The sequence below is a fragment of the Callorhinchus milii genome, unplaced genomic scaffold (assembly GCF_018977255.1).
Source record: "Callorhinchus milii isolate IMCB2004 unplaced genomic scaffold, IMCB_Cmil_1.0 Scaffold3, whole genome shotgun sequence".
Classification (NCBI taxonomy): Eukaryota; Metazoa; Chordata; class Chondrichthyes; order Chimaeriformes; family Callorhinchidae; genus Callorhinchus; species Callorhinchus milii.
In genome coordinates, this window is record NW_024704744.1 from 11,037,729 (window position 1) to 11,181,907 (window position 144,179).

Below are 144,179 nucleotides of genomic sequence, written 5' to 3' on the forward strand. Positions count from 1 at the left end.
TCAGGATTTAGAACTAAATTCTCAGTAAGCTGCCCCTTGCCAACAATAATACTATATGTTTTGCCCACAAAATATACAAGAACATAATAATTTGCTTGGCAAAAAAAGTCCAAGGCCCATCTAGTTCACCTTACACCATCCTGGCAGTCACTTGACATGTTGTGCTCCAAACTATATACTGTATCTAAAATTATATACTGTATTCCAAGATATTATTTTCTAGTAGAAATCTATCTAATTTGTTCTTGAAACAAACAACATTTTCTGGTTCCACTGTCACACTAGGGAGTCTGTTGTCAGGTACATCACCACTGCAACAGTTAACTACAGAAGATACAGAGGAAAGGCCATGCTTGTTGACCATAACATTCATACAAAGCACCCAGAGGACTGTGTGAATGAGATAGTAGAGAGACTTAGTCAAGGAAGCCCAAGGAGAAAGATAAAGAGGTCCTTGGCAAAAAGCCGACATTGACAACTTGGCGCCTCATAGGAATCAGATCATGAGGTTCTCAGGGTTCTGCAGAAAATAAGTTTAGGATAATTTGGGGATAAAAGGAAGAGGTTTTGCCAGTAATCATTGGGAGATGTAGGAGCTGAAGGAAGCTGAAGAGAGCTGAGGGGAGCAGAAAGTCTGAGAATGTAGGAGAACGTAGTACCAGAGAGGGAGCTGAAGGGAGCAGACAGTCTGAGAATGTAGGAGCTGTTCGGAGAATGTGGGAGATGAAGGGAGAATATAGGAGAATGTAGGAGCAGAGAGAGAGAGCTGAGGGGAGCAGAACAGTCAAGAGGGAAGTCAGAGGGGAGCAGAACAGTTAGAGAATCCTGATGCAACCCTTATAAACGTGTAGTTGATCACCTATACCATTTGTAATAAAACTTTGATTCTAATACTCTACATTTCGAGTACATCTGTTGTTCAGCATTGAACGTGAAAGCTAATCGGAAGGAAGGGGACAAGGTTGACATCTGTTCCATAAGTTTACTACTCACTCACTGAAGATTTGTTCTGAATTTACACCCCTTCAATTGCAGGCTGTATCCTCTGGTTCTACTGCTCAGTACAAGATAAAACAGCTTATCATGGTCTCCAATATCTATTCCCTTCAGATCTTAAAGACTGCAATCATATCGCAGTCAATTCATAATAATAGTCATAATATTCAGTCAATTTATTTTACAGTGTGTTCTGTGAAGCACTTTGAGATATCTCAATGACTTTATAAGGCACTATATCAAACGCAAGGATTATTATTATAAGGGGATTTTTTGAGGGTAATTTTTTGGCTGTAAAATACTAAATTATTTATTTATAGTTAAATTTTCATAAGTTGTTAGGGGTTTTCTCCATAATTTGCAGTGTTGAAGACTAACCACAACACTCAAGAGCTTACAAAAGCCCCCAGAATAATTTCAGATTTTTAAATGATCTTATATGAACTGAAGAATAAACAGTAACAGGTACAATTTCAGGCAGGAATAGACTTTGTGGTCCATCAGACCTACCTGTCCAAGCTTTTACAAGGAGGGAACATGTAACTTGTGATTTGTTAGTTATCACTAGTGATAGTTATGACAATCTTGGTAAATATTGTCAGGATAGTTGAGTGTGTGACTCTTTGACAATGCTATGAACCGAAGCTACCCATTAGAGTTGGCTAATATATCGCAGTATTGGAGTGCAAACCCAAAGGATATTGTTTAACTCTATTTTTTGTTGCACCAGGATGTTGCAATCCTATAATCTGTGGGTTGTTAAGGTTGGTTGCTGTTTCCTGATGGAGACATTAGGGCGGCAGAGCAAGAGGACACAGGTTCATGGTTACAAAGTGCAATTTTAGGGCAGACACCAGGAAGTATCTCTTTATCCAGAGGGTAATTAACAACTAGAACAGATCACCAAGAGGGGAGGGTGAGCCCAGGACACTGAACATTTAAATAACAGTTTTATGCTGTGATGAGAGGATGGCAGGGTGAGTATTCTGGAAGGATGGGATCAGATGAGCCCTCTTTGGATCTTGTGATAAGAACTTGTCAGTATTGTCTATAAAGTAATCACTCTAAGTGTTGAGGCAGTAGTATTTTTGAAGTGATACAGCAGTTAAGCCTAAGAGATCAGAGAAATTCTACAGTACAAGCCTGCACATCACAAGCTAGGACACACAGGACATCAATAACCAAACAATACTGACAAACAGCAGTGCATTTGCTCCTAGCTTTGTCCTAAGACATTCAATCTGAGAGCAGGGCCTTTGATAACAATTAAGATTCATCTTTGAGACAGAAGCTATATCTTTGTCAGAATGCAATAACTGTGTGTCAAAAAAACACAGCTCATTTACTCAAGAGACAGCTCAATGTAAGTTAAATGCAGCTTTTCTGAACATAATTGGTAGCACTCAGTTACATAGAGTTACAACTGCTTCATACAGCATGGAAACAAGCCATTCAGCCCGATTAGTCTGTGGCAGTGTTTACACTCCACAGAACCTCCCCCCGCCCCCCCACACTTGCACCTTTTATTCCCCTCACCTTTACCCTTCTATTCCCTTCTCCCTCATTACGCCCTATGCATGCATATGGTTTATACTATGCATTTATACTCCCTCATTAATGCCCTATGCATGTGTATGGAAATCACCCCAGTGACTGCAGCAGTTTATAGAGAAAAGCCCACTACCACCTTCTTAGGACAGCCAGGGATGAGGAGTAAACACTGACCCTGATAGGATCATCCACATCTCAAGATTTGTATGTAAATAAAATGTAACATGACAGCAAGAGACCGATTAGGAGTGGGGAATCTTACCCTGGATTGTAGAGCCTTGTGCTGAGAATCAATCTGAGGGAGATTAGAGGTTGAAATGTGGTTGTGATTTGATAATTATCATTCATTTCATTATGTTTGTGGGACGTTGCTGGGTGGCAAATTGGCTGCCTTAGTCGCCTGAATACACAGTCACTACACTTTGATTAGTTGCTTTATTAAATGCAAGTATTATTATCCAATGTCCTTGGCAAGCTAGCACTTATGCACTTAACTTCACTCTTGGCTAATAAAGGATTAGAGTTGAATTTCCTGATAATCTATTGTTGTGGTTGTCTTTCCCTGCTTGAAAACCTCTTTGGTCTTCAATTTACATTATCCAAGTTATAGCGGCGCAGGAGTGAGATGTCTTAATAGTAAAGGTGTTATTACAGGTAGCAGCAGTAGAAATCCAATGGTCTCCTTCTGTCCTGAACTTTTCTATGTGTCTGTGCCCAATGCACAAGCCATCACCTCTCCTGTCTGTGGTACTGCTATTATTCCTATTAGTTACGTGGAGAATGATCCTGCTTAGATGTTATTTTATGTGGTCAAATTGAATGCATCATTTCCTTTAAATCACGCATTAGGTCTACAGGAATAAGTAAAACAACAACAACTTGGATTTATATAGCGCCCTCCACGCCAGATGGCATCTCAGAGCGCTTCACCACAAACGGATCCCAGGATCGAGCCAGGGGGTCCTTCAAATGAATTGGATTGACTTCTGCAAAAGCAGCACTGCTTTTGGAAGAAGAAGAATCAAAGAGCCACAGAAATTTATAGCACAGAGGAGGCTATTTGAGTCTGCACTGGCTTCTCAGAGCAAGGTGTAAATTCATTCCCACTTCCCTGCTTTATTTTATCCCCATATCCCTTCAAGCCTTTAAGAGGAAAAAAGTGATTCATTATTTTTAATGTAATAACATCCCAAATCATGGTGTGACCAAACATTCTTGAGGAACCTTGTCATATAAAGCTAGAGGTTTATCAAACGTATATTCAGGAAGATGATGTCTCTTGAATTATAACAGCTTGCACATTAAAGAATGGCTCAAAGTGACGACATAGACACACACAGGCAAGGCAGTGTGTGGCCCACTGATTTAACAAGTCTATTTTCTGACTTGATGTGGTGTTGAATTGTACAGACTTTCACCAGCAAAGAGAACCAGATGACAGCTGTGTGCTCTCCACCTCACTCCAGTCTATCAATAAATCATTAGCATGGACATCTGGGAAAGAGGAGCTAGTTGGATTAAATCTCAGGGCCTGAGGACACCTAATGGCCTGCGGCTAATAAATACTTTGCCTGGACAAACACAACATTTTAGAGCATAGCGTCCTAGCATTTGAAATAGCACCTTATATGAACAAAACCTCTCAAAACACTCTCCCGAATTTTACTATAAAGTGTAGTGACTGTATTTATAGGTTAACATGACAGCCAATTTCCATTGAGTAATGTCCCCAGAGCAGCCATGTAAAATTGAATGATCAATTTTAATCTTACCAGTCAATTGGAGAAACTCCCTTCCCTTCTCAAATAATTTGAGGGAGCTTTAATGTCCACCTGAACAGGCACACGAGACCTTGGTTTGATGCCTCAACCGAAGGACGGCACATCCAACAATGCACACTCCCCCAACACTCTACTTGAATGTTGGCCTAGGCTAGGAGTTCAAATTTACAACATGAAGCTTGAACCCACAACCTTCTAACTCAGAAGCAAGAGTGCTAACAACTGACATACACCATGTAGACTATATAGAGTAAAAGGAGTCATGAATTGCTGGGCTGTGGAAAAAAAAGGAAACTTGCAATCAAGTCATTGCTCTCTTCCCTGGCAATGCATTGCGGATACGATAATTTGCTAAAGGAATTGTTTTCCTTTACAAACCAAGTAGTTTGCATTTTGGATAGAGTCTCCTTAGAGTTCTAAGAGCGCCTTCAGGAAAATTACCTCTTTACTGTTCTGTGTAGGTTCAGCAACCTCATTCTGCCAAGGAATTTTAAATAAGGTTTGAACAGTTCCCAGCAAGTAATGGAGTGCGTGAGTCCACTTTACAAAAAGGTTCCATCAGCACAAACCTGACTGATAATGCAATCAGAAATCACCAGCAACGCAGTCTTCTAACAGTGATTTTCCCAGTACCTTAATAAAGATGAAGCATTTCCATTTCATTGTGGTTACCTTGGGCTGATATTCTAATAAGTAAATAAATTGAAGAGTCTAGCAAGTCTGTGGCCTCTTGAGTCAGCCATTCTTGACAGTGTAAGCAGTTCTTGTGAGGTAAGTGCAAAATTGCAGTGCGGTTACTGATTAAAACATCCAAGAGCACTTCTGCCATGAATGAACGAGGAACTAATTGAAATGAAGAAAATGACATACATCATTTGGATAAACCCAGCAAAATGCCATGATCTACTGCGCAACTTAAGCCTTTCTCTCTCACACAGATAGCAGGCAACAATAATTATGAACCTGTCAGTAATTTACTCCAATTTCACCAATGATGAAAAAAAAGTAGTGTGCAGTTTGCTATCTGTGTTATAGATTATTCTAAAGTCTAAGGCTTGAAATTCTCACGTTCTTATCCTTAAAACCATTGAAGTTGAAATTTATGATTGTGTGTGATTTGGGAAAAACAGTCTTTGATACGGTTTTCCTCAGCATCCAAAAAAGGTTCTTCAGCACGAGCCTGACTGATAATGTAATTAGAAATCATTAGCACCGAAGTCTTCTAATAGTGATTTTTCCCAGTGCCTGGGAAAACCTGAGGTATTTTCAGCTTTACGTATAAGGAAAGAGTGCTAACAACTGAGCCAGCTATTAATTGGAAATTCAAGGCAACTTGAAAAATAGGAAATATTCATGCACAATATATAATAATAATAATCCTTGCATTTGATATAGCCCCTTATCACGTCTTCGAGACGTCTCAAAGCGCTTCATGGAAAATACTGCAAAGTGAATTAACTGTATATTTTGTGGGTGAAATATATGTCCTCTGACCTAATGATCATTCATTTGTGTGTGTTCCCCTCCCAACTAGATATTTAAAATTCCCCCCTCACAAATATCCATCTTTGTACGCAACCATGCTTCCCGAAGCACAAAGAACCTTACAAGTATGACTATATTGTAATTTTAAATAGGTACATGTTATATTAAATTTATCTGAGAAGTTACTGCATGTGAAGGGTGCTTTATAAATGCAAGTTGTTTAAATTTGTATATATTAGAATTGAAAAATAATATTAACCCAGATTCAAGGAAAGCCTTCAGCTAAGATCCGAAACACTGATTGTTCCTTTGAATTACTACGGCATTGTACTACTTCGTTTCCAGAGGATAATGCTTTTTCCAGTTGTATTTTCTGAAACGGAATAGATTCTGCACTCGTGTCATATATTCATGTTCTGACAATGCACAGTGCAAAATCGGAAAAGTTTAGCAAATAAAACTCTTACAGTACCAGCCCTTTATAATGCACCTAGAATACAATTCACATTTATGCAACGCTTTTCACATCAAGAGCATGTTTCCCCTCCCAATATGTAAGGTGCCATCTAAATGCAAATTTGTATTGTACAATACAAATTACAGCAGGCTCCAGTCTGCCTTACGACCCTCAGCTCAGGTCCGGAACACTGATTGTCCAGTGCCTTGGGACATCCTCCCAAAGTGAAAGGCGCTATACAAATGTAATTTTGTTGTTGTTGTATTTTGTAGGTGAATGTGGCAGCTAAATTGTGCACAGCAACGTCCAAAGCATTTCTCACCCAAAGGGTATCAGAAATCTAGAACTCCTTCCCCCAAAAGGCTGTGGATGCTGGATCCATTCACATCTTCAAAACTGAGGTAGATAGATATTTGTTAGGTCAGGATATTAAGGGATACAGGGCAAGGGTGGGTAATTGGATTTGAAGTCTGAGGGGCCATGGTTACGATTGATGCCTTTACCTCCTGGCTGCACCTCTCTTCCCGTCAGCCTTAACTAGGAGGCAGCGCAGTGAGTGACAGGAAGAGGGGCCATGCTGGAGGTACGAGTCATACCTCCCGAACCACCCCTCCTGCCGTCACTCACGCGCTGCTTCTGACCAGGTTGTTCAAGGCAGGAGGCTGCGCTGAGTGTTGAGAAAAGGGGCAGAGCTGGAGATATGACTCGTACCTCTTGATCCACCCCTCTTGCTGTCACTGACCACGCGTCTTGAACACCCAATACTAGTCATATCTCCAGGAGATCACACAAGGTAACAGGCAGCTGGAGAGCAGGAGCCATGTCCAGCAGCAATAAAGTTGAACAAAAGATTTTGATGTTGATGAATTTGTCCACTTTCTGGATTTCATATCACATATTCATTGTGAGAAAACTCAATGAGAAATGTTAAAGTATATGAACCAGAATAATTTGGTGGAATCAACATTTCTAAAAACGATAGTTGCCCTTTGTATGTTCTTAACACGACCAGTGACAGCCTGTGAAGGTGAACAGTCATTCTCAAAGATTAGTCTCATCAAAAACGCACTCAGATCTACAATGATCCAGGAGAGATTGAATGCACTTGCCAACGTGTCTACTGAGCACAATTTGACAACTACCTTTTGATCATGTAGTTGAATGCTTGTCTCGATGAAGTCACGCAAGGAAGTATTTTAAAAAGGTATTGTTGCAGATTTTATGTATATATTTCAAAAGGACTCCCAAATATGATCTGCCTTACGGCTCCCTGATCTCTTAATCTGGTCATACCTCTAATACTGTATATAGAGGAGGTTATGCTGTTTTGCAGATATGTCCAGCTACATTTAACACTGTATGAAGAAGACGTTTTACAGTCATGTTCAGCTACCTCATTATAATACTGTATAAAAAGAATTCTATAATATACAGTAAACACCATATGAATAGGATGGGTAATATGGATTTTACTACGCCATGTTGTAATACTCCTATTTGCAATACTTCATCTCAAGTATATTGAAGTAGTGAGTAATGGAATTATTTTCTGTAGCTTTGAACCATGGTGGATGAGAGTGAACAAACAACTTTAAACCAGGTTTAAAATGGGTCAGAGTATTTGAGGACTTGGGTTCGATTCACAGCAGGGTGAAACGTTGGGAAAGTTTCCTTACTCCACACCCCTCTGTTCACCTAGCAGTAAATAGGAACCCAGTTGTTAGCTGAATGGCAGATTGTTTTCCTGGAGTAATAATCCCTTCCAAAAAAAAATAAACATGGTCATTCAATCCATGACTGTTTGTGGGACACTGCTATGTGCAACTGGCTGTCGCATTTCGCCCACAAAATATAGTCAATTCACTTTACAGTATATTCTGTAAAACACATTGAGGCATCTCGATAAGGTGCTATATCAAATGCAAGAATTATTATTATTATTATGTGCTGTTTTTGCAGATCAATGCAAGTATCTGCCCACAGTATATGAAGTCCAATGAAATAAAGTTGAGGATGTGCATTGTGTATGTTGAAGGGTAGAATGTGGCACATGGCACAGGACGCAATAAGCAAATAAACCATTTTGTTCAAGTAAATGACTTATCTATTTGTATGAATTCAGGTCTGGTACTTCATTCAAAATCTGTGTTAGAGGAAACAGACAGGCTAACATGAGCTAGATGTAGAGTAACATCTGGAAACTATAGATGAGCAATGCTATCCGGCAGCAAAAATTGGTTAAGGACAAAGAATTGTTTTTCAGCATGGTGTGATGACAAATAAATGGGAGGAAATCAATGATCGTGCTATTTGGAGTGCAAAAGCAATTTTGGAGGTTCTGAGGTCGCATGTTGTATGGAATACCGCAAAAAGGTGCAAGGATTCTGTCCAGTCAAACAACAAATTACATTTATACAGGTCTTTCATGATGGGTAGACATCTCAAAAGTTATACAGCTGACTGGGAGCCCAAGCTGGATGGTGGTGGTGCTGGAGGGAGGGAGGGAAGGGGGTAAACTGAAAAGGGTAGGAGGAGAAAGGAGTCCAAAGTGTGGTTGAACAGGTAGGTCTTAAAGTGGGCTTTTAACTCTTTTAATTCTTGCAGAATCCTGGCATAAAATGATACAGTTTTACAGCAAACGAAACCACATTTGGCCCACTGCATTCATTCCCATTCCCAACTAGAATAATAAAAACAAATTGCACTTATAGAGGTCCTCCTGCTCTTTTTCCAAACCCCTTTATATTTTTCTTGTTCAGACATTTGTTTAGTTCCCTATGAAAAACCTTATGTCAGGGCATCCCATAATAATAAACCTAATAAAGATAAGAATCCTTGCGTTTGATGTTATCCTTTTATAAGAATCCTTGCATTTGATATAGCGCCATATCTGTCATTGAGATGTTTCAAAACGCTTCACTGAATATACTGTAAAGTGAATTGGTACAGCGGTGTCCCACAAATAGTCGTGGATTGAGTGATCAAATTTTTATTAATGGATTATTAACCCCAGAAAACGATCCGCCAATTGACTAACAACCATGTTCCTACTTACTGCTTGGTAAACAGAGACGTGTGGAATAAGGAAACTTGCCTAAGGTTTCGCCCTGCCCGGGAATCGAACCTGTGCCCTAACCAATATGCTATAGGACTCAACTCCAATCCCATGTCATAATGATCCTATTGTTTGTGAAAAAAAATTCTTCTAAACTCCCTTTGCTTTTTTGGTAATGATAAAATCTAAGTCTTGTGTTACCCACTCACTGACCAGTGGAAATGATTTCTACCTGTTTAGTTTATCAAAATCCCTTGTTTTGAACAAGGGGAACACCCCCATCAGATGTCATCTCAACCTTTTCTGTCTTATTCAAAACAACTCCAGTTTCTTTTGTCTCTCTTCATGTCATCCCTGGTATTATGCTAGTCAATGCTGGTTGGAAAGAGTTATATTCACACCTGCCGAAGGAATCATATGCTCCTATTTCTCTCTGAGTTTGCCAGTAATCCTTCATGTTTAATAAAAATAAATGTAAACAGGTGTAAATACTTTAACTAAATGGAAATACATTATATAAATACATTAATTTCACTTGGTCAGATGAGTGTCTGAATGCATCACCTTTCTTAAGAGTATTCAAACCAATCAGACTGAGAATTTCAGCCTTGCTATCTGCGCATAGAGGGGATTATTAACCCCAAAAAATTATCCATCAATCGCTTTGAGGGATTACTACCACCAATCAACTAACAACGGGTTCCTACTTACTGCAAGGTTAACAGGTGTGTGGAATAACCAAACTTGTCTCAGATTTCACCCTGCTCGGGATCGGACCTAGATCCTATTGCTTGTGAGGCTAACCCTATGCTACGAGAGTCCACATCCGAAGTCTGGCAAGCTTCCCACTGCTTTCCATGTGGAAATTTTCATGTATGACAGGAATGTGCACTCACCCCAGAGGGATGCACCCGACTTATTTAATTCTGGAGAGTATTAATAATAATAATAATCCTTGCATTTGATATAGCGCTTTTCACGTCAGGAGGACGTCCCAAAGCGCTTCACAGAACACACTGTAAAGTGAATTGACTGTATATTTGTGGGCGAACGCGGCAGCGAATTGCGCACAGTGATGTCCCACAAACAGTCGTAGATTGAAAATGACCAATTTATTATTATTGTTTTTGGTTTTTGGAGGGATTATTATTAGGCGTGGAGTAAGGAAACTTGCCCAAGGTTTCGCCCTGTCTGGAATTGAACTCAGGTTTCTCGCTTGCAAAGCGAGTGCCCTAACCACTGAGCTACAGGACTCCACAAGATGTAGGTTGGCAAGAATGAAGCCTTGAGAATCCTTTGGGGGAACTGCCAGAATTTAATCAGCTAAAACCGTGTAGCTTGGTGTTGAAAAACAAAGTCTGGCAAGCTTTCTGTTGCTTGTTCCAGCTAAACCACCCTACCAGCTAGGACTTTGGCTTGCAGCATTAACAGGAGTTGAGTGGGAAGGATCTCTGCCCCCAGTCTGCCCCTCCAAATCCATCTGTCATCAGCAGTGCCCTGGAGTACTGTGGACTCAGGATATTCTACTGATATGTCAGGCATGTCACCTGAAAGCCAATTAATGTACAAGGAGAACCTGTGTATTTAATTCCAAGGAGGATAATCACTAATTGGTCATTTGCCATCTGACAAGTGTGGGTTTGGGCCCTCACTAGGCAGTTGGCAGGTACCAGGAAATCCCTGGGAACTTCCTGGTGAGCAACGCAGCTCAGCTTGAAATACATTTGAACTTAGCCACCATCTTCCTGCCCACAGCCCAGATACATATCCCTACCAATTAAATGGTGGTTTGCTAGTTGGAGGTGTGGAGCTTCAGCCACAGCTACTTACCTCTATGCAAGCAATCAAGGTCGATTCCAAGCCCTGAATATATATACATTTGTTGATGAACAGACACCACAATTATAATCTGGAACACTGATGGAGTGCGTGCCTTAGAGAAACTCCTGTTGACTAGCCTTAGAAGGGTAGCTCGCTCCAAGGCAAGTTGGCATTTTCTAGCTTTGATCTAAAAGACTCTTACCATTCTCTGCCTCCTCAGTCGGAGCAGCTTTTAGGAACTCAGCATTAACAGAGTCCATAACTGCTCCTTCCCCATTGGCAAAGAGACACCTCCTCCCAGCAGGCTGGGTCATTAAGCAATTCAATCTGCTCACATCCATCTCCTGCCAGCTTTTCCACCGTCCTTGCAGATGGATCTCTGCTTCAGCCTGTTGAGTCAGATGCCAACTCCACATAATGTTCCCACCAGACTTCAAGGATGCCCTCATGGGACTGTTATACATTCCACCACCGGCATCAGCCCAGAAGGGTCCTTCATTGCATTAAAGGTATATATTGATGAGATGTTAGACTGAGAGCTTGGCTGCCTGTTCAGGTGGACATTAAGGATCCCAGAACACATTTTTGAAAAAGAGAAGTTTCTTCCAGTGTCCTAGCCAGCAATCCCCCAATAAAACTGGTCATTCACTTCATAATAGTTTGTGGAACATTACTATGCACAAGTTGGCTACCACGTTCACCTACAAAATACATGGTCATTGCACTTTACAGTAAATCCTCTAAAGCTTTGAGATCCTCCTGACGTAAAAGGTGATCTATCAAATGTAGTGATTATTATTAGTAGCATATTTCTTTAATGAGGAAGGCATCTTTAGGGGTATCCTTTATGAATGTTAAGTACCTAGCTCCAGGTGAGTACCAACAACAAATTACATTTATCTTAAGTCTTTCAAGTCAGAAAGCACCTCTTTGTATTCATCCACTACAGAAACTAACAATAGGGCATCCTGCTGTACCACAGGCCAATAGGAAACCCTTGTACCTTGTATTTGCATGCTAATATCAATGTTACTTTTCTGTATGAATGCAATCAGAAGTACTTTCCTCTCTTTCTAGATGCTAGCAGCGCATATTCTCTTCCACACAAGGCTCCTTGAGCCCATCACTCCAATCCTCACCAACCTCTACTGTCCTACCCTCCCCAATTCCAGTTGTCTGCATGCACATCCCATCTCCCTACATCTGCAATCAACTGCAGTCCTTTTCTGTTGCTTAATCCTTCTTTGGCTCTCCCCAACTTGCGCCGACTCCTTTCTGGAATCAGGTAAACTGGTGCGTTCCTCCAGGGTTACAGTACATATTCCATTCCAGACACAGGGAAATGTCCATGTGTAGGTAGCACACACTGGAACTCTCAGTCTGGTTTGGAAAGGCTTAAGCAAAATGATGGACTTCTGCAAGTGTCAGATTTCCCTAAGCCTGACCAAAGAAAAAAAAACTGCATAATTGTACCTGGTTTTAAGCCTTATCTAAGACACTGGAATTTCTGGATTACAAAGTACAAATGAATATGGTGAAATTTAACATTTAAAAATAAATTACACTTAAAAAGTTAAAATGATAATATAGGCAATGCACATTAATGGTATCATTTCATGGCTAACTTCCGGTAGATACCTAGAAACAATTGAGGTGATATTTAAGTAAGGCTGATAACTTTGCTTATACTCCTGATTGCAACATATTAACTTTGTGCATTGAATCCCATTTAGCTTACTTATTGATTGAATTGTGATGATTACTACAGGGGAAGAAAATACTCAAGGATAGAGAGAAGCATGTGCTGTTTTACTCTGCATAAACACAGATAGGACTAATCTTTTCCCCCGAGCTCAAACATGGCTGGACATCTGTAGTGAGGCTCATAGCACCAGCTGTTAATTTACTGCCAAATTCAAGGCAGTGTTGTGCTATCTATTCATGTTTGCTGGAGGTTAAGAATAAAGTGCCAGATATAATCCTTAATAGCCAGTATCAAAATAAGACCATTATCTGCTTTCCTTACTCTAGGATGATTCCTTTTCTTCAGGGAAAAGGAGAAACAGTGACTAATATCTCTGCCAGCTGAGTACTTAATAGCATCTCAGAGTGTCAGCGAAGCACTGGGAAAAAAAGAAAAAACATCTTGCTTCATCTTCTGACTTGCATTATGTTTGTAAATTCGGTGATTGCAAAGACAGCTCTGTAGTTAGAGGACACTTGCACATACATTTAAACACACACACATCCTTACACAATATAATTTGCATTTGTATAGCACCTTTCACATCGGGAAGATATCTCAAGGTGGTCATCAATGCTGAATGTCCCATTTCTACCTCACCCCTCAAAATCTTCATGAATCAGATGAAACCTACCGCCTGCTCCCTCGACCCCAACCTTGCCCAGATTCTCCACGTGGTGGACATAATAATCCTGTCCCTCTCCTCCAGTTCCATCACGATCCCCCTCAAAATCACAGTCATTACCTTCTCCTCAAAACTCCAACCTTAATCCATCAAACATCACTGGTTAGTGGTCCATTTCAAACCTCAATATCTTCCTTTCTAAAGTCCCAGATGAAGTCCCGGGATGAAGTTCCAGAAAGCAGGAACAGAATTATATACACATACACAAATACGCAAGCAAACAAACATACACAAACAAGCTGAACAAAAATAAATCAGTATATCATTGATTTCATATCACAGAGGAAAATACAAAACCCAGTGTTGCGTAACCACAATCACCAAGTGTGCATGAAGTGCCGTTTAATCCAAATAAAGTCAATATGCATGAAATACCAGTTACTCAGTTAAATACCAGAAAATCTGTGAGAAGTACATAAGACTAAATGAACTTCTAGGCATGAAATACAGAGAACTAGGTTAGCAGTTAGTTCATAAGAGAAATGGCATTATGCCTCTCAAAATGGCTGAGACTGCAGCATGAGTTGACAGAAACAGTAAACAGAATAAAAGAAAAATGTTTTCTTTCTATCAATTAATTTATGCCTGTACCTTTCCCTTCACGCTCTAGCACTCCCTGTCTCTGATATCCAGCTGCTCTACCCCCTCCACTCGGTCCTTCTGCACTTCCCCTGCCTCCTCCTCACCACCATCGTGACTACACTGCTAACTTCTCTAACTCCTTGCCCCTACCCCTCCTCCCTATTTCTATCCATCTTTAAATCCCACCTTAAAAGCTACCCCTTCAACTGTGCCTATTGCCACTTCCCCTACTCCCACTTCTCCCTTGATTGTCATCTGCCACGGTTATGCACTCTGAGACATGAGGGGCACTATATAAATGCAAGTTGTTGTTTTTATTGTAACATCCCTCTCCCTATAGTCTCACAAAAAATAGTAAATAGTATCCTGCAAGCAGTTAATATCAATTAATACCTCATACAAGCAATCATTTTCCTATGATGCCCAATCTGCTCCATTTTGCAAGGTGGTTACATTTATCATGCCAACGAAATACACAATCACTACACTTTACACTAAGTGGTTTGAGATGTCCTCCCAATGTGAAAGGCAGTATATCAAATGTGTCTTATGTCATTTTCAAAATGTCTTTAGTGGCAATAGAAGTGTCACAAATGTGTTTCTTGTGACATTAGCTCTCATTTAAATGTATACATTGGAAATGCTTGTGTGACTTTAAAATCAGAATTATTGTTATTTGCACTTGCAATTTCTTTTGCTATTTCCTAGGTTAATAATGTGTAGGATTAATGGAATCCCAATCGATCCCCTCTCCCCCCTTTTGCTCTGCTACAGACAAGTATCGGATTTCGTAGCGGTTTGATTTGAAAATTCTCCGATGCCGAAACATTTGATGTTACATTTGTGATTTACTCTGACAGAATCTGAAGTTAAAGTGATGACAGATAAGGGTAACACATCTACATCAGATATTCGTATAATCTACAGTGATTAGATGTTGCATTAACTCATCACCTTTAATAAAGAATACGTTCCATCCTCTATTGCAGTGAAGTGTCGTTCATTTCAATAATGTGTTCTATTGCAAAATATAATATATTCAATCAGAAGAAAATGTGCCCGGGCTGCAAAAAAAAAATTAAAAGGGATTAATGCATAAAGAGAAAGTTCAGATAAAATCGGAAATACAAGTCCTTTTGTAAATGGGATCACAGATTACCAATATCCCTTTTGTGCTGTTCCACTGGGATGATTTCAGCTAGATACATTGACTGCAGTGAATTTACAGTTCAAAGAGACAGAACTTCAGAAATGCCAGTGGACTAACTCCCACGGTGTGGGCTAAAGGCACGATACAATAACAGACAGTTACTGAGCCAGGCTGAGACTGAGCAAATCACTGTGACAAATACAAGAACAAACAGCTACATCACACTGCTTTAGCCAAGACACAGTTATGATGTACAGCAAGATGACAGAAGGTTAGGAGGCCAATTAATCCATCATGTATTGGAATGGACGCTATCCTGAACCCATCTTGAGTGAATAACTTTGGATGTCTTGTTTAATTCAAACCCCCTGAATATATATTTTGAAACTGACAGCAATACAATTGATACTTTTATCCTATTCAATAAAACGGGCACAGATGGAAGAATCTGAAGTGATTTTGTATAATGGCCTAGTTATAATGTAGTTGATTTAAAAATGGGTTGAGCATTTGGTTTTCCTGTGTTACAATTCTTTGCTTATATCCCATTGTGATCATCCCTCCATCTGCACATAATGTAGGACTGGAGGGAGAAAAGGCAATTACAAACATAAGTGTGGGCCAGGCAACAGAAGCTGAGTGTCTTGGATTGTAATAAGCTCTGTTACAATTTGAACACAGTGCATAAAGTCAGAGTGAATACAAATGAATCTTTCTAACTTCACACCATCCCTACCACTGCCCCCCACCCCCCCACCACGGCGCACATACGCACATATCTTCCCCACCACCAGCTTTACATTGGAAAAACTGAGATTCAGCCAATTTTTTAATGTTACTTTTCATTCAACAACTGATGTAATAACATTGATCCTTGCATTTGATACAGCGCCTTATCACTGTGGGATTTAGTCCACGTCATCGAGACATCTCAAAGCACTTCACGGGATATACTGTAAAGTGAATTGACAATATATTTTGTGGGCAAAACAAGGCAGCTATTTGTGCACAGCCAAATAGTCGTGGATTGAGTGACTTCTTGTGATCTTGGGTCGTAGAGCGAGCTCCTGCCCTTGTCCCAACTAAGGCATTCTATTAGGGGACACTTCACAGATGATCAAGCTTCAATCCATTCCATCGGCATTTGTCATATTGAGGCACGTATTATGAGAGATCTGGCAGAGACTCCAGTTTCAGCAGAGGTACTTCATTACTACAGGCGAAGTATGTGATTTATGCCTCGTCCACTGATGAATGCTCTGATCATAAATGCAAGTTATACGGAAAATAGAAAAAAAATAAAACCCAACGTTAATTTATGGGAAACAAACAGTTCTGCAAAGCTCGAATCACAGCTGCTGAAGTATGATTGGCAATTTACCAAGAAATCAACCGACCATGCAATAGGCTGCACAAAATATCATTCTGATATTAGGAGGGCAATTTATATGATTTAATCCATGACAGTGCTACGCGAGGAGGGCAATGGGAAATGGGGTCACCCAGAGCAGCTATTTTAACCTATAGGTTAAAGTCTTCGATAAACTCTTTCACCCAGAGCAGTTTGTTGCAATGATGACCCCCTCCTAACTATTATTAATAATCCTTACTTTTGATATAGTGCCTTTCACATCAGGAGGATGTCTCAAAGCACTTCACAGGGTTTTACGAATAACTGTCATGATGGGTGTTTTGTAGGCAAAATTGCGGCAATTAATTTATGCACAGTAATGACCCTCAAACAGCTATGAAGGGAATAACCAATTTTATTCGGGGGATTGTTGGTCAGGATATTGGTATCAGATATATTAAACGCCCTTCTCTTTTTGAATAGTGCTTTGGGATCTTCAATATAACAATGATAATAATAATCCTTGCATTTGATACTGCATGTTATCAAGTCGTTGAGACGTCTCAAAGCACTTCACAGAATGTATTATAAAGTGGATTGACTGTGTGTTTTATGGACGAAACCAGGCAAACGTGGTGGAACGATTCTTCTGAAGGATGGCACCTCCTACAAAGAAGCGTTCCCCAGCACTGTAGGGGAATATCAGTCTGGATTGTGAGTTCAAAGTCTCGATATGGAGCTTGAAACTATAACCTTCTGACTCCAAGCTACTAACTGAACCATGCTGACACCTAAGGCAATCATGCCATGTAAGTATATAATTGTTATCAGCCAGAACTGTCTTCAACAAAAGAAATTACAAGTATTATGTATTATCTGTTGGGTGATGTAAGGGCATCAGTGAGCAGCCACTCATAAGTTCACAAGAGTAGTTTGGATGAAGAAGGCCTTTTCAGCCCATTTGATCTCACAACGCCTAGAACACCCAGCCTATCATCTTCCCATTATTATTATAATAATAATCCTTGCATTTGATATAGTGCCTTATCACATCATCGAGACGTCTCAAAGCGCTTCACAGGATATACTGTAAAGTGCAGTGACTGTGTATTTTAGGGGAGAAACACAGCAGCCAATTGCGCACAGCTGTGTCCCACAAATAGTTGTGGATTGAATGACCAGATTATTTATATATTTATTTATTTTTGGAAGGATGTTTACCCCTGGAAACCGATCCGCCAATCGACCAACAACTGGGCTCCCACACACTGTCAGGCAAACAGAAGCATATGTGCAGAGTAAAGAAATTCACCCAAGTCTTGCCCTGCCCAAGAATCTAATCAAACCCAGATTCTATGGCTTGCGAGGTGAATGCGCTAATCACTACGCTACAGAAATATAACATAAGGCTGTTTCTTGAATGAATCTGTTCCACCTATGACAGTAGGTGGACTCAAGGTTACAATGACTATCACTGGAACACCCTCATTAAAAACAGCTTTAATCTGCAAAGAGTGCCTGCCACCTTCACTGCATTACATTTTATTATCCAAAGAAGGAGGCGATTTTTCTCAAATTTACTGCAGGCAGCTTCTCTCAACACACTGTGGGATAACATTAAGAAGCATCTTACCAAAGTCAAAGCACAGCTGCTCTGTGACTAAAGAGCAATTACAGTTTATCATCTGCCACTATTCTGATTCTGGAGTCAAATCCCCAACTCCCCCCTCCTACCTCAACTCAATTTAAATTTAGGAGTTTTGAATTATGTTCCAGTCAGTTTTGCACATAACCTTGAAAGAGTGGTCTTAAAATAATTTTTTTGAATAAAAAACTAATAATCTTTTAATAAATGTCATTGCTTGCTGTAGCGCGTGCATTGAAGCTTTGTGGGAAATAGCACATAAAACCAGGATAATATATTTCTGTGATGTGCTGCATTTTTAGCTCTTACTCGATTTATAGCTACTAGCAATCTTGCATTCCTTTACAGGTGGTCTCTGATAATATTCTGTACAAATCCCTTCAAATCATTGCTGCCTGATTATTCAATATGTTAAGCAGCTGCAAAGCAATTGAGTGTCAGTATCGGCAGTGTATAAGCACGTGAGCATGGTTTAACACAAATCCACACACACACGAAAAAAAACTTGCGATCTGCCATTTATCTCAAATAATAGGTACAATATCTTTCTGGAGCAGATGGTTCATTGTCACAAGCTATCTTTTCTTCTGGTTAAACTGGCTGTCTAATAGTGAAAGTTAAGTGCCTTTAATCAATATTTTACTGTCTTTCCGAAGAACAAATTGCTATAACAAATTCCATTTTTCTATTAATTTCTTGCATGCATTATAGCATGAGCAATATTTTTATAAACATTCATAAATAGAACACCCGCTCTCCCTCCCACCACACCAAAGCTCAGTATAAATCTAGAAATGTCAAGCATAAATCAGCAATGACCTGTACTAAATTAAAGTACTAAATCCATGTTAGGAATGGATGGTAGATGTATTAGGTAGGTTAAGTCTGGGAAGGTTGGGCTCTGTAAAGATTGCAATAACACAAAGAATTCAAGGAAAGTGCCACATTAATAAAAGATCCTATGATTTGCACCATTTATTACGTGACATTGTCCATACAAGTGGATTGTGCGCCACTGTTATTTTGGTCAGCCGGGTGTCTGACGCTTGCAGAAACCATCCACCATGCATAAGAGCTTGGACTGAGAGTTCCACTTACGCATGACACATACACAAGGAAATTCTCATGTGCCTTTGAAGAATGCATTCTGCTTACCTAATTCCAGAGAGTAATAAATGCAGAGTCAATGCCTGGGGATACCAGAGTGTGTGATGGGGTACTTCTGGATTTTAATCAGCTAAAACTGTAGAGATTGTCATTGAGAACACTGTCTGGCAAACTTCTTGCTGTTTGTCCAGCTGGAACCACTCTATCCGTTAGGGCTTTGGCTTGCAGCGTTAACAGGAGCTGAGTGGGAATAATCATTGGCCCCAAATGAGCCAGGTGGCTGATCTGTTTTCATTATTTCCTTTGAGTACAACGGACCTGCTTGGTTCAGAAACCAGACTTTTGAGACCACCACAGAAGGTCAACTTGTTTCAAACATTCTGTTGCCGAGCGCATCACTTTTGGAGGCAGCTCAGCCCCAAGGAGCCCCCACTTACATTGCCCCCAGGAAAGATTGCAGGTGCTAAGGACCTACCTGCGAGCTTCCAGGTGAGCAGCACAACTCAGCTTGAAGTGTATGAGAACACTTCCATCATCCTCAAGCCCACAGCTCAGAACACATTGAACGAAGGTGCCACCAGTTGGATGTGCAGAGCCACAGCAACAGCTGCTTACCTCTCTCCATATCAATCATCGTGGAAACCAAACCCTGGATATATGACCATACTTTCATGAACAACAACAACAATATTTGTATAGTGCCTTTCACATCGGGAGGATCTCCCAAGGTGCTGGACAGTGTACAGCATTTCAGACCCGAGCTGGGGTCAGGGGGGTAGAAGGGGGGTGGTCGAAGAGGAGAGACTTGAAGGAGGCTAAGGAGGGGGTGAGGTGTTGTGATTGGGGGATGGAATTCCCGAGGTTGGGGGCAGAGTGGCTGAAGGCTCTCTTGCCAATGGTGGGATGGGTGGGTCCGGGTACGTGGAGCAGGCCAGGGCCGGCTGAGCGGAGGGAGCAGGCTGGTTCGTAGGGGATTTAAGAGGTCACAGAGGTAGGGTGGGGTGAGGACATGGAGGGCTTTGTAGTGACAAACCCAGACTCCAGGTAACACTTTACAGCAGCTGTTGTCCTAACTCTCATTGTTTCCTAATAAGATATTCAATGGATATCTGCCTTCACCTCTTTGGAAGGACAAATACAGGACAGCTTGTCATGTGCCAACCAACCACCTTTATATTCTAGAGGTCCGATTTATGTACCAGTAAATGTAATGGCAACGCTGTAGGCAAATTAGCATCTAAACCAGATGAGAGTTCCACTTATGCATGACATCTACACAGTGATAGTTCTCTGTGCCTATAAGGATATACCTTGCTTACTTAGTTCCCCAAAGCAATAGACAGAGAGTCGAGGCCTGGGGATCCCAGAGTGTCTTGATATACTCACAAGGCATCATCTATTCTCTTCACAGATCAACAAAAGTCCAGTATACTAACAGTCACACCCAAAGACCATCACACACATGAGAATCAACCTCACTGAAAACAGGTCTCCAAACAGTTCTACATCCTCTCCAGAAGATAAAAATAATTATAATCCTTGCATATGATATAGAGCCCATCACGTTGTTGAGTCATCGCAATGTGCTTCACATAATAATGTATATTGAAAAGTGAATTGACTGTGAGTTTCGTGGATAAGATAAGATATTGATAATGAGGAGAATGATGAACTGCTTGGCCATCACTCTGGTACTTTCTTATGTTGAAACACTGCTTTGTGCCTTTCAGCTGCCTCTTATCTATCCATTATCTCATTAGCCCACGTCTTTATGGTTAGTGGAACCATAAAGTCAAATGTCTCTGAAGAAATGAAAGGTTCTCAATTTCTGCTGGGCAGCAGTGTTTTTATTCATTGACAAGATATATATCATCAGGAATTAAAGGATGGCTTTAAAAATATTAAGTTGAGGACTAGAGATAAATCTGAGGGAGGCAGTCGGTATGAACTAGGTAGGATAACAACAACAACTTGCATTTATATCGTGCCCCTTACACAGAGTAGCACCCAGAGTGCTTCCAGAGGACAAGCAGTTCAAAATACTTCTATTCACAAAAGGTTTATGAGAATGTGGAATCCACATAGTTGGGTAGGTAGGTTGGTAGGTAGGTTGGGTAGGTAGATTGTGTGGATGGGTTAGGTAGGATACATGCATATAATCACTCCACTTTACAGTATATCCAGTGAAATGCTTTGAGACTCCATGGTGTGAAAGTAGCAATACCAAAGGTAAGGATTATTACTTCAAACATAACTTTTCCATGAACTCAACACCTCAGAGCTAGCATATTCTACACTTCATTCAATTGCCTCTGTCTGTACTTATCTTCACAATTCTCAATCTTCTTCTGAACCAGATGTTTTCCCAGGTTATTTTTTAAAAAAAGGTGTTAATTCAATATTAAAATTAATCATTTGATCTGAGAGCCTATTAAACACATTCATGACTCTTTGAGGAAGAAAAAAGATCCAGATCTCAAATCTTGCTTGAGGCATATTATAATTTCTATTCAGATTTTTTAAAATTTCTATGGTCACAGACCAAGTTAAATAAGATGGTTATTCATTCATCTCATATTTAAAAAAAAAGAATTGATTTCTCTTCAATCGACTTTCCTTCAATGAAAACTAGTTCAGTTTAATCTCTGAGCCCTAATTCCCAATATTATCCATGTAGCTCTTCTCTAAAGTCTTCAATGCATCCATTTCGTTCAGAATACTGGATTAATTGGTTATTCACCTCATAGTTGTTTATAATAATAATCCTTACATTTGATACTGCACCTTATGACCTCATTGAGACGTCTCAAAGAGCTTCACGGAATACACTGTAAAGTGAATAGACTGAATATTTTATGGGACCGTGCTGTGCGCAAATCAGACCCTCATTTGCCATCAAAAAGCAGTCATTGCATTTCACAATAAAAAAAGTCCTTATAATCTTTGCATTTGCCATAGCACCTTATCACATTATCAAAATGTCTCAAAACACATTACAAGATTTTACTGCAAAATACTGTTTGTTTTTGTAATCGAAAGTGGCAGCCCATCAATGTCCAATAAGTACTGTGAAACGCTTTGAGTTGTTTTGATGTATAATAATAATCTCTACACCAAACAAAATTCCATTTACTGATGATGCACATAAGGTTAAAGGAACTTTCAATATCTTACACTCAAAAGCCTTTGAGATTTATCAGTCTATAACTTTGTTGATAACAATAACAACTTGCATTTACCCTTCATGTAGGATAACATCCCGGAGTGCTTTACAATCATAGGATCAGACACAAAATAGGAAGAGCGAGGATGGGAGAAATGACCATAGGCAAAGTCAAATTGGTAGGTTTTAAGGTGGGACTTGAAAACAGAGAGATAGGGAGCAAGATGAAGAGAGTTTGGAGGATAGAATCTGAAAACTCAGCCACCAATGGTGGTTAGGATAGGGTGGAAGAAATGCAGCAAGCCCCATCTTAATGAGTGGGGTTTTAGCACAGGAGTAGGGCAGAAGGAGATCTGAAATCCAAGTAGATTATCTTCACTGAATTCCCCTCTTCAACCTATTTGTCAAAGAATCTAATTAGCTTTATGAGACATAACTTTTTGCTTCAAAATCCATGCTGTTTATTCCTTACACCGGCTTCTAAATTAAGGCTAATTTAAACCTTTTGCACAATTCGCACCTTTGAGACAACGGCCTTAAAGCTAAAACTGTGAAAGAAAAAAATTAACCTCAGCTGGTCCCTATGGATCAACATTGTTAAAATCCCATAAACCTTCTCAAGGAATTTCCTCACCGCAACTGTTGAGCTAATAACGTTTCTCACTCTTTCTTTGAATATCAGGATCTCCTTCACGAAGAGCATAAGAACATAAGAAATGCTAGACAAATAAAGACCAAGGTCCATCCAGCTCACCTTCCACCTTCCTGGCGGTCACATGCATATATGTCCCGAACTATCTTTGTACCAGATCCCATAATCTTATTTGCTAAAATAAAACTATCTAATCTGTGATTGAAAGAATCAACACCACCTGCCTCAACCATCTTCCTTGGGAGCCTGTTCCAAGCCTGTAATATCCGTTCACTGATATAGTGTTTCCGTAGATTTGTTCTGAATTTACCCCTTCAATCGCAGGCCTCTGATTTTACTATTCTGGACAAGTTGAAACAGCCTGTCATGATCTATATTGTCTTGCCCCTTTAGAATCTTAAAAACAACAACAAAAAGATTACATTTGTATACCGGCAATTATATCACCTCTCAGTCTTCATTTTTCCAGCCTGAACATGCCCAGTTTATTTAGTCACTATCCTCAGTCCTCACAGTCTCCTTAACGCTTTATCCAGCTCCTGCTATTACTTCTCTGACTTCCTAATCTAGTGGAGCAGTAAGTGGGGGGCTCCCCTTGGAGCTGGGGGAGCTCCAAGATGTTTGGCAATGTAATGTTGGAATCGAGTCAACCCTCTGTTGTGGACTCAGTTGTCAGATTCCTGAGCCAGACAGGTACACAATTTTCCACGGTACTGCTGATGACAGACAAGCTGGAATGGTTCATTGGCAGGGCTTGGAGAGGTGGACTAGTCAATAGGGGACAGGAATTCTTTCCACTCAGTTCCCATTAACCCTGCAAGCCAAAGCTTTAATGCAAAGGGTGGTCCTATTTGGACAAGCAGCATGAAGCTTGCCTGACACTTCCTGAAATCTAGGAGATGTGGTCTGTGGACACACAGAGTGAAAGTTGCTAATGAGCATTTCATTTAATGCGGAGGCTCACTAAATCAACAGCTGCCTAAAATGTTTGCTGAAATTTTTTGATGTGGAAAAAATGAATATGAAATGAGTCTCATTAATTAAATAGTTATACAGCACACATGTTACATATATCACTGGTTTACACTCAGTGGTTTATGTCTCTTATGAGCCATTGTTGGAACTATATTTTTCAACCTGTTGGAGCAATAGTAGTTCACTGTTAACATAAACCATCTGGTCCTAACATAGTTATGCTGACTGCAGTATTGTTATAACTAATATTTCATGCTGGCAATTTTTCTACATTTATTCTGGAGATATTTGGGTAATTTTTCCTTCCATTGGGACATATTCCCACAAACTCCAGGTGGTCTCCATTACCTCGCCCAGTTGCCTGCTATTCATACCCTTGCTTTTATTGGTGTTAGATTGATTCAGCTGGTATCATTCTTGCCTCTGAGTCAAAAGACTGTGGGTTTGAGCCCCACGTGGTTGTTTTGAAACCTATATAATCTAGACTGACACTACAATGTGGCACTAGGGGTGTGATGTATTGTCAGCAAAGCCTTACTTCAGATGAGACATTAAACTGAGGTCCCACCTGCTCATTCAGGTGAATGTTAAAGTTCCTTTGGTATGATACAAAAATTATTTGGGACCTGTTTCTAGGGATATTGACTGAACTCAATAGAAGAATTCTGAGTTAAGGCAATATGCCACAAGTCAGCACTTGGATGTCATGGTCTATGGGCAGGAACTCTGCAGTAGCCAGCGTTGACCTTGGGCCATTGTGTTGAATTGTAACCAGTGCTAATGATCACATCCTACTTCAACATTTTCACCCTAACTTGTTGCAATCTAATAATAATAAGTCTTCCATGTGATATTGCACCTAATCACGTTCGTTGAAACGTCTCCAGGCTCTTCACATAATATACTGTAAAGTGAATTGACTGTATACGTTGTGGGAGAAACACGGCAGCCAATTGTGCACAGCAGTGTCTCACAAACAGTCATGGATTGAGTGAGCAAATTGTTATTCTTATTATTTCTAAGAGATTATTACTCCCAGAAAAGCGATCCACTAAACGACTAACAACCCGGTTCCTACTTACTGCCAGGTAAACAGGCATGTGGAGTGAGGAAACTTTGCTAAGGTTTTGCCCTGCCTGGGAATCAAACAGTGATCCTCTTGCTTGTGGAGCGAGAGCTCTAACATGCTACCTCGTTTTGCCCACAAATATATGGTCAATTCACTTTACAATATATTCTGTGAAGCTCTTTGAGACGACTGAAACCTGGATCATTCCAGGTGACACCTTACCACTGACGGAGGCCATACCACCCAGTTATACTGTCCACCATACCCCATGACCTAACTGCCGTGGTGGAGGTGTGGTTCTCATCTCCCGGTCCCCACTCAGCCGAAACCCTTACTTCTTACCCTTTATCACGCCTCCAAACTTTCCCTCAAAATTCTCCTTATTTATCGCCCCCCCAAGCCCTACCCACCTTCGTCACCGACATCTCCACCCTCCTATCTTCCCTCTCTCTCCACTCCGAACACCTCCTCATCCTAGGTGACTTCAACCTTCACTTCCTCCCCTCCTGCGCTACCTCTGCTGACTTCTCCTCCCTCAATCTCTCCCTCCACATCCACTCCGCCACCCACGTCCACTGTCACCCCATCAACCTGGTGATCACTCGGGGGCCTCACCGTCTTGGACCTCACCATCATCGATAAAGAGATCACGGACCATCACTTCATCTCCCTTAACTCCTCAATCCCTCTCCCCACCGCCACCCAACCCACCTCCATCTCCTACCGCCTCTGGAACAAAATCTTCCCTTCCTCCCTCCCTCCATCTCGGCTGTCTTGGAGTCATTTGAATTCCTTCCCCTCTGGGCTTCCTCCCGCAATGACCTATCCTCCTCCATCACTCTTCTCCTCAGCTCCACCTCCTCCACTCTCGATTCCCTTGCTCCCCTCTCTTCCTGAACCATCTCCAAGTCACCATGGTACACCAGCCACCTCCACTCTCTCAAAGCACAGGTGTGTGCCACTGAGTGCACCTGGCTTAAATTAAATTTACCGGTCCATCGGCTGATCTGGCTGGACCATATCAAATCCTACTGCTCCGTCCTCGCCTCTGCTAAATTATCCTTCAACTCCAAGACAATCTTGGAAGCTAAGGACAACCCCATGCTCCTCTTCTCCATCACGAACCGGCTCCTCTGCCCACCCTCTCACACCTCGACCATCCTCATCTCAAAAGCAAACTGCGAAGCAATACTGGACTTCCTCGAATTCGAAGTCGAGGAATCTGCTCAGCTGCTTCTGCCATTCCATCTACTACCCCCTCCCCATCTCCCCTTCCCACCCCGGCCCCTGCCTATCCCTCCCTCCACACCTTCAAACCTGTCTCCCCCACCTCTCTCATCTCCACCCTAACCCGTATGAAACCCCCCCACCTGCTCCCTCGACCCTATCTCTACCACTCTCCTTATCTCCCAGTTCCTACTCCTTGCCCCTCTACTCACTGACATCATAAACCTCTCCCTGGATCCATCTCTACTTCCTAACTACCATTCCATCTCCAACCTCCCTTTCCTCTCCAAGGTCCTAAAATAAGTTGTTGCTTCTTCCTCCCCACGGCCACTCCATTCACAGACCTCTCCAATTGAGTTTCCATGCCGCCCACAGCACAGAAACAGCCCTGGTCCAAGTGACAAATGACATTCTGTCCATCTGCGACCAGGGTTCTCTCTGCCTCCTTGACCTCTCTGCTGCCTTCGACACCGTAGACCACTTTATCGTCATCTGCCGCCTCTCCTCTCACCTCAACATTCACTGGTTCAGATCGTACCTCTCACACCGGCTCCATTTCATCTCTACAAACGGCTTCTCCTCTAGCCCCCGCACCATCTCGTGCAGTGTTTCTCAGGGTTCTGTCCTTGGTCCCCGCCTCTTCAATATCTGTATGCTCCGCTCCCACTTGGTGACATCATCCGCAGACATGGGGTCAACTTCCACATGTATGCAGATGACACCCAACTGTACCTCTCTGCCTCAACCCAGGACCATGTGCTGACAGAATGTCTGTTAGCCATTAAGTCCTGAATGAGAGCTAATTTTCTTCAGTTCAATTTCAACAAGACCAAGGCTCTCCTGATTGGCTCCCGTCAGCGCCTTCTCACCTCAGACGCTGACAGGATCACCATCCATGGTTGCACACTCCACCTTGCTAAGCCAGACCGGAATCTTGGGGTCTTGTTTGACCCTCAACTATCCTTTCTGTCCCACATCTGCACCATGACCTGCTCTGTCTTTCCCCCACCTCTGCAACGTTGCCCAGCTCCACCACTGTCTCACACCGCAGGCCGCCGAAACCCTCATACATGCTTTCATTACATCGAGACTCGACTGTGCAAACTCATTACTTGTCGGCCTCCCCAACTCCTCCCTTCACAGGCTGCCGATCATCCAGAACTCTGCAGTGAACGTCCTCTCTCGCACTAGACTCCGCGACCCTGTCACCCCCATCCTTGCCCAACTCCAATGGCTTCCCATCACACAGAGGGTACAGTTCAAAATCCTGGTCCTCACCTTCAAAGCCCTCCATGGTCTTGCTTATCCCTACATCTGCGACCTCCTAACCCCCTATCATCCTACTCGCTCCCTCCGCTCAGCAGGCTACAGCCTGCTTCACGTTCCCTGCCTTGCTCGCCCCACTATTAATGGGCGGGCCTTCTTCCACTCTGCCCCCACCCTCTGGAACTCCATCCCGCAGTCCATGTGACTTGCCCCCTCCCTTGCTGCCTTCAAGACCAGTCTCAAAACCTCGTCTTCGACCGTGCTTTCAATCTCCCTGCTTCCCCCCACCATGCCCTCCACCCTCCCCGACCCACAGCTCGGGTCTGAAACTCTGTCTTTCCAGCGCCTTATTGTTGCTATTGTCTAGAAGATGTGAAAAGCGCTATATCAAAAGAAAGGATTATGATTGTTGTGCAAAATGTCATAACTGACGCAACGTAGACCAAGGGGAGTATTAGCAATGTATGCCTTTCAATCAGTGTAGACATTTATTTTTAGTTAGCAAAACTGTTTGCAGTTTTGCATATTACCCATTGGAGTCCATTTGCTCCCACACAAGGATTACTGAAGATTATCCTCAGATCTATCAGATTTTATTTCAAAGGGCTGAGAGCTGTGCAGAGAACGATCATATCACAAGAGGAACAGACTCATACTCAATAAGCATTTAAAGTGTAGTATCAATGGAGTGTACATCTTTAAGCAGTACCCAAGACACCTTTTAATAATAATCCTTGCATTTGATATAGTGCTTTTCACGTCTTCTAGACGTCTCAAAGAGCTTCACAGAATATACTGTAAAATGAATTGACTGTATATTTGTGGGCGAAGCGTGGCAGCCAATTGTGCACAGCAATGTCCCACAAACAGTCGTGGATTGAGTGACCAAATTATTATTTTATTTTTAATTTGTTGAGGGATTATTGTCAGGCATGTGGAGTAAGGAAACTTGCCCAAGATTTCGCTCTGCTGGGAACCGAACCCAGGTCTCTCGCTTGCGAGGCGAATCTAACCACTGAGCTACAGGACTCCACAAGAAATTGAAAGAATAATAAGAATTGAAAAGAAATTGAAAGAATAATAAAAATCCTTGTTTTTGGTATCGTGCCTTATCATGTCTTTAAGACATCTCAAAGTGCTTCATAAGAGATACTGTGAAGTGAATTGATTGTAGATTTTGTGGGCGAGAAGCTATTCTAACCTTCAATAAATTGCAAGTGAGGCAACTGTGGACCTCTGTGGACACCCCCTACCCTCAAAGAATATTGTGTATTGTTGGAGAAAGCTCATAGAAAAGAGGCATAGATGATACTGAACAATGGAGGTTTGTGTTATGAGCAGAATCTCTTGGAACTGAGCTTGTTCAGGCATATGTGCCATTGATATAAACAGGATGTTTGGCATAGAATTATATAGCACGGAACGAGGCAACCTGGCCCATCATATCTATGCTGCTGCTTTTCTCAAGATGAGCTACCCAGTTGAATCTCACTTTCCTGCTCTCTCCCCATCCCTTTAATATTGCCCTTTTTACAGTATATCATGTAAAGCGCTTTGAGACTTGCAACAACTTGCATTTATATAGCACTCTTCAAATGGTGTAGAATCTCAGAGAGCTTAATAATGTAAGGATCATTATTATCATTAATAATATTATTATTATTATATCGGTCACTTGGGGAGAGCAATCAGGACAGAGCGGAGGTGGAGCCTGGACCTAGCGATCAGCATAAAAGGAGCGGCTGAGGTAAGCTGTTGGAATTGTCGGAGCAACGAAAAAAGAAAAAGTGATGTTGGTGTGATGTCATTTTTCAACAGCAGAACCAAGGACAAACATCGACAAACTGTCAGAAACCACAACACTGACAGCAAATGAAAACAAAAAAACAAAAATAAAAAAATATAGAAAGCACTGTGTGAAAAGATGATGTGGCAAGTGAAATGCGAGGACTGTGACATGTGGGAGTTAATGATCCCGGGCGACTTCATCTGCAGCAAGTGTCTGCAACTCAGGAAGCTCCAGCTGAGAGTAGCTGACCTGGAAGCCGAGGTGCAAACACTGCGCTCCATCAGGGACAGTGAGAGGTTCCTGGACAGTATGATGGAGGAAACCATCACTGCCCTGAGACTTGGGAGATGCTTGCATCCGGTTAGTGCTCAGGGACAGGATGGTTTTATTAGTCCTGCAGATAATGGGACCCCTGAGAGAGGATTTCGTGGCGCATTGAGGACCCCTGGTGATGGAGCCTTGGGCTTCAAACTTGTTCAACGGATGTGAGTATTTGATGGACCTCAAGAGGTGGTCACCCCAACCCACACACCAAGGATTCAGACGGAAAATGACTGGGTGACTGTCTGGCATGTTAGGAAGAGGGGACGGGCTGGGCAGACTGCCCTCAATAGTGTAGCTCTCTCAAACCGGTACTCTATACTGAACATTGAGTGTGTTGATATCTCCAGAGAGGACAGTATAAGCCGATTGGTTGAACAGCAGGACATAGGTAACAGGAGCAATGCTGTTGTCATAGGGGATACAACAGTGAGAGGTATAGACCGACGTTTCTGTAACAGAAGACGGGAGTCAAGGATGGTATGTTGCCTCCCTGGTGCAACAGTCTTAGACATCGCAGAAAGGGTGGATAAAATTCTTCAGGGGGAAGGAGAACATGTGGTGGTCCAGGTTGAGATCCATGATATTGGTAAAAAAAAAAGGGCTGAGACTCTGCAGGGTCAATATCAAAAGCTGGGGAACATACTAAAGAATCGAACATCCAAGGTGATGATCTCTGGATTACTCCCTGTGCCTCGGGCAAATAAGTACTATAATGGCAGGATCAGGCATATGAATGCTTGGCTGGAGAAATGGTCCAGAAAAGAAGGCTTCAGGTTTCTGGATCATTGGGACCAGTTCTGGGGAAGGTGGGACCTGTATCATATGGATGGGATGCACCTGCTAAACAGGGCTGGGGCGAATGTGCTTGCAAACAGGCTAACTAATGCTGTTGGGCAGGGTTTAAACTAGTTTTGAGGGGGGAAGGGAATGCAAAAAACGAAGAGCTAGAAAATGGAGAAATAAAATGGGGGGGATGTCAAGTTGGTCTTGGAGTGCATGTGCCTAAATGCACAGAGTTTAGCAAACAAGATTGGTGAGCTGCTGGCTCAAGTGGTCATAGGGGGATACGATGTAGCAGCAGTAACAGAGACTTGGCTCAAGCAAGGACAGGAATAGGAGTTGAATATTCCTGGCTACAATGTATTCAACAACAACAACAACAACAACAAGATTCCATTTATAAAGCGCCTTTCACGTCAGGAGGACGTCCCAAGGCGCTGGAGGGATAGGGAAGGAAAAAAAAGAGGGGGTGTGGCAATGTTAATCAAGGATACGGTTATAGCCGTGGAAAGGGTCGAGGTGCTGGAGAGCCCCAAAACAGAATCTATCTGGTTAGAGTTAAGGAACAAAAAAGGAGCTGTTACGCTGGTAGGGGTATACTATAGACCACCAAATAGTGGGAAGGAAATAGATGAGCAGATCTGCAAGCAGATCTCAGACAGATGCAAGGCCAATAGAGTCGTGATAATGGGGGTTATAGACTGGCAAAACAACAGCGCAAAGGGCAAGGAGGGGGCAATATTCCTAAAATGCATACAGGACATGATCAGCACGTTTCCAGCCCAATAAGGAAGGAAGCAGTGCTAGATCTAGTTCTGGGGAATGAAGTAGGGCAAGTGGAGCAGGTTTCAGTGGGAGAGCATCTGGGCAATAGTGATCATAACATCATTAGATTCAGAGTGCATATGGAAAGAGACAAGGAACCATCTAAGGTGAAGATACTCAACTGGAAGAGGGCAAATTTCAGTGAGTTAAAAAGGGACCTAGCCAAGGTGGACTGGAAAGAAAGATTGGCAGGTAAAACAACTAAAGAGCAGTGGGAAGTCTTTAAGGATGAGATAGCTCGGGGACAGAATAAATACATTCCCACGAAAGGGAAAAGTAAGGCTTCCAAACCTCCCTGGATGACGAAGGTAATTGTATCTAGAATTAAGGAGAAAAAGGAGGCGTATGACAAATGTCAAACCCAAGATACAGAAGACAACCAAACAGAATATAGGAAGTGCAGAAGAGGTTTGAAAAAGGAAATAAGAGGGGCTAGAAGATTATAAGAGAAAAGGTTAGCGGATAACATTAAAGGGAATTCTAAAATATTTTACAAACATATCAAGAAAAAAAGGCTAGTCAAAGGTAGGGTGGGGCTAATTAAGGACCAAGGGGGAAATCTTATTGTGGAGGCAGAGGGCATGGCTGATGTACTGAATGAGTACTTTGCATCTGTCTTCACAAAAGAAGTGGATGCAACAAATGCCGCAGTATCGGAGGAGAGAGTAGAGGAAATGGATAGTATAAGTATAAACAGAGAGGAAGTACTGAAAAGGTTGACTGCACTGAAGGTAGATAAGTCGCCCGGTCCGGACGCAACCAAGGTTACTATGGGAGGCACGGGTACAAATAGCGGAGGCTTTGGCTACAATTTTTCAATCTTCATTGGACACAGGAGTGGTGCCAGAGGACTGGCGAGTGGCCAATGTGACTCCCCTGTACAAGAAGGGACAGATGGACAAACCTGGGAACTACAGGCCAGTCAGCCTAACATCAGCAGTGGGGAAACTCCTGGAGACTATAATCCGGGACAGAATAAATCTTCACTTAGAAGAATATGGGTTAATGAGGGTCAGCCAACATGGATTTGTTAAAGGCAAATCTTGTCTAACAAATCTAATAGAATTTTTTGATGAGGTAACAGAGAGGGGATAAAGGTAGTGCAGTTGATGTAGTTTATATGCACTTTCAAAAGACATTTGACAAAGTGCCACATGAAAGACTTGTAAGAAAGATAGAAGCCCATGGTATAAAAGGGAAGTGGCAGCATGGATCCAGAACTGGCTGGGAGACAGAAAGCAGAGAGTTGTGATGAACGGCTGCTTTTCTGACTGGAGGGAAGTGTACAGTGGCGTCCCCCAGAGGTCGGTATTAGGACCACTGCTCTTCTTAATATACATAAATGATCTGGACTTGGGTATAGCAAATACCATTTCCAAGTTTGCGGACGACACAAAGTTAGGTAGGGTGGTAACCAGTGAGAAGGATAGGAGCCAACTGCAGGAAGACATAGACAGAATGGTAAAATGGGCAGACACATGGCAGATGAATTTCAATGTGGAGAAATGCGAGGTAATGCATTTTGTTAGAAAGAATGAGGGGAGGCAATATAGGCTGGTAATACAATCTTAAGGAGGGTAAAAAAGCAGAGAGACTTGGAGGTTCAGGTAAATGAATCCTTGGAGGTGGCAGGACAGGTAGACAAAGCTGTAAAAAGGGCAAATGGGATACTAGGCTTTATAAATAGTCTTCAAAATCATGAGGGGATTTGATAGGTTAGAAAGGGAAAAACTGTTTCCGTTGGTGGGTGTGTCGGTGACTCGAGGTTACAGATTCAAAATAGTCTCTGACAGAAGCAGAGGGAAGGTGAGAAGACATTTTTTCACGCAACGAGTTGTTCGAATCTGGAACGCATTGCCTGAAAGGGTGGTCGAGGCAGATTCGATAACTACTTTTAAAAACGGGGTGGACGGGTATTTGAGGAGGATGGGTTTGCAGGGTTATGGGGAAAGGACTGGGCAGTGGGACTGACATTACATTTCTCTATTCAAAGAGCCGGCACAGACTCGATGGGCAGAATGGCCTTTTCTTGTGCTGTACGATTCTATAAATTTGTTGGAATAATTTGGAGAACTTTCCCCTAAGAGATAGAGTGAAGTCCATGACAGGATCAATTTTCCATGATTTGCTGAAGGAAAGGGTTAGATGGGCCAAATGGCCCTCTTTCACACTCGTCTTCTCCTAACAAATAGGACAAGCAGAATGCCATTCAAACAACTGAGCGTGTTTGTTATTGTACAGGATGTCCACAAAGTCATGTTACCCTCTGATTGTTTGTCTTCCCTGCTTGCAATGGATATTTTTTTCTGTTGCAGATGAGTTGAGTGTAACAACGTCTGATATGAATAATTTCCTTGTCGCTCCATCCGTGTTATGGAAAATGTTGCACCGAACATAGCGACAGCTCATTATTTGCCATGAAAATGATGCTGCTCACACCCATTATCTGGACATCTAAATACAGTTAAACACTTGCACTGAATACGGTGAAGTACTTTTAAATACAATTATCCACATTCTTCCACTTATTTCAGTTGATGGTCAGCGCACTGTAGAAATCAAAATGAGGGTAACAGAACTTTGTGAACATCGTTTAACATCTTGGAAAAAATTGCTTAATCCTGCTTCCCCGTCTTTCCTCCATATCCCTTAATACATTTATTTCTCAAGGGTCTATCTTCCTTTAATGTCCCAATCGATTCTCACCTTCTAAAACTAGTTATTCCTACAGTTCGGTGCACCTCAATCACTGTGCATCCAAATTTAGTCTGTTACAATTGATCCAAGGCCACTTCAAGGCTTCACTTTCACTCAGCAACAATATATCATTCTGGGCGACCAATTCTTTAACTTTTGACATACAGTGCAACAGCGCTCTTCAATCCAGAAGTTATATAAAAGATACACAAGGAGACCATTTGCACCTTCATTTCTATCCTGTTTCTAGCACCTTCGTTAAGCTAATTACTCTAAGTCCATTCTCGACGATCTATACATATTTAAAACAATGGAAAAGAGGTAAATTATTTTCAATACGCTTCAAGATAATAATATTGCATTTGATATAGCTCTTTATCTCATCGCCAAACCAACTCAAAGCGCTTCACACGATTTACCGTAAAGTGAAGTGACTGTATTTTCTAGACAGACATGGCAGCCAATGACCAACAAACAGCCATGAAGTGAACAGATTTGTTTTAGATACAAGAGATTTTGGGGTTTGTTACATTCCATAAACTGCCCTAAAACACTTTGAAAGTTACTGATTACAGTATTGTAGTGTTATCTGCCCTAGAACGTACACTAGTCTGAATGCATTGGGAGTAGTTGTGTTCGTTATACTTTTCACAGCTGAATTGCTGAGATTCTGTAAAGAGCAGTTAGGAAGGAATGTACAGCTCCTTGCCATCCTCGGGGCTATTGAGCAAACACGCCTGTAATGTCACAGGAACGATAGCTTTTAATTACATGGTAAAGCTATGCTGGCTTCACAGATCCTCTCTGCAGCCTGGTAACAGTCACTGCTTCTAGTATAATGAACTCTGACCTGTGTAGTGCAGCATGCTATTAACTCAATCTTCTACTCAACTGTTTCCTAATGGTTATTTTTCATAATCTAATTAGGAAGAGGAACAGCTGGATATTTCCCAGAACCCCATGTCATCATTTATCTTGTGGGATCTCTTCTTGATTGTGGGCTGAGGTCTTTAACGTTTCTTTGTGATCTTGCAAGAGGTTTAGAATCAATGTGCTGAGAGTGTAAACAGGTCCTAAGCAGAAATGCGCGTGTGTGTGTGCATGTGGGGGTGAGGTGGGAGCAAATTGCTCTGTTTTACAACGCTCCTCCTATTAATTTATCACAAGGACACACATTATTAAATATCACAGTACATAAAAATAATAACCCTTTCATTTGATTTTGTGTCTTTCATGCCAGGATGTGTCGTGTTAACAAAGTGCTTCACTGGATTCACTGTAAACCACGATTAATATTTTATTTGTATGCAGCAACAAATCTGTACCAAGCAATGTCCTACAAACTATAAACTGAATGACTGATTTCATCTAGGGAATTGGTGGCCAGGACACTTGGAGAAACTCCTCTTTTCAAGTACGCCATACGATCTTTAACATCCACCCAACAGCCACAGACAGGACCACAGATTAACATCTTATTCCAAAGGACAACACTTCAAACAATGCAACGCACTCTGGCCCTGCGTAGGAGTGTGAGCCTAGAGACTACATGAGTTCAAAGTTCTGACGTGGATCTTGAACCCACAACCTTCTGATTCAGAGGCAATGAACTAAGTCCGGCTGACAGTGTATGTTACCGTTCAGACTCACACCCTTATGTTATACAGTAAGATCCTGGTCCTCACCTTCAAAGCCCTCCATGGCCTCGCTCCCCCCTGTCCCTGCAACCTCCTAATATCAACCTGCCTGTTCACTCCATTCAACGGGCTCCAGCCTGCTTCACGTTACCCCACCTTGCCACCCCCACCAATGGTGGGCAGGCTTTCAGCCACTCTGCCCCCACCCTCTGGAATCCGCCTCAGCCCCTTCCCTTGCCTTCTTCAAGACCCATCTCAAGACCCTACTCTTTGACCGTGCTTACGATCACCCTCCTTCCCCACCTGCCCTCCACCCTCCCTGATCCCAACCCCCCCACTTGAGTCTGAAACACCGACTGTCCAGAGCGTTGGGCGTTCTCCTGATGTGGAAGGTGCTATACAAATGTAATTTTGTTGTTGTTCTTGTAAAGCCTGTTTCCACTTATTCCCAATCTCGTAGCTGATTTCTTTGATTTTCTATGTGCTTGGTTCTCTTGAACTTATAATAATAATGATCCTTACATTTTGATATAGGGCTTTATCACATTGTCAAGACATCTGAAAGCCTCTCACAGGATATAAAGTGGTGTGGCTGTGTATTTTGTAGGCATATCGGGAGCCAATTTGTACACGTCAATATCCCACAAACACTCATTGAATGAGTGACCAATTTTATCTGGAGGATTGTTGGCCAGGAAACTGGGAGAAACTCCTTTGTGATTCTAATTTGGCATCCTCGAGGTAGTTTTCAACTGCAGTAGTAGAAAATGAGTAGAGAAAATCGAATTATCAGTCAACTTCCTCTCCAGTGCTGGCTGCTGAAATGACAATTTACAGTGTTAAATCCGTGTTTTAAATCGAGGATTTTTTTCAGGCTGTAGCACTGGGCTATGGCTGTGGGGGGAGGAATGAGTGCAGAGACGGGTTAGGGTTTGATAATGTATGCTGGTGTTCATCACCAACAGTAACAAATTTGTTACATTTTGTACCGTGTTCTTTGTGATAATTAACACAAATCGCATATTAGATTTTGTACCAGGTTATTTGTGTAACACAAGGGACACATTATAAATGTCCAAATTTGTCCCTCGAGACTCCAAACAGGCCTAAGAGAGCACAGGTTCAGAACAGGGAAGGGCAATTATAAGACAGCTACCAGGACATATTTCTTAACACAGAAGGTAATCAACAGATTACTCGGAAAGTGAACTAATTTAAGAAACAGATTGCTGTAATGCCCTACTTATCTGATCTGTATATCCCCTACTCCATCACCCGCTGCCTCCTCTCGGCTGGTTCCGGTCTCCTGTTTGCCCATCGTCCCTTCCACTCCATCATCAGTGGCCGTGCTTCAGCCACTACACCCCCAAACTGTGGAACTCTCTTGCCTAAAGGCCTGCCTTTTTGATCATGCTTACAGCCACCTCCCCTCTCTCTCTCCTCTCTCTTGGCATCAGACTCCACCACTGTCAAGAGCTCTGGGACGCTATCCCGTGTGAAGGACGGTATACAAATGCAAGCTGCTGTTTTTGTTGTTGTAATGGGAAAACTGTAGATCTGGTATTTTGGAAGAATTACATTAAGTGGCCCAAGGTGCCTTCTCCACCTGAACACTCTTGTGATCTTGTTTAGCCTAGTCTAATATGCCTGTCCAAAACTAAGGGAATTTGCATTGTCAGAGCCACTGTCCTTTAGATGAGATGTTAAATTGAGGTCCCTTCTGCTTGCTATTCAGGCAGACATTAAATATGCTATTCAGAAGTGAAGGGAGTCTTTCCTGGTGTCCTTGCTATACTTGTAGGTGCACTTATAATAATAATATAAAATAATAATAATAATAATCCTTGCAATTGATATAGCGCTTTTCACGTCGGGAGGACGTCCCAAAGCGCTTCACAGAACACACTGTAAAGTGAATTGACTGTATATTTGTGGGCGAACGCAGCAGCCAATTGCACACAGCAATGTCCCACAAACAGTCGTGGATTGAAAATGACCAATTTATTATTGTTTTTGGTTTTGGAGGGATTATTATTAGGTGTGTGGAGTAAGGAAAGTTGCCCAAGGTTTCACCCTGCCTGGAATTGAACTCAGGTCTCTCGCTTGCAAAGTGAGTGCTCTAACCACTGAGCTGCAGGACTCCACAAAAATAATCCTCGCATTTAATATAATAATAATAATCCTTGCATTTGATATAGCGCTTTTCACGTCGGGAGGTCGTCCCAAAGCGCTTCACAGAACACACTGTAAAGTGAATTGACTGTATATTTGTGGGCGAACGCGGCAGCCAATTGCACACAGCAGTGTCCCACAAACAGTCGTGTTACCAAATTATTATTATTTTTTATTAATTTTTTTTGTGACGGGATTATTATCCCTGGAAAAGCAATCCGCCAATTGACTAACAACGGGGTTGCTACTCACTGCTAGGTAAACAGAGGCATGTGGAGTAGGAAGCTTGCCTAAAATTTGGCCCTGCTCGGGAATCAAACTCGTGTCATCTCGCTCGCGAGGTGAGTGCTCTAACCAATACAGTACAGGACTCCACCTGACTTCATATGATTTAAATTCTTCTAGAATTGTTTCCTTTTGGAATTTAATTTAGCTTATGGTCCCTGTTGAGTTCTTTTCCCTGGAGGCACTGAAGAAAACTGATCACTGAGTCCCTCCGATGGAGAATCGGTCAATGTAGATTCCGATGCTCAATTTTTTATCCTGTTAGAAGAGCCAGCTCTTGCAGCATTCAGTGTCCTTTGCTCCCAGCCTTATCTAACTGCATGATTAATGAGCAAGAAATTCATTACATCTGAGCCATTGATCAAATTACACAGTAATAGCAAGGCAAGGAAATGAATGAGCAGAGATAATGGGAAGCTCTTGTGAAACTGCAGCAGTGAAATAAGAACGTGTCTGTGTTAGACCCCCAAATGGTCTGGGTTGCATTGGAATCTTCCTTAGCTTGCCGCAACATCACAGAGAGGGAGAGAAAAATGTAAACGTGCCTCTTTCACCTTTTCGGCAAATTTCATTGCATTTGTGATGTGTGTCAACATAAAATTATTTGATTCACATGAATAAAACATTTGAGCAAACCATATAAAGACCTACATAGGCGGAAGGACAAGGTTCCATGGCATTTATATAATAATAATAATAATTTATGGCTGAATTAACTTATTTCTGTTTTAAACCTTTGAATATTAAAACCAAGATCGTGCTAAAAATAAATAAACCATAATAATGTGCTACTGAAACATCACAGTCTGCTTATTGAGACGAATAAATATGGCTTTCTTCAGAACCGAAATTAACACTTCATTCAAAACAGAAGAGGTTTAAAGTCCTCTTCACTCTCGTCGCCCCTTTCTATGATGTGACATGTATGCAGACGAAGATTCTGTACACAGATACAATGTGGAATCTATTTATTATTACCAGTTATGTATGATTATTTCATAATAATGTAGACTTAAGTTTATACAGGGTGTAAATGATGCAGTGCAAATAGTTCACTTAACTAAAAGGAAAGGTGGAATCTGGAGACAAATTGGATGGGATTGGCTTTGTAAACCCATAATCTACTTCTGAATGAAAATGAAATTTGAACTCAGAATATCCAAAAGACTATTCATAGGACATTGACCTAAATCAACTCAGGTTGAGATCCAGTCATATGGCACTATTTGTGAAGAGAAAGGAGTTTCTCCCTGTGTCCTGACCAACAATCAATCCCCCAGACAAATTTGGTCAAAATGGAAGAAATATTGTATTCATATATTAGATAAAGTTGGTTATTTACTTCATGGTTGTTTGTGGGTCATTCCTGTACTGCAGTTGGCTGCTGTGTTTGCCTACAAAATACACGGTTACCATACTTCACGGTAAATCACATGAACTCCTTTAAGACTTCCTTCCGATGTGAAATGCAGAATGCTGCATCAATTTGAATATGTACAGTAGTAATACATTGTAAGGCTTGCAAATTTAGAAAAACGTGGGGATGGCGAGGAAGTTGGAATGAAAGGACTTGAGCAGAGATTAATAATCCTTGCGTTTGATACAGCGCCTTATCAGTCTTCAATATAGCGCCTTATCAACCCTTGCATTTGATATAATGCCTTATCGATCCTTGCAGTTGATATAGAACCCTATCACTTTGAAAAATTGAGAAGAATTTTTCCAAAAAATGTCTCAAAGAGCTTCACAATATACTATAAAGTGAATTGACTTGATATTTTATGGGTGAAATGCGGTAACCAATTGCACACTGCAGTGTCCCACAAATAGTTGTGGATTGAGGGAGCAAATTATTATTATTTTTTGGATAACTATTTTTGGAGGAAAAGGTGGAAATGGAGTTGTAATAATAACTTCAAATGTTTGCTTTCCAAGGAATCCTAGTTACAAAGTAGGACGCCTTCTTGCAAAAAGGAATACATTATATCGAGCTCCTGGAATTCTGCTCTGGTTACTTCTGGATTGGAGTTCATGGAGGATCAGTGTGACGTACTTTCAGCTTTCTGAAGGAGTCCCCATTTGTGAAGTTCAGAAATTCCAGATTCAGAAACGCCATTGGAGAACGTGCATCGTAAAGCCATACACATGTATGTACAGAAACAATCAGAGTTCTCTGGAGTTCAATACCCTATGTGAAAGCGCTATATAAATGTTGTTGTTGAGTTTCCTTTGATCTGTGCATTCATTTTGCCCAAAGCCAGTTTCTAAGTGATTTTTTTTGGGGAAAATTGCTCACAATTTGTCAACCCCCAGTGACAGGATTATAGCTTCCTCAGTTGCTGAGAAAATTAAAGGTTGCTTGCGGTTTCCATGCACGATTCTGTCATATGTTTTTCTTTTGCTTTACGGTGCAGTGGGTAGATAATTTGTGAAAGGGAAAACAGAAAATAATAACAATAATAATATTCCTTGCATTTGATATAGCGCCTTATCACATCTTCGAGACGTCACAAAGTGCTTCACAGAATATGCTGTGAAGTGAATTGATTGTATATTTTATGGGCGCAAATGTGCTGGAAATCCACAACAAGTCAATCAGCAATTGAAAAATACAAAAGCATCTGAGTCTCAAATCATGAAGTTGTGGTGCTTTAAATGAACAGAGGAGCAGTTTTATCAGCCAGAATCAGTCCGAGAAGATCAAAGGGATCACATCAAAGGACTCGCCACATAAATAGGCCATCAAATTGGAATGAAGCTCTCATCAATGCCATCAATACTTTGTGTAGTAAAGATAAGACACCACTCGCCTCGAGACTTCTGTGGTCCCACTCATTAATATTCTTAACCCCTTACACATATATCTCCACCACAATAAGCAAGCCAAAAGTAGCATGGTTTACTGTTCGAACGTACAATGATGTTTTACAGCACAGGGAAATTCCCATGAGTAGGTGGCACATATGTGGGACTCTCGGTCTGGTTTGGACACTCCAAAGCATAGCGATGGGTTTCTGTTTGTATAAGACAACAACAAATTACATTTGTATAGCGCCTTTCATGTCAGGAGGACATCTCAAGATACCCGGCTGACCAAAATAAGGTACAGCATAGAAGGAGGCTGTTCACCCATCATGTTTGTGCTGGTGTCAGCTCCCTAACTGGTGCTCGTAACCCACTCCTCCAGTATCTTCTCTCATGCCCTTCAACATTAGTTTTGTTCATGCATTTCTCCCAACTCTGTTTCAAAAGCTGTTCTAGACACAGCTTCAACAGCCAATTATACGTGTAAAAATATATATAAATAGTTAAAAAATGCTAAACACGAAGAGAACCACTGGGAATTCACAGCAGGTGAATGAACATCTGAACAAAGGACAGGTAAATATTTTGTGTACGCCCATCAGCAGTACTGAAGCATTGAGCTCGAAGGGCGTCTTTTGGAGGGAGCAAAACAAAATGTGCAAAAAGAGATCAAACATCAGATTAGAACAACCGCTCTCGGTATTACCCCCAGCTCGGGTGCCCAGCCAACAGTGTTAGGCACCTTGAGACATGAAAGACACTATATAACTGTAATTTGTATTGTATTCTGTGAAATAATGTAACAACAACAAAAACAATAATTTGCAATTGTATAACATCCTTCACGGGGGTAGCGTCTCGGAGCGCTCTACAGTGGCGAAGCTTGATGCTGAGCTAAGGAGAGAGGGAAAGCGATCATAGGCACCAGTTGAAAGGGAAGGTCTTCAGGTGCGATCTGAAGATGGGCAAAGAGGGAGCAGGGCGAAGGGATTGAGGCAGAGAGTTCTGGATTTTTGGGGTGTAGTGGCTGAAATTAGGGCCACTAGTGGTGGAACAGAGGGGACATGGGAAATGCAGGAGGCCAGAGCTAGCTGAGCGAAGTGGGTTGGAAGAGGGATTTAAACAGATCAGATAGGGAGGGTGGTAATTTGTGCATGAGAGTGAGAGGATCTTGAAATCGATCCGTTCTATGACAGGGAGCTTTGAAGCCTTGAAAGGACTGGGGTGATGGGGATGTCGAGTTTAGTATGCATGAGGATCTGGATGGTGGAGTTTTAAATTAATTGGATTTTGGGAATGGTAGAGCTGGGAAGACCAGCTACGAGGGCATTGGTAAAATTGAGTAAGGAGGCACAATGCAGAGTTGTGAAATCCTGTAGCTCAGTGGTTAGAGTACTTGCCTCACAAGCGAGAGACTTAAGTTCAATTCCCGGCAGGGTGAAATGTTGGGCAAGTTTTCTTACTCCACACGCCTCTGTTTACCTAGTAGTAAGCAAGACCCTGGTTGATAATCGATTGGTGGATCACTTTTCTGGGGTAATAATTCCTTCAAAAAAATATTTATTTGTCACTCAATCCACGACTGTTTGTGGGACACTGCTGTGGGCAATTGACTGCCATGTTTCGCACACAAAATATACAGTCAATTAATTTTACAGTATAGTCTGTGAAGCACTTTGGGATGTCCCGAACACATGATAAGGCGCTATCTCAAATGCAAGGATTATTATTATCATTAAGGGTTTCAGCAACATTGGGTAAGAGGTAAGGTCGTAGGCGACGTGGCGGAGGTGGAGGAAAGCGGTCCTGGTCAGGGACTGGATGTGGAGTAGAAAGGACAGCTGGGGTCGAACCTGTAAACAAGTCAGGTCAACAAGTAGACTCTCCCTTCTGGCATGATGCATTTTGTGAGTGGAGTCACTGTGACATGGGAGATGCATTCCCAATCACTGGAAAGAGTCGCACTCAGATTTCTTATGTTAGGAAACCCATTTGCAATCTCTGTGCTTTAGACTCTGTGATTTCATTTCTGATGAAGAATCACACCCAAAGTATTAATGTGATTTTCTATTTCAAAGGCAGGTTGACCTGTTATTGATTTCCAGTGTTATCAGGTTTTTTGATCCAGATTTCCAGCATTCACAACATTTTTTTCTAATGTCAGAGAGGAAATCCCTTCTGCAGAATCAGGTTTTGCATCTGGAAACCAAAACACCTTGAAGAATAAAATAGCCAAAACAAAACATTCCATCTGGTCCTTGGATAAGTTAATCATTATTGTCTGAAAGCTACTTTACTGACAGTGATACACTGATATGAAATCCTGTTGTATCCAAACTAGCATTCCTTTGGTATACTAATAATCCTTGCATTTGATATAGCACTTTATCACGTCATTAAGATATCTCAAAGCGCTCCACAGAATATACTGAAAAGTGAATTAACTGTATATTTTGTGGGTGAAACGTGCACAGCAGAGTCCTACAAACTAATGTAGAATGATTAACCAAACTTTTTATTTATTTGTTTTTTGAAGGCAATTATTATCCTCGAAAAACGAGTCACCAATCGACTAACAACCAGGTTCCTACTTACTCCTAGGTAAACAGAAATGTGCAGAGTAAAGAAACTTGCAGAAGGTTTTGCCCCACCCGGGAATCGAACCTGAGTCCTCTCACTTGTAAAGCAGGTGCTCAACCAATAGACTACACGACTCCACATTATTGAATCAGTATTGACACAGATGGATGAAATGCTCAGTCTGATCAATCCTGACATCTTCTAGTCCGTACTTTCATCGACATAAATCTGGATACAAAATTACATTGTCCACATAAAGCCTCCTGGCCTGTTCAATGGAACTGGGAAATCTTGGCTCCCAGAATTCCTTACCTAGGATCCAAGAGATAGAATTTGACCGCTGATAAATCTGCATCCCATTATTTATTAAAGCTTCGGTTTTAATGGAAGCTCTGTAGCTGACCAGAAGACAAGCCTTAATTCACTGCAGCTATTGTTTTGAGCTGAGAGTAATTACAGCTCTTAGGCTTTCTTTAATTTCAAACCTGTTCAGATCAGTGGAGACACCAACTGATCTGTCAGCAGAAACTGGTTGTAGATCAAGGGACCGCTGTTTAATTTCACGCCTTGTTATTGAACTATAACTGAATAATCAAATAATTCTTGTAGAACTACAGCACTGTACATGCACTGTCAAAATACTGCAGGGATTGCTCTGAGATGTAGTGACTTCACCACCCTACATGGGTGCTCCTGCTGATGGCATTTTTGATTAACTGAGATTAGATAAATTAATTCATGAAAAAAATGACAGAGCCTTTCCTTTCACACTCCTTACATGATGTTTCTCCTATTCCGTGGTTTGTGCTGCGCTCTGAGATGCTGTTAAAGCACCAGTCTAAATCAAGTTCATTTGTTGCAGAGGCTAAATGTTGGCCTTACTCACATCAACACCAGGCCACAGCTCAATGAGAATAAAGAACACAGGGAATCTTCCTATATAAAGACATAAGGTTTTAAAGCTTCCCAAGTGAGATTATTCAGCGAGTAGCTGAGTCATACATACCAAACAGGGCCTGAGCTCAATCCTCGGTCTGTGCTGATTTTAGTCAGCAAATAATAATAATAATCCTTGCATGTGATATAGCACCTCATCACATCATCCAAAATATCTCGGATTTATTATAAAGTGTCGTGACTGCGTGTTTGTAGGTGAATGTTTCAAGATTTCAGAGGAACAGAAAAGGCTTCCCGCTTCTGTTCGCTATACGGTGGCTTATGCTGGAGGTGTATATGTGTGGTGTGTGAGTGTCAGCTTGGTTGAGGTGTTCACCTCATCGAAAGAAACCAAGCAAATGTCTCAAAGCACTTTACAGTAATCATTGAATAATTGTAGTCTAATATATGTAAGAAACATAGCAGCCACCTCTGGATAACAAAGTCCTACAAGTAGTCATGAGACAAGTGACCAACTTATCTGGAGGATTGCTGGTAAGTGGGATCGGAAGACACTTCTCCGCTCTGCCTTCCCTCACCTCATAGCCCGACTCCGCCACTACCTCACCCCTCAGGCCGCTGAAACTCTTGTTCATGCCTTCATCACCTCCATGCTCGACTATGCAAATGCCCTGCTTGTCGGCCTTCCCAACTCCTCCCTCCACAGGCTGCAGATAATCCAGAACTCTGCAGCCCGTGTCCTCTCCCTCACCAAACTCCGTGACCCTATCTCCCCCACTCTCGCTCGACTCCACTGGCTCCCTATCCTTCAGAGGATCCAGTTCAAGATCCTGATCCTCACATACAAAACTCTCTATGGCCTCGCCCCACCCAACCTCTGTGACCTCCTAACCCCCTACCAACCCACCTGTTCCCTCCGCTCAGCCGACTCTGGCCTGCTCCACGTCCCCGACCCACCCGCTCCACCATTGGCGGGAGAGCCTTCAGCCACTCTGCCCCAACCTCTGGAATTCCATCCTCTACCATCCAGTCACTCTGCCTCACCTTCTCCTTAGGCCCCTTCAAGTCACGCCTCAAGACCCTCCTCTTTGACCATGCCATCGGCCACCCCCCTTTCCCTCCCTTCCCTTCCCCCCCACCCAACGCCAGCTCGGGTCTGAAATGATGTACTCTCTCCAGCACCTTTGGGACGTCCTCCCGACGTGAAAGGCGCTATACAAATGTAATCTTGTTGTTGTTAAACAGTGCACTCATCACCTCTAGGCTTGATAAGGGGAACTCCATCCTCATCGGCCTTCCCAAATCTTCCCTTCACAAGCTGCAGATCATCCAAAACTCTGCAGCTCGTGTATTCTCACGCACCAGGCTCCGTGACCCCATCACTCGCCCGACTCCACTGACTCCCCATCCCCCAGAGGATCGAGTTCAAGATCCTCGTCCTCACCTTTAAGGCCATCCATGGCATTGCCCCCTCCTACCTCTCTGACCTGTTGACTCCCTACCAACCTGCCCGCTCCCTCCATTCATCAGGCTCTGGCCTGCTCCATGTCTCCCGCCCGACCCGCCCTACCGATGGGTGGCCGGGCTTTCAGCCTCTCTGCCCCCACACTCTGGAACTCCGTCCCACAGTACCTTCCCCTCGCTTCCTCCCTTGCCTCCTTCAAGGCCGGTCTCAAGACCTTTCTCTTCGATCGTGCCTTTGGTCTCCCTCCCACCTCTCTGCCTTCCCTCACCCCTACACCACCCCTTCCCCATGCTCGAGCCCCGACAACTGACTGTTCAGTGCTTTGGGATGTCCTCCCAGTGCTTTGTAAATGTAATTTTGTTATTGTTGTTGTTCTACATCCACCTGAAGAACATGTAGATGGAACCTCTATTTAAGAACATAAGAATTAGGAGCAGGAGTAGGCCATTCGGCCCTTGGTGCCTGCTCTGCCATTCAATAAGATCATGGCTGATCTTCTCACCTAACTCTGATTACATGCCCTATCCCCATATCCCCTAATCCCTCTATTTTTCAAGAATCTATCAGTCTCAGCCTTGAAAATGTTCAAGGACTGAGCATCTACAGCCTTCTGGGGTAGTGAATTCCATAAGTTCACTACCCTCTGAGTGAAGAAATGTTTCCTCAACTCTGTTCTAAGAGGCTGACCCTTAATTTTAAGACTGTGACCCCTGGTTATAGATTCTCCTACCAGGGGAAACAAACCCTCAGTGTCTACTTTATCAGCCCTTTAAGAATCTTATAAGTTTCAATAAGATCCCCCCTAATTCTTCTGTACTCTAGAGAATATAGCCCTAGTTTATTCAGCCTATCCTCATAGGTCAGTCCCCTCATCCCAGGAACTAACCGAGTGAATCTACGCTGCACCCCCTCTAGGGCAAGTATGTCCTTTTTTAAATAAGGAGACCAAAACTGCACACAATACTCTTGGTGCGGTCTCACCAAAGCCCTATACAGTTGCAGCAAGACTTCCCTACTCTTATATTCTAAACCTTTCGAAATGAACGCTAACATGCCGTTCGCCTTCTTAGTTGCTTGCTGCACCTGCAAACTAACTTTTTGGGACTGGTGTACAAGGACACCCAAATCCCTTTGAATACTAACTCTATCTAACTTCTCCCCTTCCAGAAAATAATCTGTTCTTTTATTCTTGCTACCTAGGTGAATAATTTCACACTTGCTAACATTGAATTCCATCTGCCACCTACTTGCCCACTCCCCTCGCCTATCTATATCTTGTTGCAATCTTTTTGCATCATCCTGAGAGCTCACTCTGCTACCTAGTTTAGTATCATCCGCGAATTTAGACACATTACATTCAATGTCCTCGTCCAGATCATTGATGTAAATGGTAAATAGCTGAGGCCCAAGCACTGATCCTTGTGGCACTCCACTAGTTACATCCTGCCAATTCGAGAATGATCCGTTTATCACTACTCTCTGCTTTCTACCCGATAGCCACTCTTCTATCCATGTTAATATTTTCCCATTAATCCCGTGGGCCTTGATCTTGAGTAACAGCCTTTTGTGTGGCACCTTGTCAAATGCCTTCCTAAAATCCAAATATACCACATCTACTGGTTCCCCCTTATCCAACCTGCTGGATACATCCTCAAAAAATTCTAAAAGGTTAGTCAAGCATGACTTCCCTTTTGTAAAGCCATGTTGACCCTGCCTAATCATTTTAGGCTCTTCCAGGTATCCTATAACTACGTCTTTTATTAAGGACTCAAGAAATTTCCCAACAGCTGACGTCAAACTAACTGGTCTGTAGTTTTCCCTATTTTCTCTCCCACTCTTCTTAAATAGTGGAGTTATATTTGCAATCTTCCAATCAATGGCATCTTTTCCAGTATCCACAGACGCTTGGAAGATTAAAGACATGCCATGCACTATCTCAGTAGCCACCTCCTTTAAAACTCTCGGATGCAGGCCATCCGGTCCAGGGGATTTATCGGTTTTAAGACCCGACAATTTACCTAGAACCATCTCTTTACTAATGTTAATCTCCCTAAGTTGCTCGCTAACATTGTCTTCTTGGTCCTCTATTTTTGGTATGTTTCCAGTGTCTTCTACGGTGAAGACTGTAGAAAAATACTTGTTTAATGACTCTGCCATGTCTTTGTCCCCTATTATAATTCCTCCGGTCTCTGCCTGTAATGGACCCACATTCACCCTCGCTAGCCTTTTCCTCTTTATATATTTGTAAAAACTCTTGGAGTCTGTTTTTATGTTCTTTGCTAGTTTGCCCTCGTAATCTATTTTCTCCCTCTTGATCAATTTTTTGGTCCTCCTCTGTTGTTCCCTAAAGTTCTCCCAATCCTCGGGTTTACTACTCATCTTCGCTGTTTTATAGGCTTTTTCTTTTGATTTGATACTTTCCCTAACTGCTCTAGTTAGCCATGGCTGCACCACCTTTCCCATGGCATTCTTATTCCTCAAAGGAATATGTGCTCGTTGGGAATTTTGCACTATCTCCTTGAATGTCTGCCATTGCTGGTCTACCGTCAAATCTTTAAGTTTAGTCTCCCAGTTTATTCTGGCTAAATCCTCTCTCATACCAGCAAAGTTGGCTCGATTTAAATTGAAGACTTTTGCTTCAGACTTAACTACTTCCCTCTCTAACTTAACGCTAAATTCCATCATATTATGATCGCTTTGCCCTAGAGGAGCCTTAAGTTCCAGTTTGCTGATCAGCCCTGTTTCATTACACAAAACAAGGTCTAATATGGCTTGTTCCCTGGTCGGCTCCTCAGCATATTGATCTAGAAAATTATCTCTAATACATTCTATAAACTCCTCTTCTATGTTACCTTTCCCAATTTGGTTGTCCCAGTCTATGTGCAGGTTAAAATCACCCACAATTAGTGTCTTTCCTTTGCTACATGCTCCACTAATCTCTTGATTTATACCTTGAGCGATACTTTGACCACTGTTTGGGGGTCTATAAACTACTCCCACTATAGTTTTCTGCCCCTTGAAGTTACGTATCTCTACCCATACTGACTCTACATCTTGCTTTTCAGATTTAAAATCTTTCCTCTCTACTGTTTTTATCCCATCCTTTATTAGCAGGGCCACTCACCCTCCTCGTTTACCACATCGCCTATCTTTCCTATATACCACGTAGCCGGGAATATTCAGTTCCCATCCCTGATCACCCTGTAACCATGTCTCGGTGATGGCTACTAGATCATACCGGTTTGTCTCTGTTTGTGCAACTAATTCATCTATCTTGTTACGAATGCTTCGTGCATTCAGATATAGCGCCCTTAATTCTGACTTCCGGCTATTAACCCTATTCACCAGCACTCTATCACTGTACTTCCTTTCCCTGCTTGACACACCTTAATGTCTCTTCTGAAAGATAGCACCTCTCACCAGCAATGTAGTGCTCTCTCAGCACTGCATTGAGAAGTCTGACTGGACAGTAATGTCAAGTCCTGTTGTGGAGATTGAGCCCACTACCTTTTGACCCAGAGGCGTGATTATTGCCAACTGAGCCAGGCAGTCACAGGACTCAGCAAAGACTTCCAGCGCTCACTAAAGACTCATGAAGAATAGTCACTCTGTTGGGTAACGGAGGGTCAATGACACTTAAAAAAAACAGCTTCTCTAAATAAAAAGGGATCAGAGATCTTCAGAAGAGATAGGAAGAAAATTGGTGAGAGAATATAGGGTTTGTTATGCACTAGTTTGCTCATTTGATAACACTCTTGTCTCTGAGCCAGACAGTTATGGATTCAAGTACCATGTTGGGAATTTGAACTCATGTAGTCTAGCCTGACACTCTTTTCCAGTAGTGGGGGTGACTACATTATCAGAGGTGAAGCCCTTCGCATGAGATATTAAATGACGTTGGAAGTTTAAGTTTTCTTAGACACTACAAGCAAGAAGGGCAGTATATAAATGCGTTGTAAACTAAGATCCCATTTGCCTGTTCAGGTAGCAACTGAAGATCCCATGGCAGTATTCAAAAAACTACCAAAATATGAAAAAAAAGTTGAATGGCCTCCTGTTATTACATCAGTTTTCTACAGCAATAAAATTTGGGTTTGTGATCAGATTAATTAACACATGTTAGGGGTAAAAACACTGATGTATTGTTGAAAATTCCTGCCTGTCAATAGGGGAAGGAGGGAAGAGAGTGAATCCCAACTCCCATCAGTGATCGCATTAAGTCTTCTAATACGTTGTTTAGGTTACAAAACTAATCAGTTGTGGGTTCTTTTGGGGCTTTGAATGTGCTTTCAGTCATCTTTCCCTTCCCCACCCGCTTGTCATTCACCCACAGCTTGGGTGCCCAGCCAATACTCTTAACTGCTTTGGGATGTCCTCCCGACGTGAAAGGCACTATATATATATGTAAATTTGGATGGTATTGTATTACTCAGACATACACTACAACTTAGCAATGGTTTTGAATGAAGACAAAAGGGTTGTGACAGCTTGTTAAAGTTCTGTGCAGCAATGATGCGACAGCACCTCTGATAAAGATAGCTCCATAAATTCATACAATAGCTGAGGGGTCTGTGAAAAGGATGTGCTTCAAATGAATACTTCATCACAAACTAAGAAATCCCACATCAATTCTGGACTTTCCACCTGTGAACATATAGTATCACAGAGGTAACAACTTACGATTTCCCATTGAAACCATTACTTTGTTAATCCCCAGGATGCTCCTGGCAGTGTCTTTCTCAATCCCGTCAAGCAGCTAAACCCACACTGGATGCAGCCCCAGTGTTGGAATATGCTGTGCACTCAATCATAGCTCTTCTCAGGACAATAGGCCATTACGTAAAATATTGCTGAATGGCATTGTTGGAACTGTGTTGTCTCATTAAAATTATAATAATAATCCTTGCATTCGACATACACCTTGTCACATTGTCGAGACGTCTCAAAGCGCTTCACAGAATACACTGTAAAGTGAATTGACTGTATTTTGTCGGTGAAATACGGCAGCCAATTACGCACAGCAGTGTCCTACAAATAGTCATGGATTGACTGACCAAATTATTATTATTTGCACTCACTCACTCACTCACTCACTCACTCACTCACTCACTCACTCACTCACTCACTCACTCACTCACTCACTCACTCACTCACTCACTCACTCACTCACTCACTCACTCACTCACTCACTCACTCACTCACTCACTCACTCACTCACTCACTCACTCACTCACTCACTCACTCACTCACTCACTCACTCACTCACTCACTCACTCACTCACTCACTCACTCACTCACTCACTCACTCACTCACTCACTCACTCACTCACTCACTCACTCACTCACTCACTCACTCACTCACTCACTCACTCACTCACTCACTCACTCACTCACTCACTCACTCACTCACTCACTCACTCACTCACTCACTCACTCACTCACTCACTCACTCACTCACTCACTCACTCACTCACTCATCACTCACTCACTCACTCACTCACTCACTCACTCACTCACTCACTCACTCACTCACTCACTCACTCACTCACTCACTCACTCACTCACTCACTCACTCACTCACTCACTCACTCACTCACTCACTCACTCACTCACTCACTCACTCACTCACTCACTCATTTTGAGGTATTATTAGCCCCGGAAAGCAATCTGCTAATCGACTAACAACCGGGTTCCTGCTTACTGCTAGGTAAACAGAGACGTGAGGAGTAAGGAAACTTTCGCCACACCCGGCAATCAAATCTGGATCATCTCGTTTGCGAGGCGAGTGCGCTAACCACTAATGGTACAGGACTCCACAAATTGTAACCATTAATCCAATATGTATTATTTCAATGTCAACCAAAGCTAGAGGCACACCTTTAATGATCATCAAAGCTTCAAGGTCTCAATGGCAACATAGATTTGAAATTCCCTTTCTCTCTCTGATTGAATGGAACAGTTTGTTTTTCCATTCACTCACTGAAAACACAGCACCAATATGGGAAGAAGAGTGCAGTGAGATTGCAGATACATCAACCTGTCAGTCAACTAATATTTCAACTAAGAAGGTTTATTTTCTTCAAAGGAGACATCAACCGTTATTCAGTAATATCATTAATATGAGCAGCTGGGTGCCTGTACACCAAATAATGGAAATGCAATAATGTGTCACTTCTTATTTTAAATTTTAAATAACAAATTAATTTTCACAAACTGCAGACAAAACTCAGGAAACAGCAAGTGGCGATTTTCCTTGCTCTGCTGCTGCCTTGTGTTACAACAACAACAGCAACAACAACGAGATTACATTTGTATAGCACCTTTTACGTTGGGAGGACGTCCCAAAACAAGAGACAATTTAGATAGAGAGCACTATGTAATTTCGCAGTGAATGAGAGAAGCTAAATATGGGGTGCAGTGTGGAATCTACCAGCTACAAACAATCTTTTTGCTGTGTATTTACACTGAGATTTCCCATTATAAATGCAGGATAAAATGATTAAAATGTGTGTGGTGATCGATGTCATGTAGACCCCAATATGTCCTATCCTGGAATGGGTGGCACACTGCAGTGTTATAGTCTGATAGACAATATAATGGTTGGGGATATGGTGAGAAAGAGGGATTGAATGAACAGTTTGCTCTGAGGGCTGGTGCAGACTCGATGGGCCAAATAGTCTTCTTCGTCACTGTAAATTTCGATGATCTGTGACTTGTTACCAGTCTTACAAAAGCTGTTTTAAAGGAGGTGTTATCATTTTAAGGAGAATTATCTGACAATCCATTTTGCTGAAACAGCCAATAACAGCCTTACAGTGCTGTCTTACCACCAAGCAAGCACACCATGCAGTAGACTGCGTGAGAAGTAATTGATCGATAGCACTAAATGTGACGATCACTGTATTCTCCTTCCTGCAATACTGCTTGATCAACAAGAAATCCCCTGTAATTGCTGTTCGTATAATGCGGAGCTTATTTCACCATGTTACATCTATAAATAACGCACCGTCTATATGTCTGTGGTAAGGTGTCTGCTCTTGCCCAGTCCAGCTCACACTTGACTCCATCTTTTCCAGATGACCCAAGCCAGGTTGGTCCAACCTTTTGGCTGTTGAGGTCCGGATGCCCTATTTGAGAAACATCCTCAGGCTGCATAAGCAATATTTTTGTGTTTCCCTTCCAGAAACATAACATAACATTTACAGGTATGGAGGGAGCAGGTGGGCCAGGTGAAATAGAGGGGTTGTGGGTGTAGGCGGATGAAATCGGCCCAATGACTGCCAGTTGGACCATTGTGGAATCACAATGATATCCCAAGGGTTGGTCTCTCCAAAACAGCTCAAAAACAAAGGAAGGCACAGTATAAAGAGTGTAATGCAGAGTATAATACATCCTCCAGACTTGGGTCATAATCATGAGGCTGACCAGCAAGCACCCAGGGTCAGGATTATGATCTGTGTAAAGTATCATTTCCTACAACAGAGACACACACAGGATCTTCTACAACAGATAAACAACGGCTGTGAGGTATCAGATCAGCACTGGTTTGAAGGGCAGAAATTAGTGAAGAGTTTTTCCTGCATTTTTCGTTACTCGTTTTGCATTCAATGCTGCCACTTTTGCAACCTGATAACATTTATGTAATTGAATCCCACAACATAAGGAACATGAGAAATATATAAGGTGTTACTACACGCTGCAATTATTAGAGTATTATTGTGTTATACATCCCGGTCAGGTTTCAAGTTGGTTTAACTGTATGTATGGCAAAAAATTAAGGTAGGCAATACTCTTTAACTTTGATTCACATCCATGTAAATCGGTTCAAGGTCATGATTGTCCTTCACTGAAAGACACATAGCAAAAGGATATATCTTCAGCCAGATTGGCTGAGCTCAGGGTGAAATACTGCACATGTTTTCTATTGCTAATGAACCTGGACCAATGTTGAGATGGAAAAATCTATGACATCCAGTGAAGAGAAGGTTCCTCTTCCAAGTTTAAGCAGGATGCTATTAGACAGCAATAACAGCCTAAAATTGCCAATGATCTTTCGAAACCAAATGAAAGAATTATTCAGTTGCTAAAAATTTGTGCCTATTCCTTCCAGTTCCAAAAAAAAGAAATAGCAAAACAGATTCCCTTACCTTCCGGCTCACCACACAACGTGCACTGTGATTCTGTAACAAAAGGATCGGAAACAAAAAAAAACAGCCATTACTAATTCATCTCTTCAGTCAGGAACTCAGAAGCACAGTACATTTAAACAACATTAAATGAGCCAGCATTTGCTTACCGTGGGTTTCAATGCACTGCTATTTGCCCATATGGTAGAACTCATGTAGCTGTGCTCAATTCCCATGGTAACTGCACACCTTTGTGCTCACGACTCCCATTAAATTATATTTTTTTCCTTTGGATCTGAATTGAATATTGCATTGTATTTATTTGAAATAAAGCAGAATTTAGGGTTAAATATATTTCTCAGCCGATAAGAATCCTTTTATAAATGCTTTTAGCTATAATTTTGCGAATGTATAGTTGCCTTCATATCACTGGAACAGGTTGCCAGGAAGGATGGTTGAGGCCAGGACATTGGACTCATTTAAAAAAAGACTCGATGCTGTGATGGGACGGTGGGAAGGTGGTAGTATGAGATCACTTGGGCTGAAGGGCCTTCTTCCATCGGAACAAATTTATAAGATTCTGATTTACACAAACTGTGTTTTACTGCGAAGAGGGTTTACAGTCTATTACGTGCAGCTCTGTTCTGTTGGACAATTCCATTCAGATATTCTAAAACAATGTCAGCACTTGAATTCTTTGAGCTTTCCTTTGCCGCCCCCCCACCCCAGCCCCCACACCACACAAGTTACCACAGTTTAACACTGCTGAAGATAGTCAATTTAGGGATTAAGGGATATGGGGATAAAGCGGGTAGTTGGAGTTAGATGAGAAGATCAGCCGTGATCTTATTGAATGGCGGGGCAGGCTCGAGGGGCCGAATGGCCTACTCCTCTTAATTCCTATGTTCCTATGCCCTTTATTTAGCCAAAGGATTTTGAAGATCCTAAACAACGAAGAACTAATTAATATTAAATAGTTGGAGGAAAAGGGCATGGAAATGAATGGGATTAGGATAAATAGCTCCAGTGGAGAATATGACATCAGCATTGTCATAATAGACAGAATGGGATACTTCTATGCTCTTGTAAACAATATACGTTTCCATGAATCTCAAGAATCTTATTTTAATTCTATTCACTGAAGATACGGACTGAATTTAGAACATTATATAGAATAAGAAATGAAATGCACATTTTTTAAAATTGCCTTAATTTAGTTCAAAATTACTGAAAATTAAAACCCAAATTAATTTTAATTCAAATTAAAATCTAAACTAATATTCACACACCTAAAAACTTAAAACACTTTGAGGGCCAGATGATTTCAGTCACATCACGTTTTCCTATCTCCCTGCTTACTTATAGATATGTTCAACTAATAAAAATAAGTTTTTGTAAATAGGATAAAATGAGATGAAACATCCAGTACATGTAAACTTGTCCCCAGTAAACTGTATTTGGAAATTTGTCAGTGATTTTCTGAAAAAGCCATATTCATTGGATTAATAAAAAAATCCTTGCATTTCTTTAGCAACTCAAAACCCTTTGCAGGTAAATTGCTGTCGAGTGTAGTTAACTGTATTTGTTGGTAACCCCAGCAGCAGTTACGTTGCGCAAAACAGGATCCCATTAACAGCCATGAGGTAAATGACCAATTTGTCTTCAGAATTGTTGAGGCAGGAGAAACTCCATTCTGCAGTCATGGGATCTTTCACAATCAACTGAAAAGGCAGTCGGGACCTCAATTTAACATCCCATCTGAAGAATGGCACCTCTAACAATGCAATGCTTCCCCCACTGCACTGAGCTATGAGATCAAGTCTTAACTCACAGCCTGAATCTACAATCTTCTGACCCAGACACGAGAGTATTACCAACTAAACCAATCTGATAGAAAGAGGAAAGGCAATTAAATGCCTTGTTCTTGAAATTAATTATCCTTCATTAGAAACATATTCAATTCACCATAGCTAATTTACACTGTTTGACTTTAAATTTAATGACACATCATTTTGATGTTGTGTTTAATGGTATTTTTTTATTAATAGTTTACTATTAATCTAAAGGTGCCTATCTACTTGTATCACATGCACTGTGCATTTTTTGAAGATATCTTATTTTATTCTAAATAAAGCCAGGTGTCAGTGTGACTCAGTTGGTAGCACCCTCACCACTGAGTCAGAATGTTGTGGATTCAAGCCCCAAAATAGTCGAGCTGACATCCATTGCCCTGCTTGGGGTGTAAAGCATTATTGAGGTGCTGTCCTTCAGAAGAGACAACACACAGCAATGTCCCACAAAACGCCAAGAAGACCAATTATATGTGGGGGATTGTTCAGTCAGGACACTGGGAAAAACTCTCACCCAAAGGATGGCAACATTTCTCCTCCGCATGCCCACCTTCCCAGCACTGAACTGGAGTGTCAGTCTATTTGAGTTCAAAGTCCCGATGTGGGGCTTGAACCCACATCCTTCTGATTCAGAGCAAGAGTGCTATCAACTAAGCCATACTGACACATTTACATTCCTTCCTTATCGGAGTCCTGTAGCGTAGCGGTTACAGCACTCACCTCGCAAGCGAGAAGACCCGTGTTTAATTCCCGGGCAGGGAAAAATCTTAGGTTTACTTAATCCACACACGCAGCTGTTTACCTAGCAGTAAATAGGAACCCACTTGTTAGTCGATTGGTGGATCGCTTTCCAGGGTCCATACTTTGCAGTATATCCTGTGAAGCGCTTTGAGACGTCTTGACAATGTGATAAAGCGCTATATGAAATGCAAGGATTATTTATTACTATTTATCTTCCCTCTACATTTCCTTCCTACCTTCAGGGAAGCCCTCGGGGCCTACTGTCTCCCTGCATTTTATAACATGCTCTGAAAAAACAAGCTTTAATATAAAATCCAGTAAACATAAATCATTTCAAATTTAAGGAGCACAACATGTATGAGTTACTACAATTTTGAGTTATACTGATTGAGATTGGGAAGCAGAATGGGACTAGCAAGCCTGTGATCACCAAATATAATGTAAAAGGAGAGAGAGACTTCTCTTTTATGATGCTTACAAACATCGAATAGTGAAATGAAACATTTGTAATCAATATTGTAGACTGAAGCAGAGTGATAATTATTTCTATTCCCTCGTTGTGATGGCCACGCAAATCCACCAGACTTAGCCTGTGGAACAGTTTTGTCTTCATATTTAAAATTGGGTCCAATTGTGGAAAATTGCGGAAAATTCTTAAATTGAGCATTAATTTGAATGCCAATTCCAAAAGACCAAATCGAAATTTTCCACCATTCTGCGTGACCCTGTGTGATATCAAATGCAAGGATTATTATCCTACTCTTTAAGGCAAAATGGTTTTGCAGGCTAAAAGCAGGTCGAATTTCAAGCCTCACTGAATTCTAATCTTTATTCCAATATGGCTTTTGTTCTCACTGCAGGTGACTCTTATTTTTTTTAAAACTAATCAGATATCCAGAGATTTTAAGTGGGTTCTGCGATTGAACAGAATTGCATTTTGTCTTGAGTATTACACTTCATTTACAGTTTACTGCAGTCATCTGCTGACTGGTGATTCTATTTCCAAATGAACATGTATGCTTTTGCCAACGAAATACACATTAATAATGATAATAATAATCCTTGCATTTGATATAGCGCATTGTTGAGACATTCAACGTGCTTTACAAAATGTACTGTAAAGTGAATTGCCTGTATAATTTGTGGGCAAAATGTGGGGCAACCAATTGTGCACAGTAGTGTCACACAAACATGGATTGAGTAACAGAATTATATATATCTATATATTTTTTGGAGGGATTATTATACACGGAAAGTGATCCGCCAATCGACTAACTGGGTTCCTACTTAAACAGAGCATTGTGGAGTAAGGAAACCTGTCTAAGGTTTTGCACTTGCAAGGCGGGTGCTCCAATTAATGCACTATATGACATTCAACACACAATACAGCAAATTGTGTGAAGTGCTTTGAGATGTCCTCCCGAAGTGAAGGGAGCTATACCAAATGTAACGATTATTATTATTAATATGAGCAAGTAACAATCATTGCATGGTTGACTTCTAATTTATGAAATTGCCCGGAAATTGATGAGCCTTTAAATAACTTAATGGCACCCTTGCTGGGCTGAAACCTATAACTCAAACCTCAATCTAGGAAAGGAACAATGCTATTATACAATTTAAAAAATATGAGCAATGATTTCCATTTAATGTAAATGTAATGTTTAGATTTGTAAATGCTTATTCTGCTAAATAAATGTGTTATTCTTAAAGAAGAAGCATAGATTGACTCGATCTCCAAGAGACTCCCCTGCATGAAGGGTTCTTTACAAATGCAAGTTGTTGTTATTTGTACATTTTTATTGAAACCAACAATTCACCATAATGTTATAATCAAATAATCCTTGCATTTGATATAGCGCTTTATCACTTCTTCGAGATCTTTCAAAGAGCTTCATGGAATATACTGTAAAGTAAATTGACTCTATATTTTGTGAGCGAAACTGTGCTGTATTTGCTATTCTTCATTATGCATTAGCTGGAGCACAGAGGCGAGAGTTTAGGGCTCTAAGTTATGGGCCAGAAGTTATGGGCTCTAACTCCATGTCAGGGCTTTAAACTCCCAGTCTAGGTTGACACTCCAGTCCAGGAGCAGTGAAAGTGCTGCATTGTTGAAGATGACATAACAACAACAACAAGATTACATTTGTATAGCGCCTTTCACGTCGGGAGGACGTCCCAAGGTGCTGGACAGTGTACAGCATTTCAGACCCGAGCTGGGGTTTGTGGGGGGGAGAGGTGGAGCAGGGGAAGGGAGGTGGCCGACGGCATGGTCGAAGAGGAGGATCTTGAGGTGGGACTTGGAGGCTAAGGAGTGGGCGAGGCGGAGTGAATGAGGGATGGAATTCCAGAGGTTGGGGGCAGAGTGGCTGAAGGCTCTCCCGCCAATGGTGGGGCGGGTGGGTCGGGGGACGTGGAGCAAGCCAGAGCCGGCTGAGCGGAGGGAACGGGCGAGTTAGTAGGGGATTAGGAGGTCGCAGAGATAGGGTGAGGCGAGGTCATGGAGGGCTTTGTATGTGAGGACTTGAACTGGATCCTCTGAAGGATAGGGAGCCAGTGGAGTCGGGCCTCTTCATAAACAGAGTGATAGAAAAACATAACCCACACCCACACACATTCAGAGAGAACTGTTGATATAATAATAATCCTTGCATTTTGATATAACACTTCATCACCTCTTTGAGATGTCTCAAAAGTGCTTCACAGAATATACTGCAAAGTGAATTGACTGTGTATCTTGCGGACGAAACTTAGCAGCCAATTGTGCACAGCACAATTAGGAGGGAAACTGCTCTGCTGAAATATGGTATGAATGTTATTTGAACTTTCTCTTTTCTTTTCTTTCCCTGCCCTTGCCCATTTTGCCTATTATACGGTACAGTTCCAGAGACACAGGACTATGACAGGCAATTTATAATAATAATAATTGATAATTTGGCACCTATATACAATGAATGCAGATGCAATAAGAAACAATGTCACTTTAAGGCTGTTTTGTACTTGAGGTTTTACTCATGATAGCATTCCATAGAAGCAGATTGCTCCATAATTAAAAAGGAAGGCTGCATCTTTTGATGGTTCTGGTAGATTTTGTTTTCAAATTCCTTCACAGCTTCACCCACACTACCTCTGCAGCCTCCACAACAACAACAAGATTTCATTTATAGAGCGCCTTTCACGTCGGGAGGACGTCCCAAGGCGCTGGACAGTTGGGTCGGGACCCGAGCAGGGGGGAAATGGTCAGGGTGAGGGAAGGGAGGGAAGGGAGGGAGCGAGGAGGGGGTAGAGAGTCGAGAGGGGAGCTGAAGGCACGGTCAAAGAGAAAGGTCTTGAGACCGGCCTTGAAGGAGGAAAGGGAGGAAGCAAGGCGAAGGCACTGGGGGATGGAGTTCCAGAGCCTGGGGGCTGAGAGGCTGAAGGCCCGGCCACCGATGGTAGGGCAGTTAGGGCAGGGGATGTGGAACAGACCGGAGCCAGAGGAACGGAGGGTACGGGCAGGTAAGTAAGGGGATAGTAGGTCGGTGAGGTAGGAGGGAGCAAGGCCGTGAATGGCCTTGTAGGTGAGGCTAAGGATCTTGAATTCGATCCTCTGGGGGATGGGGAGCCAGTGGAGGCGAGCGAGGGTGGGAGTAACTTTACTGGACTGGTCACAACTTCCAGTCAGCACTTGATAAACTCGCCAGAGAGTGCTTTCAATGGCAAGCTATGCGATTTTAACTGGTTAGACTTCAACAGTACCCTAACGCACACTCGAGCCTTAGCTCTTGACAACTTGCACCTAATATTATCCAGAATTAGGTAAGCATAATGAGTCCCTCCAGGGAGAGGATGCATATTCCATTGCACTAAATATCTTGGGAATTTCCATATAATGGTATTGGACTTTAAATTTGGTTTGGACGCTCTGAAGGGTGGTGATGGGCTTCCACATGTGTCTCATATCTGGCAGACCAAATTAAATGCTTAAAAAAGGAAGGTCACTCTTAATGGTGAATTCTTGGAGACAAGTAGAATCATAGTCAAGGCTTGGGGAGCCACTGCACTGGGAGTCTAATGCAGTGCTGGAGGCATTCTGTATTGTTCGTGATGCCATCCTTCAGATGAGACATTAAACTGAGGCCCTGTCTGCCTGTTCAGATGGACACGACTCAAAAAGTGAGTTTCTCCCAGTATCCCAGTGTCCCAGCCATCCACCCCCAGATAACATTGGTCATTCATTTATTGGCTGTTTGTGAAACAGTACTGTACAAAAATTGGCTGCTGTGTTCAAACATGCAGTCACTTCACTTTAGAATATTTACTCGTGAAGCATTTCAATGTTAAAGGTGAAAGGAATTAAATCTACCAGAACCATTACATTATATAGCCCTCCTTTTTCATTAATACTGGAGTCACTGGAGGCAGCAGAGGTAGTCTGGGGTGCTGTGAAGAAATTTGAAAGCAAAATTTACCAGAACTATTACGAGAAGTAGCCTTCCTTTTTCATTAATACTCACCGTTCACAATGTGAAAGGTGAGTATTAACTCTGCACTAATTAGATGAAAGAAGATTGAGAGGAGACATGATCCACGTTTTTACAATGGCAAGAGATAAAAATAATAATCCTTAATAACCCTTGCATTTGATTTAGCACCTTATCATGTTGTTGAGATGCCGGAGATAAATGTTATATAGATGTATGCAAGCCATTTGGCTTGGACCATGAGTACAGAGCTGGAGGATATTAAAAAGCCTCAGGCAGCACCAGATTTCTTTAAAAAAGTACTTTCTCATCTCAGTCTGCCCCGACCTGTGATATCTCCAATTCTGCTCTCAAGCAGACTCTTATTTAGTTATCAATACAGCATGAATTGATCTTGCTGGTAGCCTGCTCCACTTCTCCCCTGCTCTTTAGGGAAAAAAAGACCTTACAATCTGGAAATCTTAAATAAGACTGCCAAAGAAAGCTTGGAAACTTCAATAAGATTAAAGTCAACAAATTTGAAAAACACACACTTTCTGAAGTGTTAAAAGGGTAGGTAGCGAGCTAAGCCTCCAAAGAGTCTTGCTGGAGAAAGTGGCATATTCTGAACACATCTGTCACAAATCGAGAAGGCAGAGAGAGGGAGAAACTAGTAATAGAATGAAGCACAAGTCTAGCTCCGGAAATAAAAAAAGATGAGCATATGGAAAAGAGCCACACTTTGGCAATGCCTTATCTGGAATACATGATGCTCCGTGAATGGACCTTTGTGACCAAAATGCTGCATTCACTCCCTGTGTTCGTCACTAACAAGTCCAAAGTGCGACTTCCTCAGGCCACGTGTCATGCTCACCCAAAGGGACGCCACACCATCACAATTTACTTCCCGAGAAGAGTTCTCACAAGTCAGAATGACGCACTTCTCTTCCTGGCAAGAATCCCTGTTTGCGACTCGGATTTTCTATAAGGGAGTGAATTGCAGCTTTATCAACCACAAAGCCCAAGATTGGCAAAGTAACCAGTTTCCAAGGCTGGCATCTAACTTCCAATATCTGGCCTTCCAGCAGGGAAGAGATGAAAGCCAACGCAACAAAAGACAAGCATGAAGAGAAAAAGGAACACGGGATGAAATCAAACAGACAAGAGAAACTGGGGAATATCCGCCAAATGTGCCAGTACCAAACAATCTGAACAGGGTCCGGCATTAACATGGTTACATTCTGTTCTGTGCACCCACTTAGTAAATTCATTGATGTGGGCTAAGTGCAACTCTGCTCCATTCAGCAAATTTATAATAATAATAATCCTTGCATTTGATAAAGCGCCTTATCACATCATTGAATATACTGTAAAGTGAATTCACTGTGTATATTGTGGGTGAAATGCGGCAGCCAATCGCGCACAGCAGTGTCCCACAAACAGTCATGGATTGAGTGACCAAATAATTATTACTGTAGTATTTTTTCTTTTTTTGATGGGCTTATTATCCCCAGAAAATAATCTGCCAATCGATTAACAACCAGGTTCCTACTTACCGCTAGGTAAACAGAGTCGTTTTGCCCTGCCTGGGAACCAAACCTTGGTCTTCTCGCTTGCGAGGCGAGTGTTCTAACCAATCCGCTACCGGACTCCACAGAAGGCAATTTTAAAAATATAATTTACTCATACATTGATAATGTCATGTAAGAGCTAAATTAGAAATTCAGATTCAATTGCATTTATATTTAAGTGAGTCAGTAAGCATTCTGGACAGAGCAGAATGATACTTTACTGCACATCGACTAATTCGCCTCATGAAATGCACAAGCAGAACGACCCCCACAGAGACAACTCTAGGGGTAGGTATGATAAATGTCAATTACCCACCTTCGCTCAGTCACAGCATGCCAGTTCTGTGATGTGTCTTTTTTTAATATCCATTATTTTTTAAAATATTCACATGCACCACACTCTCCTTCGAATCCCTTGTACGTGCTTCAATCTGTCAGTAGGATGGCAACACAGCTTGGTGGAGTGACATGAGCTGCAAGAATCTACTTGGAATGCAATCGCTCCCTGTCACCAGTGTCAGTCTGATCGCTCCTCTCTCAAACTCCTGCAAACAGGTTTTACTTTATGTTTTCTCTGCTACTTTTTTTTTTAAACATTGCAACACCTTGTTGAAAACTGGGTGGGAGAGGGGATAAGGTGGAGGGAGGGAAAGAGCACACAATTGGTGAAGACAGTTTGTGGGACGCTGCTGTGTGCAACTGGCTGCTGCGTTTCGCCCACAAAGTATATACAGTCAATTCACATTACAGTAATATCCTGTGATGTGCTTTCAGATGTCTCAAAGACACGATAAGGCACTATCTCTAATGCAAGGATTATTATTATCATGGAGGGTGTACGGAAACAGCAGGGATTTGGGTTCAGGATAAATGGCTTCGTTGGAACACTGTCACTAAGATAGACAATGAGTTGAATGGCCTCTAGAGTGTCAGAGTTCTGCGGATCCATGGGCAAGGATAGGTTTGAGATCAGGTGTGATTTTTATTCCAATATATGTGTCACAGTTTATTTGTGATAAAAGGTCAGATGTAGAGCAACAACGAGATAAAAAATAAAACAAGATGCAAAAGGCAGCAAAAACAGAACAGGGGTGTTGAACCTGAGTTCTGCTGCTATATATCTGTTTGTTTGACAATCATGTAATAGTTCCCACTGGCAGAGCTCAAATGGGAAATGACAAATGGGAAATCAGAGCCTCCGGGATAAGGCTTTCTGCACACAGATGTGTTTGCTGGTGATGGCTGACCTGGTGCATATAGCTGGATGCTTAATAATGTAACTAGCACAGTTTCTGTCTCCATTTCATTACATGGAGAGGCAGTACTAAAAGTACAATGTAGCCAGATTCTGTATTTGCTTTCCAAACACCTCTCACAAGCATAGAGAATATTAGCTGCAAGGAAATTGAAACACATTCATTGCAGACCAACTGTTAGTGTTGGGCAGTAGGTACTGCCTTAAATTCTATGACATTTCAGCAGCACTTTGCCATAATCTGCTCTCAACATAACGAGGCTTCACCCAGTACTGTGCTGGAGGGTCAGCCTGGATTATGAGCTCAGGTCTCAGTGGGTTTGCAGGGTGTTGGGAGGCGGCTTGAACCCAAATGCTTCTGAGCTGAAGGCAAGAGAGCTACCAACTGAGCCAAGCTGCCATTTCAATTGAAGCCAAGTCCATAAATCCTTCCTAAAATAATAATAATAATAATTGCATTTGACATAGAACCTATGACTTCGGAAGGACTCTTAAAAAAAATGTCTCAAAGTGCTTCACATGATTTAATGTAAAGTATAATGATTGTATGTTTTGTAGGCAAACACCTCCAATTTATAATAATAATCTTTGCTTTTGATATAGCGTCTTATCATGTCGTTGGGACATCTCAAAGTGCTTCACAGAATATATTTTCAAGTGGAATGACTGTGTGTTTGTGGGCGAAATACAGCAATGTCCTACAAATAGCCATGAAGTGGATGATCAATTTTATCTGAGGGATTGTTGGCCAGAAGACTGGGAGAAACTCCATTCTCTTTTTGAATAGTACCATGTAATCTTTAACATCTACCTGAACAGGCAGACGAGAGCTCGGTTTAATGTCTCATCCTATTATCTCATCCTATTGTAGTACACTTGAGCACCGGTTCCACTTATACAAAAGTAATGGACTTTGGAAAAAGCAGTTATGAAGTACTAGGCCGTCTTTGAAGGAGGAATGATGCCCAAGTTTCCGTGGCAACTTGCAAGGCTGTTTTATATAATTAGGCTTCAGTTAGAAAATAAGTATTCAAATTTATTCCAGATGTTGGACCATTCACACAATCTCCTTCCCTCTCTCTCACCAGGTGCAAAGCATATGAGTATTGTCACCAGGGTCTGTTATGTGCATCTTCTGTAATAAGCAGTCTGGCTGCCAGTGGCTTAAAGGGACGCTGCCTCCATGAGAAGCCGGTATTTTGTGTCTGAAATAGATTGGGAGAAGAGCCAGAAGATCTGAATGTTATTTCAGTCATGAAACATGAGGTCTCTAACGTTATAGGGTGGAAAATGTGCCTTGTGACATGATAATTGTCACTGGTGATAATTACCAGAGGACACAGCCTGCAATTGAAGGGAGGAAAAAAATCTGCAGAAAACCTTATTTCGGTGAGCAAGTAGTAAAGGTTTGGAACAGGCTCACGAGGGAGATGGTGGATGCAGAAAGTGTTGATTAATTCAAGAACAAAGCAGATAGATTTTTGTTAGGAAATAATATCTCAGGATACACTATATAGTTTGGGACACGATATGGCAAGCAACTGCCAGGATGGTGGAAGGCAAACTGGATGGACCTTGGGTCTTCTCTCGCCTAGAAAATTCTTATGATAAATAGCGGCTCCTACTGATAACAGGATACGTGTCACTCTGACTGGTGGCAAAGGCACTCTGAAACACGTATAGGTAGACTGCATCAAATTAGAGATTCTGGGATGATTATGGGGGTGTGTGGGGGAGGAGGGGAAGAGCAAAACGGGAGGAAGGGATTGGCATGACACACATCCACTTAGTAACATGAGAGATTAGTATCTCCTGTTACTAAGATGGGGATTTCAGATTGTAGTGTCACATGCAATGGACCTGATGATCCATTGAGTAAAGTCTTGCCTCCCGATCAGATAAATTCTTTCTTAGCGTTGGAGCTTCCCTTTTAGATGTAGCTGCGCATGAAATTATTGATGCAGAGTTGTCAGGCACAGCTGTATATGGAATGGAGCCTGATGAAACAGGGCTAATTATGTGTATTGACGCGTTTGATTCCAACATGGCACGCGGACTGCTGTCCTGATTGATAAACTGTTTTCTGTTCTCAGTAAACATGATTTGGTTTTATCCAGCTGAGTCCAGTGCTGCCTCCGTGCTTGACAATGAAATGTAGGTGAGGGCTTGCGAGATAAGACCACAGCATAGAGTCACAGCAGTCACCAGCTTTAACTAGCTTTAAGCTTAGAGACATCCTCCCGACTTGAAAGGCGTTAGATAAATAAAAATTGTATTTTATTAATGGCCATCAGCATTAGATTAGCAAGCTCTCTCAGAGAGGCACAGGATGGCTGGTATGAGCAGTGGAAAGTTAGATTGTTTCCTGAGGTTGAGGCTGAGGCACATTATTGGGGTAAGGACAGAGGACTGGACACTTAACTCTGTATTTTCCTGTGCGACATCTGTATTGGGAGTGATAGAAATGAGGACTTCTTCCTTTGTTACAAGAGACCACGTTACTGTGGAGTCAAAATGCTTCTGGAGAGAGAAATTGGCCAAGAAAATATGAACAGTCTGTGGATTACTCATAGGAAAAGCCAAAAACTGGAGATGTATATTGGCCAATAAACCTCATAGCATGTAAATGTGTTTTGAATATCACCGATATTTTAAACCTGCCTTCAGTGGATTATTATAAATTGAAATCCAATGTCTGCAATGGAAGTGAGTTTTACTGGCTTGAATCAAAAGTGTTGCAATTAGGTATGAAGTTATCATGGATTAATCAATTACAGCATTCTTCAACAGGGTTTCTGGTGAGATAGGACAGTAAAGAAACAAAGCCCCAGAGATTCTCGCTCATCTCCAAATAAACTTCTGTTGGGTTCAGTCCTGTGGATTATCAAACTCCATAGCAAATAACTATTTCAAAGAATGTACAATGCTGGAAAGAATGAACAGTGCCCACGGCATGAAAAAAGTCAAGAGTTTAGAAGGTTTTTTCATGGGAGTTCTGTAATATTCATGAGATCACAAGATTTGTTCCGATGAAGAAGGCTCTTTGTTCCATCTGATCTCATCCCTCCAGAACATCTAGACTACTAAAATCCATGATAGCATTAAGATTCTTTTTAAAATGACTCCAATATCCTGGCCTCAACCACCTTTTTTCAGTCATTAATTACTCTCTCTGTAAAGAAATATTTCCTTGTGTCTGTCTTGAAATTGCCCTTTGCAACTCTAGATTGATGTCCTTTTTGTTCTACTGTCTCAGTGTATTGTAAAGTATAATTCTGGGTTTGTTTTTGCAATCCGATCTAAAATTTAATGGACAACAAAAAGAACAACAACTTGCAATTTATGTAACACACTTCAGAGTGCCGCACCTCTATAAGGTCCACTCTAAGACGCCTCCATTGAATTATATTAATCTTCAAAAGATCAGTTCATTTCATGATCTAAAATTCTAAATAGTAACAAGAGTTTGCACAGCACAAGTGGTATTTTTTAACAACTGTATTTGATGCAGCTTTTTATCATGTGGAAGCATCTCAAAGGTCTACAATCAATCATTTATTTCTGAAATGTATTGACTGTTGTTTTGTATTCAAACAGCAGTTAATTTCTACCAAAAATGTTTCCCAACCCCAGTTAACTAAAACTACCAAATCTAATGTTTGTTTACCTTGCAGGTGCATTTGCTTGTGTGAGCCAGGTGTCTAACATACATTGAAACCTTCCATTTTCACCCACAAATACACAGTCAATCCAATTTACAATACATTCTGTAAAGCGCTTTGAGACATCTCACCGACGAGAAAAGATGCTATATCAAATGCAAGGATTATTATTACAACAATAACAAGTTGCATTCATATATTGCCCTCATACAGAGTAGCTCCTCAGAGCGCTTAAATTATCATTATTATCATCGTATGTAAGTGTCAAACCATAACTACTAAAAATTCCACCTATGCATGAAAATTTCCCTTTGTCTGCTATGAAATGGACCAACAAGAGAGACACACCCTGCTCACCTCACCCTGGAAAGTATTTGGTGCACATCAGTGAGAGTAAAGGCTTGGGGTACACCATGCATTGGGGTAGTGCTTGAGTTTAACCAGAGAAAACTGCACATCTTGCCAGTGTGAAAACGATCTGGCAGCTACCTTTTGCTAGTGCAGCTAGGACCATCCTAGTCATTAGTGCTTTGACATGCAGGGTTAAACAGTTGCTGAATAATCCTGCCCCTTCAAGCCATACAGATGAGCCAGGCTGGTTGACCCACCATTAACAGTGCCCTGGAGTACTGTGGATCTGCCATGCTCAGCAAGCGGTGTTCCCTGTTCTTTCATCTGAGGTGTCCTGTAAAGTGACTTGTGCTGAATTAATGAAAAGGCTGTGAAGAAATACTGGATTATTTTAAAAATAATGACGTTGGCTAACGCTGGGGTAAAGATCCCCAGATACAGTCGTATCCCTCAAGTGGTCATTGTACATCCATGGATCTGAACAGTCACAATCAAGCCCGAACCTTACATCCCTTGCAGCCCATGAACAGCCATGGAACGAAACTATTAGGATTATTAAGGGAAAGATCCCCTTTGACACAATTATCACAAAAAAAATGACTGTCACAATTTAAGCTTATCATTGATTTCAGGGTCAGTGTGACTCAATACCTACAGCTAGGAGCAAAATGCTCTTACAGGGGCACAGACATCACCTAATACTTCTCAAACCAATTGAATTTACGTAGGATGACAAAAATAACATCTTAGAAACAGACCATTCAGTCCAATTAGTCTATGCTGGTATTTTAACTCTACATGGGCCTTGACCCTTCATAATCCCCTCTCCCATTATCCTCTTGATTCCCCTATCCTTAATGACCATCTTTACCAGACGGAAATCGCTGCTCAGCTGCCAAATCAATTTTAATTATTTTCATCAATGCTCCACATGATCAGCAGAACAAATAGAATAATGAATCCTTCCATTTCATAATAACTCCTTTCATGCTGGGATGACTTTTTCAAAGCGCTTCACAGGATTCACTGTAAAAAGTAGTGACTGGGCATTCAAGAACACAAGAATTTTCTAAGGGAAAGAAGACCAAGGTCCTTCCAGTTTATCTTCCACCTTCCTGGCAATTTCATGACATGTCATGTCCCAAACTACATATTGTATTCCCGAGATATTATTTCCTAACAGTAATCTATCTAATTTGTTCTTGAAAGAATCAACACGTTCTGCTTCCACCATCTCCCTAGGGAGATGTATTTGTATGCCAAAATGTTGTGGCTATTCCTGCTTAAGAGTTAAAATGTTCGCCCACAAATATACAGTCAATTCACTTTGTAGCATATTCTGTGAAGCACTTTGAGATGTCGAGAAGACATGAAAAGCGCTATATCAAATGCAAGGATTATTATTATTAATGTAAATCTGGATGGACTAGTGGGTAAAAGATGTCTAGGTCCATCGCTAAGCCTGTATATTTCAGGTTTAAATCTTGACCTGTGCTGAGTTAGCTGATCTTAGCCAAGACATCAGAAGCATCTTCAATTTTCCTCAGCTCCTCTGGGTTTGGGAGAGAAAAATTAACTCAGGTTCCAGCTCCTGGATGCTGTCTAGAGATTGCATAATAGTATATTATTATAAAATAATAGGACCAATAATAATGATACCTATATTTGAAACGGTGCTTTTCACATCAGGTGGACGTCTCAAAGCTCTTCACAGGATTTTACTGCAAAGGTTTTTTTGTGTTTAGCAGGTGAATGCAGCAGCCAATATGCACACAGCAATGTCCCACAAAGAACCGTGAAGTAAATGACCAATTTTATCTGAAGGATTGTTGCCCAGGGCACCGGGAATAACTTCCTTCTCTTTTTGGATAATGTCTTAACAACTTTAACATCCACCTGAACAGGCAGATAGGGTTCCTATTTACTATTAGCTGAACACAGGCGTGTGGAGTAAGGAAACTTGCCTGAGGTTTTACCCTGCTCGGGAATTGAACCCGGGTTTGACCCTCTGCCCTACACCGGAGTGTCAGCCTAGACTGTGAGATCAACATCCCAATGTGGAGTTTGAACTCAAAAGCTTCTGACTCGGAGGCAAGATTGTTACCAACTGAGCCAGGCCGACACACAAAGGTGTGGATATTGGGTTAGATGGCTCCTGAACCCCATATCTTATAATAATATAATCCTTGCATTTGATATAGCACTTTTCATGTCTTCTAGACATCTCAAAGCACTTCACAAAATATACTGTAAAGTGAATTGAGTGTATATTTGTGGGCGAAATGCAGCAGCCAATTGCACAGAGAGGTGTCCCACAAACAGTCATTCATTGAGGGAACAAACTATTATTGTTTTTTTTGTTTGAGGGATTGTGATCCCCGGAAAAACAATCTGCCAATCGACTAACAACTGGGTTCCTACTTAATGCTAGGTAAACAGAGGCGTGTGGAGTAAGGAAACTTGCCCAACATTTCACTCTGCCGGGAACTGAACCCAGGTCTCTCGCTTGCGAGGTGAGTGCTCTAAGCACTGAGCTACAGGACTCCAATCTTGCAGCCGGCCAACACTCACTGTCAAGGGTTAGACGCAATAATGTCCAAAGTAAGATACCACTTGGAGCCTGGTGTCTGTAGAACCATGGCTCAGTAGAAGAAAAGAAAATATCCAAACAGCTTTGGGTAAGGAAGGGGGAACAGTTGGTAGAAAATAAGGAAAATTGTTTCTTTTCATTATAATACTCTTTGTACACTATTCTTCACCTTTCTAATACAGAGGCAGCGTAAACATTTTGGATTTATAGGAGTCCTGTAGTGCATTTTGTTGGAGCACTCGCCTCGCAAGTGAGAGGACCTGAGTTTGATTCCCGGGCAGGGCAAAACGAGAGGCAAGTTTCCTTACTCCACATGTTTCTGTTTACCTAGCAGTAAGTAGGAACCCGATTGTAGTCAATTGACGGATCGCTCTCTGGGGGTAATAATCCTTTATATAAAAAAAATTGTGTTTAATTGACTGCTGCGTTTCGCCCACAAAATATAGTCAATTCACTTTACAGTATATCCTGTGAAGCGTTTTGAGATGGCTCAATGACGTAATAAGGTGCTATATCAAATGCAAGGATTATTATTATTACCATAATTTTGATTAACTGGATCAATGAAGACACCATCAAGTTTTGAGACAAGCTCAGTCAAACTCGTGGACGTGTCCTAAGCACCATTTCATTCCATTCGGTAAATTTAGCCAATTTGTGGCTGTGCGCTTTATAAATAACTAATATAGTTGTAAATTATAAATAACACGTCACGATAAATGCAACAACAAATTGTTCATATAAAATTGCAGTACAAGTTATTTATAAGTGCGCGGTGGCAAACTCGCTAAACTTCGCAAAGGGAGGAGAGAAGCAATTATATCAGTGCATTTCCACGTTGAATAAAGGCAGCAGAATAGCTGACTCCCAATCTGAAAGCTGCACATTTAATTCAGGCGTAAATTGAGTTCCAATGAGGGGTCAGGACTGAAGGATTAACCCACCTTTCCGTTCCGGACTCTGACTGACCTGTGGTGCCTGGAGGGGTTCACACGTCTTTAGTTTAGTTGTACGTTTAAATCTGAATTCTGGAGACTTCTGAAATGTTCTGATTTTGCTCTGAGTAAAGTGACCTCGGCGCACAGCTGGGCTGTCATAAGGGATTGCTGGTTTGAAGCCGTTTTATCATGATTAAAAAAAGAAAATCTGGGCAAGGTTGTTAGGAAGTAAAGGGTGAGACTGTCTGCTTCATCCCACCTGAATTGCACCTCCTGCGCCAGTCGATCACAGAGTGGCACTGACAGCAGTCATGAAGAAGCCCTCGTCCTAGGTCGTCCCGTCCTCCCAGCTGAAAAAGGATGTGAGGTGGAGAATGGCCTGCGGGGGGGAAAGGGGAGGTGGGTGAGGAGGTGGGTGGGGGAAATTGAAGTGGGAGAGAAACAAAAACAAATGGTGAAACCAAACAGCCGCACGGTGACGACAGAAGTAAAAACACAACAGATTACGTTTGTACAGCGCCTTGCACATCAGGAGGATGTTCCAGTTAGTTCTTCACCGGCATCGAATCTTTGTACGACCGGCCTGTCAAACTCATTTGTGAAATGCAGCCCTCCTACACGCTCAAGTCAAACCCTCTCTGGTGTTAATGTGCATAACTGAGCAATTGGAGGGGTAGCTCTGAACTGCAATCCGCTGTTGTTAATAGGTCCACTGACTGCAAGTGGGATGGTCATGTAGGAGGCATGAGGATGAGCCAACCCTGGATTTCAAGTCCATCTCCACCAGACACAGGGATGTTGATGTACAGCAACTGAAACTGATAGAGTGCAGGCGTATCACGTCATACGTGGTGTGGCAGAGTAAGCGTCTCTGTGCAATGACAGGAGCAAACCAGACATGAGAATGATCAGTCAACAAATGCATAATGAGAAAGATCAAAAAGAACCTCAAGCCTCTAACCGCATGCAAATAGACAGGATTCGCATTTGCTGCAGTCGGAACTGAACCCGAAGGCTTGAGGGCCCCCTTGCAATAAACTGTGGAGGCTCCTCTCCCACTCCCTCGTCACTTCCACAACCATTTTAGGCTGCTTCCCCCTCACATCACAGGTGTTGCTGTGGAAACTGGTAACAGGCACAGGACAACTGCTGAAATAATTTTTTTTTTAACCCTAGTTTTGAAGCTTTGTTTTCCTTTTGTTGTGTTTGATCTCACAGTATTGTACAGCTCATCATTTCCATTCGAAGTGGGCGGGAAGGCAACTTTCTATGGTCAAAATAAAACAAGCTTTCCCTCTCTACCCGGAGATGTTTCTCTGGGAAACGACTTGGCAGAGATCAGCATCTCTCAGTGTGAAAGACAAGTTTAGGCTCTCTGTGGTCAATCACGTAGCAAAGAAAAAAAAGTCTTTCAAGAGGAATTATTTGTACCTGCTGCACATTTCACCCCTACAATTTGCACTTATGAGAATTATACCTTCGCTATCTATAACTAACTGGATCAAAGAAACTAATCTTCATCTCTCGGTCTGGCAACCTCTCCTCCTGCATTGTCACAACGACATGATAATATAATAGATATACCTATATCAAAAGCAAGGAATATTATTATAATTAAATCTCTTAACTCTCTGTTTTAAATCTTGCATTGCTCTGTTTGTTTTACAGAACTACATTTTACTATGAGTTGTGAAACATTCTTTCACTGGAAAGGTGATATATAGATAGAGGTTGCTTTCAGAAAAATCTCCCAAAGGTCTTTCTCTCTTCTACTCGGCCTTCCAGTACTTCTAAATTCTGTCTAAGCTTCGTGTTGGGTAACAATCATAATAATAATAATTTATTGAGTTTTCTCACGAGTTTCTCTTGAGACTCAATAATTTATTGAGTTTTCTCACTTCTTTACCAAACTACATCCATGACTCTTCTGACGCCCTCCGCCACTTCGACAATTTCCAGTTCTCTGGATCTCCAATTTACAATGGACGTTCAGTCCCTCCACACCTCCATCCCCCACAAGGACGCCTGCAGGCCCTCTGCTTCCACCTCGAACAGCGGCCCGACCAGTCTCCATCCACCACTACCCTCCTCCACCTGACTGAACTTGTTCTGACATTGAACAACTTCACCTTCAACTCCAACCACTTCCTCCAAGTAAAAGGTGTCACTATGGAAACCCGCATGGGTCCCAGCTATGCCTGTCTCTTTGTTGGCCACTTGGAACACTCTTTGTTCTGGGCCTAAGCAGGTCCGCTCCTTGACCTGTTCCTCAGATACATTGATGATTGTGTTGGGGCTGCTTCCTGCTCTCACAATGAGCTGGAAAATTCATCAATTTGGCTTCCATCTTCCATCCATGGTCACATGGTCCATCTCCGACTCTTCCCTTCCCTTCCTCAACTTCACCGTTTCCATTTCGGGGCATAGATTATCAATAGATGTCTTTTACAAGCCCACCAACTCCCACAGTTACCTGGATTACACCTCCTGCCACCCCTGTAAAGACTCCATTCCCTTTTCCCAGTTCCTCCGCCTCAAATGCATCTGCTCTGACGATGTCACCTTTCATACCAGAGCAGCTGAAATATCTTCCTTTTTCCTCAACTGAGGATTCCCATCCACTGAGGAAGGCAAGGCCCTTGACCGTGTCCGCCCTATTTTCTGCACCTCTGCCCTCACCCCTTCCCTCTCTTCCCAGAACCGTGATAAAGTCCACCTAGTCCTCACCTTCCATCCCACCCGCCTCAAAATCTAACAAATAATTCTCCGCCATTTCCAGCACCTCCAGCGTGATCCAACCACTAAACATATCTTTCCCTCCCCTTTCAGCATTCCAAAGGGACTGTTCCTCCATGACTCACTGGTTCATTTCTCCATCACCACCAACAGTTGCTCTCCTCCCCCTAATAATAATAATAATCCTTGCATTTGATATAGCGCTTTTCATGTCAGGAGGACATACCAAAGCGCTTCACAGAACACACTGTAAAGTGAATTGACTGTATATTTGTGGGCGAACGTGGCAGCCAATTGCGCACAGCAATGTCCCACAAACAGTCGTGGATTGAAAGTGACCAATTTATTATTGTTTTTGGTTTTGGAGGGATTATTATTAGGCGGGTGGAGTAAGGAAACTTGCCCAAGGTTTCGCCCTGCCTGGAATTGAACTCAGGTCTCTCGCTTGCAAAGCGAGTGCTCTAACCACTGAGCTACAGGACTCCTGTAGCACCTTCTCATGCCAGCGCAGGAGATGCAATACCCGCCCTTTCACCTCCTCCCATACTACTGTCCAGGGCCCCAAACACAATTTTCAAATGAGACCGCGATTTACGTGTACTACCCACCAATGTGGTTTATTGCATTCACTGCTCACAATGTGGTCTCCTCTACACTGGGAGACCAAACGCAGATCGGGTGACCGATTTGCCAAACACCTCCGTTCTGTCTGCAAGCTCAACCCTGAGCTGCCGGTTTCTTGCCATTTCAACTCTCCCTCGCACTTGCTCTCTGACCTCTCCATCCATGGTCTCTTATGCTGTTGCAATGAGCCACAGCACAAGCTTGAGGAACAGCACCTGATCTATCTGCTAGGGACCTTACAGCCCTCTGGCCTCAATATTGATTTCAACAATTTCAGACCACAACAGCTCACCTTCCCTCTCTTCTATCACCATTACCAGATCACCTGGGTCCCAGACACACCTTTTCTCTCTCTGGTCTGCCTATTTTATTGCAATTTCCCCCCACACCTTTGTTTTGCATTATTAACACCTTTATTCCCCTGTTTTATTTCAATCCCTCCCTTTGTTTTGCATCATTGACACCAGTTTAACCCATCACCCCTGTCCTCTACCCCATTTTCTACTTTGCCTTCCTTGCCCTGCCTCCCTCCTCTCTGTTGGCCCTTAAAGGCCTCTCTCTGGCATCATGCCTCGGTTCTGAAGAAGGGTTGTGGACCTGAAACGTTGACTCACTTTCCTTTCTCCATAGATAATAATAATAATATTATTATTTCTCCATAGATGCTGCCTGACCAGTGACTTCTGTTTTTGTTTTAGATTTTCAGCATCTGCGGTATTTCGCATAATAATAATAATGTGTTGTTTTAAGATATTGTAAATAGAAATAGTTTTCGCTGGTCACTGTGCTCAGTTCTGGTGACCAGGCTCATGTTGGAGTTAAGGAATAGTTGTCTAGATCCAGATAGCTATAGGCAGTGAAATGTGTGCTTAATGGATAGTGTGCGTCTCCACCACCGAACAGAAATCCAGTTGCCCAACTGACATCAATGTACGAGCAATTACTGGATAGCCACATTGGTCAACCAAACTCAAGCTCACGGGTTTGAGCTTGCAAGTACAGAATGGCCCAATCCTCACCAGTGGATCAATGGATCCATAACTCAGTCAGTACTTTCAGGAGAAGAAAAGGAAGCAAACTGGCAATACAAGTAAGAAGACATATATAATTTTCATATTTTCATCACATCTAAGCCATAATAACAACTTGAATTATTAATTCTCCATGTCCCTGAGGATCAAGTTTAAGATCCTCACTTTCAAAGCTTTCCACAAACTTGCTCCTCTCGACCTCTAACACCTTACCTCCCTTTCCTCCTTCAAGGCCGGTCTCAAGACCTTTCTCTTTGACCGTGCCTTCAGCTCCCCTCTCGACTCTCTACCCCCTCCTCGCTCCCTCCCTTCCCTCCCCTCACCCTGACCATTTCCCCTTGCTCGGGTCCTGACCCAACTGTACAGCGCCTTGGGACGTCCTCCCGATGTGAAAGGCGCTCAATAAATGGAATCTTGTTGTTGTTGTTGTTGTTGTTACCAACCTTCCTGTTCCCTCGTATCGGTGGGCACTGGCCCGCTCTGCGTCCCTTGCCCTGCGCACCCCACCATCGGCGGTTAGGCCTTCAGCCTTTCTGCCCCCACTCTCTGGAACTCCATCCTGGAATCCTTTCACCTCAACCTCTCCCTTGCCTCCTTTAAGGCCCAACTCAAGACCTTCCTCTTTGTCCGTGCCTTTGATCATCCTTTCACTCCATCCCCCTTGGCCCCCAACCGTCCTGATTCCAACTCTTGACTGTCCAAGCGCATGGAGACATCCTCCCAACATGAAATGCACTATATAAATGTAATTTGTTGTTTGCTGTTGTTGAATTCATATTGATATTTCTGGGTAAATATGCTTTTAAAGTAATTGCAAGCGACACTTCATTTAATTGAATAAATAATGATCTAGTTCCCTAGATTCTAAAGTAAAATGAAGCCACTTGTGAAACATTGCATTTCAATCCAAACAAGACATAGAAAATCAGTACACAAGATAATACTAATTTTTTTTGCATTGATATAGTCTATATTCTCATGACATCTCAAAGTGCTTTCTAAGATTTTTACTATAAATTTAGTTTTATGTGAATTTTGTGTATTTTTAAGGTTTGCTGTATGTTGATTATTCAAATCAAAATGATATTGCGATGGTATAATAATGTATTGCAAAAGTAGCTATAATGTGAACTGAAAAAATGGCTAAAATGAAGAGAGCTTCTTGTTTGCTCTGAGTGGCATTTATCCCTTTAATATCATGCAAAGGATGCAGCTGTAATGGGGCCTGTAAGTACCTGTTCAAAAAAGGAGGATAATTCATGGCTTCTTATCAATTTGTTATCGTTGCTGCAAAAGCATCATTCATATACCAGGCCTAGTCAAATTCTATCAACTTTATTTTGAGAGATTACTGGATAGCCACATTGTTTTCAGAACTGCAAACCATTAGTGCAGATACTGGGCAATAAAAATAATATAACGCTTTTCTTGTTGGGAGGACGCCTCAAAGCTGGATTTATTGTAAAGTGCAATGATTTTGTAGGTGAATGTGATACAGCAATGTCCCAGAAATAGCCATGTACTGAATGATTGATTTTATCTTGGAGATTGTTAACCAGCACCAGGAGAAACTCCCTTCTCCATTCCCACTCTAATGATGCCTTGAACATTAAATGTTCAAATGGGTCCTCGGTTTAACTTCTCAGTCAAAGGATGGCACCTGCAACTCACAATCTAAAATCACTGAAGGCTGTAACATAATAATAATAATAATACTTGGATTATTATACTCTGAATGTTAGCAGTTTTCTGAATATAAAACTTTTTTTTGTTCTCTAATAAATCAATCAAACTTCTTGCTGTTGGAACTGTATCTTTGTCATGCTGCACCTGCAGAGATGTGAGAGATGAGACCTTAATCTCTCGACGCTAAAGACTGTGTGGTACTATTTGGAAAGAGAAGGGAGTTTTTCTGGTGTCCTGGCTAACAATTTCCCAGGTAAAATTGGTGCCTATTTGTGGGAAATTGTTGTGCACAAATTGGTTATACTTTCATTTGCAAAATATACAGTCATTGCACTTTACAGTGGATTTTGCGAAGTGCTGTGAGATGATTAAAAAAAATGATTCAGTAATGCAGTTTTCAGACTTGATGGGCTGAATGGCCTCCTGCGTTGAATATTTCTAGATTTCTATCTGTGAGTTTTCATCAATACTGAAGAGGTTCAAACTCCTGGAATTCTTCTGTTTATTGCGTAATTGCAAAGGAACACTGGTAATATGGCTTTCGCTGTAGCACTGTCTTGCTTACAGTATGGATCTACTGTAGATCTGTGCTAATCGGATGCGCGTGGGTGCAGAACTGTGCAACCAGCTTCTGACGCTGACTCGCCTGTTTTTCGTGCTTAATATCATCAGACTTCCAGGTCATTGGGTCCCTGAGATGTAACTTCTATTGCAAGTGCTGCTAACATCATTTTACAAAGGAAGTGATGTCAGTGGTGCTGCTTGTGCATAGCACACAATAATTCATGCCCTGGCATCGTCCTGAGCTGCTTACATCCCACTGCACAACCTCCATTCAGCTGGCCCCAGCCTTCTACAGATCCCTTGTTTCCCCCCCGCTCCACCATCAGTGGCCGTGTTTTCAGCCATGATACCTCGAAACCTTGGAACTCTCTGCCGCAATCCCTTCGCCTTGCCTCCTCCTAACCAATCTTCAGATCGCATTTGAAGTCCTGTAGCTCAGTGGTTAGAGCACTCGCCTTGCAAGCAAGAGACCTGGGTTCGATTCCTGGCAGGGCGAAAAATAAGTTTCCTTATTCCACTTGCCTGATAATAATCCCTCGAAAAAACAATAATAAATTGGTCACTTTAATCCACGACTGTTTGTGGGACACTGCTGTGCACAATTGGCTGCCGCGTTTCGCCCACAAATATACAGTCAATTCACTTTACAGTATATTCTGTGAAGCGCTTTGGGACGTCCTCCCGACGTGAAAAGCGCTATATCAAATGCAAGGATTATTATTATTATTATTATTAATTGGCTGCCGCGTTTCGCCCACAAATATACAGTCAATTCACTTTACAGCATATTCTGTGAAGCGCTTTGAGTCGTCTAGAAGATGTGAAATCCTCTATATCAAATGCAAGGATTATATTATTTTGTCCACAAAATATACAATCAATTCACTTTACAGTGTATTCTGAGAAGCGCTTTGAGACATGTAGAAGACGTGAAAAATGCTATATCAAATACAAGGATTATTATTATTACTAAGACCTTCCCCTTTGACTGTGCCTGTGGTCACCTCACCTGTCTTCCCCAGCTCGGAGTCAAGCACCACCACTGTTAAGCTCTCCAAGACAGTACCTGCATGAAGGGCGCTATTTAAGTGCAAGTTGTTGTTAGCATGGGAGCGAGGCACGCAGGAAGTAATGTCAGTGGCAACCCGATGACCCGGAAGTTGACCATTTTTTCAACACTTCACTTATAACTCCGAAGCTGAGTGATTGGATCCGGACGAGTGCACTATAACAAGCTTCGCCCGTATACAGTTTATTATGCTCAGTTCACAATAATTGAGTGAGTCTTTCCAATGTGATGGGAAACCCCATTAGAAGCCCAGATTCACTGCACTTGTGAATGGAGCAGAATAACTCCCATGACTTTTTTTTCCCCCTCTGTGCTGCTATTTCTCCACATGAGGGTTGTAAAGTGAGATTTGTAATCACAACCGCTGAGTGCCACATCTCAGGAAAGTCGGCGTTGACACCTCAGCAATATTTCACAAATTAATCCCTACTTCAGCCGAGGAGACGTGGAGCAATTAGACACACGGTGACATGTACCAACTACATCCAGTGTTAAAATAATTAAACCACTCTCATACATGAGCGCTAGCTTTTATGAACACATATAAATGACAGCCAGTCTGAAATATGTGACTGCCGCTCAGTGCAGCAAGTGAATGTTAAATTAGTAACGCTTATGGAATATGAAACAAGCTGGTGAATTGAGCTAAGTGACTGTACGGAACTGTCATGAATTCCAAGCAAAAATTCATGGCAGAAAAGAATACCAACTATTAGACTCACCGCTGCAGGTGCCAATGTGCTTATGCTCAGAGAATGCTGTTTGAAAATTGTCTGCTGTAATTCTCTGAGGGTTAGATGGTATTGCCTGTAACAGGGAGTTTAAGCCCCAGAGCTTTCTGTTGATATACCATATGTGTGACAATTTATTCAGAGGGAAGCATATTTTGCCTTTTAGTGTAAATTGCCTTTGTTGCAATTTGCTTTTGGCTTTGTCAATACTTATGTGCAGGGCTCGATGGCTGAACCAATGTTTCTTGTTCCACAAATTCTTATACTATTCACAGGCTCCAAGTAATTTACTGAGCAGGTGAATGGATGACTATAGCACAGCTGACAAATGTTACACAATCACAAAATTGTATGTGTTCATGTTTTCGTCCACCTGGTGTATTTCTGTATTCTATAACATTTGCAGACTCAGTTAGTAGCAAGTTCCCTCTTAAAAATTCAAGTTCAGTCAAGTCTCATTATCTAGGCTGACACTTGGAGAGTGCTGCATTGTCAGAGGTGCTGTCCATTGGATGAGACACTATATTGACCACCGTTCTATTTTTTGAGGTAAACAGTAAAGATCCCTTGATACTGTTCCAAAAAAGAAAGGCACTTCTCCTGGTGTCCTGGCCAACAGTCCTCCAGATAAAAAAATAGACATTGACTTCACAGCCATTTATGTGACATTGCAGTGCATAGATTGCCTACAAGGACTTCACTAAAACTCAGCTAAAAAGAGCTTTAATGTCCAACATTGAGGACACAAGTAATGTTACGGAGTATTGAGCATTAAATATTAATTTATTGATACAGGATTGTTAGAACTCAAATTGCAACAAATATGATTTTACACACATACATGATGGAGCCCAATAGTTTGTTAAAGATTAATTTATACAACAGGAATTATGGAGCCCAGTATTAGAGGAAGATTAATTTACACACACTGGAGGTATTAAGATCAGCAATGGGAGGAAGCTCAGTTTATATGCACATGAATTATGGAACCTTACAATGGCAGAAAGGTGAATTGACACACAATGGGATAAGTGGGATGTAGGCATATTGGATGTGATAATCACATCACATCCTATACTCCATTTTTCTCCTCATACTTCAAATTGACATCCCTTAAGGAGTCTAGATTATTTTTTTAGAATAGAAACTAAGCATAAGAAAGCAAGCAACAAGAAAATACAATTGGCTCATCAATCCTGCTATTTACAAAGACTACTCTGTTGTGGATTCCACCTATGATCTGGGGGAATGTTCTGAATTGTTTCTCTCTGCTCCCCAAAGATAATCAACTCTAAGCCAAGAAACTCTACGAAAAAACTGAACGCTTAGAATTCTCCTTGTTGCCCTTCTCTGAATCTTCCAAAATATCAATGCCTGTTTTTACTACAGGGAGGAAAACCAAAAAGTGCACACAAAATGAGATCTAATTTATGATATCCACAAAGGCTTTGTAAGGAAATAAATCTTAGTTTTGTCAGAACTGACCCTGTGTAACGCTGCTTGGAAAGTTATATGAAATATGTATATAAGCTAGAGGCATGGGGATAGAGTGATACAGTGGGATTGAAAGTAAGGACTCAATGGGCTTAACATCGTCCTCATGTCATATAAATTTGTATGATTCTAATGGAAGTGACATTGTCATCCAAGAGAAAGTCTTAAGGGTCAAATATGACATATCCAGAATTCACTTTAACAAATCATTTTGCAGATCTTGCAATTTAGTTCCCACTGCAACAAATGTGATGTTGTCATTTGTCTCTACAAGGTTGGTGAAACAGATAACATTTGGAGGGGTTGGGCAACCTTGAGTTATATTCTTTTGAGCTGAGAAGGTTAAGAGGTGATCTGACTGAGGTGTTTAAATGATGAAATGATTTGTCAAGGTAGACAGAGAGAAACTCATTCCTCTGGAAATCACAACATTTTTTTCATGCAAGGGATTGTAGAAACTACTACTTGTGGAATTTACTACTCCAAAGGTTTGTAGATGCTGAGTCAATTAAAACATTTAAAAGGGAGGTAGATAAATATTTGGTAGGCAGGGATGTCAAGGTATATGGGCAGACATTTATCCATTGTACCATATTGTATATTTAAATAGTCTTTACTCTTGAAACTAAGAGGGTCAGTAAACGAAGTAATGGGGAGGTTGAGAAAAATTGTTTCATGCACAGAGTGGTTAGGATATGGTGTGAACAGTGGTTGAGGCAGAATCCATATTAGCTTTCAAAAGTGAACTCGATAGATATCTGAAAAGAAGTAAATTACAATGGTATAGGGTAAAGGGCAGGTAAATGGGACTGAAAGGATTGCTCTTTAAAAGATTCAGCACAGACACAATGGGCTGAATGACCTTCTTCTGTGCTATAGATTTCTATGGTTCTATAGCAACAATTCCACCTCCCCTCTCTTGCCTTATGTACACACAGTGCCTGTCCTAATATCAATTTTTTATATAATTGGATGTTTTCAGAGGAAAATAAACCTGTGCAAGTTGCAGTCAAAATGGCAAAATTGCAGTATGTGAAAAACAGCCTACTATTGGCTTCGGGGGGCAGGTCGGAAGGAGGGGGAGGTTGGGGTGGGTGGGGATGGCGTGGGAGGGAGAGGAGAGGGGAATTCAGGTTGCTTCTCCAATACAGTATTGGGGAGTACTGCATTATCGGAAGTGCCCAGATCCGCTGCCGAAATGCAAGGCGCCATATCAAATGCACAGATTATTTTGATTATTTATTATTGTAACATGGCAATATTTTGACTCCATAATGTTAACGCACAAAACCTGCAACATTTGCAGCTCTTAGGTTTGGCTTCACACTATGAATAACCACTTTGTGTTAAGCACAGAGCAAAATAATTTCAGTGCTGTACTCCTGTAGTAAGAATGGTCATTAAGTGGCTGAATGAGCCTCTCGGCCCAAGGTTTCGCTTACTTCATTACCAGTGTGCTGGAGTTAACATTTTCAAACCGCTGTGGTGATCTGTCACTGCTCTGCGACACGGTCATTTCCTGCCGACTTGGCGAAATCTGAATCCCTTTCAATGGTCAATCATCATGCGATGACCCACTGCATCCTCCAGCAAGGGTTTATTTACTCTGCAACTGCGGGAGCCGTCACAACTCATCAGTACCACAGAGAAGCCATTCAGTGGGAGGTCACAGCGCTTAAATGAAGGTTAACAAGATCTAATCAGTCTGCGGGGCGAGGAGTCCTGGATACTTATTTATACGAGTATGTAAAGCTATCTGACTGTGAGGCTACATGAGGCAGAGGATGAAAGGCTTCAACAGAGTGCAGTAACAGTAGTGACCACGATACACGAATGCTGTGTGGTAGGTCAGCGAACTACACTCTGCTACACTTGCCCCTTGACTCCACCACATGGATTGTTGGATGGCGATCAGAAACAATGGCTGAATTTCCTCTTTTCTAACGTGGCGGGTGCTGAAGCCAATTGCAGATTCCTACTACAGCACTGCGTCAGTTCCATTAATTCAACAACAACAACTTGCATTTATATAGCATTCTTCACACGGGACAGTGTCTTTGGAGCGCTTGGCACAACTTAGCACAGGCCAGGATCAAACTATAATATACTGATAATAATAATAATCCTTGCATTTGATATAGTGCTTTTACGTGAGGAGGACATCCCAAAGTGCTTTCCAGGATTTACTGTGAAGTGGAATTGCTATGTATTTATAGGCAAAAGTGGCAGCCCAATTCGTGCTCAGCAGTGCCCTGCAAACAGCCATGAAACAACTGACCAATTTTATTTGGGGTATTGTTGGCCAGGACACTAGGAGAAACTCCCTTCTCTTTTCGAATAATGCCATTTAATGCTCACCTGAACAGGCAGATGGGACCTCAGTTCTTGGGGAAATCCATGAGCTATTGACATTGTCAATGCTGTGCTATGTAATGCCAACAAGCATTTCAGCTCTCACAGGTTACATAAAGAAAGCACGATCAAACCAATGTGCAATACACATTGAGGAAGAGGGAAAGAGAGGAATACAATACAATCCAAATTTACACTAATATAGCAACTTTCACATCAGGTGTTTTATCATCCTAGCATGGCACCTCAGCCAGGGGTGGGAGCTGAGTAGGGTGGGGATGGTGGGGAAAGTGACCAAAGGCTCGGTGAAAGAGTTAAGGTATTGAGATGGACCTTTAAAGAGGTGTGGGAGGAATGAGTCAGAGGGACACCGGGATGGAATTCCAGAAAGTGGGAGCAGATAGGCTGAAACCCTCATCGGTGATGGTGGGGTCAGTAGGCCATGGAACGTGAAACAGGCCGTACCCGCTGAGTGATGTTTTGAGGAGGTCACAGAGATAGAGTGGGACAAAACTGTGGAGGGATTTGAAGATTAGGATGAGGAATTTGAACTCAATCCGCTGGGGGATGGGAAACCAATAGAAGGGGGAGATAGAATCGCGTTTAAACGAAATTATTTCTCTATAATTCCCAGCCCATTCCCAGCCCATTCCCAGCCCACCTAGCCATAGAACCATAAAATTTACAGTATAGATTTAGCCCAATGTCCGCCTATGAAACACAGTCACTACACGTTACACTAAATCCTGTGAAGTGCTTTGAGACGTCTTTCTGATGTGAAAGACGCTATAAAAAATGGAAGGATTATTTATTATTATTTATTGGGATTGTGCTGGCACTTTGAAAGAGCAATCCATTCAGTATTCACTTAACTTTTTCCCCATATTCTTGCAGGTTATTCCATTTTAGATATGTATCAAGTTACCTCTTGAAAGCTAATATGGATTCTGCCTTGAGCACTGCACCTAGCAGGGCATTCCACATCCTAACAACACTTTGTATAAACAAATTCCTCCTAATCTCCCCTTTGCTAATTTGCTAATCATGTTAAATTGATGCCCTCTAGTCACTGACTCATCAATTTCAATGGAACTCCAATGGAGTTCAATGAAAATATTTTTCCTCATCGACCCTATCAAAACTCCTCATAATTTTAAAAATTTCTATCAGGTTTGCCCTCAATCTTCTCAGTTCGGGTGAAAATAGACCCAGTCTCTGCTTATGGGTGAATCCACGCATCCATGGTATTATCCAAGTAAATTTCCTCTGCATCTTCTCTAAAGACTCTGCCATTTTTCCTAAAGTCTGGTGTCCAAAAACTGATACAAAATTCCTGTGAAACACTTGAGACATTCTTCTGAGATAAGGCACTGTATCAAATCCAAGGATTAGTATTATTATTGTATTGGATGCTTCTATTTATAACAACAACTTGCACTTATATAGCGTTTTCCACACATGGTAGCATCTCAGCTACCTAGGTTATAAAACCTAGCATCCCATTAGCTTTTTTCACAGTTTTGTATACCTACAGTTCCCACTTTTAAAGATTTATGTGTGTTAATTCTAAGGTCTACCTGCTCTTTCTTTTAAAAGTAGATTGGGGCTCGGATAATGGTTGGGCCCAAAGATACCTCTGCTCCATTTCTGCTCCTGAGGGCAGAGATTAGTGTGGAGTGTAACTATCAAAGGGAATCCAACATTTGTGGAGTTCTGTAGCTCAGTGGTTTGAGCACTCGCTTTGCAAGCGAAACACCTGGGTTCAATTCCAGGCAGGGCAAAACCTTGGGCAAGTTTCCTTACTCCACACACCTGATAATAATCTCTCCAAAACAATAATAAATTGGTCATTTTCAATCCACAACTGTTTATGGGACACTGCTGTGTGCAATTGGCTGCCGCGTTTCTCCCACAAATATTTACTTTACAGTCTATTCTGTGAAACGCTTTGAGACGTCGAGAAGACGTGAAAAAGTGCTATATCAAATGCAAGGATTATTATTATTTATTAATATTATAACATAATCATAGTCGAACATTGGTTTCAGAATCAAAAAAAGAAATCAGGCTTTACTTGGTGATATTCAAGATTATGCCCCCAAATAATAATAAGCCTTATATTAATAATAATCCTTACATTGCATATAGTGTCTTTCATATTGGGAGAACATTCCAAAGGGCTCCACAGGATATACTGTAAAGTGCAGTGACTGTGTGTTTTGTGGGCGAGAGGGTAGCCAATTTGCACATAGTCATGTGATTGTCTACAAATACAGTGACTACACTTCACAATAAAATCCTGTGATGCGCTTTGAGATGTCTCGATGAAGTGATAAGATGCTATATCAAATGCAAGGATTATTATTATTGTCTTCTTTTTATGCCCCTGCTTTGAAATTACCAACAGTTGGAAACAAACAATAATAATAATAATAATCCTTGCATTTGATATAGCGCTTTTCACGTCGGGAGGACGTCCCAAAGCGTTTCACAGAACACACTGTAAAGTGAATTGACTGTATATTTGTGGGCGAATGCGGCAGCCAATTGCGCACAGCAATGTCCCACAAACAGTCGTAGATTGAAAATGACTAATTTATTATTGTTTTTGGTTTTGGAGGGATTATTATTAGGCGTGTGGAGTAAGGAAACTTGCCCAAGGTTTCGCCCTGCCTGGAATTGAACTCAGGTCTCTCGCTTGCAAAGCGAGTGCTCTAACCATTGAGCTACAGGACTCCAATTAACTTTCCTTGGCAAATATTGCAATGAAGATAAGATCACAACTGTGAATTTCCTTCCATGTACCCATTAATTCTGATTTGTTTAATTTGGTTATCATCTTTATGTTCATTTTTTCAGGTGTTTTTTCCAGTGATGGCCAATTTATTTCCTATGCAATGGCATTCACAACAGGGTATTAATACCTTTACAACATGAACGAAAAGCTGTTAATGAGTTACAGAGTGACTTTGTTGCTTTCTGGTAATAAACAGCAGGTTTATTATTTGCTGAACTAGTGGCAGTGACATCATCAGAGATCAACTAGCAATTGCTGCGTCTCAGCTGGGAGTGCTTGATGCGAACTATGGATGTTTGAAATCGGGAGGTAATCAACTCCCGGACACAAGCGATTGACTTGTTGCTTGGTAATAGTGAGTCATCATGCTTGGTTGTTAATATCTTCATAGAATCATAGAAATTTATATTGCAGAAGGAGACCACTTGGCACATCGAGTCTGCACCAGCTCTCAGAGCAAGCTGTTCATTCAGTCCCACTGTCCTGCTTTTTCCCTATACTCCTTCAAACCACTTGTGTCCGCTGCATTACAATTCTGGGCTTGAAACACACAAAACACAAAGGCAACTGTCAGGCATTGCAATGGTGTAAACGTGGGAGATACCTTTGCAGAGTGGGACAGTAAAAGCTGCTCACCTTCCAAGTAATAGAGTCCAACAACAACTTGTATTTATATAGCACCCTTCACGCAGGGTAGTCTCTCAGAACATTTATCAGTGCCAGAGCTTGACACCGAGCTGGGGAGAGAAGGAAGGTGTTTGTGGAGTGGGATGCATGCAGGGCAGAGAGGTAGGGAAGTGCCAGGCAGAAATTGATTTGTAAATAAGTGCGAGGATCTAGAAATCAGGATGTGAGTTTTATACAGGTGAGAATATGGGTGGAGTTTTGAATCAGTTGGATTTAATGGGTGGTGGAGCTGGGGAGACCGGCAAGGAGGGCTTTGGAGAAACTGAGGCTAGAGGTGACAAATGTGCAAATAAGGATTTCGGCTGTGTTGGGTGTGAGATATGGTTGGAGCCAAGCAATGTGGTGAAGGTTGAGGAAAGTGATCCTGGTCAGAGATCAGATGTGGGGTAGAAAGGACAGCTGGGGATCGAACCTGAAGCCTAGATTGTACACAGTGTCACTGAGTCTGAAGGATAGGCCATGGAAGTTAAGAAAGATAGAACGACGAACCATGTTCATGAATCAGAGAGGCAGACTTTTGCACTAGGTCAACAGCCTCATACTATATTTATTTAACAGTGCAACACTATTCCCAATGAAAAAAAATCCTTCCATTTGATATAGCGCCTTTCACGTCAGCAGGACATCACATTGGATAAAGCGCAGTGACTGTGTATTTTGAGGGCACAAATTAAATTTGTGCCCAGCAAAGTCACACAAACAAAATGCTGCTATGATGGATGTAAGCAGAGGAGATCAGAACCTATTTTAATCCTCTGAAAAAACTTGGGGAAAAGACAGAGGAATGAGATTAAATGGACATCTTGTACAGCCAGGCAGCACAGGCATGAGGGGTCAAGAGGTTTCCTCTTGTGCTGTACAGTACATCAATTGTAACTAAGTGCAAATTGTTCTTGCTGTTGGGAGGGGGATGTGAACTAACTTCACATAAGCAATTCACTTGACGTGGTCTGTCCGACGGGTGTACCTCAGGTATTGCTCACTTCCTGACTAATTATGTAGAAAATTACATCTCGGAAATGGCAATTTTATTGTTAATGAACACTAACCCCCATTAATTCTGTTCGTAAAAAATTTAAGTGACTGACAAAGTGAATAATAGCAGTAATACTGAATGAACAATAGGATTCCAATCATCTCTCACTGGGCAACAAGCAACGTCCTTGAAGCTTCCAAATAAATGCACATGGTATGCACAGCTTTATCTCATGCCATGTCACGTGGCTGCAGTGAACAGCAAAGGAATGGAAATGACAGTGAAAGACACGGGGCCTCATGCTGACCCCATACATGCGGTGTGTCAGAGCTATCAAAGCATCTTCGGAATTGGCACATCTTTCATTAACTTGACTCAAAGTGATTATGACTGACAAAGGAAATGACAGCAGCTTTAACTCTGACTCATACAGGGTAAAGGAGATTGCAGAAACCTGCTTTGCTTTAAATTCACAATATAGCACAGCCAGTATTTGACTTTTCCTGGGTTCCTTCCGTGTGTGTGTGGTGGGGTTAGTGAGTGAGGAGAAAAACAACTGATTTTCGAGCACATCCAAAGCACCCAGCCACAATAAAGTCAATGGACTGTTTTAGGCACAAATAACACAAAATCAAAGATTTCTCGCAAAAGGGAACAAGCTGTGATTTTTCCAATGTTAGTAGGTTGAGTGAATGTGCTGCAAACAAGACGTACTTCCTCTGCACTTTATTTTTGCCTTTAATTTCAGTAGTGCGTGTGTGTGCGCGCGCATGTGTCTAGTGGGGGGTGGGGGGAGGGCGGTGGGAGGTGAGGAAACTAAGAAGTGCAAGGGGTCAGCACTGCTCTTTGACCTATGTGACACAGGTTCAATTGTAGCACACACCTATGAAGTGAATGTTATCTCTGTCCATTGATTGTATATTTCATTACTCAGTGGGTAATTAATGACTATGACTGTAACAAGTTGCCAGGAAAAGTGGTTGAGGCCAAGACATTAGCAGCTTGATGGGGAGATGGTAGGGTGGGTATTCTGGAAGGATGAGATAAGATGGGCTGAAAGGTCTTCATCATCTGAATCAATCTTGTGATATGTGGGTTGTACGCCTCTATTCTGTGAAACGTGCTGCCAAAATCTCTTTGCCTTGCTCTTTCACACCATCTTCAACACCTTCTTTAAAAATCTCTCTCTAGCCATGTTTTTGGTCAACACTCTTACATTCTCTCCTCTCCTTTCTGCTCTGCGGTCGTTATTGTCTCAGTGAAAATTTCAAGACATTCCTTTGGGTGTCCTTTTGAGATCAGAGCTAAGAAGCAGTGAGATTGACGTCCCTCCTATCAGTGAAACAAGGCCTTTAGCTTTGAGATCAGGCATTTATTTAATTGACCCAGTGTGAGAGAGCTCACAGGAAGCCCCAGAGTGGCTATCGTTCCCACCCCCTGAAAAACAGCCATCATCACCCTCATCCTCAAAAAAACTTTCCCTCGCCCTATCTCTCTTCTCCAACTACCATCCCATTTCCAATCTTCCTTTTCTCTCCAAGGTCCAGGAACGAGTCACTGCTTCCCAGCTTTGTTCTTTCCTCTCTTACCACTCCCTCTGTGAACCCCTCCAATGTGGCTTCTGCGCTACCCACAGCACAGAGAAAGCCTTGGTCAAAGTTACAATTGACATTCTATCCATCTCTGACCAGGGCTCTATCTGTCTCCTCATCCTCCTCGACCTCTCTGCTATGTTTATCCTCTTATTCTTTCCTCTTCCACCACCTCTCCTCTCATCTCCACCTTTATGGTTCTTTCTCTCCCTGGTTTCAATTTTACCTTTCCCATAGTCTGTACTTTGCATCAACTAACGGATTCTCCTCCTGCCCTCGTACCATCAAGTGTGGTGCTTCACAGGGCTCTGTTCTTGGTCCTTTCTACTTTAATATCTATATGCTCCTCCTTGGTGATGTCAACCGCAGGCATGGGTTTAATTTCCACATGTATGGGGATGACACCCAACTCTATCTCTCTGCCTCCACTCTCAACTCCAAAACCACTGCTTTCCTGCAGATTGTCTGTCAGACATCAACTCTTTGATGGGATCTAACTTTCTCTAGTTGATGAGACCAAGGCCTTACTACTTGGCTCCCATCAGCACCTCCTCATCTCAGGGTCTGACAGTATCACTATTCATGGATGTACTCTTCACCTCACAGAGCCAGTATGGAACCTTGATGTTTTGATCAACACTCAAATATCTTTTAAACCTCACATCCATGACGTTCTGCCTTCCCTCACCTCCACAACATTGGCTGCTTCTGCCACTACCTTTCCCCTCAGGTGCCAAGACCTTCGTTCATGCATTCAACACATCCAGGCTAGAGTACAATAACTCTACTCACCGGCCTTCCCAAGTCTTCCCTCCACAAGGTCAGATTAGATCCTCTCCCGTTCCAAGCTCCGTGAACCAATCACTTTCATTCTTGCCCAGATCCACTGGCTCTCTATCCCTCAGAGGATCGAGTTTAAAATCCTTGTGTTCACATTTAAATCCCTCCATGGTCGTGCTCCTCCCTATCTCTGTGTCCTACTATCACTATACCAAATTGTCCACTCCCTCCACTCAGCGAGCACTGGCCAGCTCATTTCCAGTCAGATATACTCTCAGCAGTCGGGCCTTCAACTTTTCTGCACCCCCCCAACCCGCTGGAACTTAGAATCCCTCTGCTACGCACCGTCCTTGAAGGCCTGTCTCAAGAACTTTCTCTTTCACTATGATTTCGGCCACCCTCTCACCCCACTCCCCATACCCTCTACCCCTCTTGATTCCAAGTCCCACCTCAGGAGCAAACCCTTGACTGTCCAGCACCTTAAGACTTCCTTCCAACTTGAAAGCTGCTATATAAAAGTAATTTGTTGGTGTTGTTTTTGTTGGATGAAGTAGATGTTGGGTGGGGCGAGACCATCAAGGAATTTGAACTTGGCAACAAAGACCCTGAACTCTATCTGCTGGGGAATGGGCAGCCAGTGGAGCAAAGTAATAATAATAATAATCCTTGTATTTGATATAGTGCTTTTCACATCTTCTAAACGTTTCAAAGCGCTTCACAAAATATGCTGTAAAGTGAATTGACCATATATTTGTGGGTGAAACGCAGCAGCTAAATGCGCACAGCAGTGTCCCACAAACAGTCGTGGATTGAAAATTACCTTGGTTAGTACATAAAATAACTCAAAGTTCCACCGAGATCATTTTGTCTTTTGCAGAATTATGGAACATTGTTTTTTTAAGATCTGCTTCAAAAACTAAGGCTGAATTTAAGAATTTTCCACCATTCTCTCTGTCGTAAACTTTAAGATAAAATAGTTCTAAAGGCCAAAACTCGGTGAAATTTCAGCCATAGAGAAGGAGAATAGTGGAAATGATGGGCAGGAGAACTACATTTCACTAAGGCTAATATTTTATTGATTGTGGGGGAAGACATGTGGAGGAGGCCTGGCCACACATGTTAGTATCACAATAAAATGCTATTTTTGTTTGCACTACAAATGATTTCTTGTCCGTCGACATTTATTTCATTTTATGGTTGTTGCAGCAGTGTGGTTACTTTTAATTAGCTTCTGTGGCCGTGTGGAATCACAGGGGATAATTGTAGATATTACTTTATGGGAATACCTATAAATAAACCGTGTACATATCTGCAGTGAGATTCACTCAGGACAGAGCAGGTCTGAAGATCACAGATGTGTTCTTTTGTGGACTGTCCGCCATTTAAAGCCGCCTTCCTCTCGTTGGATAAAACAACAACATCCTAAACTGAAGCCATTTCCCACACAGATTTTTCAACAGTAAGCTGCGAAAGCTGCAAGAATCTGTCAGTAAACTAAAGACTTAAATAATGAGTAAACGTCTCCACATAGTTTACGCCTCGAAAGCTGAGTGGAAGTAAGTTTAAAATAAATGTTTTAAAATTAATTTGGTCAATCAATCCATGACTGTTTGTGGGGCACTGCTGTGCACAATTGGCTGCCGCGTTTCACCCACAAAATATACAGTCAATTCTCTTTACAATATATTCTGTGAAGCGCTTTGAGACGTCTTGAAGACGTGATAAGGCGCTGTATCTAATGCAAGTATTATTGTTATTATAAGTAGATTTCTTGGTTTAATTGGCTTCTGATATCATTTATTTGCCGATCAAATGCACAGTCACTATACTTTACAGTAAGTACTGCTTTGAGACGTCCTCTCGATGTGAAAGGTGCTATATCAAATATAAGAAATATTATTATGTACCTTAATTGCCATTTTCAACAGTAATTTTACCAATGATTAACTCTCCTTATAAGTAGATTTCTAGGAAGAAGCTTATGAATTCTATGTTGACACACACAAAATTTCCATATCACTAAACATCCACTTTTTATCCTGTTGATGTCCATGTATTAATTTTACAGACAGCAGAAAAAACAAATACCCTTCGTTGGACAGTGAAAAGGAAGTCATATTCTACATTTAACATCACATTAGGCCTCTCATAGGTATGCTTGATACTGAAACTGGGAACTGAAAAACAGAAATTCGTTCCATTTCTTGTCACAATTTCAGTGAAGTTAAAATCTTGTCTGACTCTCCAGTGCATTTCATTAAACCAAATTCCTATCTACCTGCCTTCAGATTGACATTAAAATTCCCAATATGCGGTTTGAAAAGAGAAGGGAGTTTTTCCTGCTATCCTAGCCAATAATCCTCCAGATTAATCTGTCACAAAACAGTTTTCTTTGGTCAGACATGTTAAAATGCATCATTACGATTGTGATTCTCTGATCCTGATCCCTGACTGTTCGGCGCTTTGGGACATCCTCCCAATGTGAAAGATGTTTACAAATGTAATTTTGCTGTTGTTGTTGTTGCAAGAGCATCCAAACCAAACTGAGAGTTGCACATATGCATGCCATCTACTCGTGAAAAATTCCCTGTGTCTAGAATGGAATGCACATTCTATCCATTGAGGGATGATTACTTCATTTTGCAGAGTACTAAGCAAAAGTTGGCAAGAGCCATGGATCCAGGGATGTGTGTTAGGGTTCTGCTGGAATTTAACCAACTAAAACCTAGCTTGCATTGAAAGCACTATCTAATGAGTATCACATTATTTGTCCAGCTAGGACCATCCTACCCTTTAGGTCTTTGGTTTGCAGGATTAACTCAAGATGAGTGCTATGGGATGTTACCCTATGTGAGGGGAGCTATATAAATGCAAGTTGAAAAATCCCTGCTCCATTAGTGGCCTTCCCTCCAATCCTGCTGATGAGCCAGGTCTGTCATCAGCAGTCCATGGAGTACTGTGGACCAGCCTGGCTCAGGAACGACTGAGACCGCCACCAAGGATTGACTCGATTCCAATATTCCATTGCCAAGCACATCACCTTGGAGCCAGCTCAGCTCTAGGGAGATCCCGCTTGCTTTTCCACCAAGGAGGGCAGTTACTAATTGCTCATATCAGTGTGGGAGCTTCTAGGGGTAGAAATTCCACTTGAATCAACATTTATTCTATTACCAAAGCTTTTCAAAGTGAATAGAATTCATTGAGTTTTAATATTGAAGCCTGTTTTCTGTAGTTCTTGCCTTGAACAACACTCATTACGTTTGACAAGAATTCTTGAAAAGCTCTTTGAGTGGTTTTGACATTCTGAAGGATTATAAAAATGCAAGTTCTCACCACCTTGAGAACACAAAAATCACCACAAAGAATGTTTCATCCTGACCGTGTGTTCACAAATAAAATCCTCTCTCCAGTGATCTGAGAAGTGTGTTGTGTACCCTATTTGTGGCATTGATTTACTCATCAATAAGAGAAACTTATTTTTCTTGCCTGTGCATTTTTGGTTGGATTTAGGTCGTGCTCTGAAGCCTTGTTGCATAATCTTTCCAAAAAAAATGTTCTCTGAACTCAAGACTAACAACGTATAATTGTGAGGGCTACGAATCACAAGGCAATGATTCTATTCCATCCACGATGTATTGCAAGGGAGGTCAGATTCCCATAAGATTTAGCCCATATCATTTAAGTAGCTCGATCAATGTTTTTGCACAGTAAATAAGCACACAACAGAAAGAAGAAACACAAAAGATCTTTTTCTTTGCTGGCTCCCAGAGGCATATCTGTAAGGAGGCTCAAACAAGGTTGGGAGTGATTTTGTTGTGAGTGGGCTCTTTAATCTCATCCACTGAGATGGCTGGAATTCCCCGCACTCTTGTGCAGCCTCTAATATATGCAGCATTGAAACCACAATCTACCCTAACAATCAATGGGTCAGCAGGATGAAGTCCATGGACCGACTTAGCAGGAAGGCTTGGTGTATATTTTTAAAGTTCCCTTTGTTCATTCCCTTGCAGGGAGTTGCTGTGTGGGTAGGTTTGGCAAAATTACTTCCATTCCTCCTCATCAAAGGCTCTGTGCTAAACTAAGGGATCTGCATTCAGTGCACGTCTGGGCAAATGGGTATGAAATGGAATTGATCTTGTTGTTCGAGTATTTCTGATTATGGAGAATAATTTCAGAGGTGAAATTATGATAGGGCTGAGTGAAGGCTAATCCACGACTGTTTTGGGGACCCTACTGTGCGCAATTGGGTGCCGTATTTTGCCCACTAAATACAGTCAATTCACTTTACAGTATATTCTCTGAAGTGCTTTGAGCCATCTCAACGATGTGTTATCAAATGCAAGGATTATTATTGTTAATATTATTACAGCCTTATACTTATATCCCACGGTTATCTTTCATGAAGGGTCATAACCAGAATATCAGCCTATCTTTCTCATTCAGGTACAGATTGACTGTATGTGGATTTCCAGCTTGGTTTTCTTTTTATCTCACAGTTTCAGAATCCGCAGTATTTCTGTTTATCTCCAAATGAATTGGGACAGCACAGCAAACGTTGATTTCTAGTGGATGACTGTCAACGATCAAAAGAAATGTGGAGCAAAATAAAAATAACCCAATATAATATTTGACGTTCTTAACAATATATTTGAAGCTGAAGCCTCATTTTTCATGTATCATTTTAGCCTGTGGCTTCTTCACAAATACTCTGACATGTGCAGGGGATATTCAGCAGTATCACACCATTAACATCATAGGATGTGACAATACAGAAACAAGTCATTTGAACCATCAACCCTGGGCTGGTCTTTTTCTTACACAAGTCCCCATTCTCTGGAACTCCAGCCTGCTCCATATCCCCATACTCTTTCATATTAATGATAATAATAATAATCCTTACATTTGATACAGTGCCTTATCATATCCTTGAGACATCTCAAAGCGCTTTACAGAATAAACTGTAAAGTGAATTGACTGTATGTTGTGGGTGAAATATTCCCCTTATCTGACATTCATCATTGTCCTAGGATCCAATATTGATGGCATAATGAAGAGGCCAGTTCAGTAGCCCCAAGGCAGTATATTATAGATTTAATCAATCCCGTTTTGCTCACCCTGCAAATGCTAAGGCTAACACAAACTACAATACAACACAAAATTATATTTGTATAGTGCCCTTCATGTCGGGAGGACGTCCCAAGGTGCTGGACAGTCAGGGATTTAGATCTGAGCTGGGAAGTTGGAGATCAGGGAGTGTGGAGGGAGGGAGGGTAGGAGTAGGAGGGTGGCCGAAGGCACGGTCGAGGAAGAAGATGATTTTGTGCCTTGAAGGGGACAAGGGTGGGAGCAAGGTGATGGGAATGCGGGATGGAGTTCCAAAGGGTGGGAGTAGAAATGGTGGAGTGGGCCGGGCGGTAGACGTAGAGCAGGCCGGAGTCTGCTGAGCGGAGGGAATGGACAGGTTTATGTGGGGTTAGCAGGTCACAGAGGTAGGAAGGACAAGGTCATGGAGGGGCTTAAAGATGAGGACGAGGATTTTGAACTCTATCCTCTGAGGGATGGGGAGCCAGTGGAGCCTGGCGAGGATGGGGGTGATAGAGTAACGGAGTCTGGTGCGGGAGAGGACACGGGCTGTAGAATTCTGTATGATCTGCAGCTTGTGGAGGGAAGCATTGAATATACGATTTACATACATCAGCAGATACTTAATGAAAAATGTATCATGTTTATTGCTCTAAATGTGTGCAGAATGTGCCCCACCTTCCCAGATGTTTATTTGAATACCTCCAAGAAAAACTTTGAGGAAATTGTGATGGAAGGAAATATGGTGCTCAGCAGAGAGCATATCAATAAGGCTTTAACTCAGCCTAATTTGCATTTGAAACTAGGTCAAATTGCAAAATAGATTCTCATATATAACTCAAAACATATCCTCACGCAACTTGTAGGTTGTAATTGTTGCACTAAAAGAACCAATTATTGGTGATCATCGATACATTTACTGCTTAGGGCTAGCACCTTATCTTATTTTCATTTAATCGGTAAATTTACCAACCGTGTGAGTTATAATAATAGTCTCTACATTTAGAGACTATTATTATAATAGAATATGGTATAATTATAATAGAAAAGGTGCACTTTTCAAGTCGGGAGAATGTCTCAAAGTGCTTCACAGGATTTTCTGTGAAGTCTTGTCACTATGTATTTTGTAGGTGAACACGGCAGCCAATTTGCACACAGCGATGCACCACAAAACAAAATGCTGTTATGATGGTTTAATAAATAATAATCCTTAATAATCCTTGCATTTGATATAGCGCTTTTCACGTCGGGAGGACGTCCCAAAGCGCTTCACAGAACACACTGTAAAGTGAATTGACTGTATATTTGTGGGCGAACGCGGCAGCCAATTGCGCACAGCAATGTCCCACAAACAGTCGCAGATTGAAAATGACCAATTTTTTATTTTTGGTTTTGGAGGGATTATTAGGTGTGTGGAGTAAGGAAACCCAAGGTTTCGTCCTGCCTGGAATTGAACTCGGGTCTCTCATTTGCAAAGCGAGTGCTCTAACCACTGAGCTACAGGATTCCACAAATGTCTCATCTGAAAGACAATACCTCCAACAATGCAACACACTCACAGCACTGCACTGGACTGCACAGCCGAGATTGTCAGTTCAGTCTCAATCTGGGGCTTGACCAGTTGAACATCAGCAAGACCGAGGGCCTCCTGATTTGCTCCTGATTTGCATCTCCACACCTCAGGCACTGGCAGCATCACCATATGTGGATGTGCACTCCACCTCACTGAGCCAGTCCAGAACCTTGGGGTCTTGTTTGACCCTCAACTGTCCTTTCTACCCCACATCTGTGCCATGATCTGCTTTCCCCCACTTCTGCAACATCGCCTGGCTTTGCCCTGCCTCACCCCTCAGGCCACCAAGACCCTCATCCATGCATTTATTATATCTAGGTTCAACTATGCCATCGCCTGTTTGCCGGTGTTCCTAACTCTTCCCTCCACAAGCTGCTGATCATTCAGAACTTTCACAAAATGTTCAAGACCCTCCTGTTCGACCGCACCTTCGGTCACCCTCCTACCCATACCTTCCGCCCCCTCCACCCCTCCTGATCCTAACCTCCTGCTCGGGTCCAAATCCCAGACTGTTCAGCACTTTGGGATGTCTTCCCAACATGAAAGGCATTATAGAAATGTAATTTGTTGTTGTTGTTGTTGAATCCATAATTTCCTGACTCAAGAGATGAGAGTGCTGACATTTGAGCCAGGCCGACATATGAGCTATTAACTGGAAGACCACGTTGTAAGCTCACCCTGTGAAAGTTGCTAAGTTTACTGAATAGGTGCTTCTCACTAAGGTATCAGAGAATTGCCCTAAATAATTTCCCCAGTATTATAACAGCAAAACCAATAACAATTTACGTTTTTTTCACCTTTCTTGTCGAGAGAACATCTCAAAAGGTTCATCTTGTTAAGACTGAGCAGGAGCCGAGCTGGGAGAATATCTAGGGAGTCGGAGGGAAGTGCAGTAATAGTGGTACGTCTTCAGGTGGGATTTAAAAGCAGAGAGGGAAGGGGCAAGGCAGAGGAATTTCGGGAGCGATTTCCAGAGAGAGAGGACAAAGTCGTTGAGAGCCTGTGGATGGTGGGCAGATTGGATAGTTTGTTGGCGGCAAGAAAATGGCCGGAATTGATGGAAGGCAGTGTGGCTGGGTGAGTGCTTATAGTAATGGCTGCACAACCTGACAATCTGGATTTGTTAGCCTAGGAAGCCAGTCAATTAGCACTGGGAGCCTGGTGTACTTTGCTTCTGGTTACAGTAGGTTTACGCCCCAGTGCAGTGCTGTGAGCATGTTGCATTGTTGGAGGTATTGTCTTTCAGATGAGACATTAAACCATCATAACATCATAACAGCATTTTGTTTATTGTTTTTTTGTTTTGTGGTGCATCGCCGTGTTCGCCTTACTGTAGACCTATGATATACTCAAGGCAACGCTATAACTGGGCAGCCAAGTACCTACTGGTATATAATTAGAAGCTTCTCAGCCCACTGTGTTACTTCAGCTGAAGAGCAATGCCTGAAATGATAGTCTGCTTTACTCGTTCAGTTGTTGAGTGACCTGTAGTGGATTAGGAACATAGGAACTGGAGTAGGCCATTCAGCCCCTTGAGCATGTTCCACCATTCTATTAGATCATAGCTGATCTGAACCTCAACATTATTGTCTTTGCTTCATATCCCTTGATACCCAGATCTAACAAAAATGTATCAACCTCAGTCTTGAAAATTTTAATTGGTCCAGCAATTCAAGGAGTTTTCCCTAAATTCATGGAATTTTATGACTATTTAAAAAATAAAAGTGCATTAGCTATGCTGCTGACATCATGAAAGTAGTGCAGTACACTAGCATTACATTTCCTTCTTTTCCCTACAGTTGAACCTGGAAAGATGCAAACACCGGAATTAAGTAAGCAGGAATGCGCTCCTCCAGGGAGAGAGTGTGCATTCCATTCCAATAAATATCTTGGGAATTTCCATGTCTAGGTGGATGCATGGAACTCTGTTTGGTTTGGATACTCTAAAGCATGGGTTTCTGCATGTGTCAGACACCCACCTGATCAGAAATAAATCCCCTTTGAAAGACAACATTATTGAAATAATTTACAAAAGAATCTTTATGTTAGAAATAGTTTACCCCGCACAATCCAGGAAATGAAACTGCTGTTTGAGAACAAGGAGCATTTGCTCTGCAATGTTTGCTTTCTGCCTCTAGTTGTACCACTTCGGAAGTTTGTGCTCACAATCCAGGCTGAGATCCCAGCACAGCATTGGGGAGTGCTACAGAGATGACATCCTTTGAATGAGATGTTAAACCAAGGCTCTGTTTACCTGTTCAGGTACACGCTAAAGATCCCCAGAGTTCTACTCAAAAAGAGAAGGGATTTTCTCCCAGTAACCTGCCCAACAATTCCCCAGATCCTATGGCCTTCAGAGTGGGCTGAAACAGTTGAAGGCAAGCATTGACTGAGCAGCCATTTGAGTACAGCACACTGCAGAGTTGTACATAAGGGCAGAATTATGGATGGAAGCTCAGATTTACGCAGAATGGGCAGAACGGAAACAGGACACTTGGCCCAACCAGCCTGTGCCGGTGTTTATATTCCACTTGAGTCTCCACCCATTCCTTACTCCCTCTCACATAGGCACGTACTAGACGTTCACAAGAGGCCGGAATACAGGGTATGGGTGTGTATCTGTACCACACCAGTGGGGCAGTGGGATGATATAATAATCCTTTCATTTGATATAAAGCCTTTTCTGTTCTCAAAGTGCTTCACTGAATATACTGTAAAGTGATGTGACTGAGTTTACAACACAACACTGTTTGCACATAAGACACTTTGAAGCATATCTCTATGGTGAGAATTTAAGCAAGCCTAATTATTCTGTAATAAGTAGTGAGTTAATAAGCCCATTGTCAACCAGAAGATTTTACGATTGGTGAATGTCAGTGGTATAACCTTGCACTGGCACTGAAGTCCTGTAATTATAACAAACAGACCATTTATTTTATGGCTTTCTGCACTGAACATGACAAGATTAACTGCCATCCAAGCTTATTTCCCTTTAAGCTAAGTCTATGTTCTAGATTTTTTTATTGGCCTTATCCTTGCCAAGCTATCAGTAAGTATTTCATGATGCAAGCAAAGCAACCACATTGCTTTGATTGATCATCAGTTTAATTTAGAGGCAGTATGGACAAAAGCCGCAGAGCATCAATAAGCCTGCAGTATCGAGTAAGGAGTGGTCAGGAAAGAAAGCCTGTCAAATCAAACTAACCGGCCCGTAATACTGCACATTTCAGTCCGATGCCGAATCATCTATAGTAATGTAGACTATTTACACAATGACCATGGAACGCAGAACCATTCCGTTAACAAAGCGTTTAAAGATTTACAAAGAATGTACAGCACAGAAACTGGCCACTCGACCCAACAGGTCTGTGCCGGTGTTTCTACTCCACATGAGTCTCTGCCCATTCCTTACTCTCTTCCTCATACAAATTGAACAGTAAATTACATTGAATTGTATGCAATAGAACAGACCATTGGAAACAAAAGATCTGCCCTGATCTAAACCTGGTGGAACAGGCTCAACAAGCTAAATGGTCATGGCCTGTTCCTGTTTTCCGATGCATAAGTGGAGATGCACATGAATAGCTAACAGCGTAACCAATAATAGATTATTACTAATAATAATCTCAGTCTGATAAGGAGTTGCCTTAAAATATAATACAGGAAAGTGTTAAGTCAAAAGTACCCACACGTGTCTTGAAAGAGAAACACATAGAGAAATTAATGATATTTTCATCATCTGAATGTAAGCTTGTTTGGGGAAGAGTCAGAGTTTTCTTGCTTTCTGCCATTTTCAAGTTTACTTCTATCTGTCAATAGACGTAAACTTGACTCGAGCTGTGTTAGTGCTATAAATTGGAAAATGAAAGAGAAAAGGCATAGGCTGAATGTTTCATAAAGCACTCAAAACCTAAAGTCTCCACAACAGCTTTTAAAGGCTATTTCGAATGAGTAAATTGCCTGTCAATGGCATTTTTAAAATTTCTTTACTGCGTTCATTTATTGTTTGATCAGCCAGATATCTGACAAAACTGAAAATCCACCGACATGCTTAAACATATCCAAATCAGACTGAGAGTTCTGTATGCCTACACATGGAAATTTGTATTGTACCGTTCACATCTGAAGGGTGTCCCAAGGTGCCGGACAGTCAGGGATTTGGACTCGAGCTGGGGATTGGGATTAGGAGGTGAAGAGGGCAGGGTGAGTAGGGGCAGGATGGTGACCAAAGGTGAGATCGAAGAGGAGGGTCTTGAGACGGGCCATATATCGGGAATCCTTAGAACCATAAAAATACGCAGCACAGAAGGAGACTACAGAAGGTGACCACTCAGCCAATCATGCCTGTGCTGGCTATCTGGAAGAGCTATCCATTCAGAGCAATTTGTCTGTCTTTTCCTTCTACCCTTTTTTTATATTTCCCACTTGGTTTACATTCTGGTCTCACCTCTTCGTGATCAATACAAGTCCCATTATTTGCATTTAAATGTCATGACATTGAATGTGGACAAATACTTCCAGAACCTATCTTTAAAGCAGCTCAATGTAAAAACTGGCATATTTTGATAATAAAGTGTGTGTCCTTACAGTGTATTCAGTTGATGATTTTGTACTTCTTTTGTATCACAAGTATTGGTCCCTCATTTGATACCGTTTTCGTTAGTGCCTGTGCTATGGATTTCTTTGCAACAACGATTCTGAGATTGAACAAAGAAGTTGGAGAAGGTTGTCAGGTCAGGTGATGAAGGCCAGGACGACAGTGGACTCCTTTGAAAAACAATCACAGCTTGAATTTTGGATTGGGAGGACAGTAGGTTGGGTATTCAGGAATGATGAGATCAGATGGGCCAAAGATGGACCTTCTTCGTCTGAACTCTCTTGTGATCTTGTGAACCTGGCTCGTGTAACGTTACAGGAAAGAAACAATACAATACAATTTTACATTAATATAGCGCCTTTCACATCAGAAGGCATTTTGGCACAAATGGGCAGCGGCCATATTGTGGCTGTTCATGCACCCTTACATGTTCTCAACACATATTGTGGGAGAAAGCGATTGAGTTATACACTAATGCAATTCTAAACAAGGCAAGTAACTATTACCGGGGATTTCACCATAGTGTTTGCAGTAGCAGCAACGTAACAAGCAATCAATTGAGAATGAACTGGGATTACAGAAAGTAACTCTTGGAAAATACTCCCTTTAAAACGATTCAAATCATAGGAAGCAATATTTTCTACACTTTTGCCTCTTATAAGTCATTTTATTCTTTAAATATTGTGCTTGTGTTCCCATAAAATGAATTATTTTGAGCTGTTTTTGCTTTTCTCCAACTAAATCTCACTGGATTAATGCTCCATCTACTTTTGTGCAGCGGCACAAGCTGAAATACTGCGATTATTTTCAGCTTGGTGAATGAGGAATGATATGTTAACATCTTGGCACCCAGCCTTCAGTGATAATTTAAATGTTCTAAAAAGGCTTCTTGCTTTTGACTATACTTTCTGATAATATATTTTAATGCTTTGCAAACACACTTGAGTTAGAAACAAATAAATGATCTCAAAATTAAAATACAGAAGCTATTGTTGGTTCCTTGTAATTTCTACCATCAAGAGAAGTGTGAAGGATAAATTCAGTGTTTGTGGCATCGATTCGATTTTGAACCCTAGGAGATAGTCGTGAAATCAAATTGGTGCTGACAACTGCATTTAGCCATTACTGCAGCCGATTTCATCAGAATCTTGTTAAAATTAAAAATGGCGCTTAAAAGTTCTTAAGCATTGCATGTTGTGACAGGAGGATGGTAGAGTGGGTATTCTGGAAGGATGAAATCAAATGGGTCGAGTAAACGACAGGGGTATTGGGACAGGCGTAAGGCATGTTGCATAATAATATTAATAATAATCCTTGCATTTAATATAACACTTTGCATCTTCTAGAAGTCTCATTAAGCGCTTCACAGAATATACTGCAAAGTGAATTGACTGTGAATTTGTGGGCGAAATGCGGCAGTCAATTGCGCACAGCAGTGTCCCACAAACAGTCGTGGATTGAGTAAGAAAATTATTATTGTTTTTTTTGAGGGATTATTATCTCTGGAAAAGTGATCCACCAATTGTCTAACAACTGAGTTGCTAGTTACTGCTAGGTAACCAGGCATGTGGAGTAAGGAAACTTGCCCAACATTTCGCTCTGCTGGGAATAGAACCCAGATCTCTCGCTTGCGAGGCGAGTGCCCTAACCACTGAGCTACAGGACTGACAGAAGTGCCACATAAATAAGTGTGCCACTGCATAACCAATAATAGATTATTACTAATGATAATCTCAGTCTGATGAGGAATTGCTGCAAAATATAATACAGGAAGGAATTAAGTCACAATAACCCATAAATGTTTTCAAAGCGAAACTTTGAAGTTTCTCAAATTGGGACTGAAAGGATTAGTCTTAAAAGAGCAGACACAGACACGATGGGCTGAATGGCCTTATTCTATGCTGCAAATTTCTATGGATCCAAGAAATTCCTTCATCTGAACCAATCTTGTGACCTTGTACCATCTTTGTTGACTCATGTTGTTTATTTTGTGAACTAACTCTGGTCTCATTTCAAGCTGGTGACATAGACTGATCTTTTGGGAGCCATTTGGACTCCACTCTTACAGACCCCAAAGCCATCAGAGAGATAGGAGCATTCCTGACTCCTGAATAACGTACAGTCATTAACTGCTGTTCAGTTAATTACTAATTACTGTATTCCTGCACATGTCCTCAGTGCGACATGTCAAAAATGTAGAGGATGGGAGTTAAACTAAGGTCCCTCCTGTTTGTTCAGGTGTACACTAAAGATACCATGGTGCTATTCACAAAGAGAAATGAGTTTCTCCCAGTGCCCTGACCAACAATCCCCTAGATAAAATTGTTCAGTCACTTAAGGGCTGTTTGTGGGACATTGCTGTGCACAAATTGGCTGCCTAGTTGAGCCTCCAAAATACACGTAAATACATTTTACAGTAAATTCTGTGAAGTGCTTTGAGATATTTTTACAGTGTAAAAGGCACAAGGATTATGATTATTTTTGCCAGGTACAGGACTCTCCTTAGCGCTGGGTGATAGTGATTTGGAGCAGCCAAGATATTTTTGAACCTTTTCGAATAGTCCCATGAGATCTTTAACATCCACCTGAACAGGCAGATGATACCTTGGTTTAACATCTCATCTGAAGGACGGCTCCTCCGACAATTCAACACACACCCAATCCTGCATTGGAGTGTCAGCTTAGTCCTTGTGATTCCTTGTCCTGGCGTGGGGCTTGAATCCACAACCTTCTGACGCAGGGGTGAGAGTGCTACCACTCCACCAGGCTGACACACACACATAAAAACGATGTCCTGCTTTCAACCATTGCACTACTAGAATACTGCCACACCACTTCTGCAACATATCAGGCACATTAAAGTATTCTCCAACTGTTACACTTCATCTGAATTAATGATAAGCAAAATATTATTAAGAATAGGCCATTTCTCTTCACAGTCCTTTCCTCATGCTCCATCAGCACAGAAACAAACAGATCACCAAAACAAGAACTCAAAAACAGTTAAGAGGTGGATGGACAATTAAGCTAAAGGAGTTTGGGTTAGGACAACAAGGAAAACTAACTTCTACCTTTTCAATGTGTCCTGGGATCTTTAATGTCTATTTCACGGACAGGCAGAGAGGACCCAGTGTTAGATTATAGAAGTTGTAGTCTAATAATAATGAAACATTAAACAAATGTAGAATGGAGCAAGTACTGACAGTCATGGGATAAGACACATCTGGTTTTCTCTGTTTCTGAAAGAATAACAAGACAGCTTTGGAAAAGGGCAGGCGGTCACCTCTTATAAGTAAATGACAACAAGCCCACGGAGTTAACTGTCCAAGGTACCGGTCGACACAGGATCTCGACTTAGCAATAAGTCGCTAGATTCTGACAGGGCCAAGCGACAAAAAGCAACCCTCAAGAATAGCAACTAATGAGCAAGTTGTTTAAACTAGAGGACTTTGGTACCATTCCGGGATACTGATAAGAAATAACCAGTCACTTAAAAGGAACATACTAATGATCCCACACAACAAAATAACAAGCACCAGATACAGCCCTAAACTGATCAATCTGATCAAACTATCTTAATACAGGACAAAGGGAAGACCTTGTGGAGACTCAGTCAGGCTGGTACCAAGCCAAATGATTGATTAACCTGAGGGTGTGACTGTATCAGAAGTGGGTAGAGGGCCCTAGGAAGGACACTTGGAGAAAGGGTATAACTATGGCACTCCAGGTGAGAACAGTTAGAAGAACAGGAAGGCTCCAGAGAGAGAGAGAGACCAGTGTGGAGTGGTCCCTTTAAGAATCACAAGGAAGGTGTTCCATGACGTTGTGTGACTGTCTTCAAAGACTGGTAGTATAATTTGTTAGACATTTGCAGTAACTTGTTAATGCATGTTGTGTTCACTCTGTTCATAATAAACCTTGCTACACCATATTTGGATTGTCAAGTCATATTTCGAACTACGGAATCGGAAATCCCAACACCAGGTTTAACATAAGATCATAAGAACATAAGAATTAGGAGCAGGAGTAGGTCATTCAGCCCCTCGAGCCTGCCCCACCATTCAATAAGATTATGGCTGATCTATTCTAACTCCACCTCCACGCCTTATCCCCATATCCCTTAATCCCTTTATTCACAAGAAATCTATCAATCTCAGTCTTGAATATGTTCAAGGACTGAGCATCTACAGCCATTTGGGGTAGAGGATTCCATAAATTCACTATCCTCTGAGTGAAGAAGTTTTTCCTCAACTCAGTGTGAAAGGGCTTACCCCTAATTTTAACACTGTGACCCCTGGTTATAGTTTCTCCAACCAGGGGAAAAAGTCTCCCACTATCTATTCTGTCGTGCCCCTTAATAATCTTATAAAATCACCTCTCATTCTTCTACATTCTGGAGAATATAGGCCTAAATTGCTCAACCTATTCTCATAACTCACCCCAGGTACCAACCTAGTGAATCTACGTTGTAAGGCGAGTAAATCCTTTTTTAAATAAGGAGACCAAAACTGCACACAATACTCTAGGTGTGGTCTCACCAGGGCCCTATACAGTTGCAGCAAGACTTCCCTACTCTTATATTCTAACCTTTTTGTAACAAATGCCAACATACCGTTAGCCTTCCTAACTGCTTGCTGTACCTGCAAACTAACTTTTTGTGACTGGTGTACAAAGACACCCAAGTCCCTCTGAACGCTAACACTATCTAGTCTCTCCCTTTCTAAAAAATAATCTGCTCTACTGTTTTTGCTACCTAGGTGGATGACTTCACACTTCCCTACATTATACTTCATCTGACACCTATTTGCCCACTCACCTAGCCTGTCTATATCTTGTTGCATTTTTTTAATGTCATCCTCAGTGTTTACTCTCCCTCCTAGTTTAGTGTCATCCACGAATTTGGATATATTAAGTTCAATGTTCTCATCTAGATCGTTGATGTAGATTGTAAATAGTTGAGGCCCAAACACTTATCCTTGTGGCACTCCACTTGTCACATCCCGCCAATCTGAGAAGGACCTGTTTATACCTACTCTTTGTTTTCTTCCCGTTAGCTATTCTAATATATTCCCCTTAATTCCATGGGCCCTAATCTTGTGGATCAACCTTTTATGCGGCACCTTTTGGAAATCTAAATACACTACATCCACTGATTCCCCCCTATCTAATCTACTTGATATGTCCTCAAAAAAATCTAAAAGATTTGTTAAGCATGACTTCCCTTTTGTAAAGCCATGTTGACTCTGTCTAATCATATTGTGATCCTCTAAGTATCCCACTACGACATCCTTAATTAAGGATTCTAGAATTTTCCCTACCACCGATGTCAGACTAACTGGTCTATAGTTCCCCATCTTTTCTCTCCCACCCTTCTTAAATAGTGGTGTGACGTTTGCGATCTTCCAATCAATGGGAACCGTTCCAGAATCCAAAGAATTTTGGAAGATCAGACACAAGGCCTCCACTATCTCATGAGCTACTTCTTTTAAAACCCTAGGATGCAAGCCATCAGCTCCAGGGGACTTGTCACTTTTTAATGCCAACAATTTCCCGAGCACCAATTCTTTGCTAATGTAAATTTCCCTAAGTTGCTCCCTATCATTAACCCATTGGTTCATCTCTATTTCTGGTAAACTTCTCGTGTCTTCTAACGTGAAGACAGAAGCAAAGTATTTGTTTAGGGACTCTGCCATATAATAATAATAATATTAATAATAATAATCCTTGCATTTGATATAGCGCTTTTCACGTCGGGAGGACGTCCCAAAGCGCTTCACAGAATATACTGTAAAGTGAATTGACTGTATATTTGTGGGCGAACACGGCAGCCAATTGCGCACAGCAATGTCCCACAAACAGTCATGGATTAAAAATGACCAATTTTATTATTGTTTTTTGTTTTGGAGGGATTATTATTAGGTGTGTGGAGTAAGGAAACTTGCCCAAGGTTTCGCCCTGCCTAGAATTGAACTCAGGTCTCTCACTTGCAAAGCGAGTGCTCTAACCACTGAGCTACAGGACTCCATATCCTACATATCCTTATCCCCCATTATAATTCCTCCTGTCTCTGCCTGAAATGGACCCACATTTACTTTTGCTAGCCTATTCCTCTTAATGTATTTATAAAAACTCTTACAATCTGTCTTAATGTCCTAGCTAGCTTGCCCTCATAATCCATTTTCTCACTGTTAATGAGCTTTTTGGTTTTCCTTTGTTGGTCCCTAAAACACTCCTAGTCCTCAGGTTTGCTACCCTTTTTGGCAGTTTTATAGGCCTTTTCGTTTAGTTTTATACTTTCTCTAACTGCTCTAGTTAGCCACGGATGAACTGCTTTCCCTGTGGTACTCTTATTCCTCAACGGAATATGTGACCCCTGAGAATTATGCACTATATCTTTAAACGTTTGCAATTGTTGGTCTATTGACATATCCATTAATCTAACCCTAGTCTATTTTAGCTAATTCTTCCCTCATACCTTAAAAATTAACTTTATTTAAATTTAAGACCTTTGCTTCAGATTTGACTACATCGCTCTCTAACTTAATACTAAATTCTATCATGTTATGATTGCTCTGCCCTAGAGGAGCCTTAATATCTATATTACCGATTAGCCCTGTTTCGTTACACAAAACAAGGTCTAGGATGGCCTGTCCGCTAGTTGGTTCCTCAGCTACTGTTCCAGAAAGCTATCTCTCATACATTCCATAAACTCCTCCTCTACCCCGATTTGGTTTTCCCAATCTATGTGAAGATTGAAATCACCCACTATTACTGCATTACCTTTGCTACATGCTCCTCTAATTTCTTGATTAATACCCTGCTCTTTGCTGTGATCACTGTTTGGGGGTCTATAAACTACTCCCACTCATGTTTTCTGCCCCTTGTTATTTCATAACTCTACTCATACCATCTCTACATCCTGGTTATTTGATTTGAAATCCTTCCTTCAACGTCTCACCCGAAGGACCAGGCATTTCTGACAATACAGAACTCCCCTAGTGCCACACTGGAATGTCAGCTTAGCCTCGGAGCTCAAATCATAACAAGGGAATTGAACACATAACCTTCTGACGCAGAGAACCAACTGAGCCAGGCTGACATCTCCTTTTTTGAAACATGGTCCATAGATTCCTTTTTTAAAAGGGAATTAAATAAGGTACATGAAAATAAGGGCCATCGAAGAATATGGGGAGAGAACAGGAGAGTGGGAGAAAATTAGGTGGTTCATGTAAAGAAATACATCAGCTTAGACTTAATGGCTGAATCACCTATTTCTGTATTAAATAAATAATGTTCCTTGCATGTGTTATCATTCCTTTCAAGTCAGAAGGCTGTCTCAAAGCATTTCACAAAGTATATCATAGAGTGTAGTGATATGTATTTTGCAAGCGAATGCAGCAGCTATGATATGGGGTGATTCTGCTCTTGTTACTAAATTCAGCGAATGTTTATCTGTACAATTATAAATGATGAACAACATGCATTATAAACAAAAATTGCTTTGTAATTTTAAATTGCTTTAAATTACAAATTTTAAATTTTAAAGTTGGTAAACCAAGAGAGGAAAAAAATGCTAAATTTAGCGAACTGAATAGAATAACCCCCATTCAGTTGATGGAAACGCTGACAAAAAGATAAATGTACACAAGAAACTATACGCATAAAATGCCACTTGGGTATAGATTTACTCTATTAACATATTGATCTATTCCCACACCCTCTCTGTGCCACTATCAGTATCCAAGCCTTCAGTTTCTATGCCCATAACCTGTGGAATTCCCTCCATCTTGCTCCCTCTCTATGTATATTTAAATCCTACCTTAAAACTATCTGTTCAAATGCACCTATGGTCACCTCCCATCTTCCTTGCTCAGTGTCCGACCCTGTTTTTTGCAGCACTCCAAGATGTTAGCCTACATGAAGGGGACTGTACAAATGCAAATTGTTGTTCTCGTTCCCCTGTTACCGTAGCTTTTCTGAGTGTCCAGAATTTGGCAAGTTCTTACATATATTCTTAATTTTGAAGTCAGCTCCTTTAAGAACTGCAGAAAACCGTGTTGAAAGTTAAGATTGAATACAACAATTTGCCAAATTCTAAAAAGCAACATAAATAGTGTAAAGCTTGACCCGGGTGGAATTTCACCTCATACATTTGTAGAGTTTCTGAACTGGGAACATTTCATATTCCAAACAGTTGCTGGATTCAGCAAATATAGAAAGCAAATTCAATTCCTTTGTTACTGCTCTTTCTTCTCTCTATTGAACTGCTGTATTTCGTCTTCCAGTTTATCCATTATCTCGCTCAGAACATTACATGTTGGTTACTCTATTTACTTGATGGCTGCCTTTATTAATCTCTCCATTTATCTCAGCTTAGCTCCTTTCCCTTCTCACTCATTCATAATAAAACTGGCAAGTCCCTTAGAGGCAATTGATCACTTGAATTCAGCACACAGTTAGTCCCAAAGACTGTGAGACACTAATGCTGTTTCTTTCATGGTCCTATCATGTAAGTACTGATTCCAGGATTTTCCGGCACATTGGAAAATCTGTCAAAGACATTTACGATCCCTGCCCAAATATATACGGCTTGTAAATATTGTGACAATCTGGAATAGTTCCTAAACCTCTCTCTTTGGTTTCAACACTTACGATTGCACTGATGATATACAAAGCCAAATCCACCCACACACGATAAATAATGGAGAACGTGACTGGTCAGATGTAACCAGTAATACTGTGCACCACAAAGGGATGAGAAGCTCAGAAATGTGCTACTGCAGCAAAATGTGGCCGGGACTATCACTGGACAGCTGGGAGAACAACAACAACAAATTACATTTGTATAGCATCTTTCAGGTCAGGAGGACGTCCCAAAGCAGTGAAACCCTTCATCTCTAGGGAATTGAGTGTCTGTATCAAAAATCTGTCAAACCCAGTGAAAGGCTGTTGCTGTTTATCATTTATGTTCTTATGCCATATCGCAGTTTATAATAACAAAATCACATTAGATCTTAGTTCATCAACTATCCTCCGTTTCCGACCCAGGTTACAACTTAATGGACCATAAGAGGCTTTCGCCTCCTGCAATTGTTTTGATAGCAGGACCTCAGCTGCTTTACAAAAACAATTTTACAACCATTCTTAAATGCGCCTACATTCATTAGCTGGATTTGAGACAAGCATTTTATAGGCAGTCACAGCCGAATCCATCAAGTACTCCTTTGAATTCCGATGGTTAGCATCTTTTTATCCACGAAAAATAATTATGTTTTTTGCTATTAATTAACGCTCTGACCTTCAAGAAACTGAAACAGCGTTCACCGCAGGGAATGAAGCCAAGTTATTTGTTCGAGCCACAATCAACCTGATGGCATGGATTCTATTATAGGCTGTTACATCTTTTAGGTCCTATTTTTACCAACTTCAGTCTCATGTTTTAAATGAGCTTCTTGTCTTCCAGCCAATAATACATTTATAGATGGTAGACTGAGTGGGCAGAAGGTTGGTAGTGCAAGGAAGGGGGAGATGGAAAAAACAAGCAAATAAATAATATTAATAATCCTTGCATTTGATATAGCACTTGATCATGTCCACTCAGGTCTAGCTATATTCTATTAATGCAGCATTTCCAAGAGTCTAGATTTTGGCAAATCATTAAATTTAATTATAACTTTGAAGCCTGTTTTCTGTAGTTGTTGAAATGAGACTTACAACTTAAACAAATTAAAGACTGTAGTTAAGAAGTTAACAAATTCTGGATGCTCTGAAATGTTACGTTGAATAGAATAAATCTAGACCCAGGTGGAATTTCCAGCCACCCATTGACAATGTTTCGCTAAACCTTTCAACAAAGACAGTGTTTGTTTAATGCCCGTTTTGGAGTGGAATTTAAACCAAGCTTTCCCCTGAGAACATTTTTACCGTTACAATACAATATTTGTATAATCTTCTGATTCACAGCTCAGTCTCTCCCACAATCCATCAAGAGCCTGCCTCAGCAGTGAGACAGTGTTTCACTGACTCCAAGTATATAACTGGAGCTAACACTGTGGCCAGAATCTAAAGTCTATCATGATATAATACTAATAATAATTGCATTTGATATAGCGCCTTATCACATCATTGAGACTTCTCAAAGTGTTTCACAGAATATTCTGTAAAGTGAATTGACTGTATATTTTGTGGGTGAATCGCGGCAGTCAATTGCACAAGGCAGTGTCCCACAAACAGCCATGGATTGAGTAACCAAATTATTATAAAGAGTAAGGAGTAAGTGTGGAGTAAGGAGACTTGCCTGAGGTTTCATCCCACCTGGGAATCAAACCCAGGTCTTCTTGCTTGAGAGGTGATACGCCAAAGGCTCCACAATCACATAGTAATGGTACATTTTGGAATCATGTTGTCACTATTCTTAGTTAAATAGCTAATTTGCAACAAACCACAAACAATTAGTTGAATAACCAATTCAGCTAAGTGTTTTTTAGGGAGAATTTGTATGAGGGAGGAATATTGGCCAGTGTGTCTTCTCTTTTAAATGGTATCAGGGGACCTTCACATCCACCAGAACTAACAGAAAGAACCTTAGATTAAAATCATATCTGAAGGAAGGCATTTACTAACAATGCAGTCGTCTCTCAGTTCAATCTGTTGCCTCTGCGTGAGAGCACCACCATCTAAATTACTCTGAAACTCTGCTGCTCACTCATTCAAAACTCTGCCGCCTGCATACTGACACGGACCAAACTCCGTACCCACATCTTACCAGTTCTGGCCAGGCTCCACTGGCTCCCCATCGCTGAACGGATCGACTTCAAGATCCTCACTCTCATGTTCAAATCCATTTACTCCCTGGCACTTCCCTATCTCTCCAACCTCCTTACTCCCCAATCCACTACCTGGCAACTCTACTCGACTGGCAATGGCCTTGTGCTCTTCCCTCGCACCCTCTACCCCACCATTGAAGGTCGCGCTTTCAGCCACTACACCCCAATCAATACTCTGGAAAACTGTCCCTCAATCCCTCCGCCTTGCACCTCCCTCCCCTCTTTCAAGTCCCGCATGAAAACCTTTCTCTTCAACTGTGCTTACGGCCACCTTCCCCCTCCCCCCGGCTCGGAGTAAAGTTCTGCCCCTGTTAAGCACTCTGAGATGCTACCCTGTGTGGGGGGTGCTATATCAGTCCAAGTTGCTGTTGTTGTTGTTGTTGTTGAAACAGAACAGTTTTATCTGAATTAAAAACCCATCAGATTTATATTAGTGGTCCACATATGTGTGCTATTTGAATGCATCAGACTTTTTCAGTTTTGCCAGCTCTCTGTAAGAATTATTACCTGTTCAGTCCCACTCCCCTCCCTTTTATAGTTCTCCTTTTATAATATATATCCAATTTCCTTCTAAAAGCTATTACAGATTCAGCTTCTGCCACCATACCCCATCTCCATATTACAATTCATCTCAATGAGATTTGAACACGGACAAAAGGGAGCAAGTGTTCTTTTACACAAATTTCCATCCTTCCTAAGCTTGTATGGTGCCAGGCAAACTAAGTTTGAATGTGGGATATCAACTCACTCTGTAATGGAATTTTCTGCAGCTTCCTACACAAAGGCTTCAAAGCTATTTATCCTTACGCGTCAGTGCTCAGTGCAGGTAGGAATCAGAAGAGAAAGCATGGGTGCAAATAGCTCCTGATTTAAGGTTTCCATATTGGTAAATGTCTCCAATGAAAATTGACTGAAAACTACATTAATGGAACGCACATTGTTGCACTGATTTGAAAATCTGAATATAATTTAATTTGTCATTTGTGATACTCAGTTATTAAAACACATAGAAAAGTCGTGCTCATCCATTCAAAACAAAACTCATAGTTTTACAGTTTGCCTGCAAACATTTAGTGCAATTACATTTCAGATAATTGAGGTACAATAGACTAAGATGTGTTATCCTCAGATCACTGTATTTTCTTATTTGTATTTATAACAAAACAAAATCTTAATCAAGAGGGTCTCTAATACCACAAAACAACATTAGAACCATTGATGTTACGGGAAAACATTATACATCAAGCACTACAAATAATTCATCATGTGAATCCTATTATTTCATTCCTTTATTTAACGGAAAAACAAAGAGGGTAAATAGGGAGATGTTATTTCCATTGATAGGTCAGTGACTTGGTGACAGCTTTCAAGAGGAATCTAGACAGGCAAATGATTGAATTTGATATAAGGTTTGAGAGGGAGAAAGGAAAGTCGTAAACCAAGATTTTAAATTTAAGCAAGACAAACTTTGAAAGGATAAGAAATAAATTAACTACAGTAAACTGGGCTGAACTGTTAATGGATAAACCCATGGACATACAGTGGGAAGTATACAAAGAAGAATTTGGTACAATGCAAAACCAGTACATATACCGAAAACACAAAAGCTTCACTTGTGTAGTTCAATAATCATGGTCAACAAATGAAGTAAGAGGTAGCATCAAATTAAAAGAAAAATCTTACACTAATGCAAGAAAAAATCCAGCAGACTGTAAAGACTTATAAAAAAACAACAAAGATATGCAAAGAAGTAATAAGAGCTGCAAAAAGGGAATATGAGAAAAAAACTTGCAAGGAATATCAAGGACAACAGTGAAAGTTTTCATAAATATATTAATAGAAAGAGAGTGGTAAAGGGGAATGTGGGCGCATTAAAGACAGATGTAGGTGAGACTGTAATGGACAATAAGGAAATGGCAGGTTTGTTGTATGATTATTTTGTTTCCACAGTAGAAGAAGAGGACAAAATACCAGCACTTCAAGGGAACCTAAAATTAAGCCAAACTGAAGTACTAGATGGATTCAATATAAATAAAAAATGGTAATGCAGAAAATAATGGGACTAAAGATAGACAAATCTCCAGGATCTGATAGATTCCACCCCACAGTATTAAAATAAATAAGGGAGGAAATTGCAGCTGTATTAGTCATAATTTTCCGAAGCTCTCTATATTCAGGAATCGTGTCCTTGGATTAGAGAATAGCAAATGTAACACCATTTGTTAAGAAGAGAGGGAGGGAGAAACCAGGTAACTACAGACCTGTCATCTTAACTTCAGTTGTGTGGAAGTTACTGGAATCTCTCATCAGGGACAGAGTGATTGAACACTTCAACAATAATGTGCTAATCAAAGAGAGTCAGCATGGATTTGTGAAGGGAAGGTCATGTCTGACAAATCTAATTGAATTTTTTAGGAGGTCACTAACACGATGGATAAAAGAGTGTCTATGGATGTTGTCCACAACGACTTCCAGAAGCCATTGGATAAGGTTCTGCACAAGAGGTTATAAGCAAAAATAAAAGCGCATGGAATGGGAGGTAACCTTGTGACGTGGTTTGGTAATTGGTTGGGAGTCAGGAAACAGAGTGTAGGGATAAAAGGAAAGTTCTATGATTGGTGGGACATGACAAGTGGTGTTCCCCAGGAGTCTGTATTGGGGCCTCAGTTTTTCACCATATATAAATATAAATGACTTGGATGATGGAAAAGAGAGTTTTATATCCAAATTTGCAGATGACGCAAAGTTAGGAGGCACAGTAAATTGTGTAGATGGGAGCAGGAAGTTACAAAGGGACTTAGATAGATTAAGTGAGTCGGAAAAACCATGGCAGATGGAATTCAATGTGGGGAAGTGTGAGGTCATTCACTATTGATCCAAACTCACACGTACAAAAAGTTATCAAAAAGGCTAATAGGATGTTGGCCTTTATCTCATGGGGGCTGGAATACAAAGGAGAAGAAATGAAATGAAATGGAGTCTTTGTCAGACCCCAACTGTAGTACTGAAAGGCCTCCTCCTGGTTCTATATTTCTAAAGGCCTGGAGGAGTATGAGGATAAAATGGGGCAGTGGGAGTGAATTAATCCCCTTGCTCTTTGAGCCTGGGTGGACTCAATTGGTCGAATAACCTCCTTTTGAACAGTAGATTTTTATTGTTTCTACATTTTTAGTACCAATAGCTCCTTAGTATGAAAAATATTGGACTATAACCCCCATGGCTGAAGGAAGCGACAGAAAGAAGAAGTTAAGTCAAATTGTAGGTTTAGGTGTTAACCTCTGTTTTAGAAGATTATAGAAGGAAGAACAACTGAGTGAGGGAATAAGTTCTACTAGCTTGAGGTTGGGGAAAAGAACAAGTTAGATTGGAGATGGAGCAATGAGACTGGGAGGAGATTAGAAAAAATGTTTGTTTTTTTGGTCAGCTGGGTGTCTAACACATACGGAAACCCATTACCATTCTAAAAAGTATCCAAACCAAACTGAGAATCCAACACATCCCACCTACAAATGGAAATTCCAGAGACATCACAACATTTGTATATAGAGGATGGGTAGAATGTGAAATTCCCTGCCACAAACTATTATGAAATTCAGTCCACAAATACTTTTAAAGAGGGACTTGGACTAGATTATTGGAGAAGTAGAACAATATAATTAACTATAATAATCCTTGCATTTGATATAGGGCCTTACAGGAACAAACCACTTACCTGGAAAGAAATGCCACTTGTTGACGTTTCTAAACACATTCCTTAAATCTGGAACATTTTTTGCCCATATATGTGGATTTGAAACACCAAAATGGGTTTACAATAATGAAAAACATCATGACTTGGGCTCTTCTAATAGTTCTGTGTGGATGTGAGGAAAGCACTAGGTTGGATTCACGTGTGAAACCTTCTCCTTTCTCCATCTAGCCTTCTCTCCCAACCCCCACCCACCAAACTGTTTATTGGGCTGCAAACGTTCATTGTCTAAGCTCACATGTGAAGAATGGCCACTTGGGTGAAATTCCTGAAGGTAAACTCATTTTCCAGAGAACCAGATAACAGCCTGAGTCAGTGAGATAGAAAAAGCGCTCAATGGAAAACAATTTTTTTTTCTCAACCGAGTGTCTGATACTCGGAAACCCATTACCATGCTTAAGTGTATCCAAACCAAACTAGAAACAACAGCATAAATGGTGCCACTTACTTAAAAACGCCCCTTAGAAAAAAAAAGAGGGTCTCCAGCTGGGAACTGCATGTAGGATACAGTGTCCTGCAGAAACTCAACTCCGACCCATCAGAGTCATGTTCTCACAAAGCAGCTTCCCTTCATGGCGTCCCTCTAGGAGTCACACACAAACTACTTTCCCCAGTTCGATGTCCCAGCAAGCCCTTTTCCAACCCCAACGGCCTTCAAGGAAAGCAGGGCATGAAAATTGAAAACAAAAACTGTTGTTGCTTTTATTTTATTTTTATTTCAGGAAAAGATTAGAAATGAGCTTAAGTAACGTGCAGTTAAATTTTCCTGAGGATTTCTTTCTGAACAATTTCACAGTTGTGAGGGTTAAGTTCGAGGTGCTGAACTCACGCCAACAGGTTAGTGTTGATGGAAAAATTCCTCAGGGATTTTACAGTTGCTATAACAATAGGATGCAAAGACATAATTTTGACAGGTTGCTTCATGTCTTATCTAAATATATATATATGAAAAGATACAATTAAAACGTCCGCTGTGAACTTGAGACAAAAAATAATGAATGAAATCACATGTCAAAATCAATGTTGAAAATGTGGAGTCTTATCTTCTGAAAACTTTTTAAAAAGTCCTTTGCTGAGATGATTGGATGGAGCAGTGGGTTCACACACTCTGGAACTGGAACACAACTCCAGCTCAGATTGATGGCAATAAATGATATATGTATATATATATATATATATTATACATATATATATATTACATATATCTATATGTAAAACGGATGCTCACTTTCCAGATAATTCAGGAGCCTGGACTTTCACCAGTTGGAAAGAAAGTAAAAAAAATCATGAACTAAGGTAATGGCTGTTCAATAGATCACAAAACCAATTACTGCTGGACTCACATGAATTTTCTTTGCACTTGTTCTTTGGTACACCCTTAAGTAGTTTTACAATATTCTGCCAACTGATCACAGATTGCATCTTCACCAACAGTCTGGTCAACATGAGTTGGAGAGCAGGGTCTCTGGATCCTTTAGATGATTGACTTTTTTCAGGAATTTCTTCAAGTCCCCTTTGAGAAGGCACTCTATCAGAGCATCATTGGTCATATGTCTTTCCATTCTTCCTGCAGTCACACAAAGTACATTTAAAATCTCAGTGATCTGCTACACGGGCTCAAATCCAGAACTCATGTAAGGTTTCCCTGTACTCACACAGATCAGAAAGGTTTCATGTGGAGTTCGAATGAAAAAAATAATAATTTAACAATAGGAGCAAATTCCTCTTAATCTGGAAATGTTTGGGTGAAAATGTTAGTCTTTGTTTTTACCCCACCCAGACATTTCCTATTTGCTCTTTTTTCAGACGTTCCACAATTACTAACTTTCCTTATTTTAAATAAGATATCGAGTTCTGAAAATATATTTTTCTCCCATTGATGCACAATCTTCATGCAATCATCTAAATGCATATTTATGCCCTTTTGCTTCTTGGATCTCCAACATATATATATATATATATACACACATTAGGTTTAAAACTAAATAATGACTTAGGGGTGTCCATATTTTAGTGATTCAGTTACACTGCAATGATGTGCTTAAAGTTGTGTGAATGGGAAATGTTTTAGCATATTTACTTTCAGAATAGTTCATCTCTTACTCACAAGGTTGAGGACTGGTTCACTACTTTCCTTGACTGTGCGAGCCTTTGGAAGACTTTGCATCAGCCCTGAGTAATGCTTGCTTAATGCCTTGGCAAAATGTCCTGGGAGCCTCATGATGAGGTTCATTGTTGCAACGAATATTACAACTTTCAGAGGAAACCTTACTCACATCCAGTTCGAAACCAAGGGATCTGAAGTACAGTAGATGGAAGTCCTTCGTCTCACTCAAAGCATTCGGCAAGTTTGTGGTCTTAGGTGTGCCAAATAGTTAGGTAATGTTTGAAACATGGGAGGTAAAGCTAGAACCAAGAGCCAGCTACTTCCTTTCTTTCAGGATTGCAACAAAACTCATTGCATTGTGAAGAATCTCAATAACGAAGCTGTGACCTTCCTGAGATAGAATTTGACTGTATGAGCAAGTGTAGATGTCATTAGTTAATCTTCAGATTTCATACAATATAGCCACCGCCTTAACAACAATGGCACCAACATTTCACAAACCAGCATTCTCAGGTTTCCTTTCAATTCCCCAACAGCAAGAATCATCACAATAACAGAACAGTCTCGCCAAACATCCACTCAGAGAAACACTACTTGAATATGTCCTCCTTTTCTAGGTCTAGAAGTCAAACAATCGAAGAGTTCATTTTGCATTACGCCCCAGACATTTGTTAAAACAATCATAAGCCAATTACATTTTGATATGTATCCAAATGTGTAGAAACCTGGATGACATAGGACAGCATCTGGTATGTGATCCAGATCTCTTCCACTAAGGCTGTGTCAGATTGTTCACATTGACATCAAACAATCATGGTTATGATAGCATCTGCCAACTATATGATGAAAGCCTTGTTACCAATAACTCTGTTGCTTTGGTTGTTCAATATCACTGGGAACAGTTCACACATGGCAAGACAGATGGTTCTCTAATATTTTATTTTTCAGAATGATGTTTGCAGCAGTAAATGTTGATCAATTCACAAAGATGCTTTGTCTGTAGTTGTTCACATTTTACCTTTCCTATTTTCTTTTCTCCCCAACCCGTTGAAGAAACGTAGAAACAAGGAGAGTTTATTCAGCCCGTCGAGCTTGCTGCACCAGTTGTTAGTTCCCATTTCCTCACTTTCTTCTCATACCCCTTCACTCCCAAATAGAATTGATGAAATCCTAAGCCTGAAACATCAACCAATCTTTTTCTTCTGGGTGCTGGTCAACGACATGATCACGACAGGCTTTCTTATAAAGAAGGTTCTTCAGCCCATTTGATCTCATCCCTTCCGAATACTCAGCCTGCCAACCTCTCATGCCAGCATCAAGCTTTTTTTTAATGAGTCCAGTGTCCTGGCCTCAACCACCCTTCCTGGACCTACTATCAATACTTACTGTTATTGACTACACTTTTGGTTAATGTGATAATTATCCGTGGTGCTAATTAACATCAAATGTTATTATCTTCCCCTCCACGCCACCCCCCCCCCTCCCCCACCACCACCCACACACACTCTGGATTTCTTAACAGGTTTTTATTATCAAATTTTTACATGGAAAATGTATTGATATTTTAGAACTTAAGAAAAGAAATTTGGCAATTATACCTTTGGCATCAAGAGATATGTTAAGAACTGTCATGAATTATTAGAAATTTGATAATTATACGTTTCTGATGAAGACATCTGATTAGATTTATTGGGATAAAAATTGCAGCCTTTGTTAAAAAAATTAAATGTGATCATAATCACATCAAAGCTATTAAAAAACATCCCAATTTGTCACTCCCATTATACCTAATAGTTTCTATGGAAAGCTGCTTTACATCTTATAAGACAGAGGTACATTTCTTCTCCCCCTACATCTGTATTACATGGAGATATAAAGATATGTCAGGATGATACCTGTGAGCGGGGACACAGACATCTCTGGGATTCAAGCTGAATACGAAGAAAGGTTTTAAGTGACATTCTGGACCTTGTTGCAGGTGGAAAAGAAGCAACAAAAAAGGGAACAAATGAGCTACTTTCTGCTCGCGGGTTCCAGCTGAAGACAGCCATCACGGCTAAAATGTTTCTAATTATGCTACCTTTTCCTATATATTCCAGCAATCTGCGCTTGGCGAAGGAAATGGAGTAGCCTTGATGTGAGAGACTGAAAGAATGATAGAAAAAGGGCTGTCATGCATCCACTACACGTTGGTATGGGCAATTATCTTCCAAGGGTCAGACCAAAAGGCAATAATAAAGAAAGACTGGCATCACGAAGTGCAGATTGCAGTGCGCACAAAATTGTTTGTGAAACACTTGCTAGTTCTCAAACAAATATTGCCCAGGAGTACAGAGTCCTGAACAATACACAATCTGGAGTGTGTTACAATCCATCGAAAGGCTGACAGGACTTCAGAAGCCATCTTACTGTTTTGGAATAGGTTTTAATAAGCAAAACTATTTGTAAATGAAAGGTCCCAGATTTTGTCACTCCTGACCTTAGTGAACTTCATTCCCAGGAGGCTAACGTCATTGAAGTTGAAACTGATCTTGGTGGCCGAGCGGTGTTCCAGAGGGTTATCTTGCAAAACATTTGGGATTCCCTAATTACCAATCCTTTCACAAATCTCACAAATTACAGCCCTTTTTTTTAAAAAAAACAAATTATCAGGAGAGGGATGGTCTACTTTTCAAACCAAAGTAACCCCTATCCTCTTTAGATTATTTTTTTGAAAATATTTTATATTTTTTTCACCAGGTTATAATAATAAATAACAATATAATAATCCTTGCATTTGATATAACACCGTATCACATCGTCGAAACGTCTCTAAGTGCTTCACAAGATATACTATAAAGTGGAGTGACTGTATATTTTGTGGGTGAAACATGGCACAGCAGTGTCTCACAGAGAACCATAGAATGAGTGACCAATTTTATTTGGGGATCGTTGGCCAGAAGGCCGAGAGATAGAAAGTCCCTTCTCTTTTTGAATAGTATTCAACGTAGTCCTGCACAGGTAGACAGGACCTCAGTTTAACTTCTCATCTGAAGGAAAGCACCTCTGACAATACAATATACCCCCAGCACTGCCTCGGAGTGTCATCTTAGACTATTTGATTCCAAATAGTGACATCCCGATGTGGGGCTTGAACCCACAACCTTCTGACTCGGAGGTGAGAGTGCTCCACAGCACAAGGTTGAAGCTCCACACTTATTCCTGGTAAACACTGGGCAAAAGTGATTTTGAAATCTCTAGGTTGCTTGGGCTAGAAATTTCAGTGGCCTCCTTCACTGCACATCCAGAGGAAACGACCACAGTCATTCCCAATTCGCAGTACTCTGCGCCTGTCAGTCTAAGTCAGGAGCGGGGATGAGAGGATGTGATTGGCACACTTGGCTGCCAGTCAGTCAGTGGGTGAGCTGTGAGCTATGTCCTGCCCTTGATTGCCAGTTTAGGTTGTCAGTCAGGTTCAGGGGTGGGCTGATCGGCTGTGATTGAAGCAGCCCAGAGAGCTAATGCCTCGTGGCTGTGTGCACAGTACGCAAAATATGGTCACTCCATTTTACAGTATATCCTGTGAAGTGCTTTGAGACGTCTCAATGATGTGATAAGGCGCTATATATCGAAAATGCAAGGATTATTAGGTAAGTACGCTGATCGCGAGGGTTTGTTTCGGAGCCCGGCGATTTATCCAATTGATTTTACATTGAGTGCAATTGCAAGAACTTTTAGAATGTGGCTATTTCATATTAAGCAAAGAGACTAATAAAGCAGAGAACCGTTTTCATATTTTGCATGGAAGTGGCCGGGATAGACAGTATGGCTTTTTTAAGTTGTAGTGACTAGTTAAGCCAGTGTCTTATTATCCAGAAATTACTGTATTGTTAGCAAGCATATTAAAAGCAAATATTATTATTTATTATCATAAGGTCGCGAGTCTCTCCAGTTTTAGTGACTGAAAAAAGCAACGCTGCCCTGAAGTGACATTTTTGAGGGAAAACAAGTGCAAATGCAGCAGGTTTTATTACATTTAATTATTTTCTTTCAGTTCATGACTCCAAACACACAAAAATTTTTAGAAGCGATTGTAAAATATTGTGGGAAACATGGTCAGTATCTGCTGACTCATAGAACCAGTGCATTCAATATGTTAAACCCTCATTATAATTGAGCCAAAGCCCAAATGGAGGTTCTAGCTGGATAAGCAGTAGGAATCAAAATTAATTAATTAAATTCAAGACTGCTTGAAAGATTGTTTGATTAGAGATGAGTGATGGATTCCCACACATGGAAATCTCAGAGAAACATATTTATTTGATAAGCCAAGTTTCTGACACCTGGCAAAACCCATCACCATGCTTCAGAGTATCCAAACAGACTGGTAATTGTACATATGTATGCTACCTACACATGGCAATGTACCCATGTCTGGAATGGAATGCACGCTCTCTCCCAGGAAAGACACACCCTGTTTATCTAATTCCAGTAGGTGTAGGATGATGAGAATGAAGTCTTAGCGACTGCAGTGAGTGTTGGGGTACCACTGGCTTGAGTTTTATAGTCTAAAACCGCATAGCTTGCCTTTCCGAGTATGTCCGATTGCTTGTCCAGATAGAACCATCCTAACTTTTAGGGCTTGGGCTTGCAGGATTAACAGGAGCTGAGTGGGAAGAATCACTGCTCCCATTGAGTTGTCTACCCTTGCAAGTCTGTCAATGAGCCAGACTGCCTGCTTTGTCACCAGCAATGCCCTGGAGTACTATAGATCTGCCTGGCTCAGAAACCGAGACCAGCATTCAGAATTCCAGGGACAAGAATATCACCTTGGAGTTACAACAGGCCAAGGACATCCCACTTACCACCCCACCCCACCCCACCCCCCCCCACTCCCCACAAGCAGGAGAGTCACAAGTTGATCATTTGACATCTGTCAAGTATAGGTTTGAGGCCACACTCAATAGCTAGCAAGTACCAGGAACTGTGTTCCAGGAAAGAGGAGAGAATGTTCAGGACCAGAAAAAATCACTGTGGTCCCAAAGCAAAAAGATATATATATATATAAGTAATAAATAATCCTTCACAGCTACAATGACGACAACAAGATTACATTTGTACAGTGCCTTTCACGTCAGGAGGACGTCCCAAGGCGCTGGACAGATTACAGCATTTCAAAACCGAGCTGGGGTTGGGGGGGGAAGGGAGGGGAGGGGAAGGGGTGTGGCCGATGGCATGGTCAAAGAGGAGGGTCTTGAGGCAGGACATGAAGGAGGCTAAGAAGGGGGTGAGGCAGAGTGACTGGGGGATGAAATTCCAGAGATTGGGGGCAGAGTGACTGAAGGCTCTCCCGCCAATTTTGGGGCAGGTGGGTCGGGGGACGTGGAGCAGGCCAGAGCCGGCTGAGCGGAGGGAACGGGCGGGTTGGTAGGGGGTTAAGAGGTCGCAGAGGTAGGGTGGGGCGAGGCCATGGAGGGCTTTGTATGTGAGGACTAGGATCTTGAAATAGATCCTCTGAAGGATAGGGAGCCAATGAAGTTGGTCGAGAATGGGGGTCTCGGAGTTTGGTGCGGGAGAGGACGCGGGCTGCAGAGTTCTGGATTATCTGCAGCCTGTGGAGGGAGGAGTTGGGAAGGCCGACAAGCAGGGCATTTGCATAGTGGAGCCTGGAAGTGATGAAGGCATGAACAAGAGTTTCAGCGGCCTGAGGGGTGAGGTAGTGGCGGAGTCGGGCGATGTTACAGAGGTGAGAGAAGGCAGAGGGGTCATGGCTTGAATGTGGGGAAGAAAAGACAGTTGAGGGTCGAACAAGACACCGAGGTTCCTGACTGGCTTGGTGAGTTGTAGTGTGCAACCATGGAGGTTGATGCTGCCAGAACCCGAGGTGCTGAGGCGCTGGCGCGAGCCAATCAGGAGGGCCTCAGTTTTGTTCACATTCAACTGTAGGAAATTTGCCCTCATCCAGGACTTAATGTCCGACAGGCAGTCTGTCTATCTTTAATATCACTCAATTGATTTCTTTGCCAAATAGCTATCTAATTTCCTCTTAAATTTGCTGACAGAATCTTCCTCCTGTACGCCTGCAAAATATTCCAAGCCTTCAGCATTCACAGATTATACAAAGTTACCCTATTTCCATCGTTTCTGTTCTTTGCTCTTTAAAGTAATATGTAGCTCTATACTGCAAGCACAGCAACCAGATAGACTCCTGGAACAAGTTTGTTTTTTGCTTAGTTGCCACTCTATGAGTCCACTTTTTTCAGCTCTTTTGAAATGCAGTCCAGAAACACAGATAGTTGCGGTGTTACAGTCTGCAATCAATATTGGAGACTTTGGGGACAAATTTGCAGTATTTCTTAATAAGAAATGTTCATTCATCAAATATCTAAATTCATCGAATATCCTGAAGAATTCATTTTTCAGGCATTCTGCAGTACTATTTCAAGCTTCCGAAGTTCACAAATTGCACATTTCTTATCCTGAAATCTGATATGAAATATCATAAAATATTAGAAAATCTATATTTCCTAGAATTGCAGGGTCAAATTGTTTCGTAAATGATTTCAGTGACCTGGCCTTAACCACCCTTCCTCTGGAAACCCATTCCAGCTTTTCATTAGTCTCTGTGTATCGAAATAATTCATGTCCTAAATTGCCCTTCACAGCCCTGAAACTGTGTCCTTTTGTCTTGCTGCCTTGGCACGTTTGTCAAAGAGTTTTGTTTCAATGCTTTTGTTCCCTGCATGTTTAATATATTAAAAATATTGCTGTCTGTACACCAAATAGTGCATAAGAAATAATGCAAAATGAAGTTGCAGAGGTGTATTGAGGATTTTCAGTGTAACTGTATTAAAACTGAGGAAAGCTGACACTGATCCCAAAGAATGGGAAATGGTGCAAAGTGCAAATGTAGTCTCATTTCAAATGGACAGGATTTATTTTCCTGTTCTAATCTAAGTGTTGTATTTTCCGATAGTGAACCATTCTGTTCGGATCAGTACCCAAGGCAATGCACTCGCTCCTGTTAAAAAAAATATAGATGTAGAACAAATCGATCAGGCCAACATGCTCTTGGCAATCACAGAATGTGAACAGTTATGGTGGGCTTTCCTCACAACATGAAGTCTTGCTGCAACTGTATAGGGCTTTGGTGAGACCGAACCTAGAGTATTGTGTGCAGTTTTGGTCTCCTTATTTAAAAAAGGACATACTTGCCCTAGAGGGGGTGCGTCGATTCACTAGGTTAGTTCCTGGGATGAGGGGACTGACCTATGAAGAAAGGCTGAATAAACTAGGGCTATATTCTCTAGAGTACAGAAGAATTAGGGGAGATCTTATTGAAACATATAAGATTGTTAAAGGGCTGGATAAAGTAGACATTGAGGGACTGTTTCCCCTGGTAGGAGAATCTATAACCAGGGGTCACAGTCTTAAAATTAAGGGTCAGCCTTTTAGAACAGAGTTGAGGAAACATTTCTTCACTCAGAGGGTAGTGAACTTATGGAATTCACTACCCCAGAAGGTTGTAGATGCTCAGTCCTTGAACATCTTCAAGGCTGAGACTGATAGATTTTTAAAAACCAGAGGGATTAGGGGATATGGGGATAGGGCAGGTAATTGGAGTTAGGTCTGAAGATGAGCCATAATCTTATCGAATGGCGGGGCAGGCTCGAGGGGCCGAATGGCCTACTCCTGCTCCTAATTCTTATGTTCTTATGTTCTTATGTTCTTATGTTCTAACATCTCAATCGCCTGCTCCCTAATAGATAATGAATAAATATTTAGCAATTGATATAGCACCTTTCACATCGGAAGAACATCTCGAACTTCTTCATGATATCTACTGTAAGGGTATGTTGATTGGGTATGTTACAATAAATACAACACTTATATATTTCTACAGTGCCTTTCACATCAGCTGGACATCTCAAAGCACTTGAAGCAACTGAAAGCGTAGAATAACTCTACTTAGTTTAACAGAGCGGGTGCATTGCTTTGGGACTCTCTTCCAAACGGACCCACTCAATCCTGGAAAACTTTCCAGATCCCTAAAAATAAACACAAATGATCAAGCTAATCCACGAGAATGTAACCACCTCCATTTCTGCATTATTCTACTCTGGCTTGCTTCTTCCCACATGAAACCTAGGATGTGGTTTGTTTTATTGTTAGCCGTTTGACATTGTCCTGTAAACCTTCAGTGAATCCTTGCATTTGCATTTTCATTTGATATAGCACCTTATCACATCATCAAGACGTCTCAAAGCGTTTCACAGAATATACTGGAAAGTGGTTTTGACTGTATATTTTGTGAGTGAAACGATCATCAATCACATCAAAATCCTTTTCCTTTCTGTGTTTATGAATGGCCATCCTTTCATTGTGTACACAGATGTTTACGGTTTCTTGTTCCAAAATGCATTACGTTATATTTATCTACATTAATATCCATCTGCCACTCCTTGTCCCCATCTGCCAAACTGGTCCAGATATTCTCAAATGCTATTTATCCTCCTTAGATTATTCACCTGCCCACGTAACAGATCTGATAACATTACTAGAAGCGATTTCCTCCAGTCATTTATGAATGCTGTGAACAGCAGGCAATCTACAAGAGAGCCCTGATGAACGGCATTCTGAATTAAACAGGAGAGCTATAAGGTTACCAGGTTGAATATCACAGCATTGCAACATCCCAAACAATAACACAAGTGCAGAACACACATTTGCCGTGGGAAAAGGAAATATAAAAGTCAACTTTAAAAGGCTTTGGTGTGTGTACACAACCAAGAACCAGCTAAGGCAACCTAATCACCATTCACTGCAGGGAAGGCTGCACACTGAGAAGACTGAGAGCAGTTTGCAATAAAGGCTAATGCACACAGATTTGTCCAAATCAGAAACAGGCAGCGCTGGAGTTTAAAACCCAGGAGCCACAACAGGATTTTAAGAGGCTTGCAATATTGAATCCTGAAGGGAAACAGAAATACATGAGGCTGATCTGTGGAAACTCTACTCTAGTCTTATACTGTGGTTAGTATCCTGCTCGTCCCTCGCACTCTCCGCCCCACCGTTGGAGGTCACGCTTTCAGCTACGACGCCCCAAAACTCTGGAACGCTCTCGCTCAATTCTTCCGCCTTGCCCCCTCTGTCCCCTCTTAAAAGTCGAGCCTGAAAACTTTCTTCTTAGATCGTGCTTATAGCCACCTCGTCCCTGCCCCGGGCTCGGAGTCAGGCTCCACCACTGTTAAGCGCTCTGAGATGGTACCCTACGTGGAGGGTGCTATATAAGTGCAAATTGTTGTTGTTGGTGGTGGATACTAGGAAGTTTTTCTTTTCTCAGAGGGTAATCAATGACTGGCACAGGTTGCGAGAAAGATGGTAGAGGTCGGAATACTGGACCTATTTAAAAAAGCAGCTTGATGCAGTGATGAGATTGGAAGTGATCTGGAGGGAATAGACCAGAAGCGTCAAAGGGCTTTCTTCATCCAGTTAATCTTGTGATTTTATGAGTAATGGCCTAAAATGGAGAATTTGCCGTAAAAGAAAACCTTGACTGCGAGGAGAATTTGGGAATGAAATGATCTGACTGTCATTGCAGGAAATCTCTGATAGCCAATAATAATAATCCTTGCATTTGATATAGCTCTTTTCACGTCTTCTAGAGGTTCAAAGCGCTTCACAGAATATACTGTAAAGTGAATTGACTGTATATTTGTATTTTTGTATTCATAAAAAACTGCAAACACAACAGCAGGCAACAGAGTCAAGCTCCGCCAGCGCTCAGATACGCTATCCTGCGTGGAGGGCATTATATAAGTGCAAGTTGTTGTTGTTGCGGCTGTTACTCAATACGCTGACTGATTTTTTAGTATTTTAAGTCTTTTAGTCCAGTGACTTGGGATGTCTTCAGTACCAGCTTATGATGTCTGTGAGTAGAGGGGTAGGAAAGGGGTAGGGTTGGGGGTCGAGGGAGCAGGTGGTTGGTTTCATGCGGGTTACATTGGTGGTAAGAGAGGAGTGGGAGACAAGTTCAAAGGTGTGGAGGGAGGAATGCGTAGGGGCCGGGGTGGGAGGAGAAGATAGGGAAGGGGTAGCAGATGGAATGGCAGAGGCAGCTGAGTGGATCCCCTCGACTTTGGATTCGAGGATGTCCGACACTGCCTCGCAGTTGGCATTGGAGGTGAGGATGGACGAGACATGAGAGGGTGGGCGGAGGAGCTGGTTGGTGATGGAGAGGAGGAGCCTGGGGTTGTCCTTGGCCTCCAAGATTGTCTTGGAGTAGAACGACGATTTAGCGGAGACAAGGGTGGAGCGGTAGGATTTGATAAGGTCCAGCCAGATCTGCTGATGGACAGTTAAGTTTGATTTAAGCCAGGTGTGCTCAGCGGCACACATCTGTGCTTTAACGGAGCAGAGGTGGCTGGTGTATCATGGTGACTTACGTGAACAGGAGATGGTTCAGGAAAGAGAGGGGAGCGAGGGAATCAAGAGTGGAGGAGAGGGAGCTGAGAAGAAGAGTGACCGAGGAGGATAGTTCACTGTGGGAGGAAGCCCAGAGGGAAAGGAGTTCAGATGACTCCAAGGCAGCCGAGAGGAAGGGAGGGGAGATTTTTTCCAGGGGCAGTAGGAGATGGAGGTGGGTTGGGTGGTGGTGGGGAGATTGAGGAGTTAAAGGAGATGAAGTGATGGTCCGAGATCACTTTGTCGATGATGATGGGGTCCCAGATGGTGAGGCCCCGAGCAATCACTATGTCAAGGAGGTGATCGCGGTCATGGGTGGTGGAGTGGATATGGAGGGAGAGGTTGAGGGAGGAAATAAGGGAGGAGAAGTCAGCAGAGGTAGAGCAGGAGGGGGAGAAGTGAAGGTTGAAGTCGCCTAGGATGAGGAAGCGTTCGGAGCAGAGGAAGTGAGAAGATAAGAGGGTGGAGATGTCGGGGAAGAAGGTGGGGGAGGGCTTGGGGCGGCGGCAGAAGGTGTTCCCTGGAATAATCCAGATTTCAATGAGGGTGAGAATGTTGATGTTTTCGTCGACAATGAGGTCTTGGATGGTGATTGTTTTGTTGGGAAGCAGACATTTTGTAGGTTGATGAGGAGGGGACAGTTGGTGGCGGAATGTGGAGGGTGAGGGGGTGGGGAAGGACTGACAGGGAGGGTAGGGATGTGGATCAGGGAGAAGAGGTTGGACCCTGTGGTTAGGGACCGATAAGCCTTGTAGAAAGAATGGGCTGTCGGAGTGGCTGCTGTTGGACAGCCAGCGTCGACTCCCATGGTGGGAGGATTCACGCGCTGGAGCAGAGGGACGCTGTGGGACGGTCGGGGAGGGCGAGCGGGAGTAATGGAGGGTAGGAGACAGGGGTTGGGGCATTATGGGAAAGCAGCTCGGGTTGGTGGCAGCAGCCAAAATGCACTCGCTGAGACTAAGGGCGAACGGCGGGGGTGGTGGGGGGGCTTCAGCGAGGCAGGGTTAGCCGTTGACGTGAGTCATCATTGGGAGATGGCTGAGGAGGTGAATCCCATGTTGGTTCTGCGCAGCTCAGGCTCAGGCCTCTGTCCCCACCAGGAATGTATTTTGTTAGTAAACCTTGTCCATTTCATATTTAAGATTCTCCATCTGATAACCTGCTGTTTTATCATTTTAATATTTTCATTTTGAGGAATTGAGGAATAACAGGAAGGAATAAACTCAGGAAATGTTTCCCTGCGATAGAGGCAATGTACATTTGGAGGGAATGTCCCAAAATTAAACCTATCCTTAGCACCAAGTTTTCAGAGAAGGAAAAGTGCTTAAAATAAAAGTTGGGTGGACTATTGATCCAATAATATAGTATATTCAATGTCAATTGCTTCAAAACAATTCAGTATGTTCGTTTTAACTATATACATTAAACCTTGGATTTGATATAGCACTCTGTCACATCACTGAAACATCTCAAAGCACCTGACAGGATTTACTGTAGACTTTAGTGACTACGTATTTTGTAGGTCAATGCAGTAGCAAATTCATCCAACCAACAATCCAGAAGTAAGTGGTTGATCATATGCAGCATGGTGAGGATTCCTCTGCTCTGTGTCTTTGTTAATGAATTCATTGATGCAACCTGAAGGTTCTCTTGTGTATGTTTAACAAATCTATCCCTGTGTGCTTATAAATGAATGGCATGCAATTTTAAATTATAAATAACATGACATTTTAAGTAGCATGACATTCTAAATGGAGAATGATATTATGCTTTTGTGATGCACCTCAGAATTTATCAGTGACTTCAGAAAGAAAGGTCAAGCAATAGATTTGAAAGGAAACAAAATAAAAAGGATACTCAAAACACCGTACAGTAACGTTACCGTCAAGATCCAATGATGTGTCAGTTACCAATCTTAGCAAGAACTTGTCATTCAATTGTAGTTCAAAAGTGAGGAGGGAAGAAAAGAGGTATTTAACCACATATCCCTGGGAAACCAGAGTGGAGTTTGTCAACACAGAAATTTGCTGGCTAAGAGCATAGGAATTAATGCACCATATAAAAGTGGGCATTTGCAGAACAAACTAGTTTACCACCGTAATGTCATAGATAGCTCCATCTATTAATGGGCAAACAAACATTTCAAGCTATTGTATGCTTGAAATAAAAGAGTTATGAGAACGTAGAATGCACTGCCACAGACAGCTGGAGCTTCAGAATCAATTGGGTGGTTAAAAGGAAGACACACACAGTATGTGTCAGTCAGCCGGCATGTAATCAGCCTGGCTCAGTTGGTAGCACTCTCACCTCTCAGTCAGAAGGTTGTGGGTTCAAGCTCAACATTGGGACTTGACCCCAAAAGGTCCAGGCTGACACTCCATAAGCTTGCAGATTGGGAAAGGTCACAAGCTGCAGAGTTCTGGATGGTCAGCAGCTTGTGGAGTGAAGAATTGGGAAGTCTGGCGAGCAGAGAGTTAGCGTAGTCTAGACTGGATTGGCTGAAATGCATGGATTCGGATCTCGTCGGCCCAAGAGGGAGGTAGTGGTGGATGCAAGTAATGTTACGGAGGTGGGGGAAAGCTGAGCAAGTCCAAGCACAGATGTAAAGTTTAAAAGACATTTGGGAGTCGAACAAAACATCAAGGTTCTGCACTGGAGTGTGCATCATGGAGATTGATGCTGTCAGCACCTGAGGTGAGAAGGCGCTGACAGGAGCCAGGCAGGAGAGTCTCAGTCTTGCCAATATTCAGTGACATTTCAAAACTACCAAGACTGAAACAGCACTGAAGACAAGGCAACATCTGAAACTGGGGAGAAGTCTTTAAGTAGAATTTGAAAGTGGGGAGGGAGGGAGCAAGATAGAGGGATTGAGGGAGGGAGTTCCAGAGCTTCGTGGCATAGTGGCTGAAAGCACAGCCACCGATGGTGGAGTGGAGGGGGATGGGACGAACAGGAGACTGGAGCAGGTCGCGTGGTGGAATGGGGGGGGTAAGCAAATTGGATTGGTAGGGAGGGTCGAGGGCATGAAGGGATTTGGCAAGTCAGGCAAGTTTCCTTACTTTGCACACCTCTGTTTGCCGATTGGCGGATCGCTTTCCGGGGGTAATAAACCCTTCAAAAATAATAATAATAATTTGGTCACTCAATCCACGACCGTTTGTGGGACACTGCTGTGCACAATTGGCTGCCGCGTTTTGCCCACAAAATATACAGTGACTCCAATTTACAGTATATTCTGTGAAGGGCTTTGAGAAGCCTCAATGACGTGATAAAGCACTATATCAAATGCAAGGATTATTATGAAACAAAAACAGAAGTCGCTGGGAACACTCAGCAGGTCAGGCAGCATCTATGGAGAAAGGAAAGTGAGTCAACGTTTCGAGTCCACAACCTTTCGTCAGAAGGGGCCCTTCGTAGGGTCGTGGACCTGAAACATTGACTCACTTTACTTTCTCCATAGATGCTGCCTGACCTGCTGAGTGCTCTCAGCGACTTCTGTTTTGGTTCCAGATTTCCAGCATCTGCAGCATTTTGCTTTTGCAAGGATTATTATTATTATAATTTTAATAGCAACTCCTCCAACATTAGCAAGTTTGACTCCCGACCAAAATCAGGGAGGGATAGTCTAAGTCAAGTTTAAATGTTAGCGACTTTCATTAGAGACGCTTATAATGCAATTTTCCCTTTATAAATCGCACGTCATCAAGGTTGAAACACTTGGCAGCAAGTGGAATGTCATGCCCTAGATTTCAAATCCCAGTCTTGACTGGCAATCGCACTCAAGCTATTGTACCTTTTATTTATAGATGTAAAACTTTTATACTTATATAAAATATTTAAAGGCTTTCAAAATGGTCCTGTCTTTAGCGTCTGAAATGCAATTACTTCAAAGTGTTTCAGGCCATTAGCCTGGATTTTTTTTCCAGCAACTGTAAAATTCACTTGTATTCCTGAGAGTTCTCAGTCGCACAAGGAAAGGTTAGGGAAGAGCTGGGAAAGTTCAGCGAATTGGGATTAGAAAAATAATAATCCTTGCTTTTGACACAGTGTCATAACATCAAACCTATCTTACTGGGAACTGCTGTCAAATGCAGTGGGCTTATAAAAAACAGCCATGAAATGAATGACCACTTTATCTGCAGGTCACTAAGATAAAACTCCCTTCTCTTTTCCAATAGTGCCAGGGAAGCTTTAACTTCCATCTGAATAGAGCATATGTAGACTTCACTAGTCGAGGACTTCACACTTGCTTACAGTCACTTGGCTGAACAGCCACCTCCTACACTATAATTTCCATGATTCTCAGATCCCCTTGTTTGACAGGCAGAGAAAAATTTAGAATTTAATTTAGATTTGTCTTTAGCTCTGGTGCTATTATAATTGCTGAACACGGTACGTCTGCTGCTGTGGGTCTCTGCCACTCTTTAAATGCAGTTAGATACAACAACAACAACAACAACAAGATTCCATTTATTGAGCGCCTTTCACGTCGGGAGGACGTCCCAAGGCGCTGTACAGTTAGGTCAGGACCCGAGCAGGGGGGAAATGGTCAGGGTGAGGGGAGGGAAGGGAGGGAGCGAGGAGGGGGTAGAGATTCTGGAGAGGAGCTGAAGGCACGGTCAAAGAGAAAGGTCTTGAGACCGGCCTTGAAGGAAGAAAGGGAGGAGGCAAGGCGAAGGCACTGGGGGATGGAGTTCCAGAGCCTAGGGGCTGAGAGGCTGAAGGACCGGCCACCAATGGTAGGGCAGTTGGGGCGGGGGATGTGGAGCAGACCGGAGCCAGAGGAACGGAGGGTACGGGCAGGTAGGTAGGGGAATAGTAGGTCGGAGAGGTAGGAGGGAGCGAGGCTGTGAATGGCCTTGTAGGTGAGGATCAGGATCTTGAATTCGATCCTCTGGGGGATGGGGAGCCAGTGGAGGCGAGCGAGGGTAGGAGTGATGTGGTCCCGAAGCCTGGTGCGGGACAGTACACGAGCTGCAGAGTTCTGAATGACCTGCAGTGTGGAGGGAGGTGCCGGGAAGGCCGGCGAGGAGAGAGTTCCCATAGTCCAGCCTTGAGGTGATAAAGGCGTGGACCAGAGTTTCAGCAGCGTGAGGGGTGAGGTAATGCCGTAGTCTGGCGACATTCCGGAGGTGATGGAAGGCGGTGCCAGTTGTGGCGCGGATGTGAGGGAGAAAGGAGAGCTCAGGGTCGAAGAGAACCCCGAGGTTCCTGACTGGCTTTGAGAGGTGGAGAGTGCAGCCTTGGAAGCTGATGCTGTCAGCGCCTGAGGTGCGGAGGCGCTGACGCGAGCCAATCAGGAGGGCCTCAGTTTTGCGCACGATAATAATAATGTTAATAATAATAATTTGCATTTTTAAAGCACCTTCCATGTAAAATAAATGTCGCATAGAGTTTTACACAGTAAAATTGATTAGAAATTAAAATAAATGTTGATATAGCATCAAATACAGCAGAGCTAAACTGCACCAGTGATATCCCATGCACAACAGTGAGACAGACAGCTAATTTGTTTTTGTCTAAGAATTTGGATCCCACTAGTGAGAGCAGTGAGATTATGGAACTCGCTGCCTGAAGCGGTGGTTGAATCAGATAGTATAGATGCATTCAAGAGGAAGCTAGACCTTCACATGAGGGAGAGGGGAATAGGAGAGTATGGGAGACAGAAAGGAGTGGGTGGAAATTCATGTGGAGTATAAACACTGGCACAGGCTGGTTGGGCCGAGTGGCCTGTTTCTGTGCTGTACAGTCTTTGCAAATCTTTGTGAATTTGGATGAAGAGGAAACACAAACCAATATAACTGGAGAAAAATGCTACGGATCTATGAAATAGACCAACTGAACTTAAATTGATGATGCAAGCAAAAATAGGACAATAATCTGGAAATAAATAATAAACTTGTATTTTCTATTCAACATTGTTTTTGATGACTGATCTATATGTCAGATACCTTAGAAAATCTCTTTGCAATTTGCAGTTTCATGAAATAACTGTGGTGAAGAAAATAACTAATATCAGAAATATGTGCAATAAACATGCATTCAAAGATATTGCATACTAAACCATTACTGAACCAAATGAAATAAGAAAATAAAGTAAAACTTTGTGATAAGTTAATAAATATTTGTTGTTTTACATGAGTTTATAAAGTATTGTATATGGAAGTACAGAAATATGAAAGGCTGAGCTTAATTGAGTAAACAGTCCCAGCTCATCAGGCAATATTATAATAGTAATTGTTGGCTTTGTTATAGCTCCTTATCACAACATCTCAAAGTGCTTCACAGGATTTTACTGTAAAATACAGCGACTATGTTTAGACCTATGTAGCAGCCAATTTGAGCAGAGCAATATCCCACAAACAGCCATGGAGTGAGTGACCAGTTTCATCTGGGGGCTCGTTGGTCGCGATACTTTGGGGGTGGAAGGCTGACCAAAGGCTTGCTGAAAGAGGTATGTTTTGAGACCTGGCTTTAAAGAAGGCAGAGAGGGATCGAGTCAGAGGACAGCCAGGAGGGAATTCAAATGCCATTTCCCATTATATTTGGAACTCAGGTTTTCCATTTAGCAGCTGTGTTAACTGGCACTGATGGCCCACCTGTTCTACAATACGCCTCTTGTTTGTAAGGCTCTTGAAAGTTCAATAGCACCAGTATATTCCTGCATACAATGTATCTGAGCTGTTCTATATAACTTTGAAGCTCTATATAGCTCTGTAAAAACTGAGCAATGTTTGCTTAATACAATATAAGTTTGCTTTATACAGTTTGCTTTATCAATATAAGGGGGGTGAAGAGTGAAGAGAAGAAACAGTGAAGAGGAGAGCAATAATAATAATCCTTGTATTTGATATAGCGCCTTATCACATCTTCGAGATGTCTCAAACTGCTTCACAGAATATACTGTATAATGAACTGACTGAATATTTTGTGGGTGAAACGCGGCAGCCAATTGTGCACAGCAGTGTCCCACAAACCGTGATGGATTGAGTGACCAATTTATTATTTTTTTGAAAGAAGTATTACCCCCAGAAAAGTGATCCGCCAGTTGACTAACAACTGGGTTCCTACTTACTGCTACGTAAACAGAGGTGTGTGAAGTAAGGAAACTTGCCCAATGTTTCACCCTCCCAGGAATCAAACCAAGGTCTCCCACTTGTGAGGCAAGTGCTCGAACCACAGAGCTACAGGACTCCACGATGGTCCTCATTGCTAGAGGAATGAGCTATGAGCAGCAATAAGACAAGCTTGGGCTCTTCGGTCTTGGGAGAAGACGACTCAGAGTGAACCTCATTTTAAATGGCATTGGAAAAGTAAACCCAGAATAATATATTTGGAATCACTAACACAGTAGAACAAAAGGACATAGGCTTAGAGTTGCAAAGGGCAATCGCAGGACATATCTCAGGAGGTTTTCTTTACACAGTGGGTAATTAATGACCGGGATAGGTTGCCAGGAAGGTTGGTTGAGGCCAGGACATGGGACTCATTTCAAAACAGTGGGAAGGCATTGGGGTGTTTTGGACGGATGAAATGGACCAAGGAGCCTTCTTCATCCAAACCAATCTTGTGATCTTACAATAACATTGCAGATCTGTTATCCTCGGATGTTTTTAACTACTGAGCCTTCCCAGAAACAGTTCAATTTTGTTTCAGTGCCAACAATTTTGTGCAGAACATTTCTGTCAGGAATTAATACAATGCCAATTTTTTTGCTGTGGATTAAAATATTGTATGGGCATCAATGACACAAAAGTAAGAGGCACAACCACAGGAGACCACAGGGTCTTATGATACTGTATTAGAGAATGAAAACTGATGTTTGCAAGAAAGATAATACTCAAGTCAGTTCAGCTACCAGGTGTTCGAATTACATGCATTATTGGCACTATTCACAGCTGACTGCAGTTTTCCCTTTTTATATTTTCTCCTAACTCTTCTGTTGTTCAGATCCCGCTGTGAGCCCATGGGTTTCTTCATAGTCAATGCCATTGTGACTGTCGTGTGTGTATGTATCTGCTGGGTGACACTAGGCTACTAGCCCTCCCTCCTCTCTGACACAACACTCAGTTGAAGCTTATATAATAACAATGATAATCCTTACATTTGATATTGGGCCTTTTGCATCAGGTGAAGGTCTGAAAGTGCTTCATAGGATTTATTGTTACCTCTATCTGTGTATTTTGTGACCACACAGCTGCCAAATTTGCACACAGCAATGTCCCACAAACAGCCATGAAGTGAGTGATCAATTTGTATCTGGGAGATTGTTGACCAAGACACTGAAAGAAACCTTCTCTGTGAATAGTACCATGAAATATTCAACATCCACCTGAACATGGCAGATGGGACCACATTTTAACATATGATACGCAAGGTAGCATTTTACCATATGATACGCAAGGTAGCACTTTACCATATGATATGCAAGGTAGCACTTTAACATATGATACACAAGGTAGCACTTTAACATATGATATGCAAGTCTACCAAGTCAGTGCTCCCTCAGCAAAATAAATGCATAAATCAATGCCATCAATTTCTTAATGGCATAAATCAAGAAATATTCAATCAAGAAACATTTAATTTTATTGGAGGTTGGCCACCACTAACCTAGATTGTGAGTTCAAAGTTCCAACATTAGGCTTGAACCCACAACCTTCTGATTTAGAGACGAAAGTGGTACCAGCTGGGACAGACGATTCCAGCTGGTCAGAAGCAACTGAGACTCACCCAAAGAAAACCAGTCAGTCTGAGCCTGAGTTGAAAGACTGTCAATTGGTGGTTACAATGCTATTGACATAATTGCAAGTTATTTACAGTGTGTCATATGGGCAAAAGTGCAACTGTTAAATAATTAGTTTAATCCATTAAGCAAACAGATGAAACACCATAAAGAAATGAAATATCATATCGTAAAAATCGCCATTAGGCAAGTGAAAAGATTGTAAAAATTGAGTCAGACACTGGAATCCACCCAAATCTCTTCAATGTTGAACAATCAGGGAAAATACAAATTCCCAATTAAGAACCGTCCTGTCTTTTCTCTCACAGAACACATTCTTTGCTTTAGTCACCAGAGTCAGATGTGATATAATTATGTACTACTGGCACATTTACTCTAGATTGCTCTACTTGAAAATCCAAATATTAAATTAAATAGCTGACAGAATAACACAAGAACCTCTGTGCGCTGTGAAAGGGATGCTGGACGCGAGCTATTTTGCAAACACAATCCATCTCCGAAGCAAAACAAAAACAGTTAATTACGATGCAGATTATTATGAATTTTAGCCTTTTTAAAAAAAAATAAAGCATCGCTTAGTGGAAGAAAGCGAGGGATTCCAATTGTAACTCAGTGGCTTCACCATGGCAACCACTTTGGAGGATGGCAGGCAATGTCATGCAACAGCAAAGTGTATGTACACCTTGCCATTTAAACGTGGTCACCAACCGAACAGCACAACGTGCAATGAGGAAAAAAATTAAATATTAATTTTTCTCCGTAAACAAACGCTTCTAGGTTTATTCTTAACAGCTCATTTCAAAAAGCTATGGCTGTTGTTTTGTTTAATCAGCAGGTTAACACACCAACTCCACAGCAAAACAAAACGGCCCTATTCAGATCGTGACGCAGATACAAAAATAAGGGTTCTTCAGTTCTTACTGTCGTTAGCCTCGTAATGCGCAGTATTCCCTCCAGGTAAAAGCTAACACCTACAATAAATATGCCTTAAGACACAACAAAAACAAATGGGATGTTGTAAAGATGTTGCGGTTTAACCCTGAAGATTCAATATAATACAGGGTGTAATATCTCAACTACATATGAAGTCAAGGAGTTTTCCCTGCTGTGTGACACAGAAATGAAGCTAACATGATCATATATAAGGTTTGAAAGGAGTCGAATTGAGATGAGATGAACATAAAAACATAAGAATTGTTAGATGAAAGAATATAGTTTGGGTATATTGCTTAGTGTGTAGTCTTTTTTGGTCTAGCAATTCTTATGTTCTTAAAGAAGACCAAGGTCCATCCAGTAGTTCACTTTCCACCATCCTGGGGGGCCCCATGCACATGTCATGTCCCAAACTACATACTTTATCCCAAGAAATTATTTCCTAAAAGAAATCTAATTTGATGAGATGAGATCCTTCTGTCACTCAAGCCTACTCCATCCAATAGGTTATTTTACAATTCGCAGAGTCATGGATTTCCCTCAGTTTACTGAACTCCCAGGCGAGGAGCTGAAGCACACGGAACACTTCCAGGAAAAACAAACTCTATGAGATTTGTCACTGAGCCCAAAGGCAATTGAATTAGAAAACAAATTCCAGAATATCGATCCGACTATTGAATGGCCGCCAAACTTGTTCTGCAAATAACATTGCTTCTCTCCCCACGGGACTGGATCCGCAAACTTCCGTGCAGCATTCTCATCTTCTTCAAAAAAAATAATAAAAACAAACATTTTAAAAATGACTTAAGCATTTGCTAAGGCCCCTGAGCAGAGGGTAGGGTAAAAGAGAAGTAACAATGATAATCCTCCACCCTGGTATGGCAGTGTCCGATCCCATTCTGTTCGGACTTTTCAGACCTCCTGGTCACATCTACCCATATGGGTCATCTCGCACATCATTCACATCTCAGTGAGCACTGGCTCTGCAATGCAAAGAATTACATCCAAACTCTTCCTTATCCTCCCATTTCTTGCTGCTGCTCCCAAAGTTGTCAATTTATTACTAATAATAATACTTGCATTTTATATAGAACTTATAATATCAAGCCATTTCTATTCGCTTCCCCTGGTAATTGTTGTCAAGTGTAGTGATTGTGTATCCACCAGCAAATGGCAAGAGCCATTTGGTGGGAAGTCCTACAAACAAGCCCTGAAGCGAATGACCAATTTTCACCTGGAAGTTTGTTGGCCAGAACACAAGGAGAATCTTCCCTTCCACAAAAAGCAGTGTGAAAATAGTAAAACGTGATGAATCAGAGACAGAATGTATTTGGATTGACATTGCAGAATAGTAGTCATTATGAGATTATAATGATACAGTAATAATTGTCACACATTATTAAACTCCTTCAACAATATGCACAATGCCGGATCGTTTACTAAAACAACAGTATAATCATTTCACCAGTTGTTATATGATGAAAAATAATCTTGACAATTTATTTTTCAAAAACACCAGAAGGTGAAACCAGAGGAGAGGAGGGGATTTATTCTGTATTTATCAATACATTTAAGGTACCAATCTTGTAGGTGTTCACCTATAATAGAATTTTGACACTTTAAATGCACACCTACAAGGTCACCAAGCTTTATAGATGTACCAACAAGCAGAGTATAAGCCCAGGAATCCTGCCAACAATCCTGACATCTCATTTCGAACCTTGGTCCTTCTGTTTTTATTAATCTCAGGAGCATTATTCCTCCTGACAGTGAAATGTACGCACAAATCGATTGAGATATTTAAGCAGCATCAATTGGTACGTTTCAAAGGGGAGATAGATTGATAGATCCTCGGGATGTAATGGCATTATGAGATGTGGAGAAAAGGCAGGAAAATGGGATTAAAAGATCTGCATTGATAGAATCTTACAGAACAGAAACAGCGCATTCGGCCCATTGAGTTTGCGCTAGTACCTTTTTTATACATGGGCCAATCTAATCCCACTTGTTCCCCATGCCCATTAACATTGCTCTTTCAAACATCGACCAAGTTCCCTTTCAAAAGAATTGACAGATACTCTGTCTCTGTCATGGCGAATACCACATTTCCAGCACCTCTGTCATTCGCTGACGTGGTGCAACAGGCTTGATGGACTAATTGGCTTTACAGATTCTGTGTTCCTCATAGTGACAGGACGAGTTTCAGCCTTGCGGATCCATTGTCCATTTAAAATAAAAGCTGCAATTTTCCTCTCAGTGGTACAAGTGGCAAACAGTTATCTCAGCAACATTGTTAAAAAAAAGCAGCTAAGACACTTAATTGATGCTGGAAGCCAATCGAGCTGGGAAATCGACCATTTTTCTCCGTATTTGAGGCTGGCCGAAAATAGCACTATTTAATTAATAATAATCCCTGAATTTGATATAACTCCTGTAACACCAAAACATCTCAAAGCGCATCACAGGTAATTGCTGTCTAGTGTCGTGACTGCATATTTTGTACACAAATGCAGCAGCTAATTTGCACAGAGCAATGTCCCACAAACAGCCATGACGAGAATAATCAATTTTATTTGGGGGATTGTTTTGCCCACAAAATACACAGTCAACTCACTTTACAGTATATTCTGTGAAGCGTTTTGAGACGTCTAGAAGGCGTGATAAGGCGTTATATCAAATGCAAGGATTATTGTTATTATTGTTGGCCAGAACATCGGAAGAATCTCTCTTTTCTTTCTAAGCAGTGCCGTGGGATCTTAACTACCTGAACAAACAGAGAGGACTTTGTGGTCTTAACCGCAAATGTGAAGGATGGTGCTTCCGACAATGCAAAGATCCCCTTGTTCTACACTGGAGTGTGATTCTAGACTGTGAGTCTGAACCCACAACACAACCTGGAGGCAAGTGCATTACCAATGTGTGGTCTGAGTACAGATGGGTCTAAGATCTGTTTGCATATTGTTGCTGCTACGGCAAAGTGTGTTCACAAGTGTGTACAGAGAACTGAGATGTGCTGCAATTGTAGCTGCCACTGTTTTCTCCAAGGATGAGAGGGATTAAAAGGAAAGAGGCCAGTAGCAGTGGACTCTTGCCCATAACACCATTTAATAAGAGGTGGAGTCCTGTAGCTCAGTGGTTAGAGCACTCGCCTCGCAAGCAAGAGACCTGGGTTCGATTCCCGGCAGGGCAAAATGTTGGGCACGTTTCTTTACTCCACACACCAGTTTACCTAGCAGTAAGTAGGAACTCGGTTGTTAGTCGATTGGCGGATTGCTTTTTTGGGGATAATGATCCTTCAAAAAAAACAATAGTGATTTGATCATTCAATCCACGGCGTTTATGGGACACTGTTGTGCATATTTGTCTGCCATGTTTTGCTCACAAATATACAGTTAATTCACTTTACAGTATATTCTGTGAAGTGCTTTGAGACATCTAGAAGATGTGAAAAGCGCCATATCAAATGCAAGGATTATTATTATTATATTTTATAGATGGACTTCAGGCCTGACTATTCCACCTAAACCAGACAATCCTCCTGGCACCCTCGCATAGTTCAGTGAATTTATGGATATTGTTTTAGATCTCAGCACTGAGAAGCAAGTATAGTGACTCCTGCCAAAGTACAGACTAAATGAAAAAATGAAATGGTTGTGAAGAAACTCTCAGTCTACATCATTAGAAATATTCCGTATGCATATCTCCAGAAATGTTCTTTATTTCATTTGTATTTCTTCAGTGAAATAGTAAAATGGTCTGATCTGTCAAACTGTATCTAAGCACCCTGATGTCCTTTTCCTTCACTCTAGTTTTAGTTTTTTTAAAAAAATGAGATTGACAGAAACAAGCATTTTGAAGGAGCCAAATTTAAAAAGGAAAAAAATGTTTTTCACGCCTTTCACGTCTTCTAGACATCTCAAAGCGCTTCACAGAATATGCTGCAAAGGTAATTGACTGTATATTTGTGGGCAAAACGCAGCAGCCAATTGCGCACAGCAGTTCTCAGTTTGATAATAATAGAAACATGGTGGGAAAACAAAACCCACTTCAACCCAGCAGGACAGTTTGCCATGACTATCTGATGTTACTCCCTACTATATCCCATCTCACTTTCAAATCATACAGCACTGTTGGGGTGCAAATATGGTAAGCAATGTGACTATTGTTGCCATTGATAATCATCACATGCGTTTCACCCACAAAATATAGTCAATCCACTATTATATGAAGCACTTTGAGAAGTCTCAAAGATGATAAGGCTCTATTTCAAATGCAATTATTATTATTTTTATTATTATCACATCACTGAAAATCAACTCCCCCCCCAGATCTCTCTTTAAATATCAGCAAACTTTGGACTCCCCCTCTTTTCCAGCACAATGGTTTGGTTGGAAGCTGGGTCAAAAGATTGACTACAGCCACCTTTGATTTCAACAATCATGGAGCAGAACAGAAGTCACCATTGATCTTGATTGCAGAGGTAGTGTTTCAGTGCTGCTTCTCAGGTACTGGCTAAAGAAATCAACTGAAACTGGTGATAATCATCACATCATGTACTGTACATTTCATCCCATTGAGTTTTTTGAATTTATTGTTAATGGGTATTGCAGATATTCTGACTATTCGGCCTCACTTTTGAAGCCCTCCACAGTCTTGCCACTCCCTACCTCTGCGACCTGCTAAAACCTTACCAATCTGCCCGCTCTCTCCACTTGGCGGGCACTGGCCTACTCCATGTTCCCTGCCCTGCCAACTCCATCATCAGTGATCAGGCCTTCCAGCCTTTCTGCCCCCACCCACTGGAACTCCATCCCGGAGTCCCTTCGCCTTGCCCCCTCCCTTGCCTCCTTCAAGGCCTGTCTCAAGACCTTCCTTTTTGACCGTGACGCCAGTAATCCTCCCACCCCCATGCGCCTTGCCCTTCACCCTTCTTGATTCCAACCCCCAACTGAGGTGCAAACCCTTCACTGTCCAGCACCCTGACGCGTCCTTCCTCCTGATGTGAAATGGGTAATATAAATGCAACTTGTTGTTGCTGTTTTGGCTTTGCAGCAATGCATACAGTAGCATTGGGGTGCAGCCACACTGCTCTCTGCTGCAAGAACTTTGCAGACGACACAGTTGGACNTTTTTTTTCAATGTTAGCTCGTGACATTGATAGACCAGTAATCCATATGATAAGAATAATAACTTACATTTATACAGCGCCATTCACATAAAAATGTCTCTAACCGCTTTGCAAAATACAATTGATTAGAAATGAGCTGAATGCTCTCACGCAGGCAAACATGGCATCAATAATGTCTCATAAACAACAACGAGGTGATCTGATGATTAATGAGAATTTGGGAGTCAATTTTGGATTAAAATTAATATTCCACATTCCTTTGCATGGAAATGTTTTTTTCTGCAAAAAAAATCAAATAAATTATGGTTTCATGTCTATATCTAATGAAATGTT